Source organism: Phyllobates terribilis, unplaced genomic scaffold, assembly GCF_046119375.1.
Source record: "Phyllobates terribilis strain yellow unplaced genomic scaffold, ASM4611937v1 Scaffold_10__3_contigs__length_209671492, whole genome shotgun sequence".
Taxonomy (NCBI): Eukaryota; Metazoa; Chordata; class Amphibia; order Anura; family Dendrobatidae; genus Phyllobates; species Phyllobates terribilis.
In genome coordinates, this window is record NW_027362770.1 from 192,083,002 (window position 1) to 192,227,180 (window position 144,179).

Consider the following 144,179-nt stretch of genomic DNA (forward strand, 5'->3'; position numbering starts at 1 on the left):
CCTATGTACAAGAATATAACTACTATAATACTGCCCCTATGTACAAGAATATAACTACTATAATACTGCTCCTATGTACAAGAATATAACTACTATAATACTGCCCCCTGTGTACAAGAATATAACTACTATAATACTGCTCCTATGTACAAGAATATAACTACTATAATACTGCCCCCTATGTACAAGAATATAACTACTATAATACTGCTCCTATGTACAAGAATATAACTACTATAATACTGCCTCCTATGTACAAGAATATAACTATTATAATACTGCCCCTATGTACAAGAATATAACTACTATAATACTGCCCCTATGTACAAGAATATAACTACTATAATACTGCCCCCTATGTACAAGAATATAACTACTATAATACTGCTCCTGTGTACAAGAATATATATCTACTATAATACTGCTCCTATGTACAAGAATATAACTACTATAATACTGCCCCCTATGTACAAGAATATAACTACTATAACACTGCCCCTATGTACAAGAATATAACTACTATAATACTGCTCCTATGTACAAGAATATAACTAGTATAATACTGCTCCTATGTACAAGAATATAACTAGTATAATACTGCTCCTATGTACAAGAATATAACTACTATAATACTGCTCCTATGTACAAGAATATAACTACTATAATACTGCCTCCTATGTACAAGAATATAACTACTATAATACTGCCCCCTATGTACAAGAATATAACTACTATAATACTGCCCCCTGTGTACAAGAATATAACTACTATAATACTGCTCCTATGTACAAGAATATAACTACTATAATACTGCCCCCTATGTACAAGAATATAACTACTATAATACTGCTCCTGTGTACAAGAATATATATCTACTATAATACTGCTCCTATGTACAAGAATATAACTACTATAATACTGCCCCCTATGTACAAGAATATAACTACTATAATACTGCTCCTATGTACAAGAATATAACTACTATAATACTGCTCCTATGTACAAGAATATAACTACTATAATACTGCTCCCTATGTACAAGATTATAACTACTATAATACTGCTCCCTATGTACAAGAATATAACTACTATAATACTGCTCCCTATGTACAAGAATATAACTACTATAATACTGCCCCCTATGTACAAGAATATAACTACTATAATACTGCCCCCTATGTACAGGAATATAACTACTATAATACTACCCCCTATGTACAAGAATATAACTACTATAATACTGCCCCCTATGTACAAGAATATAACTACTATAATACTGCCCCCTATGTACAAGAATATAACTACTATAATACTGCCCCCTATGTACAGGAATATAACTACCATAATACTGCCCCCTATGTACAAGAATATAACTACTATAATACTCCCTCCTATGTACAAGAATATAACTACTATAATACTGCCCCCTATGTACAAGAATATAACTACTAAAATACTGCCCCCTATGTACAAGAATATAACTACTATAATACTGCCCCTATGTACAAGAATATAACTACTATAATACTGCCCTCTATGTACAAAAATAGAACTACTATAATACTGCCCCTATGTACAAGAATATAACTACTATAATACTGCCCCCTATGTACAAGAATATAACTACTATAATACTGCCCTCTATGTACAAGAATATAACTACTATAATACTGCCCCTATGTACAAGAATATAACTACTATAATATTGCCCTTATGTACAAGAATATAACTACTATAATACTGCCGTCTATGTACAAGAATATAACTACTATAATCTTGCTCCTATGTACAAGAATATAACTACTATAATCCTGCTCCTATGTACAAGAATATAACTACTATAATACTGCCCCCTATGTACAAGAATATAACTACTATAATACTGCCCCCTATGTACAAGAATATAACTACTATAATACTGCCCCCTATGTACAAGAATATAACTACTATAATACTGCCCCTATGTACAAGAATATAACTACTATAATACTGCCCCTATGTACAAGAATATAACTACTATAATACTGCCCCCTATGTACAAGAATATAACTACTATAATACTGCCTCCTATGTACAAGAATATAACTACTATAATACTGCCCCTATCTACAAGAATATAACTACTATAATACTGCCCCCTATGTACAAGAATATAACTACTATAATACTGCCCCCTATGTACAAGAATATAACTACTATAATACTGCCCCCTATGTACAAGAATATAACTACTATAATACTGCTCCTATGTACAAGAATATAACTACTATAATACTGCCCCCTATGTACAAGAATATAACTACTATAATACTGCCCCCTATGTACAAGAATATAACTACTATAATACTGCCCCCTATGTACAAGAATATAACTACTATAATACTGCCCCTATGTACAAGAATAGAACTACTATAATACTGCCCCCTATGTACAAGAATAGAACTACTATAATACTGCCCCCTATGTACAAGAATAGAACTACTATAATACTGCCCCCTATGTACAAGAATAGAACTACTATAATACTGCCCCCTATGTACAAGAATAGAACTACTATAATACTGCCCCCTATGTACAAGAATAGAACTACTATAATACTGCCCCCTATGTACAAGAATATAACTACTATAATACTGCCCCTATGTACAAGAATAGAACTACTATAATACTGCCCCCTATGTACAAGAATATAACTACTATAATACTGCCCCCTATGTACAAGAATATAACTACTATAATACTGCCCCCTATGTACAAGAATATAACTACTATAATACTGCCCCTATGTACAAGAATATAACTACTATAATACTGCCCCATGTACAAGAATATAACTACTATAATACTGCCCCCTATGTACAAGAATATAACTACTATAATACTGCCTCCTATGTACAAGAATATAACTACTATAATACTGCCCCTATCTACAAGAATATAACTACTATAATACTGCCCCCTATGTACAAGAATATAACTACTATAATACTGCCCCCTATGTACAAGAATATAACTACTATAATACTGCTCCTATGTACAAGAATATAACTACTATAATACTACCCCTATGTACAAGAATATAACTACTATAATACTGCCCCCTATGTACAAGAATATAACTACTATAATACTGCCTCCTATGTACAAGAATATAACTACTATAATACTGCCCCTATGTACAAGAATATAACTACTATAATACTGCCCCCTATGTACAAGAATATAACTACTATAATACTGCCTCCTATGTACAAGAATATAACTACTATAATACTGCCCCTATCTACAAGAATATAACTACTATAATACTGCCCCCTATGTACAAGAATATAACTACTATAATACTGCTCCCTATGTACAAGAATATAACTACTATAATACTGCTCCTATGTACAAGAATATAACTACTATAATACTACCCCTATGTACAAGAATATAACTACTATAATACTGCCTCCTATGTACAAGAATATAACTACTATAATACTGCCTCCTATGTACAAGAATATAACTACTATAATACTGCCCCTATCTACAAGAATATAACTACTATAATACTGCCCCTATGTACAAGAATATAACTACTATAATACTGCCCCCTATGTACAAGAATATAACTACTATAATACTGCCCCCTATGTACAAGAATATAACTACTATAATACTGCCCCCTATGTACAAGAATATAACTACTATAATACTGCCCCCTATGTACAAGAATATAACTACTATAATACTGCCCCCTATGTACAAGAATATAACTACTATAATACTGCCCCTATGTACAAGAATATAACTACTATAATACTGCCCCCTATGTACAAGAATATAACTACTATAATACTGCCCCTATGTACAAGAATATAACTACTATAATACTGCTCCTATGTACAAGAATATAACTACTATAATACTGCTCCTATAACAAGAATATAACTACTATAATACTGCTCCTATAACAAGAATATAACTACTATAATACTGCTCCTATAACAAGAATATAACTACTATAATACTGCTCCTATAACAAGAATATAACTACTATAATACTGCTCCTATGTACAAGAATATAACTACTATAATACTGCCCCCTATGTACAAGAATATAACTACTATAATACTGCCCCTATGTACAGAATATAACTACTATAATACTGCTCCTATAACAAGAATATAACTACTATAATACTGCTCCTATGTACAAGAATATAACTACTATAATACTGCTCCTATGTACAAGAATATAACTACTATAATACTGCTCCCTATGTACAAGAATATAACTACTATAATACTGCTCCCTATGTACAAGAATATAACTACTATAATACTGCTCCCTATGTACAAGAATATAACTACTATAATACTGACCCCTATGTACAAGAATATAACTACTATAATACTGCACCTATGTACAAGAATATAACTACTATAATACTGCTCCTATGTACAAGAATATAACTACTATAATACTGCCCCTATGTACAGAATATAACTACTATAATACTGCCCCCTATGTACAAGAATATAACTACTATAATACTGCTCCTATGTACAAGAATATAACTACTATAATACTACCCCTATGTACAAGAATATAACTACTATAATACTGCCCCCTATGTACAAGAATATAACTACTATAATACTGCCTCCTATGTACAAGAATATAACTACTATAATACTGCCCCTATGTACAAGAATATAACTACTATAATACTGCCCCTATGTACAAGAATATAACTACTATAATACTGCCCCCTATGTACAAGAATATAACTACTATAATACTGCCCCCTATGTACAAGAATATAACTACTATAATACTGCCCCCTATGTACAAGAATATAACTACTATAATACTGCCCCCTATGTACAAGAATATAACTACTATAATACTGCTCCTATGTACAAGAATATAACTACTATAATACTGCCCCCTATGTACAAGAATATAACTACTATAATACTGCCCCCTATGTACAAGAATATAACTACTATAATACTGCCCCCTATGTACAAGAATATAACTACTATAATACTGCCCCTATGTACAAGAATATAACTACTATAATACTGCCTCCTATGTACAAGAATATAACTACTATAATACTGCCCCTATGTACAAGAATATAACTACTATAATACTGCCCCCTATGTACAAGAATATAACTACTATAATACTGCCCCTATGTACAAGAATATAACTACTATAATACTGCCCCCTATGTACAAGAATATAACTACTATAATACTGCCCCTATGTACAAGAATATAACTACTATAATACTGCTCCTATGTACAAGAATATAACTACTATAATACTGCTCCTATAACAAGAATATAACTACTATAATACTGCTCCTATAACAAGAATATAACTACTATAATACTGCTCCTATAACAAGAATATAACTACTATAATACTGCTCCTATAACAAGAATATAACTACTATAATACTGCTCCTATGTACAAGAATATAACTACTATAATACTGCTCCCTATGTACAAGAATATAACTACTATAATACTGCTCCCTATGTACAAGAATATAACTACTATAATACTGCTCCCTATGTACAAGAATATAACTACTATAATACTGACCCCTATGTACAAGAATATAACTACTATAATACTGCTCCCTATGTACAAGAATATAACTACTATAATACTGCTCCCTATGTACAAGAATATAACTACTATAATACTGCTCCCTATGTACAAGAATATAACTACTATAATACTGCCCCTATGTACAGAATATAACTACTATAATACTGCTCCTATAACAAGAATATAACTACTATAATACTGCTCCTATGTACAAGAATATAACTACTATAATACTGCTCCCTATGTACAAGAATATAACTACTATAATACTGCCCCTATGTACAGAATATAACTACTATAATACTGCTCCTATAACAAGAATATAACTACTATAATACTGCTCCTATGTACAAGAATATAACTACTATAATACTGCTCCTATGTACAAGAATATAACTACTATAATACTGCTCCCTATGTACAAGAATATAACTACTATAATACTGCTCCCTATGTACAAGAATATAACTACTATAATACTGCTCCCTATGTACAAGAATATAACTACTATAATACTGCCCCTATGTACAAGAATATAACTACTATAATACTGCCCCCTATGTACAAGAATATAACTACTATAATACTGCCCCTATGTACAGAATATAACTACTATAATACTGCCCCCTATGTACAAGAATATAACTACTATAATACTGCCCCCTATGTACAAGAATATAACTACTATAATACTGCCCTCTATGTACAAGAATATAACTACTATAATACTGCCATGTGAAGGTCACTACAATAAATCTTTACACCTCAGGGGTGAATGGACGACGTATCTAAGCTGAAGTCACTGATTGTAGCTGTGATAGAAGGGAGCAATGGAGGAAAGCGAAGGGCTGAGACCTCAGGTGTTTGTGAACAGTGGACGGCAAGGAAGGGGTTTACTCAGAGAAAGTAGGTGACACCAGGAAAGCCTGAAGAAAGCGACTCCAGGACGGGGCGCAAGGAGAAACCCGTCACCATGGAAACGCAGCGACGGCCTTAATTCATCCGTGCTGTGAAATGAGGGGGGACTCGGGGGAGATCCCACCGTGTAATGCTGAGTAATAGGAAGGAGGCAAAGAATGAGAAGCGGGGACCTCCGAGAGACGGAGGGTAGTCAGCGACCGGGAGCATGAACATCACCTCCGATACGCGACCTCTCCTCCTCCCGATACGCGACCTCTCCTCCTCGCGGGACGCGACCTCTCCTCCTCCCGATACGCGACCTCTCCTCCTCCCGATACGCGACCTCTCCTCCTCCCGATACGCGACCTCTCCTCCTCCCGATACGCGACCTCTCCTCCTCCCGATACGCGACCTCTCCTCCTCCCGATACGCGGGACGCGACCTCTCCTCTTCCCGATACGCGGGACGCGACCTCTCCTCCTCCCGATACGCGACCTCTCCTCCTCCCGATACGCGGGGCGCGACCTCTCCTCCTCCCGATACGCGGGGCGCGACCTCTCCTCCTCCCGATACGCGACCTCTCCTCCTCCCGATACGCGACCTCTCCTCCTCCCGATACGCGGGACGCGACCTCTCCTCTTCCCGATACGCGGGACGCGACCTCTCCTCCTCCCGATACGCGGGACGCGACCTCTCCTCCTCCCGATACGCGACCTCTCCTCCTCCCGATACGCGACCTCTCCTCCTCCCGATACGCGACCTCTCCTCCTCGCGGGACGCGACCTCTCCTCCTCCCGATACGCGGGGCGCGACCTCTCCTCCTCCCGATACGCGGGGCGCGACCTCTCCTCCTCCCGATACGTGGGACGCGACCTCTCCTCCTCCCGATACGCGGGACGCGACCTCTCCTCCTTCCGATATGCGGGACGCGACCTCACCTCCTCCCGAAACGCGGGACGCGACCTCTCCGCCTCCCGAAACGCGGGACGCGACCTCTCCTCCTCCCGATACGCGACCTCTCCTCCTCCCGATACACGGGACGCGACCTCTCCTCCTCCCGATACACGGGACGCGACCTCTCCTCCTCCCGATACATGGGACGCGACCTCTCCTCCTCCCGATACACTGGACGCGACCTCTCCTCCTCCTAATACACGGGACGTGACCTCTCCTCCTCCTAATGCACGGGACGCGACCTCTCCTCCTCCTAATACACGGGACGCGACCTCTCCTCCTCCTAATACACGGGACGCGACCTCTCCTCCTCCTAATACACACGATGTGTTGCAGACAATAAATCGACATACAGATTGTGTGTAGCCGTGAATGTGGAGGCCACGTGACCCCCACATGCAGCCCCCCGCCTGCAGGCAGTGTACAGTGGCAGCGGTTACTCCCCACTGATAACACCTATTGTCACTGAAGCGCTGCGCCCACTCGCCTTAAGAAAGTCATGATCACTCGCGGCTCTTAAGCTTTTCTTAAATGTTTCCTCCGATAATTACTTTTATTGCGGGATGTGTGGGCACCATTTTTCCTAAATGAAAGTCATTACTTTGTTACCCGCTCCTCGCTGTGTGCCAGTAACCCCTTGTCTGCCGGATTAATATCGTGCGGTATAACCCGGGTATCCAGCACATGAGATCGGGGTTGGCACCGGGTCGAGTCTTTCCTCTCCCTCCCATGTCGGCTGCTGACATGACACACGCGGCGCACAAGCCGGGGACACGTCTGATAGGAGATGACAGGCAGAGGTTCGGCGGTGACAGCCTGCAGCCAGCGACATCCGTGTGCCAGGCCGGGGCAGCATCTCACCCGCAGCATCTGGGCACGGAGCGGAGGAAACCCTGCCTGGAAAACCATCCAAGATCGGCACAGACAGGTAGGTATCACAGGCGGAGGGCACCCTGCAGTGCCAGCCCGGGCAGCAACCACTCAGGGCTGCAGGAAAGCTGGGCGACGGACACACGGCGCGAAGGGTTAATGTGCAAGACAAGGTTTAAGTGCAGCTGCCTGCTGGGCATCACAGAACGCACAAGGCCCTGGCTGTATGTGACAGCTGCCAGAGCCCGACAGTGGGGTCACCGGTGACACGAGCCCCTTCCTCTGCCTCCGTCACCGCCGCTAGACACATATCCATCACTGTCAGGAGGCAGCGGGATGGGAGGCACAGGCGATACATGTCATCAGACTCCGCGTATTCACCCATCCTCAAACAGACCCTATCATTACACCCTGAGAGCTCCCCCTAGTGGTGGCTGCAGACAGGATCTTATCATATATCTCTGTATACAGGGAGCTCCCCCTAGTGGTGACTGCAGACAGGATCTTATCATGTATCTCTGTATACAGGGAGCTCCCCCTAGTGGTGGCTGCAGACAGGATCTTATCATGTATCTCTGTATACAGGGAGCTCCCCCTAGTGGTGGCTGCAGACAGAATCTTATCATGTATCTCTGTATACAGGGAGCTCCCCCTAGTGGTGACTGCAGACAGGATCTTACCATGTATCTCTGTATACAGGGAGCTCCCCCTAGTGGTGGCTGCAGACAGAATCTTATCCTGTATCTCTGTATACAGGGAACTCCCCCTAGTGGTGGCTGTAGACAGGATCTTATCATGTATCTCTGTATACAGGGAGCTCCCCCTAGTGGTGACTGCAGACAGGATCTTACCATGTATCTCTGTATACAGGGAGCTCCCCCTAGTGGTGGCTGCAGACAGAATCTTATCCTGTATCTCTGTATACAGGGAGCTCCCCCTAGTGGTGGCTGCATACAGGATCTTATCATGTATCTCTGTATACAGGGAGCTCCCCCTAGTGGTGACTGCAGACAGGATCTTACCATGTATCTCTGTATACAGGGAGCTCCCCCTAGTGGTGGCTGCAGACAGAATCTTATCCTGTATCTCTGTATACAGGGAACTCCCCCTAGTGGTGGCTGCAGACAGAATCTTATCATGTATCTCTGTATACAGGGAACTCCCCCTAGTGGTGACTGCAGACAGGATCTTATCATGTATCTCTGTATACAGGGAGCTCCCCCTAGTGGTGGCTGCAGACATGATCTTATCATGTATCTCTGTATACAGGGAGCTCCCCCTAGTGGTGGCTGCAGACAGGATCTTATCATGTATCTCTGTATACAGGGAGCTCCTCCTAGTGGTGGCTGCAGACAGGATCTTATCATGTATCTCTGTATACAGGGAGCTCCCCCTAGTGGTGGCTGCAGACAGGATCTTATCATGTATCTCTGTATACAGGGAGCTCCCCCTAGTGGTGGCTGCAGACAGGATCTTATGTATCTCTGTATACAGGGAGCTCCCCCTAGTGGTGGCTGCAGGCAGAATCTTATCGTGTATCTCTGTATACAGGGAGCTCCCCCTAGTGTTGGCTGCAGGCAGAATCTTATCATGTATCTCTGTATACAGGGAGCTCCCCCAAGTGGTGGCTGCAGACAGAATCTTATCTTGTATCTCTATATACAGGGAGCTCCCCCTAGTGGTGGCTGCAGACAGGATCTTATCTTGTATCTCTATATACAGGGAGCTCCCCCTAGTGGTGGCTGCAGACAGGATCTTATCTTGTATCTCTATATACAGGGAGCTCCCCCTAGTGGTGGCTGCAGACAGGATCTTATCTTGTATCTCTATATACAGGGAGCTCCCCCTAGTGGTGGCTGCAGACAGGATCTTATCTTGTATCTCTATATACAGGGAGCTCCCCCTAGTGGTGGCTGCAGACAGGATCTTATCTTGTATCTCTATATACAGGGAGCTCCCCCTAGTGGTGGCTGCAGACAGAATCTTATCATGTATCTCAGGACATTTTCACTAAGGGTCAGATATAAATCTGGTGCAGAAGTTATCCGCCTTCATTCCTACCCTTCTCTATCCATTTACAGATATATTATGCATTGTTATTACATTCCGATTATTTTATCTTTTTCTGATCACTTTTCTATCACGATCGGGAGATGATTCATAGATAATTGCATTTTTGACATTTTACAAGCAACAATCTATCCTGAGCGCGATGAATAAGGCAGAAATTACTAAATTACCAGATCAGACTTTTTATATTTTTCACTGTCTCTGAATAATTCACATTTACAATATACTAAATATTGAAGATTGTAGGAACGTTAAACGTAACCCGCCATTGCGTGTAAGAGTCAGAGATCCTGTCCTACCTGCAGCGATGGCGGTTTTCTTGTGCACGGTCACCGATACCGCGGTGCTGACCGTCACCACTTCTGGCCTTCGACCTCCGTCTGCAAAGACAGAAAAGACAAATATTACTGAAGGTGAAGTGTCCGACCTGGTTCTGTGTGGTTGACAACAGAATAAGCGACGCGCTTCAGGCCCATTTTCAGGTTTTATACGATTGATAATATTACGGTATCACTGGAGCAGGCAATTCAATTTGTCGTCTTTAATTTGATCAAGGATCATATAAAAATCTGCATAGATATATAAATATCAATATATAAAGTATAAAATTACTGCCAGGAATAATAGAGAAAGCCTGTGAGTCCTCCTCCCCTCCCCACTTAAAGAGCCTGTGAGTCCAGCTCCCCCACCCCACTTATACACCCTGTGAGTCCTGCTCCCCTCCCACTTATAGAGCCTGTGAGTCCTGCTCCCCCTCCCCACTTATACAGCCTGTGAGTCCTGCTCCCGCACCCCACTTATAGAGTCTGTGAGTCCTGCTTCTATACTCACTCATAGGGAAATACAGTGAGTTCTTATTTCACCACCCACTTAAAGTCCTGCTCCCCCTCGCACACTGATCCTGTGTGTCCGGCCTTCCCACCACTCAGAGTCTGCTGGTTTTGCTTCCTCTGCCCTCTCATTAAGCATGTGTATCCCGCTTTCCATAACAAGAGTGGGTGTGGCGAGGAAAGCAGGACTCACATGCTCTATAAGCGGATGGGGCAAGCAGGACTCACAGGCTGTATAAGTGGGTGGAGGAAGCAGGACTCACAGGCTGTATAAGTGGGTGCGGGAAGCAGGACTCACAGGCTGTATAAGTGGGTGGAGGAAGCAGGACTCACAGGCTGTATAAGTGGGTGGAGGAAGCAGGACTCACAGGCTGTATAAGTGGGTGGAGGAAGCAAGACTCACAGGCTGTATAAGTGGGTGGAGGAAGCAAGACTCACAGGCTGTATAAGTGGGTGGAGGAAGCAAGACTCACAGGCTGTATAAGTGGGTGGAGGAAACAGGACTCACAGGCTGTGTAAGTGGGTGGAGGAAACAGGACTCACAGGCTGTGTAAGTGGGTGGAGGAAGCAGGACTCACAGGCTGTATAAGTGGGTGGAGGAAGCAGGACTCACAGGCTGTATAAGTGGGTGGAGGAAGCAGGACTCACAGGCTGTATAAGTTGGTGGAGGAAGCAGGACTCACAGGCTGTATAAGTGGGTGGAGGAAGCAGGACTCACAGGCTGTATAAGTGGGTGGAGGAAGCAGGACTCACAGGCTGTATAAGTGGGTGGAGGAAGCAGGACTCACAGGCTGTATAAGTTGGTGGAGGAAGGACTCACAGGCTGTGTAAGTGGGTGGAGGAAGCAGGAGTCACAGGCTGTGTAAGTGGGTGGAGGAAGCAGGAGTCACAGGCTGCATAAGTGGGTGGAGGAAGCAGGACTCACAGGCTGTATAAGTGGGTGGAGGAAGCAGGACTCACAGGCTGTATAAGTGGGTGGAGGAAGCAGGACTCACAGGCTGTATAAGTTGGTGGAGGAAGCAGGAGTCACAGGCTGTGTAAGTGGGTGGAGGAAGCAGGAGTCACAGGCTGTGTAAGTGGGTGGAGGAAGCAGGACTCACAGGCTGTGTAAGTCGGTGGGGGAAGCAGGACTCACAGGCTCTATAAGTGGGTGGGGGAAGCAGCACTCACAGGCTGTATAAGTGGGTGGAGGAAGCAGGACTCACAGGCTGTATAAGTGGGTGGAGGAAGCAGGACTCACAGACTGTATAAGTGGGTGGAGGAAGCAGGACTCACAGGCTGTATAAGTGGGTAGAGGAAGCAGGAGTCACAGGCTGCATAAGTGGGTAGAGGAAGCAGGAGTCACAGTCTGTATAAGTGGGTGGAGGAAGCAGGACTCACAGGCTGTATAAGTGGGTGGAGGAAGCAGGAGTCACAGGCTGTGTAAGTGGGTAGAGGAAGCAGGAGTCACAGTCTGTATAAGTGGGTGGAGGAAGCAGGAGTCACAGGCTGTATAAGTGGGTGGAGGAAGCAGGAGTCACAGGCTGTATAAGTGGGTGGAGGAAGCAGGAGTCACAGGCTGTATAAGTGAGTGGAGGGAGCAGGACTCAGAGGCAGTATAAGTGGGTGGGGGAAGCAGGACTCACAGGCTGTATAAGTGGGTGGAGGAAGCAGGACTCACAGGCTGTATAAGTGGGTGGAGGAAGCAGGACTCACAGGCTGTATAAGTGGGTGGAGGAAGCAGGACTCACAGGCTGTATAAGTTGGTGGAGGAAGGACTCACAGGCTGTGTAAGTGGGTGGAGGAAGCAGGACTCACAGGCTGTATAAGTGGGTGGAGGAAGCAGGACTCACAGGCTGTATAAGTGGGTGGAGGAAGCAGGACTCACAGGCTGTATAAGTGGGTGGAGGAAGCAGGACTCACAGGCTGTATAAGTTGGTGGAGGAAGGACTCACAGGCTGTGTAAGTGGGTGGAGGAAGCAGGACTCACAGGCTGTATAAGTGGGTGGAGGAAGCAGGACTCACAGGCTGTATAAGTGGGTGGAGGAAGCAGGACTCACAGGCTGTATAAGTTGGTGGAGGAAGGACTCACAGGCTGTGTAAGTGGGTGGAGGAAGCAGGAGTCACAGGCTGTGTAAGTGGGTGGGGGAAGCAGGACTCACAGGCTCTATAAGTGAGTGGGGGAAGCAGCACTCACAGGCTGTATAAGTGGGTGGGGGAAGCAGCACTCACAGGCTGTATAAGTGGGTGGAGGAAGCAGGACTCACAGGCTGTATAAGTTGGTGGAGGAAGCAGGACTCACAGGCTGTATAAGTGGGTGGAGGAAGCAGGACTCACAGGCTGTATAAGTGGGTGGAGGAAGCAGGACTCACAGGCTGTATAAGTGGGTGGAGGAAGCAGGACTCACAGGCTGTATAAGTGGGTGGAGGAAGCAGGACTCACAGGCTGTATAAGTGGGTGGAGGAAGCAGGACTCACAGGCTGTATAAGTTGGTGGAGGAAGCAGGAGTCACAGGCTGTGTAAGTGGGTGGAGGAAGCAGGAGTCACAGGCTGTGTAAGTGGGTGGAGGAAGCAGGAGTCACAGGCTGTGTAAGTGGGTGGGGGAAGCAGGACTCACAGGCTCTATAAGTGGGTGGGGGAAGCAGCACTCACAGGCTGTATAAGTGGGTGGAGGAAGCAGGACTCACAGGCTGTATAAGTGGGTGGAGGAAGCAGGACTCACAGGCTGTATAAGTGGGTGGAGGAAGCAGGACTCACAGGCTGTATAAGTGGGTAGAGGAAGCAGGAGTCACAGGCTGCATAAGTGGGTAGAGGAAGCAGGAGTCACAGTCTGTATAAGTGGGTGGAGGAAGCAGGACTCACAGGCTGTATAAGTGGGTGGAGGAAGCAGGAGTCACAGGCTGTGTAAGTGGGTAGAGGAAGCAGGAGTCACAGTCTGTATAAGTGGGTGGAGGAAGCAGGAGTCACAGGCTGTATAAGTGGGTGGAGGAAGCAGGAGTCACAGGCTGTATAAGTGAGTGGAGGGAGCAGGACTCAGAGGCAGTATAAGTGGGTGGGGGAAGCAGGACTCACAGGCTGTATAAGTGGGTGGGGGAAGCCGGACTCACAGGCTGTATAAGTGGGTGGGGGAAGCAGGACTCACAGGCTGTATAAGTGGGTGGAGGAAGCAGGACTCACAGGCTGTATAAGTGGGTGGAGGAAGCAGGACTCAGGCTGTATAAGTGGGTGGAGGAAGCAGGACTCAGGCTGTATAAGTGGGTGGAGGAAGCAGGACTCAGGCTATATAAGTGGGTGGAGGAAGCAGGACTCACAGGCTGTATAAGTGGGTGGAGGAAGCAGGACTCAGGCTGTATAAGTGGGTGCAGGAAGCAGGACTCAGGCTGTATAAGTGGGTGCAGGAAGCAGGACTCAGGCTGTATAAGTGGGTGCAGGAAGCAGGACTCAGGCTGTATAAGTGGGTGCAGGAAGCAGGACTCAGGCTGTATAAGTGGGTGCAGGAAGCAGGACTCAGGCTGTATAAGTGGGTGCAGGAAGCAGGACTCAGGCTGTATAAGTGGGTGCAGGAAGCAGGACTCAGGCTGTATAAGTGGGTGCAGGAAGCAGGACTCAGGCTGTATAAGTGGGTGCAGGAAGCAGGACTCAGGCTGTATAAGTGGGTGCAGGAAGCAGGACTCAGGCTGTATAAGTGGGTGGGGAAGCAGGACTCAGGCTGTATAAGTGGGTGGAGGAAGCAGGACTCAGGCTGTATAAGTGAGTGGGGAAAGCAGGACTCACAGGCTGTATAAGTGGGTGGAGGAAGCAGGACTCAGGCAGTATAAGTGGGTGGAGGAAGCAGGACTCAGGCAGTATAAGTGGGTGGAGGAAGCAGGACTCAGGCTGTATAAGTGAGTGGGGGAAGCAGGACTCACAGGCAGTATAAGTGGGTGGAGGAAGCAGGACTCAGGCTGTATAAGTGGGTGGAGGAAGCAGGACTCAGGCTGTATAAGTGGGTGGAGTAAGCAGGACTCACAGGCTGTATAAGTGGGTGGAGGAAGCAGGACTCACAGGCTGTATAAGTGGGTGGAGGAAGCAGGACTCAGGCTGTATAAGTGGGTGGAGTAAGCAGGACTCACAGGCTGTATAAGTGAGTGGGGGAAGCAGGACTCACAGGCTTTGTCTATTTTCCCTGGCAGTAAGTTAAAAGCTATGTATAAGAATTTACTAAATGAAACCATAGAAAACAATACATCTATGAGCTCATCCTCTCCCCCTGTCCTATGGTGTGTGTGTGTGTGTGTGTGTGTGTATGTGTGTGTATGTGTGTGTATATATATTATATACATATATATACACACAGTATAGACCAAAAGTTTGGACACACCTTCTCATTTAAAGATTTTTCTGTATTTTCATGACTATGAATATTGTACATTCACACTGAAGGCATCAAAACTATGAATTACCACATGTGGAATTATATACTAAACAAAAAAGTGTGAAACAACTGAAAATATGTCTTATATTCTAGGGTCTTCACAGTAGCCACCTTTTGCTTTGATGACTGCTTTGCACACTCTTGGCATTCTCTTGATGAGCTTCAAGAGGTAGTCACCGGAAATGGTCTTCCAACAATCTTGAAGGAGTTGCCAGAGATGCTTAGCACTTGTTGGCCCTTTTGCCTTCACTCTGCGGTCCAGCTCACCCCAAACCATCTCGATTGGGTTCAGGTCTGGTGACTGTGGAGGCCAGGTCATCTGGCGTAGCCCCCCCATCACTCTCCTTCTTGGTCAAATAGCCCTTACACAGCCTGGAGGTGTTTGGGGTCATTGTCCTGTTGAAAAATAAATGATGGTCCAACTAAACGCAAACCGGATGGAATAGCATGCCGCTGCGAGATGCTGTGGTAGCCATGCTGGTTCAGTATGCCTTCAATTTTGAATAAATCCCCAACTGTGTCACCAGCAAAGCCCCCCCACACCATCACACCTCCTCCTCCATGCTTCACGGTGGGAACCAGGCATGTAGCGTCCATCCGTTCACCTTTTCTGCGTCGCACAAAGACACGGTGGTTGGAACCAAAGATCTCAAATTTGGACTCATCAGACCAAAGCGCAGATTTCCACTGGTCTAATGTCCATTCCTTGTGTTCTTTAGCCCAAACAAGTCTCTTCTGCTTGTTGCCTGTCCTTAGCAGTGGTTTCCTAGCAGCTATTTTACCATGAAGGCCTGCTGCACAAAGTCTCCTCTTAACAGTTGTTGTAGAGATGTGTCTGCTGCTAGAACTCTGTGTGGCATTGACCTGGTCTCTAATCTGAGCTGCTGTTAACCTGCGATTTCTGAGGCTGGTGACTCGGATAAACTTATCCTCAGAAGCAGAGGTGACTCTTGGTCTTCCTTTCCTGGGGCGGTCCTCATGTGAGACAGTTTCTTTGTAGCGCTTGAAGGTTTTTGCAACTGCACTTGGGGACACTTTCAAAGTTTGCCCAATTTTTCGGACTGACTGATCTTCATTTCTTAAAGTAATGATGGCCACTCGTTTTTCTTTACTTAGCTGCTTTTTCTTGCCATAATACAAATTCTAACAGTCTATTCAGTAGGACTATCAGCTGTGTATCCACCAGACTTCTGCACAACACAACTGATGGTCCCAACCCCATTTATAAGGCAAGAAATCCCACTTATTAAACCTGACAGGGCACACCTGTGAAGTGAAGACCATTTCCGGTGACTACCTCTTGAAGCTCATCAAGAGAATGCCAAGAGTGTGCAAAGCAGTCATCAAAGCAAAAGGTGGCTACTGTGAAGACCCTAGAATATAAGACATATTTTCAGTTGTTTCACACTTTTTTGTTAAGTATATAATTCCACATGTGGTAATTCATAGTTTTGATGCCTTCAGTGTGAATGTACAATTTTCATAGTCATGAAAATACAGAAAAATCTTTAAATGAGGTGTGTCCAAACTTTTGGTCTGTACTGTATATATATATATATATATATATATATATATATATATATACACATATATATATATATATCTCTATCTATCCTATAAATGATACCGCACCCCCACACACCCCATCCCCCCCATGTTCTGCCCCTCTCCCGGCATGGAGGGGTTCAGCAGAGGTCAGGACTGCTGATGGTGTGATGTATGGGCCGACTTATCCCCCGCTGTCAATTATATGAGTGTTACACCATTGAAGCGACAATCCTAAGTAGTGTGTAATACCCGTTATAATCTACAGGTGAGGATACAGCCTCCCTTATAATACACAAGCGTTGATAATGGCGGCATATATCAGCGATGCTGCCCCTGATCCTCTCATCGGCGCGGCTTGTGTATTATACATGGGTGAAGCTGGCAGGTGCTGACGGCTCGGGCCGGACGTGTTCTTATATACAGGACGTCATTATATCCTGACACTTTATCTCAGGTCACATGATCCATAGATTGGAGCGATCTTGGGGGTCATTTTTTGGGGGGGTTATTTTACACTGTTGGTACCTGGAAACTGTCAACAAGCTGGCTGACTGATCTCATTATCTAGCTCCTAAGCAATGTAATAGCTATCCACTATATAAGTAATAAATGTATCATCGCTGGGACCCCCACCGATCACAGGAATGAGGGTCCTAAAGGCCCCTGTGTGAATAGAGCAGTAATGAGCATGTGCGACCACTGCTCCATCCATTGTCTGCCGCATATGCTCACTACGCCCCAATCACACAGGACCCCCGTACTCAGGATTGATTAGGACCCCCGTACTCAGGATGGTTAGGATCTCAGAAGCCAAAACCCTGTGTTACATTGTAATGTGTGTTAAAAATAAAACACACATTATCAGATCAGTCAACAGCAGCTCTTTGGCAGTTTCCGTAAGCCATAATCAAATGGATCAGATCAGTCAACAGCAGCTTTTTGGCAGTTTCCGTAAGCCATAATCAAATGGATCAGATCAGTCAACAGCAGCTTTTTGGCAGTTTCCGTAAACCATAATCAAATGGATCAGATCAGTCAACAGCAGCTTTTTGGCAGTTTCCGTAAGCCATAATCAAATGGATCAGATCCGTCAACAGCAGCTTTTTGGCAGTTTCCGTAAGCCATAATCAAATGGATCAGATCCGTCAACAGCAGCTTTTTGGCAGTTTCCAAGTTGCAAAATAAAACAATTCTAAAATCTAGAAGCCTTCAATAGTAAAGGCAGACGTTCCCCAATCTCATGACTAATTAAAGGCACAAAATATATAAAATAAAATAAAAAAATGCAATTATTTTTTGCAACGCGCTGGGAACATGGCAGGACGTAATAAATAAACGTGTAAGTGGCGGCTGCTCCTGTCGAGTCGCAGCTGAAAGCAGACTTACGTTCTCTTCAAAGGACGCGTTTGAGAAGCGCGACGGCCCCTAATTATCGCCATGTACAGGTTTGTTCCCCGTCAGGAACGGCAAAAAAAGGAGAAATGACTGATAACTGGGGAACGAGGCAGGAATCTCAGCGATCCAATACAGCAAAGACCGCGCAGAACGGAAAACTGCAGAAACGTGTCGGCCGCCCCCGGGGACCAATCAGGGGGCAGAATGACAAGTCGCACTCCACCCCCCCCCCCCAAAAAAAAATATCAGATTTTTTTTTTTTTTAAATAGCTTTGATGCAAGTCCTAAGACTAATGGAGCGTTTTTCAGGATCAGGCTCAAAACGCGTCAGAAATAAAAAAAATAGATTTTTTTTTTTTATTGCTGATGTTGGGAGGTGGGGAGGGTCTTTTCTTTCATTCACTTTATCCAGGGGTTATTTAACGGGGCCCCTAATCCAGTTTTGATAATATCTCGTCACCAAGGGCCTCGGGCGACTGAATTCTAGGACGATGCTTGGAAAAGGGAAAAATCAATATTAATTAAAGTCAGGGGGACAGACCCCCTCGGACGGCAAATTGCATGTGATCTGCCAGGCAGCAGCCATGATGATGAGGGCGGGCAGCAGGGATGACGCCACCGATGAGTGAGAGGTATGGACTAATGGGAGGGAGGGGGCAGTGGTATGAAAATGGCAGCGCTAGGGTCTGAATGGGTAAAGATGGCGCTAAAGGCCTCTGAATGGGCCTCGTAAGTGATATTCAGGTACCCTCTGGGGTCCGCTCTTCCCATCCGCGCGGCTGGATGGCGGGATCTGCGATGTCGTTGTCCCTAGGATTATGATCTGTAAGAAGGTAATTTCAGGGAGGTGACATCAAATAAAAACAGAACTGAAATACACCCCACTATGGAAATAACAGAGACAAAAAATATATATAAAATTACCCAATATGGAAATATTAGAGAAAATGAGGGGTGCAGTACACGTTACTGCCTGCAGATGGCGAAGGCTTTACCATGAGAGTTTCACGTCTCTATGCTGCCACCTGGAGGCAGTCAGGATGAACTACAATCGATGCACCATCCCCCATTTATCCACCACACCGTACCTGGGCTGTCGTCTGTCGGGACGTGATACACAAAGCTGCCTGGGGGGTGCTCGGCAGCTCTTCTGTACCACAGCGGGAAGTGGTCCATAGTGAAAATACTCTCCTTCTCGTCATAACGCAAAAATTTCCTATAGGGCAAAATGAAATCCCATGTATGAGGGAGACAGCAAACAGCAGAGGATCAGAAATTTCTAAAAATCTACTATTTGGATTTATCAAGAGAGGAAAATTTTTGTCCCCCAGCAGTTTCCACTAATCAACACTAGATGGCGATGTTGTGAATGAAATGACAGAAATCCACCAGAGGGCGCTCTCCAATACTTCTTGAAGTTTGGCCCTTGTGGAGTAACTCACTTGTTTGACATCTGCTCGGGGCCCACAAATAGGTTCTTACGGATGAGTCCAGCGCGGGTTCCCAGGAAGGCGATCTCTATCCCGTCATACTCTCTAAAGGAGAAGGAAACATGTGGCCGTCAGAGGAAGATCAGCCCGAGCCCTGGCCCGCAGCAACGAGAGGAGCAAGGTGTGCGAGGTCTCATCAAGGAGTCACAGTGTCTACGACTCATATTCTTCTACCTACTTGGACATATTGAGAGCAAGCTGAGTCCAGTAAGCTTCCATAGGAGCGGTCACCACCGCGTCAAACAGGACCTCCTTCACCAGCTCCTCATCGCCTGAAGATGAAGAAACGTTACAATATTTATACTGCACCGATCCGGAGTTACATCCTGTATTATACTCCAGAGCTGCACTCACTATTCTGCTGGTGCAGTCACTGTGTACATACATTACATTACTGATCCTGAGTTACCTCCTGTATTATACTCCAGAGCTGCACTCACTATTCTGCTGGTGCAGTCACTGTGTACATACATTACATTACTGATCCTGAGTTACATCCTGTATTATACTCCAGAGCTGCACTCACTATTCTGCTGGTGCAGTCACTGTGTACATACATTACTGATCCTGAGTTACATCCTGTATTATACTCCAGAGCTGCACTCACTATTCTGCTGGTGCAGTCACTGGGTACATACATTACATTACTGATCCTGAGTTACATCCTGTATTATACTCCAGAGCTGCACTCACTATTCTGCTGGTGCAGTCACTGTGTACATACATTACATTACTGATACTGAGTTACATCCTGTATTATCCTCCAGAGCTCCACTCACTATTCTAATGGAGCAGTCACTGTGTACATACATTACATTACTGATCCTGAGTTACCTCCTGTATTATACTGCAGAGCTGCACTCACTATTCTGCTGGTGCAGTCACTGTGTACATACATTACATTACTGATCCTGAGTTACATTCTGTATTATACTCCAGAGCTGCACTCACTATTCTGCTGGTACAGTCACTGGGTACATACATTACATTACTGATCCTGAGTTACATCCTGTATTATACTCCAGAGCTGCACTCACTATTCTGCTGGTGCAGTCACTGTGTACATACATTACTGATCCTGAGTTACATCATGTATTATACTCCAGAGCGGCACTCACTATTCTGCTGGTGCAGTCACTGTGTACATACATTACTGATCCTGAGTTACCTCCTGTATTATACTCCAGAGCTGCACTCACTATTCTGCTGGTGTAGTCACTGTGTACATACATTACTGATCCTGAGTTACCTCCTGTATTATACTCCAGAGCTGCACTCACTATTCTGCTGGTGCAGTCACTGTGTACATACATTACTGATCCTGAGTTACCTCCTGCATTATACTCCAGAGCTGCACTCACTATTCTGCTAGTGCAATCACTGTGTACATACATTACATTGCTGATCCTGAGTTACCTCCTGTATTATACTCCAGAGCTGCACTCACTATTCTGCTGGTGCAGTCACTGTGTACATACATTACATTACTGATCCCGAGTTACCTCCTGTATTATACTCCAGAGCTGCACTCACTATTCTGCTGGTGCAGTCTCTGTGTACATACATTACATTACTGATCCTGAGTTACATCCTGTATTATACTCCAGAGCTGCACTCACTATTCTGCTGGTGCAGTCACTGTGTACATACATTACATTACTGATCCTGAGTTACCTCCTGTATTATACTGCAGAGCTGCACTCACTATTCTGCTGGTGCAGTCACTGTGTACATACATTACATAACTGATCCTGAGTTACATTCAGTATTATACTCCAGAGCTGCACTCACTATTCTGCTGGTGCAGTCACTGTGTACATACATTACATTACTGATACTGAGTTACATCCTGTATTATCCTCCAGAGCTGCACTCACTATTCTGCTGGAGCAGTCACTGTGTACATACATTACATTGCTGATCCTGAGTTACCTCCTGTATTATACTCCAGAGCAGCACTCACTATTCTGCTGGTGCAGTCACTGTGTACATACATTACATTACTGATCCTGAGTTACCTCCTGTATTATACTGCAGAGCTGCACTCACTATTCTGCTGGTGCAGTCACTGTGTACATACATTACATTACTGATCCTGAGTTACATCCAGTATTATACTCCAGAGCAGCACTCACTATTCTGCTGGTGCAGTCACTGTGTACATACATTACATTACTGATCCTGAGTTACATTCAGTATTATACTCCAGAGCTGCACTCACTATTCTGCTGGTGCAGTCACTGTGTACATACATTACATTACTGATACTGAGTTACATCCTGTATTATCCTCCAGAGCTGCACTCACTATTCTGCTGGAGCAGTCACTGTGTACATACATTACATTACTGATCCTGAGTTACCTCCTGTATTATACTGCAGAGCTGCACTCACTATTCTGCTGGTGCAGTCACTGTGTACATACATTACATTACTGATCCTGAGTTACATCCTGTATTATACTCCAGAGCAGCGCTCACTATTCTGCTGGTGCAGTCACTGTGTACATACATTACATTACTGATCCTGAGTTACATCCTGTATTATACTCCAGAGCGGCACTCACTATTCTGCTGGTGCAGTCACTGTGTACATACATTACTGATCCTGAGATACCTCCTGTATTATACTCAAGAGCTGCACTCACTATTCTGCTGGTGCAGTCACTGGGTACATACATTACTGATCCTGAGTTACCTCCAGCATTATACTCCAGAGCTGCACTCACTATTCTGCTAGTGCAATCACTGTGTACATACATTACATTGCTGATCCTGAGTTACCTCCTGTATTATACTCCAGAGCTGCACTCACTATTCTGCTGGTGCAGTCACTGTGTACATACATTACATTACTGATCCCGAGTTACCTCCTGTATTACACTCCAGAGCTGCACTCACTATTCTGCTGGTGCAGTCTCTGTGTACATACATTACATTACTGATCCTGAGTTACATCCTGTATTATACTCCAGAGCTGCACTCACTATTCTGCTGGTGCAGTCTCTGTGTACATACATTACATTACTGATCCTGAGTTACATCCAGTATTATACTCCAGAGCAGCACTCACTATTCTGCTGGTGCAGTCACTGTGTACATACATTACATTACTGATCCTGAGTTACCTCCTGTATTATACTGCAGAGCTGCACTCACTATTCTGCTGGTGCAGTCACTGTGTACATACATTACATTACTGATCCTGAGTTACATTCAGTATTATACTCCAGAGCTGCACTCACTATTCTGCTGGTGCAGTCACTGTGTACATACATTACATTACTGATACTGAGTTACATCCTGTATTATCCTCCAGAGCTGCACTCACTATTCTGCTGGTGCAGTCACTGTGTAGATACATTACATTACTGATCCTGAGTTACATCCTGTATTATACTCCAGAGCTGCACTCACTATTCTGCTGGAGCAGTCACTGTGTACATACATTACATTACTGATCCTGAGTTACATCCTGTATTATACTGCAGAGCTGCACTCACTATTCTGCTGGTGCAGTCACTGTGTACATACATTACATTACTGATCCTGAGTTACATCCTGTATTATACTGCAGAGCTGCATTCACTAATCTGCTGGTGCAGTCACTGTGTACATACATAACATTACTGATCCTGAGTTACATCCTGTATTATACTCCAGAGCTGCACTCACTATTCTGCTGGTGCAGTCACTGTGTACATACATTACATTACTGATCCTGAGTTAACTCCTGTATTATACTCCAGAGCAGCACTCACTATTCTGCTGGTGCAGTCACTGTGTACATACATTACATTACTGATCCTGAGTTACCTCCTGTATTATACTCCAGAGCTGCACTCACTATTCTGCTGGTGCAGTCACTATGTACATACATTACATTACTGATCCTGAGTTACATCCTGTATTATACTCCAGAGCTACACTCACTATTCTGCTGGTGCAGTCACTGTGTACATACATTACATTACTGATCCTGAGTTACATCCTGTATTATACTCCAGAGCTGCACTCACTATTCTGCTGGTGCAGTCACTGTGTACATACATTACTGATCCTGAGTTACCTCCTGCATTATACTCCAGAGCTGCACTCACTATTCTGCTAGTGCAATCACTGTGTACATACATTACATTGCTGATCCTGAGTTACCTCCTGTATTATACTCCAGAGCTGCACTCACTATTCTGCTGGTGCAGTCACTGTGTACATACATTACATTAATGATCCCGAGTTACCTCCTGTATTATACTCCAGAGCTGCACTCACTATTCTGCTGGTGCAGTCTCTGTGTACATACATTACATTACTGATCCTGAGTTACATCCTGTATTATACTCCAGAGCTGCACTCACTATTCTGCTGGTGCAGTCACTGTGTACATACATTACATTACTGATCCTGAGTTACATCCTGTATTATACTGCAGAGCTGCACTCACTAATCTGCTGGTGGAGTCACTGTGTACATACATTACATTACTGATCCTGAGTTATATCCTGTATTATACTCCAGAGCTGCACTCACTATTCTGCTGGTGCAGTCACTGTGTACATACATTACTGATCCTGAGTTACCTCCTGCATTATACTCCAGAGCTGCACTCACTATTCTGCTAGTGCAATCACTGTGTACATACATTACATTGCTGATCCTGAGTTACCTCCTGTATTATACTCCAGAGCTGCTCTCACTATTCTGCTGGTGCAGTCACTGTGTACATACATTACATTACTGATCCTGAGTTACATCCTGTATTATACTCCAGAGCTGCACTCACTATTCTGCTGGTGCAGTCACTGTGTACATACATTACATTACTGATCCTGAGTTACATCCTGTATTATACTCCAGAGCTGCACTCACTGTTCTGCTGGTGCAGTCACTGTGTACATACATTACATTACTGATCCTGAGTTACATCCTGTATTATACTCCAGAGCTGCACTCACTATTCTGCTGGTGCAGTCACTGTGTACATACATTACATTACTGATCCTGAGTTACCTCCTGTATTATACTCCAGAGCTGCACTCACTATTCTGCTGGTGCAGTCACTATGTACATACATTACATTACTGATCCGGAGTTACATCCTGTATTATACTCCAGAGCTACACTCACTATTCTGCTGGTGCAGTCACTGTGTACATACATTACATTACTGATCCTGAGTTACATCCTGTATTATACTCCAGAGCTGCACTCACTATTCTGCTGGTGCAGTCACTGTGTACATACATTACTGATCCTGAGTTACCTCCTGCATTATACTCCAGAGCTGCACTCACTATTCTGCTAGTGCAATCACTGTGTACATACATTACATTGCTGATCCTGAGTTACCTCCTGTATTATACTCCAGAGCTGCACTCACTATTCTGCTGGTGCAGTCACTGTGTACATACATTACATTACTGATCCCGAGTTACCTCCTGTATTATACTCCAGAGCTGCACTCACTATTCTGCTGGTGCAGTCTCTGTGTACATACATTACATTACTGATCCTGAGTTACATTCAGTATTATACTCCAGAGCTGCACTCACTATTCTGCTGGTGCAGTCACTGTGTACATACGTTACATTACTGATACTGAGTTACATCCTGTATTATCCTCCAGAGCTGCACTCACTATTCTGCTGGAGCAGTCACTGTATACATACATTACATTACTGATCCTGAGTTACCTCCTGTATTATACTGCAGAGCTGCACTCACTATTCTGCTGGTGCAGTCACTGTGTACATACATTACATTACTGATCCTGAGTTACATCCTGTATTATACTCCAGAGCTGCGCTCACTATTCTGCTGGTGCAGTCACTGTGTACATACATTACATTACTGATCCTGAGTTACATCCTGTATTATACTCCAGAGCTGCACTCACTATTCTGCTGGTGCAGTCACTGTGTACATACATTACTGATCCTGAGTTACATCATGTATTATACTCCAGAGCGGCACTCACTATTCTGCTGGTGCAGTCACTGTGTACATACATTACTGATCCTGAGTTACCTCCTGTATTATACTCAAGAGCTGCACTCACTATTCTGCTGGTGTAGTCACTGTGTACATACATTACATTACTGATCCTGAGTTACATCCTGTATTATACTCCAGAGCTGCACTCACTATTCTGCTGGTGCAGTCACTGTGTACATACATTACATTACTGATACTGAGTTACCTCCTGTATTATACTCCAGAGCTGCACTCACTATTCTGCTGGTGCAGTCTCTGTGTACATACATTACATTACTGATCCTGAGTTACCTCCTGTATTATACTCCAGAGCTGCACTCACTATTCTGCTGGTGCAGTCACTGCGTACATACATTACATTACTGATCCTGAGTTACCTCCTGTATTATACTCCAGAGCTGCACTCACTATTCTGCTGGTGCAGTCACTGTGTACATACATTACATTACTGATCCTGAGTTACATCCTGTATTATCCTCCAGAGCTGCACTCACTATTCTGCTGGTGCAGTCACTGTGTACATACATTACATTACTGATCCTGAGTTACCTCCTGTATTATACTCCAGAGCTGCACTCACTATTCTGCTGGTGCAGTCACTGTGTACATACATTACATTACTGATCCTGAGTTACATTCTGTATTATACTCCAGAGCTGCACTCACTATTCTGCTGGTGCAGTCACTGTGTACATACATTACATTACTGATCCTGAGTTACATTCTGTATTATACTCCAGAGCTGCACTCAGTATTCTGCTGGTGCAGTCACTGTGTACATACATTACATTACTGATCCTGAGTTACCTCCTGTATTATACTCCAGAGCTGCACTCACTATTCTGCTGGTGCAGTCACTGTGTACATACATTACATTACTGATCCTGAGTTACCTCCTGTATTATACTCCAGAGCTGCACTCACTATTCTGCTGGTGCAGTCACTGTGTACATACATTACATTACTGATCCTGAGTTACATCCTGTATTATCCTCCAGAGCTGCACTCACTATTCTGCTGGTGCAGTCACTGTGTACATACATTACATTACTGATCCTGAGTTACCTCCTGTATTATACTCCAGAGCTGCACTCACTATTCTGCTGGTGCAGTCACTGTGTACATACATTACATTACTGATCCGGAGTTACCTCCTGTATTATACTCCAGAGCTGCACTCACTATTCTGCTGGTGCAGTCTCTGTATACATACATTACATTACTGATCCTGAGTTACATTCTGTATTATACTCCAGAGCTGCACTCACTATTCTGCTGGTGCAGTCACTGTGTACATACATTACATTACTGATCCTGAGTTACCTCCTGTATTATACTCCAGAGCTGCACTCACTATTCTGCTGGTGCAGTCACTGTGTACATACATTACATTACTGATCCTGAGTTACCTCCTGTATTATACTCCAGAGCTGCACTCACTATTCTGCTGGTGCAGTCTCTGTTTACATACATTACATTCCTGATCCTGAGTTACAGCTTGTATTATCCTCCAGAGCTGCACTCACTATTCTGCTGGTGCAGTCACTGTGTACATACATTACATTACTGATCCCGAGTTACCTCCTGTATTATACTCCAGAGCTGCACTCACTATTCTGCTGGTGCAGTCTCTGTGTACATACATTACATTACTGATCCTGAGTTACATCCTGTATTATACTCCAGAGCTGCACTCACTATTCTGCTGGTGCAGTCACTGTGTACATACATTACATTACTGATCCTGAGTTACATCCTGTATTATACTCCAGACCTGCGCTCACTATTCTGCTGGTGCAGTCACTGTGTAAATACATTACATTACTGATCCTGAGTTACATCCTGTATTATACTCCAGAGCTGCACTCACTATTCTGCTGGTGCAGTCACTGTGTACATACATTACATTACTGATCCTGAGTTACATCCTGTATTATACTCCAGAGCTGCACTCACTATTCTGCTGGTGCAGTCACTGTGTACATACATTACATTACTGATCCTGAGTTACATCCCGTATTATCCACCAGAGCTGCACTCACTATTCTGCTGGTGCAGTCACTGTGTACATACATTACATTACTGTTCCTGAGTTACATCCTGTATTATACTCCAGAGCTGCACTCACTATTCTGCTGGTGCAGTCACTGTGTACATACATTACTGATCCTGAGTTACATCCTGTATTATACTCCAGAGCTGCACTCACTATTCTGCTGGTGTAGTCACTGTGTACATACTTTACATTACTGATCCCGAGTTACATCCTGTATTATACCCCAGAGCTGCACTCACTATTCTGCTGGTGCAGTCACTGTGTACATACATTACATTACTGATCCTGAGTTACCTCCTGTATTATACTCCAGAGCTGCACTCACTATTCTGCTGGTGCAGTCACTGTGTACATACATTACATTACTGATCCTGAGTTACATTCAGTATTATACTCCAGAGCTGCACTCACTATTCTGCTGGTGCAGTCACTGTGTACATACGTTACATTACTGATACTGAGTTACATCCTGTATTATCCTCCAGAGCTGCACTCACTATTCTGCTGGAGCAGTCACTGTATACATACATTACATTACTGATCCTGAGTTACCTCCTGTATTATACTGCAGAGCTGCACTCACTATTCTGCTGGTGCAGTCACTGTGTACATACGTTACATTACTGATCCTGAGTTACATCCTGTATTATACTCCAGAGCTGCGCTCACTATTCTGCTGGTGCAGTCACTGTGTACATACATTACATTACTGATCCTGAGTTACATCCTGTATTATACTCCAGAGCTGCACTCACTATTCTGCTGGTGCAGTCACTGTGTACATACATTACTGATCCTGAGTTACATCATGTATTATACTCCAGAGCGGCACTCACTATTCTGCTGGTGCAGTCACTGTGTACATACATTACTGATCCTGAGTTACCTCCTGTATTATACTGAAGAGCTGCACTCACTATTCTGCTGGTGCAGTCACTGTGTACATACATTACATTACTGATCCTGAGTTACATTCTGTATTATACTCCAGAGCTGCACTCACTATTCTGCTGGTGCAGTCACTGTGTACATACATTACTGATCCTGAGTTACATTCTGTATTATACTCCAGAGCTGCACTCACTATTCTGCTGGTGCAGTCACTGTGTACATACATTACATTACTGATCCTGAGTTACCTCCTGTATTATACTCCAGAGCTGCACTCACTATTCTGCTGGTGCAGTCTCTGTGTACATACATTACATTACTGATCCTGAGTTACATTCTGTATTATACTCCAGAGCTGCACTCACTATTCTGCTAGTGCAGTCACTGTGTACATACATTACATTACTGATCCTGAGTTACCTCCTGTATTATACTCCAGAGCTGCACTCACTATTCTGCTGGTGCAGTCTCTTTGTACATACATTACATTACTGATCCTGAGTTACATCTTGTATTATCCTCCAGAGCTGCACTCACTATTCTGCTGGTGCAGTCACTGTGTACATACATTACATTACTGATCCCGAGTTACCTCCTGTATTATACTCCAGAGCTGCACTCACTATTCTGCTGGTGCAGTCACTGTGTACATACATTACATTACTGATCCTGAGTTACCTCCTGTATTATACTCCAGAGCTGCACTCACTATTCTGCTGGTGCAGTCACTGTGTACATACATTACATTACTGATCCTGAGTTACATCCTGTATTATCCTCCAGAGCTGCACTCACTATTCTGCTGGTGCAGTCACTGTGTACATACATTACATTACTGATCCGGAGTTACCTCCTGTATTATACTCCAGAGCTGCACTCACTATTCTGCTGGTGCAGTCTCTGTATACATACATTACATTACTGATCCTGAGTTACATTCTGTATTATACTCCAGAGCTGCACTCACTATTCTGCTGGTGCAGTCACTGTGTACATACATTACATTACTGATCCTGAGTTACCTCCTGTATTATACTCCAGAGCTGCACTCACTATTCTGCTGGTGCAGTCACTGTGTACATACATTACATTACTGATCCTGAGTTACCTCCTGTATTATACTCCAGAGCTGCACTCACTATTCTGCTGGTGCAGTCTCTGTTTACATACATTACATTCCTGATCCTGAGTTACATCTTGTATTATCCTCCAGAGCTGCACTTACTATTCTGCTGGTGCAGTCACTGTGTACATACATTACATTACTGATCCCGAGTTACCTCCTGTATTATACTCCAGAGCTGCACTCACTATTCTGCTGGTGCAGTCACTGTGTACATACATTACATTACTGATCCTGAGTTACATCCTGTATTATACTCCAGAGCTGCACTCACTATTCTGCTGGTGCAGTCACTGTGTACATACATTACTGATCCTGAGTTACCTCCTGCATTATACTCCAGAGCTGCACTCACTATTCTGCTAGTGCAATCACTGTGTACATACATTACATTGCTGATCCTGAGTTACCTCCTGTATTATACTCCAGAGCTGCACTCACTATTCTGCTGGTGCAGTCACTGTGTACATACATTACATTACTGATCCCGAGTTACCTCCTGTATTATACTCCAGAGCTGCACTCACTATTCTGCTGGTACAGTCTCTGTGTACATACATTACATTACTGATCCTGAGTTACATTCAGTATTATACTCCAGAGCTGCACTCACTATTCTGCTGGTGCAGTCACTGTGTACATACGTTACATTACTGATACTGAGTTACATCCTGTATTATCCTCCAGAGCTGCACTCACTATTCTGCTGGAGCAGTCACTGTATACATACAGTACATTACTGATCCTGAGTTACCTCCTGTATTATACTGCAGAGCTGCACTCACTATTCTGCTGGTGCAGTCACTGTGTACATACATTACATTACTGATCCTGAGTTACATCCTGTATTATACTCCAGAGCTGCGCTCACTATTCTGCTGGTGCAGTCACTGTGTACATACATTACATTACTGATCCTGAGTTACATCCTGTATTATACTCCAGAGCTGCACTCACTATTCTGCTGGTGCAGTCACTGTGTACATACATTACTGATCCTGAGTTACATCATGTATTATACTCCAGAGCGGCACTCACTATTCTGCTGGTGCAGTCACTGTGTACATACATTACTGATCCTGAGTTACCTCCTGTATTATACTCAAGAGCTGCACTCACTATTCTGCTGGTGCAGTCACTGTGTACATACATTACTGATACTGAGTTACCTCCTGTATTATACTCCAGAGCTGCACTCACTATTCTGCTGGTGCAGTCTCTGTGTACATACATTACATTACTGATCCTGAGTTACCTCCTGTATTATACTCCAGAGCTGCACTCACTATTCTGCTGGTGCAGTCACTGTGTACATACATTACATTACTGATCCTGAGTTACCTCCTGTATTATACTCCAGAGCTGCACTCACTATTCTGCTGGTGCAGTCACTGTGTACATACATTACATTACTGATCCTGAGTTACATCCTGTATTATCCTCCAGAGCTGCACTCACTATTCTGCTGGTGCAGTCACTGTGTACATACATTACATTACTGATCCTGAGTTACCTCCTGTATTATACTCCAGAGCTGCACTCACTATTCTGCTGGTGCAGTCACTGTGTACATACATTACATTACTGATCCTGAGTTACATTCTGTATTATACTCCAGAGCTGCACTCAATATTCTGCTGGTGCAGTCACTGTGTACATACATTACATTACTGATCCTGAGTTACATTCTGTATTATACTCCAGAGCTGCACTCAGTATTCTGCTGGTGCAGTCACTGTGTACATACATTACATTACTGATCCTGAGTTACCTCCTGTATTATACTCCAGAGCTGCACTCACTATTCTGCTGGTGCAGTCACTGTGTACATACATTACATTACTGATCCTGAGTTACCTCCTGTATTATACTCCAGAGCTGCACTCACTATTCTGCTGGTGCAGTCACTGTGTACATACATTACATTACTGATCCTGAGTTACATCCTGTATTATCCTCCAGAGCTGCACTCACTATTCTGCTGGTGCAGTCACTGTGTACATACATTACATTACTGATCCTGAGTTACCTCCTGTATTATACTCCAGAGCTGCACTCACTATTCTGCTGGTGCAGTCACTGTGTACATACATTACATTACTGATCCTGAGTTACCTCCTGTATTATACTCCAGAGCTGCACTCACTATTCTGCTGGTGCAGTCTCTGTTTACATACATTACATTCCTGATCCTGAGTTACATCTTGTATTATCCTCCAGAGCTGCACTCACTATTCTGCTGGTGCAGTCACTGTGTACATACATTACATTACTGATCCCGAGTTACCTCCTGTATTATACTCCAGAGCTGCACTCACTATTCTGCTGGTGCAGTCACTGTGTACATACATTACATTACTGATCCTGAGTTACATCCTGTATTATACTCCAGACCTGCGCTCACTATTCTGCTGGTGCAGTCACTGTGTACATACATTACATTACTGATCCAGAGTTACATCCTGTATTATACTCCAGAGCTGCACTCACTATTCTGCTGGTGCAGTCACTGTGTACATACATTACATTACTGATCCTGAGTTACATCCCGTATTATCCACCAGAGCTGCACTCACTATTCTGCTGGTGCAGTCACTGTGTACATACATTACATTACTGTTCCTGAGTTACATCCTGTATTATACTCCAGAGCTGCACTCACTATTCTGCTGGTGCAGTCACTGTGTACATACATTACTGATCCTGAGTTACATCCTGTATTATACTCCAGAGCTGCACTCACTATTCTGCTGGTGTAGTCACTGTGTACATACTTTACATTACTGATCCCGAGTTACATCCTGTATTATACCCCAGAGCTGCACTCACTATTCTGCTGGTGCAGTCACTGTGTACATACATTACATTACTGATCCTGAGTTACCTCCTGTATTATACTCCAGAGCTGCACTCACTATTCTGCTGGTGCAGTCACTGTGTACATACATTACATTACTGATCCTGAGTTACATTCAGTATTATACTCCAGAGCTGCACTCACTATTCTGCTGGTGCAGTCACTGTGTACATACGTTACATTACTGATACTGAGTTACATCCTGTATTATCCTCCAGAGCTGCACTCACTATTCTGCTGGAGCAGTCACTGTATACATACATTACATTACTGATCCTGAGTTACCTCCTGTATTATACTGCAGAGCTGCACCCACTATTCTGCTGGTGCAGTCACTGTGTACATACGTTACATTACTGATCCTGAGTTACATCCTGTATTATACTCCAGAGCTGCGCTCACTATTCTGCTGGTGCAGTCACTGTGTACATACATTACATTACTGATCCTGAGTTACATCCTGTATTATACTCCAGAGCTGCACTCACTATTCTGCTGGTGCAGTCACTGTGTACATACATTACTGATCCTGAGTTACATCATGTATTATACTCCAGAGCGGCACTCACTATTCTGCTGGTGCAGTCACTGTGTACATACATTACTGATCCTGAGTTACCTCCTGTATTATACTCAAGAGCTGCACTCACTATTCTGCTGGTGCAGTCATTGTGTACATACATTACATTACTGATCCTGAGTTACCTCCTGTATTATACTCCAGAGCTGCACTCACTATTCTGCTGGTGCAGTCACTGTGTACATACATTACTGATCCTGAGTTACATTCTGTATTATACTCCAGAGCTGCACTCACTATTCTGCTGGTGCAGTCACTGTGTACATACATTACATTACTGATCCTGAGTTACCTCCTGTATTATACTCCAGAGCTGCACTCACTATTCTGCTGGTGCAGTCTCTGTGTACATACATTACATTACTGATCCTGAGTTACATTCTGTATTATACTCCAGAGCTGCACTCACTATTCTGCTAGTGCAGTCACTGTGTACATACATTACATTACTGATCCTGAGTTACCTCCTGTATTATACTCCAGAGCTGCACTCACTATTCTGCTGGTGCAGTCTCTTTGTACATACATTACATTACTGATCCTGAGTTACATCTTGTATTATCCTCCAGAGCTGCACTCACTATTCTGCTGGTGCAGTCACTGTGTACATACATTACATTACTGATCCCGAGTTACCTCCTGTATTATACTCCAGAGCTGCACTCACTATTCTGCTGGTGCAGTCACTGTGTACATACATTACATTACTGATCTTGAGTTACCTCCTGTATTATACTCCAGAGCTGCACTCACTATTCTGCTGGTGCAGTCACTGTGTACATACATTACATTACTGATCCTGAGTTACATCCTGTATTATCCTCCAGAGCTGCACTCACTATTCTGCTGGTGCAGTCACTGTGTACATACATTACATTACTGATCCTGAGTTACCTCCTGTATTATACTCCAGAGCTGCACTCACTATTCTGCTGGTGCAGTCACGGTGTACATACATTACATTACTGATCCGGAGTTACCTCCTGTATTATACTCCAGAGCTGCACTCACTATTCTGCTGGTGCAGTCTCTGTATACATACATTACATTACTGATCCTGAGTTACATTCTGTATTATACTCCAGAGCTGCACTCACTATTCTGCTGGTGCAGTCACTGTGTACATACATTACATTACTGATCCTGAGTTACCTCCTGTATTATACTCCAGAGCTGCACTCACTATTCTGCTGGTGCAGTCACTGTGTACATACATTACATTCCTGATCCTGAGTTACCTCCTGTATTATCCTCCAGAGCTGCACTCACTATTCTGCTGGTGCAGTCACTGTGTACATAAATTACATTACTGATCCCGAGTTACCTCCTGTATTATACTCCAGAGCTGCACTCACTATTCTGCTGGTGCAGTCTCTGTGTACACACATTACATTACTGATCCTGAGTTACATTCTGTATTATACTCCAGAGCTGCACTCACTATTCTGCTGGTGCAGTCTCTGTGTACATACATTACGTTACTGATCCTGAGTTACATTCTGTATTATACTCCAGCGCAGCACTCACTATTCTGCTGGTGCAGTCACTGTGTACATACATTACATTACTGATCCTGAGTTACATCCTGTATTATACTCCAGAGCTGCACTCACTATTCTGCTGGTGCAGTCACTGTGTACATACATTACATTACTGATCCTGAGTTACATCCCGTATTATCCACCAGAGCTGCACTCACTATTCTGCTGGTGCAGTCACTGTGTACATACATTACATTACTGTTCCTGAGTTACATCCTGTATTATACTCCAGAGCTGCACTCACTATTCTGCTGGTGCAGTCACTGTGTACATACATTACTGATCCTGAGTTACATCCTGTATTATACTCCAGAGCTGCACTCACTATTCTGCTGGTGTAGTCACTGTGTACATACTTTACATTACTGATCCCGAGTTACATCCTGTATTATACCCCAGAGCTGCACTCACTATTCTGCTGGTGCAGTCACTGTGTACATACATTACATTACTGATCCTGAGTTACCTCCTGTATTATACTCCAGAGCTGCACTCACTATTCTGCTGGTGCAGTCACTGTGTACATACATCACATTACTGATCCTGAGTTACCTCCTGTATTATACCCCAGAGCTGCACTCACTATTCTGCTGGTGCAGTCACCGTGTACATACATTACATTACTGATCCTGAGTTACATCCTGTATTATACTCCAGAGCTGCACTCACTATTATGCTGGTGCAGTCACTGTGTACATACATTACATTACTGATCCTGAGTTACATCCTGTATTATACTCCAGAGCTGCACTCACTATTCTGCTGGTGCAGTCACTGTGTACATGCATTACTGATCCTGAGTTACCTCCTGTATTATACCCCAGAGCTGCACTCACTATTCTGCTGGTGCAGTCACTGTGTACATATATTACATTACTGATCCTGAATTACATCCTGTATTATACTCCAGAGCTGCACTCACTATTCTGCTGGTGTAGTCACTGTGTACATACATTACATTACTGATCCCGAGTTATATCCTGTATTATACTCCAGAGCTGCACTCACTATTCTGCTGGTGCAGTCACTGTGTACATACATTACATTACTGATCCTGAGTTACCTCCTGTATTATACTCCAGAGCTGTACTAACTATTCTCCTGGTGCAGTCACTGTGTACATACATTACATTACTGATCCTGAGTTACATCCTGTATTATACTCCAGAGCTGCACTCACTATTCTGCTGGTGTAGTCACTGTGTACATACATTACATTACTGATCCCGAGTTATATCCTGTATTATACTCCAGAGCTGCACTCACTATTCTGCTGGTGCAGTCACTGTGTACATACATTACATTACTGATCCGGAGTTACCTCCTGTATTATACTCCAGAGCTGCACTCACTATTCTGCTGGTGCAGTCACTGTGTACATACATTACATTACTGATCCTGAGTTACCTCCTGTATTATACTCCAGGGCTGCACTCACTATTCTGCTGGTGCAGTCACTGTGTACATACATTACATTACTGATCCTGAGTTACATCCTGTATTATACTCCAGAGCTGCACTCACTATTCTGCTGGTGCAGTCACTGTGTAAATACATTACATTACTGATCCTGAGTTACATCCTGTATTATACTCCAGAGCTGCACTCACTATTCTGCTGGTGCAGTCACTGTGTACATACTTTACATTACTGATCCTGAGTTACATTCTGTATTATACTCCAGAGCTGCACTCACTATTCTGCTGGTGCAGTCACTGTGTACATACATTACATTACTGATCCTGAGTTACATCCTGTATTATACTCCAGAGCTGCACTCACTATTCTGCTGGTGCAGTCACTGGGTACATACATTACATTACTGATCCTGAGTTACATCCTGTATTATACTCCAGAGCTGCACTCACTATTCTGCTGGTGCAGTCACTGTGTACATACATTACTGATCCTGAGTTACATCATGTATTATACTCCAGAGCGGCACTCACTATTCTGCTGGTGCAGTCACTGTGTACATACATTACTGATCCTGAGTTACATCCTGTATTATACTCCAGAGCTGCACTCACTATTCTGCTGGTGTAGTCACTGTGTACATACATTACTGATCCTGAGTTACCTCCTGTATTATACTCCAGAGCTGCACTCACTATTCTGCTGGTGTAGTCACTGTGTACATACATTACTGATCCTGAGTTACATCCTGTATTATACCCCAGAGCTGCACTCACTTTTCTGCTGGTGCAGTCACTGTGTACATACATTACTGATCCTGAGTTACTTCCTGCATTATACTCCAGAGCTGCACTCACTATTCTGCTAGTGCAATCACTGTGTACATACATTACATTGCTGATCCTGAGTTACTTCCTGTATTATACTCCAGAGCTGCACTCACTATTCTGCTGGTGCAGTCACTGTGTACATACATTACATTACTGATCCCGAGTTACCTCCTGTATTATACTCCAGAGCTGCACTCACCATTCTGCTGGTGCAGTCTCTGTGTACATACATTACATTACTGATCCTGAGTTACATCCTGTATTATACTCCAGAGCTGCACTCACTATTCTGCTGGTGCAGTCACTGTGCACATACATTACATTACTGATCCTGAGTTACCTCCTGTAGTATACTCCAGAGCAGCACTCACTATTCTGCTGGTGCAGTCACTGTGTACATACATTACATTACTGATCCTGAGTTACCTCCTGTATTATACTGCAGAGCTGCACTCACTATTCTGCTGGTGCAGTCACTGTGTACATACATTACATTACTGATCCTGAGTTACATTCAGTATTATACTCCAGAGCTGCACTCACTATTCTGCTGGTGCAGTCACTGTGTACATACATTACATTACTGATCCTGAGTTACCTCCTGTATTATACTCCAGAGCTGCACTCACTATTCTGCTGGTGCAGTCACTGTGTACATACATTACTGATCCTGAGTTACATCATGTATTATACTCCAGAGCGGCACTCACTATTCTGCTGGTGCAGTCACTGTGTACATACATTACTGATCCTGAGTTACCTCCTGTATTATACTCAAGAGCTGCACTCACTATTCTGCTGGTGCAGTCACTGGGTACATACATTACATTACTGATCCTGAGTTACATCCTGTATTATACTCCAGAGCTGCACTCACTATTCTGCTGGTGCAGTCACTGTGTACATACATTACTGATCCTGAGTTACATCATGTATTATACTCCAGAGCGGCACTCACTATTCTGCTGGTGCAGTCACTGTGTACATACATTACTGATCCTGAGTTACCTCCTGTATTATACTCCAGAGCTGCACTCACTATTCTGCTGGTGCAGTCACTGTGTACATACATTACTGATCCTGAGTTACCTCCTGCATTATACTCCAGAGCTGCATTCACTATTCTGCTAGTGCAATCACTGTGTACATACATTACATTGCTGATCCTGAGTTACCTCCTGTATTATACTCCAGAGCTGCACTCACTATTCTGCTGGTGCAGTCACTGTGTACATACATTACATTACTGATCCCGAATTACCTCCTGTATTATACTCCAGAGCTGCACTCACTATTCTGCTGGTGCAGTCTCTGTGTACATACATTACATTACTGATCCTGAGTTACATCCTGTATTATACTCCAGAGCTGCACTCACTATTCTGCTGGTGCAGTCACTGTGTACATACATTACATTACTGATCCGGAGTTACCTCCTGTAGTATACTCCAGAGCAGCACTCACTATTCTGATGGTGCAGTCACTGTGTACATACATTACATTACTGATCCTGAGTTACCTCCTGTATTATACTGCAGAGCTGCACTCACTATTCTGCTGGTGCAGTCACTGTGTACATACATTACATTACTGATACTGAGTTACATCCTGTATTATCCTCCAGAGCTGCACTCACTATTCTGCTGGAGCAGTCACTGTGTACATACATTACATTACTGATCCTGAGTTACCTCCTGTATTATACTGCAGAGCTGCACTCACTATTCTGCTGGTGCAGTCACTGTGTACATACATTACATTACTGATCCTGAGTTACATCCTGTATTATACTCCAGAGCTGCACTCACTACTCTGCTGGTGCAGTCACTGTGTACATACATTACATTACTGATCCTGAGTTACCTCCTGTATTATACTGCAGAGCTGCACTCACTATTCTGCTGGTGCAGTCACTGTGTACATACATTACATTACTGATCCTGAGTTACCTCCTGTAGTATACTCCAGAGCAGCACTCACTATTCTGCTGGTGCAGTCACTGTGTACATACATTACATTACTGATCCTGTGTTACATTCTGTATTATACTCCAGAGCTGCACTCACTATTCTGCTGGTGCAGTCACTGTGTACATACATTACATTACTGATCCTGAGTTACATCCTGTATTATACTCCAGAGCTGCACTCACTATTCTGCTGGTGCAGTCACTGTGTACATACATTACATTACTGATCCTGAGTTACATCTTGTATTATCCTACAGAGCTGCGCTCACTATTCTGCTGGTGCAGTCACTGTGTACATACATTACATTACTGATCCTGAGTTACATTCTGTATTATACTCCAGAGCTGCACTCACTATTCTGCTGGTGCAGTCACTGTGTACATACATTACATTACTGATCCTGAGTTACCTCCTGTATTATACTCCAGAGCTGCACTCACTATTCTGCTGGTGCAGTCACTGTGTACATACATTACATTACTGATCCCGAGTTACCTCCTGTATTATACTCCAGAGCTGCACTCACTATTCTGCTGGTGCAGTCTCTGTGTACATACATTACATTACTGATCCTGAGTTACATTCTGTATTATACTCCAGAGCTGCACTCACTATTCTGCTGGTGCAGTCTCTGTGTACATACATTACATTACTGATCCTGAGTTACATTCTGTATTATACTCCAGAGCTGCACTCACTATTCTGCTGGTGCAGTCTCTGTGTACATACATTACATTACTGATCCTGAGTTACATCCTGTATTATACTCCAGAGCTGCACTCACTATTTTGCTGGTGCAGTCACTGTGTACATACATTACATTACTGATCCTGAGTTACATCCTGTATTATACTCCAGAGCTGCACTCACTATTCTGCTGGTGCAGTCACTGTGTACATACATTACTGATCCTGAGTTACATCCTGTATTATACTCCAGAGCTGCACTCACTATTCTGCTGGTGCAGTCACTGTGTACATACATCACATTACTGATACTGAGTTACATCCTGCATTATACTCCAGAGCTGCACTCACTATTCTGCTGGTGCAGTCACTGTGTACATACATTACTGATCCTGAGTTACCTCCTGTATTATACCCCAGAGCTGCACTCACTATTCTGCTGGTGCAGTCACTGTGTACATACATTACATTACTGATCCTGAGTTACATCTCGTATTATACTCCAGAGCTGCACTCACTATTCTGCTGGTGCAGTCACTGTGTACATACATTACATTACTGATCCTGAGTTACCTCCTGTATTATACTCCAGAGCTGCGCTCACTATTCTGCTGGTGCAGTCACTGTGTACATACATTACATTACTGATCCTGAGTTACCTCCTGTAGTATACTCCAGAGCAGCACTCACTATTCTGCTGGTGCAGTCACTCTGCACATACATTACATTACTGATCCTGAGTTACATCCTGTATTATACCCCAGAGCTGCACTCACTATTCTGCTGGTGCAGTCACTGTGTACATACATTACATTACTGATCCTGATTTACATCCTGTATTATACTCCAGAGCTGCACTCACTATTCTGCTGGTGCAGTCACTGTGTACATACATTACATTACTGATACTGAGTTACATCCTGTATTATACTCCAGAGCTGCACTCACTATTCTGCTGGTGCAGTCACTGTGTACATACATTACATTACTGATCCGGAGTTACCTCCTGTATTATACTCCAGAGCTGCACTCACTATTCTGCTGGTGCAGTCTCTGTGTACATACATTACATTACTGATCCTGAGTTACATCTTGTATTATCCTACAGAGCTGCACTCACTATTCTGCTGGTGCAGTCACTGTGTACATACATTACATTACTGATCCCGAGTTACCTCCTGTATTATACTCCAGAGCTGCACTCACTATTCTGCTGGTGCAGTCTCTGTGTACATACATTACATTACTGATCCTGAGTTACATTCTGTATTATACTCCAGAGCTGCACTCAGTATTCTGCTGGTGCAGTCTCTGTGTACATACATTACATTACTGATCCTGAGTTACATCCTGTAGTATACTCCAGAGCAGCACTCACTATTCTGCTGGTGTAGTCACTGTGTACATACATTACTGATCCTGAGTTACCTCCTGTATTATACCCCAGAGCTGCACTCACTATTCTGCTGGTGCAGTCACTGTGTACATACATTACATTACTGATCCTGAGTTATATCCTGTATTATACTCCAGAGCTGCACTCACTATTCTGCTGGTGTAGTCACTGTGTACATACATTACATTACTGATCCCGAGTTATATCCTGTATTATACTCCAGAGCTGCACTCACTATTCTGCTGGTGCAGTCAATGTGTACATACATTACATTACTGATCCTGAGTTACCTCCTGTATTATACTCCAGAGCTGTACTCACTATTCTCCTGGTGCAGTCACTGTGTACATACATTACATTACTGATCCTGAGTTACATCCTGTATTATACTCCAGAGCTGCACTCACTATTCTGCTGGTGTAGTCACTGTGAAAATACATTACATTACTGATCCCGAGTTATATCCTGTATTATACTCCAGAGCTGCACTCACTATTCTGCTCGTGTAGTCACTGTGTACATACATTACATTACTGATCCCGAGTTATATCCTGTATTATACTCCAGAGCTGCACTCACTATTCTGCTGGTGCAGTCACTGTGTACATACATTACATTACTGATCCTGAGTTACATCCTGTATTATACTCCAGGGCTGCACTCACTATTCTGCTGGTGCAGTCACTGTGTACATACATTACATTACTGATCCTGAGTTACATCCTGTATTATACTCCAGAGCTGCACTCACTATTCTGCTGGTGCAGTCACTGTGTACATACTTTACATTACTGATCCTGAGTTACATTCTGTATTATACTCCAGAGCTGCACTCACTATTCTGCTGGTGCAGTCACTGTGTACATACATTACATTACTGATCCTGAGTTACATCCTGTATTATACTCCAGAGCTGCACTCACTATTCTGCTGGTGCAGTCACTGTGTACATACATTACATTACTGATCCTGAGTTACATCCTGTATTATACTCCAGAGCTGCACTCACTATTCTGCTGGTGGAGTCACTGTGTACATACATTACATTACTGATCCGGAGTTACCTCCTGTATTATACTCCAGAGCTGCACTCACTATTCTGCTGGTGCAGTCACTGTGTACGTACATTACATTACTGATCCTGAGTTACCTCCTGTATTATACTCCAGAGCTGCACTCACTATTCTGCTGGTGCAGTCTCTGTATACATACATTACATTACTGATCCTGAGTTACATTCTGTATTATACTCCAGAGCTGCACTCACTATTCTGCTGGTGCAGTCACTGTGTACATACATTACATTACTGATCCTGAGTTACCTCCTGTATTATACTCCAGAGCTGCACTCACTATTCTGCTGGTGCAGTCACTGTGTACATACATTACATTACTGATCCTGAGTTACCTCCTGTATTATACTCCAGAGCTGCACTCACTATTCTGCTGGTGCAGTCTCTGTTTACATACATTACATTCCTGATCCTGAGTTACATCTTGTATTATCCTCCAGAGCTGCACTCACTATTCTGCTGGTGCAGTCACTGTGTACATACATTACATTACTGATCCCGAGTTACCTCCTGTATTATACTCCAGAGCTGCACTCACTATTCTGCTGGTGCAGTCTCTGTGTACATACATTACATTACTGATCCTGAGTTACATCCTGTATTATACTCCAGAGCTGCACTCACTATTCTGCTGGTGCAGTCACTGTGTACATACATTACATTAGTGATCCTGAGTTACATCCTGTATTATACTCCAGACCTGCGCTCACTATTCTGCTGGTGCAGTCACTGTGTACATACATTACATTACTGATCCTGAGTTACATCCTGTATTATACTCCAGAGCTGCACTCACTATTCTGCTGGTGCAGTCACTGTGTACATACATTACATTACTGATCCTGAGTTACATCCCGTATTATCCACCAGAGCTGCACTCACTATTCTGCTGGTGCAGTCACTGTGTACATACATTACATTACTGTTCCTGAGTTACATCCTGTATTATACTCCAGAGCTGCACTCACTATTCTGCTGGTGCAGTCACTGTGTACATACATTACTGATCCTGAGTTACATCCTGTATTATACTCCAGAGCTGCACTCACTATTCTGCTGGTGTAGTCACTGTGTACATACTTTACATTACTGATCCCGAGTTACATCCTGTATTATACCCCAGAGCTGCACTCACTATTCTGCTGGTGCAGTCACTGTGTACATACATTACATTACTGATCCTGAGTTACCTCCTGTATTATACTCCAGAGCTGCACTCACTATTCTGCTGGTGCAGTCACTGTGTACATACATTACATTACTGATCCTGAGTTACATTCAGTATTATACTCCAGAGCTGCACTCACTATTCTGCTGGTGCAGTCACTGTGTACATACGTTACATTACTGATACTGAGTTACATCCTGTATTATCCTCCAGAGCTGCACTCACTATTCTGCTGGAGCAGTCACTGTATACATACATTACATTACTGATCCTGAGTTACCTCCTGTATTATACTGCAGAGCTGCACTCACTATTCTGCTGGTGCAGTCACTGTGTACATACGTTACATTACTGATCCTGAGTTACATCCTGTATTATACTCCAGAGCTGCGCTCACTATTCTGCTGGTGCAGTCACTGTGTACATACATTACATTACTGATCCTGAGTTACATCCTGTATTATACTCCAGAGCTGCACTCACTATTCTGCTGGTGCAGTCACTGTGTACATACATTACTGATCCTGAGTTACATCATGTATTATACTCCAGAGCGGCACTCACTATTCTGCTGGTGCAGTCACTGTGTACATACATTACTGATCCTGAGTTACCTCCTGTATTATACTCAAGAGCTGCACTCACTATTCTGCTGGTGCAGTCACTGTGTACATACATTACATTACTGATCCTGAGTTACATTCTGTATTATACTCCAGAGCTGCACTCACTATTCTGCTGGTGCAGTCACTGTGTACATACATTACTGATCCTGAGTTACATTCTGTATTATACTCCAGAGCTGCACTCACTATTCTGCTGGTGCAGTCACTGTGTACATACATTACATTACTGATCCTGAGTTACCTCCTGTATTATACTCCAGAGCTGCACTCACTATTCTGCTGGTGCAGTCTCTGTGTACATACATTACATTACTGATCCTGAGTTACATTCTGTATTATACTACAGAGCTGCACTCACTATTCTGCTAGTGCAGTCACTGTGTACATACATTACATTACTGATCCTGAGTTACCTCCTGTATTATACTCCAGAGCTGCACTCACTATTCTGCTGGTGCAGTCTCTTTGTACATACATTACATTACTGATCCTGAGTTACATCTTGTATTATCCTCCAGAGCTGCACTCACTATTCTGCTGGTGCAGTCACTGTGTACATACATTACATTACTGATCCCGAGTTACCTCCTGTATTATACTCCAGAGCTGCACTCACTATTCTGCTGGTGCAGTCACTGTGTACATACATTACATTACTGATCCTGAGTTACCTCCTGTATTATACTCCAGAGCTGCACTCACTATTCTGCTGGTGCAGTCACTGTGTACATACATTACATTACTGATCCTGAGTTACATCCTGTATTATCCTCCAGAGCTGCACTCACTATTCTGCTGGTGCAGTCACTGTGTACATACATTACATTACTGATCCTGAGTTACCTCCTGTATTATACTCCAGAGCTGCACTCACTATTCTGCTGGTGCAGTCACGGTGTACATACATTACATTACTGATCCGGAGTTACCTCCTGTATTATACTCCAGAGCTGCACTCACTATTCTGCTGGTGCAGTCTCTGTATACATACATTACATTACTGATCCTGAGTTACATTCTGTATTATACTCCAGAGCTGCACTCACTATTCTGCTGGTGCAGTCACTGTGTACATACATTACATTACTGATCCTGAGTTACCTCCTGTATTATACTCCAGAGCTGCACTCACTATTCTGCTGGTGCAGTCACTGTGTACATACATTACATTACTGATCCTGAGTTACCTCCTGTATTATACTCCAGAGCTGCACTCACTATTCTGCTGGTGCAGTCTCTGTTTACATACATTACATTCCTGATCCTGAGTTACATCTTGTATTATCCTCCAGAGCTGCACTCACTATTCTGCTGGTGCAGTCACTGTGTACATAAATTACATTACTGATCCCGAGTTACCTCCTGTATTATACTCCAGAGCTGCACTCACTATTCTGCTGGTGCAGTCTCTGTGTACACACATTACATTACTGATCCTGAGTTACATTCTGTATTATACTCCAGAGCTGCACTCACTATTCTGCTGGTGCAGTCTCTGTGTACATACATTACATTACTGATCCTGAGTTACATTCTGTATTATACTCCAGCGCAGCACTCACTATTCTGCTGGTGCAGTCACTGTGTACATACATTACATTACTGATCCTGAGTTACATCCTGTATTATACTCCAGAGCTGCACTCACTATTCTGCTGGTGCAGTCACTGTGTACATACATTACATTACTGATCCTGAGTTACATCCCGTATTATCCACCAGAGCTGCACTCACTATTCTGCTGGTGCAGTCACTGTGTACATACATTACATTACTGTTCCTGAGTTACATCCTGTATTATACTCCAGAGCTGCACTCACTATTCTGCTGGTGCAGTCACTGTGTACATACATTACTGATCCTGAGTTACATCCTGTATTATACTCCAGAGCTGCACTCACTATTCTGCTGGTGTAGTCACTGTGTACATACTTTACATTACTGATCCCGAGTTACATCCTGTATTATACCCCAGAGCTGCACTCACTATTCTGCTGGTGCAGTCACTGTGTACATACATTACATTACTGATCCTGAGTTACCTCCTGTATTATACTCCAGAGCTGCACTCACTATTCTGCTGGTGCAGTCACTGTGTACATACATCACATTACTGATCCTGAGTTACCTCCTGTATTATACCCCAGAGCTGCACTCACTATTCTGCTGGAGCAGTCACTGTGTACATACATTACATTACTGATCCTGAGTTACATCTCGTATTATACTCCAGAGCTGCACTCACTATTATGCTGGTGCAGTCACTGTGTACATACATTACATTACTGATCCTGAGTTACATCCTGTATTATACTCCAGAGCTGCACTCACTATTCTGCTGGTGCAGTCACTGTGTACATGCATTACTGATCCTGAGTTACCTCCTGTATTATACCCCAGAGCTGCACTCACTATTCTGCTGGTGCAGTCACTGTGTACATACATTACATTACTGATCCTGAATTACATCCTGTATTATACTCCAGAGCTGCACTCACTATTCTGCTGGTGTAGTCACTGTGTACATACATTACATTACTGATCCCGAGTTATATCCTGTATTATACTCCAGAGCTGCACTCACTATTCTGCTGGTGCAGTCACTGTCTACATACATTACATTACTGATCCTGAGTTACCTCCTGTATTATACTCCAGAGCTGTACTAACTATTCTCCTGGTGCAGTCACTGTGTACATACATTACATTACTGATCCTGAGTTACATCCTGTATTATACTCCAGAGCTGCACTCACTATTCTGCTGGTGTAGTCACTGTGTACATACATTACATTACTGATCCCGAGTTATATCCTGTATTATACTCCAGAGCTGCACTCACTATTCTGCTGGTGCAGTCACTGTGTACATACATTACATTACTGATCCTGAGTTACCTCCTGTATTATACTCCAGAGCTGCACTCACTATTCTGCTGGTGCAGTCACTGTGTACATACATTACATTACTGATCCTGAGTTACCTCCTGTATTATACTCCAGGGCTGCACTCACTATTCTGCTGGTGCAGTCACTGTGTACATACATTACATTACTGATCCTGAGTTACATCCTGTATTATACTCCAGAGCTGCACTCACTATTCTGCTGGTGCAGTCACTGTGTAAATACATTACATTACTGATCCTGAGTTACATCCTGTATTATACTCCAGAGCTGCACTCACTATTCTGCTGGTGCAGTCACTGTGTACATACATTACATTACTGATCCTGAGTTACATTCTGTATTATACTCCAGAGCTGCACTCACTATTCTGCTGGTGCAGTCACTGTGTACATACATTACATTACTGATCCTGAGTTACATTCTGTATTATACTCCAGAGCTGCACTCACTATTCTGCTGGTGCAGTTACTGTGTACATACTTTACATTACTGATCCTGAGTTACATTCTGTATTATACTCCAGAGCTGCACTCACTATTCTGCTGGTGCAGTCACTGTGTACATACATTACATTACTGATCCTGAGTTACATCCTGTATTATACTCCAGAGCTGCACTCACTATTCTGCTGGTGCAGTCACTGGGTACATACATTACATTACTGATCCTGAGTTACATCCTGTATTATACTCCAGAGCTGCACTCACTATTCTGCTGGTGCAGTCACTGTGTACATACATTACTGATCCTGAGTTACATCCTGTATTATACTCCAGAGCTGCACTCACTATTCTGCTGGTGTAGTCACTGTGTACATACATTACTGATCCTGAGTTACATCCTGTATTATACTCCAGAGCTGCACTCACTATTCTGCTGGTGTAGTCACTGTGTACATACATTACTGATCCTGAGTTACCTCCTGTATTATACTCCAGAGCTGCACTCACTATTCTGCTGGTGTAGTCACTGTGTACATACATTACTGATCCTGAGTTACATCCTGTATTATACCCCAGAGCTGCACTCACTTTTCTGCTGGTGCAGTCACTGTGTACATACATTACTGATCCTGAGTTACTTCCTGCATTATACTCCAGAGCTGCACTCACTATTCTGCTAGTGCAATCACTGTGTACATACATTACATTGCTGATCCTGAGTTACTTCCTGTATTATACTCCAGAGCTGCACTCACTATTCTGCTGGTGCAGTCACTGTGTACATACATTACATTACTGATCCCGAGTTACCTCCTGTATTATACTCCAGAGCTGCACTCACCATTCTGCTGGTGCAGTCTCTGTGTACATACATTACATTACTGATCCTGAGTTACATCCTGTATTATACTCCAGAGCTGCACTCACTATTCTGCTGGTGCAGTCACTGTGCACATACATTACATTACTGATCCTGAGTTACCTCCTGTAGTATACTCCAGAGCAGCACTCACTATTCTGCTGGTGCAGTCACTGTGTACATACATTACATTACTGATCCTGAGTTACCTCCTGTATTATACTGCAGAGCTGCACTCACTATTCTGCTGGTGCAGTCACTGTGTACATACATTACATTACTGATCCTGAGTTACATTCAGTATTATACTCCAGAGCTGCACTCACTATTCTGCTGGTGCAGTCACTGTGTACATACATTACATTACTGATCCTGAGTTACCTCCTGTATTATACTCCAGAGCTGCACTCAATATTCTGCTGGTGCAGTCACTGTGTACATACATTACTGATCCTGAGTTACATCATGTATTATACTCCAGAGCGGCACTCACTATTCTGCTGGTGCAGTCACTGTGTACATACATTACTGATCCTGAGTTACCTCCTGTATTATACTCAAGAGCTGCACTCACTATTCTGCTGGTGCAGTCACTGGGTACATACATTACATTACTGATCCTGAGTTACATCCTGTATTATACTCCAGAGCTGCACTCACTATTCTGCTGGTGCAGTCACTGTGTACATACATTACTGATCCTGAGTTACATCATGTATTATACTCCAGAGCGGCACTCACTATTCTGCTGGTGCAGTCACTGTGTACATACATTACTGATCCTGAGTTACCTCCTGTATTATACTCCAGAGCTGCACTCACTATTCTGCTGGTGCAGTCACTGTGTACATACATTACTGATCCTGAGTTACCTCCTGCATTATACTCCAGAGCTGCATTCACTATTCTGCTAGTGCAATCACTGTGTACATACATTACATTGCTGATCCTGAGTTACCTCCTGTATTATACTCCAGAGCTGCACTCACTATTCTGCTGGTGCAGTCTCTGTGTACATACATTACATTACTGATCCTGAGTTACATCCTGTATTATACTCCAGAGCTGCACTCACTATTCTGCTGGTGCAGTCACTGTGTACATACATTACATTACTGATCCTGAGTTACCTCCTGTAGTATACTCCAGAGCAGCACTCACTATTCTGATGGTGCAGTCACTGTGTACATACATTACATTACTGATCCTGAGTTACCTCCTGTATTATACTGCAGAGCTGCACTCACTATTCTGCTGGTGCAGTCACTGTGTACATACATTACATTACTGATACTGAGTTACATCCTGTATTATCCTCCAGAGCTGCACTCACTATTCTGCTGGAGCAGTCACTGTGTACATACATTACATTACTGATCCTGAGTTACCTCCTGTATTATACTGCAGAGCTGCACTCACTATTCTGCTGGTGCAGTCACTGTGTACATACATTACATTACTGATCCTGAGTTACATCCTGTATTATACTCCAGAGCTGCGCTCACTATTCTGCTGGTGCAGTCACTGTGTACATACATTACATTACTGATCCTGAGTTACCTACTGTAGTATACTCCAGAGCAGCACTCACTATTCTGCTGGTGCAGTCACTGTGTACATACATTACATTACTGATCCTGTGTTACATTCTGTATTATACTCCAGAGCTGCACTCACTATTCTGCTGGTGCAGTCACTGTGTACATACATTACATTACTGATCCTGAGTTACATCCTGTATTATACTCCAGAGCTGCACTCACTATTCTGCTGGTGCAGTCACTGTGTACATACATTACATTACTGATCCTGAGTTACATCTTGTATTATCCTACAGAGCTGCGCTCACTATTCTGCTGGTGCAGTCACTGTGTACATACATTACATTACTGATCCTGAGTTACATTCTGTATTATACTCCAGAGCTGCACTCACTATTCTGCTGGTGCAGTCACTGTGTACATACATTACATTACTGATCCTGAGTTACCTCCTGTATTATACTCCAGAGCTGCACTCACTATTCTGCTGGTGCAGTCACTGTGTACATACATTACATTACTGATCCCGAGTTACCTCCTGTATTATACTCCAGAGCTGCACTCACTATTCTGCTGGTGCAGTCTCTGTGTACATACATTACATTACTGATCTTGAGTTACATTCTGTATTATACTCCAGAGCTGCACTCACTATTCTGCTGGTGCAGTCTCTGTGTACATACATTACATTACTGATCCTGAGTTACATTCTGTATTATACTCCAGAGCTGCACTCACTATTCTGCTGGTGCAGTCTCTGTGTACATACATTACATTACTGATCCTGAGTTACATCCTGTATTATACTCCAGAGCTGCAATCACTATTTTGCTGGTGCAGTCACTGTGTACATACATTACATTACAGATCCTGAGTTACATCCTGTATTATACTCCAGAGCTGCACTCACTATTCTGCTGGTGCAGTCACTGTGTACATACATTACTGATCCTGAGTTACATCCTGTATTATACTCCAGAGCTGCACTCACTATTCTGCTGGTGCAGTCACTGTGTACATACATCACATTACTGATACTGAGTTACATCCTGTATTATACTCCAGAGCTGCACTCACTATTCTGCTGGTGCAGTCACTGTGTACATACATTACTGATCCTGAGTTACCTCCTGTATTATACCCCAGAGCTGCACTCACTATTCTGCTGGTGCAGTCACTGTGTACATACATTACATTACTGATCCTGAGTTACATCTCGTATTATACTCCAGAGCTGCACTCACTATTCTGCTGGTGCAGTCACTGTGTACATACATTACATTACTGATCCTGAGTTACCTCCTGTATTATACTCCAGAGCTGCGCTCACTATTCTGCTGGTGCAGTCACTGTGTACATACATTACATTACTGATCCTGAGTTACCTCCTGTAGTATACTCCAGAGCAGCACTCACTATTCTGCTGGTGCAGTCACTCTGCACATACATTACATTACTGATCCTGAGTTACATCCTGTATTATACCCCAGAGCTGCACTCACTATTCTGCTGGTGCAGTCACTGTGTACATACATTACATTACTGATACTGAGTTACATCCTGTATTATACTCCAGAGCTGCACTCACTATTCTGCTGGTGCAGTCACTGTGTACATACATTACATTACTGATCCGGAGTTACCTCCTGTATTATACTCCAGAGCTGCACTCACTATTCTGCTGGTGCAGTCTCTGTGTACATACATTACATTACTGATCCTGAGTTACATCTTGTATTATCCTACAGAGCTGCACTCACTATTCTGCTGGTGCAGTCACTGTGTACATACATTACATTACTGATCCCGAGTTACCTCCTGTATTATACTCCAGAGCTGCACTCACTATTCTGCTGGTGCAGTCTCTGTGTACATACATTACATTACTGATCCTGAGTTACATTCTGTATTATACTCCAGAGCTGCACTCAGTATTCTGCTGGTGCAGTCTCTGTGTACATACATTACATTACTGATCCTGAGTTACATCCTGTAGTATACTCCAGAGCAGCACTCACTATTCTGCTGGTGTAGTCACTGTGTACATACATTACATTACTGATCCCGAGTTATATCCTGTATTATACTCCAGAGCTGCACTCACTATTCTGCTGGTGCAGTCAATGTGTACATACATTACATTACTGATCCTGAGTTACCTCCTGTATTATACTCCAGAGCTGTACTCACTATTCTCCTGGTGCAGTCACTGTGTACATACATTACATTACTGATCCTGAGTTACATCCTGTATTATACTCCAGAGCTGCACTCACTATTCTGCTGGTGTAGTCACTGTGAAAATACATTACATTACTGATCCCGAGTTATATCCTGTATTATACTCCAGAGCTGCACTCACTATTCTGCTCGTGTAGTCACTGTGTACATACATTACATTACTGATCCCGAGTAATATCCTGTATTATACTCCAGAGCTGCACTCACTATTCTGCTGGTGCAGTCACTGTGTACATACATTACATTACTGATCCTGAGTTACATCCTGTATTATACTCCAGGGCTGCACTCACTATTCTGCTGGTGCAGTCACTGTGTACATACATTACATTACTGATCCTGAGTTACATCCTGTATTATACTCCAGAGCTGCACTCACTATTCTGCTGGTGCAGTCACTGTGTACATACTTTACATTACTGATCCTGAGTTACATTCTGTATTATACTCCAGAGCTGCACTCACTATTCTGCTGGTGCAGTCACTGTGTACATACATTACATTACTGATCCTGAGTTACATCCTGTATTATACTCCAGAGCTGCACTCACTATTCTGCTGGTGCAGTCACTGTGTACATACATTACATTACTGATCCTGAGTTACATCCTGTATTATACTCCAGAGCTGCACTCACTATTCTGCTGGTGGAGTCACTGTGTACATACATTACATTACTGATCCGGAGTTACCTCCTGTATTATACTCCAGAGCTGCACTCACTATTCTGCTGGTGCAGTCACTGTGTACATACATTACATTACTGATCCGGAGTTACATCCTGTATTATCCTCCAGAGCTGCACTCACTATTCTGCTGGTGCAGTCACTGTGTACATACATTACATTACTGATCCTGAGTTACATCCTGTATTATACTCCAGAGCTGCACTCACTATTCTGCTGGTGGAGTCACTGTGTACATACATTACATTACCGATCCGGAGTTACCTCCTGTATTATACTCCAGAGCTGCACTCACTATTCTGCTGGTGCAGTCACTGTGTACGTACATTACATTACTGATCCGGAGTTACCTCCTGTATTATACTCCAGAGCTGCACTCACTATTCTGCTGGTGCAGTCACTGTGTACGTACATTACATTACTGATCCGGAGTTACCTCCTGTATTATACTCCAGAGCTGCACTCACTATTCTGCTGGTGCAGTCACTGTGTACGTACATTACATTACTGATCCGGATTTACCTCCTGTATTATACTCCAGAGCTGCACTCACTATTCTGCTGGTGCAGTCACTGTGTACGTACATTACATTACTGATCCGGAGTTACCTCCTGTATTATACACCAGAGCTGCACTCACGATTCTGCTGGTGCAGTCACTGTGTACATACATTACATTACTGATCCTGAGTTACATCCCGTATTATCCTCCAGAGCTGCACTCACTATTTTGCTGGTGCAGTCACTGTGTACATACATTACATTACTGATCCTGAGTTACATCCTGTATTATACTCTAGAGCTGCACTCACTATTCTGCTGGTGCAGTCACTGTGTACATACATTACATTACTGATCCTGAGTTACATCCTGTATTATACTCCAGAGCTGCACTCACTATTCTGCTGGTGCAGTCACTGTGTACATACATCACATTACTGATCCTGAGTTACATCCTCTATTATACTCCAGAGCTGCACTCACTATTCTGCTGGTGCAGTCACTGTGTACATACATTACTGATCCTGAGTTACCTCCTGTATTATACCCCAGAGCTGCACTCACTATTCTGCTGGTGCAGTCACTGTGTACATACATTACATTACTGATCCTGAGTTACATCTCGTATTATACTCCAGAGCTGCACTCACTATTATGCTGGTGCAGTCACTGTGTACATACATTACATTACTGATCCTGAGTTACATCCTGTATTATACTCCAGAGCTGCACTCACTATTCTGCTGGTGCAGTCACTGTGTACATACATTACTGATCCTGAGTTACCTCCTGTATTATACCCCAGAGCTGCACTCACTATTCTGCTGGTGCAGTCACTGTGTACATACATTACATTACTGATCCTGAGTTACATCCTGTATTATATTCCAGAGCTGCACTCACTATTCTGCTGGTGCAGTCACTGTGTACATACATTACATTACTGATCCTGAGTTACATCCTGTATTATACTCCAGAGCTGCACTCACTATTCTGCTGGTGGAGTCACTGTGTACATACATTACATTACTGATCCGGAGTTACCTCCTGTATTATACTCCAGAGCTGCACTCACTATTCTGCTGGTGCAGTCACTGTGTACATACATTACATTACTGATCCGGAGTTACATCCTGTATTATACTCCAGAGCTGCACTCACTATTCTGCTGGTGCAGTCACTGTGTACATACATTACATTACTGATCCTGAGTTACATCCTGTATTATACTCCAGAGCTGCACTCACTATTCTGCTGGTGCAGTCACTGTGTACATACATTACATTACTGATCCTGAGTTACATCCTGTATTATACTCCAGAGCTGCACTCACTATTCTGCTGGTGGAGTCACTGTGTACATACATTACATTACTGATCCGGAGTTACCTCCTGTATTATACTCCAGAGCTGCACTCACTATTCTGCTGGTGCAGTCACTGTGTACATACATTACATTACTGATCCCGAGTTACCTCCTGTATTATACTCCAGAGCTGCACTCACTATTCTGCTGGTGCAGTCTCTGTGTACATACATTACATTACTGATCCTGAGTTACATTCTATATTATACTCCAGAGCTGCACTCACTATTCTGCTGGTGCAGTCTCTGTGTACATACATTACATTACTGATCCTGAGTTACATTCTATATTATACTCCAGAGCTGCACTCACTATTCTGCTGGTGCAGTCACTGTGTACGTACATTACATTACTGATCCTGAGTTACATCCTGTATTATACTCCAGAGCTGCACTCACGATTCTGCTGGTGCAGTCACTGTGTACATACATTACATTACTGATCCTGAGTTACATCCCGTATTATCCTCCAGAGCTGCACTCACTATTTTGCTGGTGCAGTCACTGTGTACATACATTACATTACTGATCTTGAGTTACATCCTGTATTATACTCTAGAGCTGCACTCACTATTCTGCTGGTGCAGTCACAGTGTACATACATTACATTACTGATCCTGAGTTACATCCTGTATTATACTCCAGAGCTGCACTCACTATTCTGCTGGTGCAGTCACTGTGTACATACATCACATTACTGATCCTGAGTTACATCCTCTATTATACTCCAGAGCTGCACTCACTATTCTGCTGGTGCAGTCACTGTGTACATACATTACTGATCCTGAGTTACCTCCTGTATTATACCCCAGAGCTGCACTCACTATTCTGCTGGTGCAGTCACTGTGTACATACATTACATTACTGATCCTGAGTTACATCTCGTATTATACTCCAGAGCTGCACTCACTATTATGCTGGTGCAGTCACTGTGTACATACATTACATTACTGATCCTGAGTTACATCCTGTATTATACTCTAGAGCTGCACTCACTATTCTGCTGGTGCAGTCACTGTGTACATACATTACTGATCCTGAGTTACCTCCTGTATTATACCCCAGAGCTGCACTCACTATTCTGCTGGTGCAGTCACTGTGTACATACATTACATTACTGATCCTGAGTTATATCCTGTATTATACTCCAGAGCTGCACTCACTATTCTGCTGGTGCAGTCACTGTGTACATACATTACATTACTGATCCTGAGTTACATCCTGTATTATACTCCAGAGCTGCACTCACTATTCTGCTGGTGCAGTCACTGTGTACATACATTACTGATCCTGAGTTACCTCCTGTATTATACCCCAGAGCTGCACTCACTATTCTGCTGGTGCAGTCACTGTGTACATACATTACATTACTGATCCTGAGTTATATCCTGTATTATACTCCAGAGCTGCACTCACTATTCTGCTGGTGCAGTCACTGTGTACATACATTACTGATCCTGAGTTACATCCTGTATTATACTCCAGAGCTGCACTCACTATTCTCCTGGTGCAGTCACTGTGTACATACATTACATTACTGATCCTGAGTTACATCCTGTATTATACTCCAGAGCTGCACTCACTATTCTGCTGGTGCAGTCACTGTGTACATACATCACTTTACTGATCCTGAGTTACATCCTGTATTATACTCCAGAGCTGCACTCACTATTCTGCTGGTGCAGTCACTGTGTACATATATTACTGATCCTGAGTTACCTCCTGTATTATACCCCAGAGCTGCACTCACTATTCTGCTGGTGCACTCACTGTGTACATACATTACATTACTGATCCTGAGTTATATCCTATATTATACTCCAGAGCTGCACTCACTATTCTGCTGGTGTAGTCACTGTGTACATACATTACATTACTGATCCCGAGTTATATCCTGTATTATACTCCAGAGCTGCACTCACTATTCTGCTGGTGCAGTCACTGTGTACATACATTACATTACTGATCCTGAGTTACCTCCTGTATTATACTCCAGAGCTGTACTCACTATTCTCCTCGTGCAGTCACTGTGTACATACATTACATTACTGATCCTGAGTTACATCCTGTATTATACTCCAGAGCTGCACTCACTATTCTGCTGGTGTAGTCACTGTGTACATACATTACATTACTGATCCTGAGTTACATCTTGTATTATACTCCAGAGCTGCACTCACTATTCTGCTGGTGCAGTCACTGTGTACATACTTTACATTACTGATCCTGAGTTACATTCTGTATTATACTCCAGAGCTGCACTCACTATTCTGTTGGTGCAGTCACTGTGTACGTACATTACATTACTGATCCTGAGTTACATCCTGTATTATACTCCAGAGCTGCACTCACTATTCTGCTGGTGCAGTCACTGTGTACATACATTACATTACTGATCCTGAGTTACATCCTGTATTATACTCCAGAGCTGCACTCACTATTCTGCTGGTCGAGTCACTGTGTACATACATTACATTACTGATCCGGAGTTACATCCTGTATTATACTCCAGAGCTGCACTCACTATTCTGCTGGTGCAGTCACTGTGTACATACATTACATTACTGATCTTGAGTTACATTCTGTATTATACTCCAGAGCTGCACTCACTATTCTGCTGGTGGAGTCACTGTGTACATACATTACATTACCGATCCGGAGTTACCTCCTGTATTATACTCCAGAGCTGCACTCACTATTCTGCTGGTGCAGTCACGGTGTACATACATTACATTACTGATCCTGAGTTACCGCCTGTATTATACTCCAGAGCTGCACTCACTATTTTGCTGGTGCAGTCACGGTGTACATACATTACATTACTGATCCTGAGTTATAGCCTGTATTATACTCCAGAGCTGCACTCACTATTCTCCTGGTGCAGTCACTGTGTACATACATTACATTACTGATCCTGAGTTACATCCTGTATTATACTCCAGAGCTGCACTCACTATTCTGCTGGTGCAGTCACGGTGTACATACATTACATTACTGATCCTGAGTTACCTCCTGTATTATACTCCAGAGCTGCACTCACTATTCTGCTGGTGCAGTCACTGTGTACATACATTACATTACTGATCCTGAGTTACCTCCTGTATTATACTCCAGAGCTGTACTCACTATTCTCCTGGTGGAGTCACTGTGTACATACATTACATTACTGATCCTGAGTTACCTCCTGTATTATACTCCAGAGCTGCACTCACTATTCTGCAGCAGAGTATAATAAGATGCCGGGACCCTGAGTGTGTGGTAATCGTGTATCCTATCTTTTGTGTGCCGCGTGCAGGTGATGAGGACGCAGTGATGATGGCGGCACTCACACTCCAGGTCGGGCTCCTCTCCCGTCAGGAAGCGGGTGACTGCCTGCAGCTGATTGAGCTTGCGGTGGTCGGGGTCTATGTCTGTGATGCAGTATATCCTGTGGGCGAGAGCACAGTCATGTGTTACCCAAGCGCTCGGCGCGGCGCAGCTATGCTCGGCACAGCTATACTCGGCGTGGCACTGCTATGCTCGGCACTGCTATGCTCGGCACGGCACTGCTATGCTCGGCACTGCTATGCTCGGCGCGGCACTGCTATGCTCGGCACCGCTATGCTCGGCACCGCTATGCTCGGCACTGCTATGCTCGGCACCGCTATGCACGGTGCTGCTATGCTCGGCACTGCTATGCTCGGCGCGGCACTGCTATGCTCGGCACCGCTATGCTCGGCCCGGTGCTGCTATGCTCGGCACGGTGCTGCTATGCTCGGCACTGCTATGCTCGGCGCGGCACTGCTATGCTCGGCACTGCTATGCTCGGTACCGCTATGCTCGGCACAGCTATGCTCGGCGCGGTGCTGCTATGCTCGGCGCGGTGCTGCTATGCTCGGCACAGTGCTGCTATGCTCGGCACGGTGCTGCTATGCTCGGCACGGTGCTGCTATGCTCGGCACGGTGCTGCTATGCTCGGCACGGTGCTGCTATGCTCGGCACAGCTATGCTCGGCACGGTGCTGCTATGCTCGGCGCGGCACTGCTATGCTCGGCACTGCTATGCTCGGCGCGGCACTGCTATGCTCGGCACCGCTATGCTCGGCGCGGCACCGCTATGCTCGGCACCGCTATGCTCGGCGCGGCACTGCTATGCTCGGCACGGTGCTGCTATGCTCGGCACTGCTATGCTCGGCACCGCTATGCTCGGCACGGTGCTGCTATGCTCGGTGCGGCACTGCTATGCTCGGCACTGCTATGCTCGGCACGGTGCTGCTATGCTCGGCACTGCTATGCTCGGCGCGGCACTGCTATGCTCGGCACGGTGCTGCTATGCTCGGCACGGTGCTGCTATGCTCGGCACAGCTATGCTCGGCACGGTGCTGCTATGCTCGGCGCGGCACTGCTATGCTCGGCACTGCTATGCTCGGCGCGGCACTGCTATGCTCGGCACCGCTATGCTCGGCGCGGCACTGCTATGCTCGGCACCGCTATGCTCGGCGCGGCACTGCTATGCTCGGCACTGCTATGCTCGGCACGGTGCTGCTATGCTCGGCACTGCTATGCTCGGCACGGTGCTGCTATGCTCGGCACTGCTATGCTCGGCACCGCTATGCTCGGCACGGTGCTGCTATGCTCGGTGCGGCACTGCTATGCTCGGCACTGCTATGCTCGGCACGGTGCTGCTATGCTCGGCACTGCTATGCTCGGCGCGGCACTGCTATGCTCGGTACCGCTATGCTCGGCACAGCTATGCTCGGCGTGGTGCTGCTATGCTCGGCACGGTGCTGCTATGCTCGGCGCGGCACTGCTATGCTCGGCACTGCTATGCTCGGCGCGGTGCTGCTATGCTCGGCGCGGTGCTGCTATGCTCAGCGCGGTGCTGCTATGCTCAGCACGGTGCTGCTATGCTCGGTGCGGCACTGCTATGCTCGGCACAGCTATGCTTGGCGCGGTGCTGCTATGCTCGGCACAGTGCTGCTATGCTCGGCGCGGCACTGCTATGCTCGGCGCGGCGCAGCTATGCTTGGCACAGTGCTGCTATGCTCGGCACGGTGCTGCTATGCTCGGCGTGGTGCTGCTATGCTCGGCGCGGCGCAGCTATGCTCGGCGCGGTGCTGCTATGCTCGGCGCGGTGCTGCTATGCTCGGCGCGGTGCTGCTATGCTCGGCGCGGCGCAGCTATGCTTGGCACAGTGCTGTTATGCTCGGCACGGTGCTGCTATGCTCGGCGTGGTGCTGCTATGCTCGGCACTGCTATGCTCGGCACAGTGCTGCTATGCTCGGCGCGGCACTGCTATGCTCGGCACTGCTATGCTCGGCGCGGCGCAGCTATGCTTGGCACAGTGCTGTTATGCTCGGCACGGTGCTGCTATGCTCGGCGTGGTGCTGCTATGCTTGGCGTGGTGCTGCTATGCTCGGCGCGGCGCAGCTATGCTCGGCACTGCTATGCTCGGCACAGTGCTGCTACGCTCAGCACAGTGCTGCTACATGCGGCGCCGGCTCTAGTTTTTCACCATTCATTGGCCACAGTGAGGTCCGGATGCAGCAGGTCGTGAAGCCCTGAAAAATACCAAAATGAGCAAAAATACAGTCCAATTTTTTACTGATCTCCAAGGACGGTCCATCAATCTCTCCTACAGCATAACAGTATATTCAGTCCCCCGGTATCACAACGGCGCCCCCTGCTGGTGCGGGTATCTTTACGGCAGCAAGACAGTCAGACCATTTCCGCCCCACCTGCCCCTGTAATTTTCTATTTATTTTTTTTTGCATATTCCACTTATTATTTTTTATTAAAAGTGATTTTTGTGTCTTTTTTATGACAAAATAGGAAAATAAAGTAAAACCACAAAAATAAAGGTAGAATATATTTTTCCACCATTGCGTGACGGTTATTTTGACATATGACATGGCCTAGTTAGGGTCAATGCGTCGGAGGCCTGGTCAGACCCAGCGCTATGGTCATGTGATCGCTCGATCACATGATCACAGGGACCAATGGATGACTGTGAAGGCAGAAATGGGAAAATAACGTTTCTGCCATCTTTTCTTCATAAAAACATGCCGGCGGTCTATAAGAAGTTGTGTATATGGATAACCTGACCCTATAAATACCATATAATATAGGATCATTTATGGGTCCTCACCTTCTTCCATAGAAGTATTTCCTATGAGAATGAACTCTCCATGTCCGCGGGTCAGGACCACCCCCAGGCTGAAAGGGAGATAAAAAAAAAAAAAAACAATCTGGAATATACATCTTGACCCATTCAAGAGCCATAAAAGTTGATCGAAGACATTTTTATTTCTTTATTTTTTTACTGAAAATTTGAGTTCTCCTCCCCCCACCTCCCCACCTGAACGGGGTTTCACTGATGTCTGTGAAGAAATAGTCACTGGTCAGGAACAGGACCCGCTTCTGTAAAAGAACAAGGTCGGGGCAGTGAGAAGGCGTCTGTATGGCTGTGCTCACATTGCTAGGATTAGGCTGAGCGCTGATCAGGCTGATCGCGAGAGTGTCATGCATGAAGAAGAAGGCGGAAGACTCTAGGACCCATAATCAGATATGGAGAGTAGAGACGGACCAACCACGTCTCCATGCAAAACTCACTTCTTTAACTATTTTTCTCCTGATTGGTGTCTACGCACTTACCCCTTTGTCAACGGTGACTTTCACCTCCATACTGAGCGTTCCGGTCTCTCCGTTAATCATCGCAGTCCGGAGCTGTGTGCAGAAAGAAGATGTGCGGTCATAACACAGATGAGTGTGCACTCCCCCGGCGCACCAGAGCCGAGCGTGCACTCCCCCGGCGCACCAGAGCCGAGCGTGCACTCCCCCGGCGCACCAGAGCCGAGCGTGCACTCTCCCGGCGCAGCAGAGCCGAGCGTGCACTCTCCCGGCGCAGCAGAGCCGAGCGTGCACTCCCCCGGCGCAGCAGAGCCGAGCGTGCACTCCCCCGGCGCAGCAGAGCCGAGCGTGCACTTCCCCGGCGCAGCAGAGCCGAGCGTGCACTCCCCCAGCGCAGCAGAGCCGAGCGTGCACTCCCCCAGCGCAGCAGAGCCGAGCGTGCACTCCCCCGGCGCAGCAGAGCCGAGCGTGCACTCTCCCGGCGCAGCAGAGCCGAGCGTGCACTCTCCCGGCGCAGCAGAGCCGAGCGTGCACTCCCCCGGCGCAGCAGAGCCGAGCGTGCACTTCCCCGGCGCAGCAGAGCCGAGCGTGCACTCCCCCGGCGCAGCAGAGCCGAGCGTGCACTCTCCCGGCGCAGCAGAGCCGAGCGTGCACTCTCCCGGCGCAGCAGAGCCGAGCGTGCACTCTCCCGGCGCAGCAGAGCCGAGCGTGCACTCCCCCAGCGCAGTTTCACCAGGGCAGACCTCGTGTGATAACTACATCTCATAAATTGAACACAAAAACCTATAGCGTAACGACGCTGTGGATTTCGGACTCACGATCTCGTCCCGATCCTCCCACTCCACTTCTGAGAGGTCCACGCTGTTGTAATTCGGCTTCGGCTTCAGTTTCTTTCCTTCTTTGTACTAAAAAAATATATATATATAATGAAAAACTTGTGACTGCAGCTCCGGATGTGACTAGAGTACAAGATGTGAGGCGATTCCAAGACTCACCAGGGGACGCAGGTCGGGGTGTGACAGTATGTAGCCATTATTGGTGTTCAGGAAGGCGTAGCCGTGCACCCCGAGCTGCGGAGACAAGACGGCGGACGTCAGGGACATTTCTCATGTGTCCTGCACTTGTGTGGGGTAGTTACACAGTATCACCACCGGGGGCGCTGCGGGCACACTGCCAGTTATTACATAAGTAATGCCTCACCTTGTACCTTGGGGCCAACTTCAACAGTTCCCGCAGGGGGACGTCAGATCCTACAACTCCCAACAGAATCCCCTCCGCTCTCTGCAGAGAAGAGACGACCGGGAGATAATTACTACATACACGGACATCCGCAGCAGCCACAGGGCTCTAGTCACAACCAGAGCAGCCTCAAATATCCAAAGGCCTCTGTGTAATTAGAAAAAATAAATCCTGTACTTATCCGTTCTATCGACCACATAAGTATTAATACATATGTATGAGATCTCCCCTGAGACGTCTTTTTTCTAAGCCCAACTTTTCCAACCTCTCATCATAGGAAAGGCCTCATCCCATGTAATAGTTCAGTTGCCATCTTTGAACTGACGAACTTTTCAATATTCTTTTTATAATGTGGAGCTCAAAACTGGATCCCATGTTCTAGGTGTGGCCTTACGAGCGAATTCTAAAGGGGTAATAAAACACTGGGATCACAAGATTTTCTCTCTCTTTTATACTTCCTTTTGACTTGACTTTGGAATGTTTTTCATCAGGAGACTCTCTCAAAGAAGTGATATGCACTTTCTTTTCTACCACCAAACTTCGGACTGAAGAAAATCCCTCAAAAGACTGAACATTTGAACAGCAAGTCGTTTTACAGTGGAAATGAAACAAATGAGTTTTTCAAGCATTTATGAATGATTTTCCAGCCAAAAGACTCCTGAAAAACTCCACTAATTGTGAACGAGACCTTAACTACTACTTGGTAAATGTAAATCTACACTGCTCAAAATAATAAAGGGAACACTTACACAACAGACTATAACTCCAAGTAAATGAAACTTCTGTGAACTGTCCACTTAGGAAGCAACACTGATTGACAATCAATCTCACATGCTGTTGTGCAAATGGAATAGACAATAGATGGAAATTATTGGCAATTATCAAGACCCCCTCAATAAAGGAGTGGTTCTGCAGGTGAGGACCACAGGCCACATCTCAGTACCAATGCTGATGTTTTGGTCACTTTTAAATGCTGGTTGTGCTTTCACACTCGTGGTAGCATGAGATGGACTCTACAACCCACAGAAGTTGCTCAGGTAGTGCAGCTCATCCAGGATGGCACATCAATGCGAGCTGTGGCAAGAAGGTTTGCTGTGTCTGTCAGCGTAGTGTCCAGAGGCTGGAGGCGCTACCAGGAGACAGGCCAGTACACCAGGAGACGTGGAGGGGGCCGTAGGAGGGCAACAACCCAGCAGCAGGACCGCTACCTCCACCTTTGTGCAAGGAGGAACAGGAGGAGCACTGCCAGAACCCTGCAAAATGACCTCCAGCAGGCCACAAATGTGCATGTGTCTGCACAAACGGTTAGAAATCGACTCCATGAGGGTGGTATGCCATAGGTACGCCTCACTGGGGCATGTGGAGGATCTAGATGGCTCAGAGGTGACGGCCTGAGGCTGGGGGTCGCCCTGGGTAAGCAAGTGGGCGGCTGTACTCTAAAGGCGACCCGCTGAAATCCAACATCATAACCCGAGGGCGACCGGCTCAACTCAGAGGGCGACCCACTGTAACCAGACGACGACACGCTCTACTACGAGGGAAACCCACTGTAACCAGACGGCGACCCTCTCTACTCCGAGGGTGATACGCTCTACTCAGGGGGCGACCCGCTCTACTACGAGGGCGACCCACTCTACTACGAGGGCGATCCGCTGTAACCAGACGGCGACCCAATCTACTACGAGGGCGACCTGCTGTAACCAGACGGCGACCCACTCTACTACGAGGGCAACCCATTGTAACACGACAGCGACCTGCTCTACTATGAGGGCGACCCACTGTAACTAGACGGCGACCCACTCTACTACGAGGGAAACCCACTGTAACCAGATGGCGACCCGCTCTACTCCAAGGACGACCCGCTCTACTACGAGGGCGACCTGCTCTACTACGAGGGCAACCCACTGTAACCAGACGGCGACCCGCTCTACTACGAGGGCAACCCACTGTAACCAGACGGCGACCCGCTCTACTCCGAGGGTGATCCGCTCTACTCAGGGGGCGACTCGCTTTACTCAGGGGGCGACCCGCTCTACTCAGGCTGTCTCATCCCCTCATTCCCTGGTCATCTAATATTTTATCCCAGCTGTCTAAATCCCTCTTTCCTTGGCTGTCTCATCCCCTCATTCCCTGGTCATCTAATCCCCTTTTACCCCGGCTGTCTCATCCCCTCGCACTCTCTTACCGTCTCATTCTTCTTGCTGAACACCGGCATGGCCACCGTGGTCATTAGCAGGAGACTCTGGGCCTGGGAAGCAAAGAGCTGCGGACAGAAAGAACAGACGAGTGCTCGTTAGATGGTTGCACTCTGTGGGTGATGTCGGGTGCCATGCGCTCCTCTGCTCTCCGGGCACCGGGTCGCGGCGTTATTCCCCTTTGTGCCGCCTGAGTAACGAGCAGCTCAGGTGGTCAATATTCGCAGTAAAAAATTAACTTAAAAAAAAAAAAGTTGCTAAAAGTCTCGCGACTCTCTAATATAATTTATGCTTCATCTCTTCACCATTTCCAGGACCTTCGCTTGGTGCCAGTGACCGGAAACCTTCTCATTTACACCATAAAGCTGCCTGTTCCCTTCGATGTGAGAGCTCTGATACAATGTATCCACCTGGATATCAACTTGTGCACAATGCCAGGCAGCAGCTGGAGAGAGGTAAAGCCGTCGTGACTATAGGGGGCGCCGCAGGCAGAACGTTCAGCTGCAGATTTGCTCCTTTTGATTGATATCAGTAATGATTTGCTTTGTGTCCAGTGATCGGGAGCAAAGTACCAAAGTCAACGCTGCCAATAAAAGCATCTGCCGCCCGGTTGCCCGGCAGAGCAGCGGAGCTGCTTGCACATTTCCCAGCAACTATCAGATCTTCTGCCACGTGGCTGCTGTGTGATCAAACATCTCCATCGATTAAGGCCTGACGGTGTCCTTCACCGCCCTCATTGGCGTGACACCAGCCCGATACAGCAGGCAGCACCATCTGCCACCATCGAGAAGATGAGTGACCAAACCGAGGGTCCTAAATTGCAAATCTGCCGCCCTACATATAACGATGGAGCTCGGCGCATTAACCATTCAGGAGCCTGGAAAAGCGGAGTGACAAGCCAATGGGGGGGTGGGGCGTCATGGCGGCTCAGTGTCTTCCTACGACACCATGGATGAGACAAAATAGGTAACACATTCACAAAACACGGACCACACGAGCACCACGGGGGCACCCACAACACCGAAAACAGCGCCCGTTACCTCTTCTGACTGCGGAAGCTGTCGCACAGGATGGATGATGGGAGTTGTGAATGGAGTGGAACCGGATGGGGGGAAAAAACGGGATGAGAATGAAGTGAGAAATGAGATATGGAATAAGAAGTCAGATGAATTCTTCTAATCCGGCATCAGATAATCCGGAACCCATATATATGACAAATATAGTTTATAGTGTATATTTGCCAAAAGCAAGATCTGGTCTGGGGAGGCCCAGTTGTCCCCCCCATTCATCTCGTGCCCCAATTATATGCATGAAATGTGACAGATGGGGGAAATGATGAGTTACTGGTATAAGACGGGAGAGTCGCTTCCATGTGACTGGTCTGGAAGTGACTGACAGCTCATTCAGTAGCCGGGGCGGTGGTAATGGGACTGACCCCCATAATACAAGACAGGTCTATTTTAATTCGATATTTCAGAGATACGAGATTTCTCCCTGTAGGGGAAACTCAATCACCGAGTGATCAACCTACCGCACTGTCCATGTACGCCTCTGTCCAGATGATATCGTGGTCGTGGTTGATGACCATCGGCCGGCTCAGTACATGAAGGTATTCCATCACATTCTCCTGGACGTCGGCGAGCGTGCTGATCTGCGTGTAGTATCCTACAACAAAAGCATCACCGTACGTGGAGAGATACAAATAAAGCTTGTTGAAACTACAGACACGCCATCACTCCGCATACATAATATGCCATTGATTTGTCCTCAAACCTATATATATCACATATATTAACAATTTCCATGTCTGATACCTTTGTTGCTACATGCGATCCATTTCACATTCTCTGCAAACGTCACCTCTCGCCCTATAAGATACGTAAACAATCGAACCTAGAAAAAAAAAATTTATGTATGATGTTAAAGTGATGGAGCAGCACAAAGAATCATGAAATAAGACATATTGGGTCAAATGAAGTCTAAACATGGCACATACAGCAGGAATAAACTGAAATAAGAAAACAAGGGTACCGCAATGGGCACCTAAATTGCCCCTTATGAACTTTATTTTTGTAAATTCTTTAATTTGATCTGAATGTCATTTACTGCTATAAGAAGCTTAGTCTATGAAGTTATAGATTCATGAGAATTCTCTCAGGAAAGATTCACAGTCTCTATTATATATATATATATAAGTTTAATAATATATAAATTGTACCTTTTTATCAGGCCAATTGTATTTTTCAAACACTTGCTCATAATCTTCTACGGCTCCATCAGTGATTAGCATGATCGCCTGGTTACAAAGACCGCCCTGACCAGCCTCTCGGAACTACAGTAAAACAGGGACATATTTTTTGTGCTGCTTGGGATGGAAAGAGCATTGCAATTGGACCCCAAATAATTCAGAGAAAAAAAGTGACTGATGAACCTTTGGCATTGAAACTGCACACTGGCGCTCTTGATCACTTTCTCTGCAGAGAAATACACTAAGGTGGAATCCCCTTGGCAAAAATGGCAGGGGTCCTATCCCAGCTGTTTGGTGGGGAACCCACCTGACCACCTATCACAACCTCATATAGGATAGGTGGCCATGCATCTAGTCTCCTCTCCGTCGGCATTACGTAGACAGCCCAAGCTGGGTAACATTAGGGCTTGATTTATTAAGACTGGCATTTTGCACGGCGGTTTTGAAAAGAGTGCCAAATTCATTATGTGTGCCTATTGTGGTGGAATTGATGATAAATTTGTCCGTTGCGCCCCATATGGCAGAGATGCGCCAACTTTTCAAAAAGTTCTCTCCAATCACTTTTATGGAAGTTGAGAAAATATCCGAGCAATAGTCAGCAGTCATAAAAGTTTAACCAACATCTATCAGATATTTATGGCATTTAAAGTGATAGATTGGAATATCCCTTTAAACAAAAGGGACCCTTAACACCCAGATAGGAGAGGGTACTGTACCTCCTTCAGGATTTTAAATGCCTCGATAAGTGCTTTGTTGACGGTGCCCACGCCTTTGGCCTGTAATTCATCCACCAGCTGCTTGAAATGCTGCAAATAAAGGGAGAGAATGGAATGAAAGCAACAATATACTGGGATATGCTGGAATATACTGGGACCAAGAAGAATCACTTGCACAGAGGCATTTCTGGACCTTGTATACAGCTCCTATGCAGACCCATGTGTTTCCCTGGTAACAATCTCCAAGCCTTGTGCAGTCTGTGTGTTACTCCCTTCCATCACTCCCCCATTTACTTATACTGGGGAGAAGCGGGACGGACAGAGAAAGAGAAACTGCAGGATCAGACTACGCAGAGTTTGTTGTAGTCTGTAACCGTGGAGACACACACATAAGCCTGCATAAGGAGCTGTGTACACAAAATAATCAAGAAAATTGCTCCGTTTTAGGTGCTATGGAAGATGAAAATAGCCTAAAATTACAGAAGAATGAAAGAAGTACAAACTTACCTCCCGGTTATCTCTGTCCGCCTGCACCAAAATCCCTTTAAAGCAGGGCTCGATGTAATGGACATAGTCGTTGTACTGGAGAAAAAGGGTACAAAATGAGCAGTAAGGTGGCAGATAAGAGATGAGACTGTCACCAATCACAGCAATGGCATATCCCTTATTAAAGGCCTTATATTAATCCCCCATATGGACTTACTGCAATGATGTTGACAAAGTCGTTCTCGCCAAGGGTGTCCAGCAAAGTATTAATCGTGTGCTTGGCGATGGTCATCCGCAGACCCTTCATGCTGCCGCTGATGTCCACCACGATCACGATGTCCTTTGGAGAAGTGGCCGCCTGGATGTACCTTTAGGATGCACAGACCATGTTATTGAGTTGGTTGCAGGGGAACCACAGCTCCCACCATACACAGGAAGTGTAGTCTGATATGACAGTCTTTGGTGTCATTACATGGGTACCGCAATGGGCACCTAAACAGCCCCTTATAAACTTTATTTTTGCACATTTTTTACTTTGATCTGAAGGTCATTTACTTTTATAAGAAGCTTAGTCTATTAAGTTATAGGTTTATAAGAATCTATAACTTCATATACAACAGCGCATAGTCTGAGACGAGACAAGAAAAAATAAAAGCTGTTATACTCGCCATCCGCGATTTCTGCAGTCGAATGAGATCACCCCGTTTTCATCCGGGGTCCATTTGATGCCTAAAAACACAAAGATGAATTTTACAACTTTCTAATAGACTATGTGTTCTGCTTGCTGTCAGTGAATGGAAGAACTGTCGGGTATTTCCTCCTCTCACGATGAGAGGAAGGAATGGAGATTGGGGGAATAGAGGTTGGGGACCTCTACTCATCTAATATGTACAAACAACAGAACAACAACAGAATATAACTCCGAGTAAATCAAACTTCTGTGAAATCAAACTGTCCACTTAGGAAGCAACACTGATTGACAATCAATTTCACATGCTGTTGTGCAAATGGAATAGACAATAGATGGAAATTATTGGCAATTATCAAGACACCCTCAATAAAGCAGTGGTTCTGCAGGTGGGGACCACATCTCAGTACCAATGCTTTCTGGCTGATGTTTTGGTCACTTTTGAATGCTGGTTGTGCTTTCACACTCGTGGCAGCATGAGACGGACTCTACAACCCACAGAAGTTGCTCAGGTAGTGCAGCTCATCCAGGATGGCATATCAATGCGAGCTGTGGCAAGAAGGTTTGCTGTGTCTGTCAGCGTAGTGTCCAGAGGCTGGAGGCGGTACCAGGAGACAGGCCAGTACACCAGGAGACGTGGAGGGAGCTGTAGGAGGGCAACAACCCAGCAGCAGGACCGCTACCTCCGCCTTTGTGCAAGAAGGAATAGGAGGAGCACTGCCAGAGCCCTGCAAAATGACCTCCAGCAGGCCACAAATGTGCATGCGTCTGCACAAACGGTTAGAAACCGACCCCATGAGGGAGGTATGAGGGTCCGACATCCACAGATGCGGGTTGTGCTCACAGCCCAACACCGTGCAGGACGCTTGGCATTTGCCACAGAACACCAGGATTGGCAAAGTCGCCACTGGCGCCCTGTGCTCTTCACAGATGAAAGCAGGTTCACACTGAGCACATGTGACAGACGTGACAGAGTCTGGAGACGCCGCGGAGAGCGATCTGCTGCCTGCAACATCCTTCAGCATGACCGGTTTGGCAATGGGTCAGTAATGGCGTGGGGTGGCATTTCTTTGGAGGGCCACACAGCCCTCCATGTGCTCGCCAGAGGTAGCCGGACTGCCATTAGGTACCGAGATGAGATCCTCAGACCCCTTGTGAGACCATATGCTGGTGCGGTTGGCCCTGGGTTCCTCCTAATGCAGGACAATGCCAGACCTCATGTGGCTGGAGTGTGTCAGCAGTTCCTGCAAGATGAAGGCATTGAAGCTATGGACTGGCCGCCCGTTCCCCAGACCTGAATCCGATTGAGCACATCTGGGGCATCATGTCTCGCTCCATCCACCAACGTCACGTTGCACCACAGACTGTCCAGGAGTTGGCGGATGCTTTAGTCCAGGTCTGGGAGGAGATCCCACAGGAGACCATCCGCAACCTCATCAGGAGCAAGCCCAGGCGTTGTAGGGAGGTCATACAGGCACGTGGAGGCCACACACAATACTCAGCCTCATCAGGAGCATGCCCAGGCGTTGTAGGGAGGTCATACAGGCACGTGGAGGCCACACACAATACTCAGCCTCATCAGGAGCATGCCCATGCGTTGTAGGGAGGTCATACAGGCACGTGGAGGCCACACACAATACTCAGCCTCATCAGGAGCATGCCCAGGCGTTATAGGCGGGTCGTACAGGCACGTGGAGGCCACACACAATACTCAGCCTCATCAGGAGCATGCCCAGGCGTTGTAGGGAGGTCATACAGGCACGTGGAGACCACGCACAATACTCAGCCTCATCAGGAGCATGCCCAGGCGTTGTAGGGAGGTCATACAGGCACGTGGAGGCCACACACAATACTGATCCTCATCAGGAGCATGCCCAGGCGTTGTAGGGAGGTCATACAGGCACGTGGAGGCCACATACAATACTGATCCTCATCAGGAGCATGCCCAGGCGTTGTAGGGAGGTCATACAGGCACGTGGAGGCCACACACAATACTCAGCCTCATCAGGAGCATGCCCAGGCGTGCTAGGGGGGTCATACAGGCACGTGGAGGCCACACACAATACTCAGCCTCATCAGGAGCATGCCCAGGCGTTGTAGGGAGGTCACACAGGCACGTGGAGGCCACACACAATACTCAGCCTCATCAGGAGCATGCCCAGGCGTTGTAGGGAGGTTATACAGGCACGTGGAGGCCACACACCATACTCAGCCTCATCAGGAGCATGCCCAGGAGTTGTAGGGAGGTCATACAGGCACGTGGAGGCCACACACAATACTCAGCCTCATCAGGAGCATGCCCAGGCGTTGTAGGGAGGTCATACAGGCACGTGGAGGCCACACACAATACTCAGCCTCATCAGGAGCATGCCCAGGCGTTGTAGGGAGGTCATACAGCCACGTGGAGGCCACACACAATACTCAGCCTCATCAGGAGCATGCCCAGGCGTTGTAGGGAGGTCATACAGCCACGTGGAGGCCACACACAATACTCAGCCTCATCAGGAGCATGCCCAGGCGTTGTAGGGAGGTCATACAGCCACGTGGAGGCCACACACAATACTCAGCCTCATCAGGAGCATGCCCAGGTGTTGTAGGGAGGTCATACAGGCACGTGGGGGCCACACACAATACTCAGCCTCATCAGGAGCGAGCATGCCCAGGCATTGTAGGGAGGTCATACAGGCACGTGGAGGCCACACACAATACTGATCCTCATCAGGAGCATGCCCAGGCGTTATAGGGAGGTCATACAGGCACGTGGAGGCCACACACAATACTGATCCTCATCAGGAGCATGTCCAGGCATTGTAGGGAGGTCATACAGGCACGTGGAGGCCACACACAATACTCAGCCTCATCAGGAGCATGTTCAGGCGTTGTAGGGAGGTAATACAGGCACGTGGAGGCCACACACAATACTCAGCCTCATCAGGAGCATGTTCAGGCGTTGTAGGGAGGTCATACAGGCACGTGGAGGCCACACACAATTCTCAGCCTCATCAGGAGCATGCCCAGGCGTTGTAGGGAGGTCATACAGGCACGTGGAGGCCACACACAATACTCAGCCTCATCAGGAGCATGCCCAGGCGTTGTAGGGAGGTCATACAGGCACGTGGAGGCCACACACAATACTCAGCCTCATCAGGAGCATGCCCAGGCGTTGTAGGGAGGTCATACAGGCACGTGGAGGCCACACACAATACTCAGCCTCATCAGGAGCATGCCCTGGCGTTGTAGGGAGGTCATACAGGCACGTGGAGGCCACACACAATACTCAGCCTCATCAGGAGCATGCCCAGGCGTTGTTGGGAGGCCATACAGGCACGTGGAGGCCACACACAATACTCAGCCTCATCAGGAGCATGCCCAGGCGTTGTAGGGAGGTCATACAGGCACGTGGAGGCCACACACAATACTCAGCCTCATCAGGAGCATGCCCAGGCGTTGTAGGGAGGTCATACAGGCACGTGGAGGCCACACACAATACTCAGCCTTATCAGGAGCATGCCCAGGAGTTGTAGGGAGGTCATACAGGCACGTGGAGGCCACACACAATACTCAGCCTCATCAGGAGCATGCCCAGCCGTTGTAGGGAGGTCATACAGGCACGTGGAGGCCACACACAATACTCAGCCTCATCAGGAGCATGCCCAGGTATTGTAGGGAGGTCATACAGGCACAAGGAGGCCACACACAATACTCAGCCTCATCAGGAGCATGCCCAGGCGTTGTAGGGAGGTCATACAGGCATGTGGAGGCCACACACAATACTCAGCCTCATCAGCAGCATGCCCAGGCGTTGTAGGGAGGTCATACAGGCACGTGGAGGTCACACACAATACTGAGCCTCATCAGGAGCATGCCCAGGCGTTGTAGGGAGGTCATACAGGCACGTGGAGGCCACACACAATACTCAGCCTCATCAGGAGCATGCCCAGGCGTTGTAGGGAGGTCATACAGGCACATGGAGGCCACACACAATACTCAGCCTCATCAGGAGCATGTCCAGGCGTTGTAGGGAGATCATACAGGCACGTGGAGGCCACACACAATACTCAGCCTCATCAGGAGCATGCCCAGGCGTTGTAGGGAGGTCATACAGGCACATGGAGGCCACACACAATACTCAGCCTCATCAGGAGCATGCCCAGGCGTTGTAGGGAGATCATACAGGCACGTGGAGGCCACACACAATACTCAGCCTCATCAGGAGCATGCCCAGGCGTTGTAGGGAGCTCATACAGGCACGTGGAGGCCACACACAATACTCAGCCTCATCAGGAGCATGCCCAGGCATTGTAGGGAGGTCATACAGGCACGTGGAGGCCACACACAATACTCAACCTCATCAGGAGCATGCCCAGGCATTGTAGGGAGGTCATACAGGCACGTGGAGGCCACACATAATACTCAGCCTCATCAGGAGCATGCCCAGGCGTTGTAGGGAGGTCATACAGGCACGTGGAGGCCACACACAATACTCAGCCTCATCAGGAGCATGCCCAGGTGTTGTAGGGAGGTCATACAGGCACGTGGAGGCCACACACAATTCTCAGCCTCATCAGGAGCATGCCCAGGCGTTGTAGGGAGGTCATACAGGCACGTGGAGGCCACACACAATACTCAGCCTCATCAGGAGCATGTCCAGGCGTTGTAGGGAGGTCATACAGGCACGTGGAGGCCACACACAATACTCAGCCTCATCAGGAGCATGCCCAGGCGTTGTAGGGAGGTCATACAGGCACGTGGAGGCCACACACAATTCTCAGCCTCATCAGGAGCATGCCCAGGCGTTGTAGGGAGGTCATACAGGCACGTGGAGGCCACACACAATACTCAGCCTCATCAGGAGCATGCCCAGGCGTTGTAGGGAGGTCATACAGGCACGTGGAGGCCACACACAATACTCAGCCTCATCAGGAGCATGCCCAGGCGTTGTAGGGAGGTCATACAGGCACGTGGAGGCCACACACAATTCTCAGCCTCATCAGGAGCATGTCCAGGCGTTGTAGGGAGCTCATATAGGCACGTAGAAGCCACACACAATACTCAGCCTCATCAGGAGCATGCCCAGGCGGTGTAGGGAGGTCATACAGGCACGTGGAGGCCACACACAATACTCAGCCTCATCAGGAGCATGCCCAGGTATTGTAGGGAGGTCATACAGGCACGTGGAGGCCACACACAATACTCAGCCTCATCAGGAGCATGCCCAGGCGTTGTAGGGAGGTCATACAGGCACGTGGAGGCCACACACAATACTCAGCCTCATCAGGAGCATACCCAGGCGTTGTAGGGAGGTCATACAGGCACGTGGAGGCCACACACAATTCTCAGCCTCATCAGGAGCATGCCCAGGCGTTGTAGGGAGGTCATACAGGCACGTGGAGGCCACACACAATACTCAGCCTTATCAGGAGCATGCCCAGGAGTTGTAGGGAGGTCATACAGGCACGTGGAGGCCACACACAATACTCAGCCTCATCAGGAGCATGCCCAGCCGTTGTAGGGAGGTCATACAGGCACGTGGAGGCCACACACAATACTCAGCCTCATCAGGAGCATGCCCAGGTATTGTAGGGAGGTCATACAGGCACAAGGAGGCCACACACAATACTCAGCCTCATCAGGAGCATGCCCAGGCGTTGTAGGGAGGTCATACAGGCATGTGGAGGCCACACACAATACTCAGCCTCATCAGCAGCATGCCCAGGCGTTGTAGGGAGGTCATACAGGCACGTGGAGGTCACACACAATACTGAGCCTCATCAGGAGCATGCCCAGGCGTTGTAGGGAGGTCATACAGGCACGTGGAGGCCACACACAATACTCAGCCTCATCAGGAGCATGCCCAGGCGTTGTAGGGAGGTCATACAGGCACATGGAGGCCACACACAATACTCAGCCTCATCAGGAGCATGTCCAGGCGTTGTAGGGAGATCATACAGGCACGTGGAGGCCACACACAATACTCAGCCTCATCAGGAGCATGTCCAGGCGTTGTAGGGAGATCATACAGGCACGTGGAGGCCACACACAATACTCAGCCTCATCAGGAGCATGCCCAGGCGTTGTAGGGAGGTCATACAGGCACATGGAGGCCACACACAATACTCAGCCTCATCAGGAGCATGCCCAGGCGTTGTAGGGAGATCATACAGGCACGTGGAGGCCACACACAATACTCAGCCTCATCAGGAGCATGCCCAGGCGTTGTAGGGAGCTCATACAGGCACGTGGAGGCCACACACAATACTCAGCCTCATCAGGAGCATGCCCAGGCATTGTAGGGAGGTCATACAGGCACGTGGAGGCCACACACAATACTCAACCTCATCAGGAGCATGCCCAGGCATTGTAGGGAGGTCATACAGGCACGTGGAGGCCACACATAATACTCAGCCTCATCAGGAGCATGCCCAGGCGTTGTAGGGAGGTCATACAGGCACGTGGAGGCCACACACAATACTCAGCCTCATCAGGAGCATGCCCAGGTGTTGTAGGGAGGTCATACAGGCACGTGGAGGCCACACACAATTCTCAGCCTCATCAGGAGCATGCCCAGGCGTTGTAGGGAGGTCATACAGGCACGTGGAGGCCACACACAATACTCAGCCTCATCAGGAGCATGTCCAGGCGTTGTAGGGAGGTCATACAGGCACGTGGAGGCCACACACAATACTCAGCCTCATCAGGAGCATGCCCAGGCGTTGTAGGGAGGTCATACAGGCACGTGGAGGCCACACACAATTCTCAGCCTCATCAGGAGCATGCCCAGGCGTTGTAGGGAGGTCATACAGGCACGTGGAGGCCACACACAATACTCAGCCTCATCAGGAGCATGCCCAGGCGTTGTAGGGAGGTCATACAGGCACGTGGAGGCCACACACAATACTCAGCCTCATCAGGAGCATGCCCAGGCGTTGTAGGGAGGTCATACAGGCACGTGGAGGCCACACACAATTCTCAGCCTCATCAGGAGCATGTCCAGGCGTTGTAGGGAGCTCATATAGGCACGTAGAAGCCACACACAATACTCAGCCTCATCAGGAGCATGCCCAGGCGGTGTAGGGAGGTCATACAGGCACGTGGAGGCCACACACAATACTCAGCCTCATCAGGAGCATGCCCAGGTATTGTAGGGAGGTCATACAGGCACGTGGAGGCCACACACAATACTCAGCCTCATCAGGAGCATGCCCAGGCGTTGTAGGGAGGTCATACAGGCACGTGGAGGCCACACACAATACTCAGCCTCATCAGGAGCATACCCAGGCGTTGTAGGGAGGTCATACAGGCACGTGGAGGCCACACACAATTCTCAGCCTCATCAGGAGCATGTCCAGGCGTTGTAGGGAGCTCATATAGGCACGTAGAGGCCACACACAATACTCAGCCTCATCAGGAGCATGCCCAGGCGTTGTAGGAAGCTCATATAGGCACGTAGAGGCCACACACAATACTCAGCCTCATCAGGAGCATGCCCAGGCAGTGTAGGGAGGTCATACAGGCACGTGGAGGCCACACACAATACTCAGCCTCATCAGGAGCATGCCCAGGTATTGTAGGGAGGTCATACAGGCACAAGGAGGCCACACACAATACTCAGCCTCATCAGGAGCATGCCCAGGCGTTGTAGGTAGGTCATACAGGCATGTGGAGGCCACACACAATACTCAGCCTCATCAGGAGAATGCCCAGGCATTGTAGGGAGCTCATACAGGCACGTGGAGGCCACACACAATACTCAGCCTCATCAGGAGCATGTCCAGGCGTTGTAGGGAGGTCATACAGGCACGTGGAGGCCACACACAATACTCAGCCTCATCAGGAGCATGCCCAGGCGTTGTAGGGAGCTCATACAGGCACGTGGAGGCCACACACAATACTCAGCCTCATCAGGAGCATGCCCAGGCGTTGTAGGGAGGTCATACAGGCACGTGGAGGCCACACACAATACTCAGCCTCATCAGGAGCATGCCCAGGCGTTGCAGGGAGGTCATACAGGCACGTGGAGGCCACACACAATACTCAGCCTCATCAGGAACATGCCCAGGCATTGTAGGGAGGTCATACAGGCACATGGAGGCCACACACAATACTCAGCCTCATCAGGAGCATGCCCAGGCGTTGTAGGGAGGTCATACAGGCACGTGGAGGCCACACACAATACTCAGCCTCATCAGGAGCATGCCCAGGCGTTGTAGGGAGGTCATACAGGCACGTGGAGGCCACACACAATACTCAGCCTCATCAGGAGCATGTCCAGGCGTTGTAGGGAGGTCATACAGGCACATGGAGGCCACACACAATACTCAGCCTCATCAGGAACATGCCCAGGCATTGTAGGGAGGTCATACAGGCACATGGAGGCCACACACAATACTCAGCCTCATCAGGAACATGCCCAGGCATTGTAGGGAGGTCATACAGGCACATGGAGGCCACACACAATACTCAGCCTCATCAGGAGCATGCCCAGGCGTTGTAGGGAGGTCATACAGGCACGTGGAGGCGACACACAATACTCAGCTTTATCAGGAGCATGCCCAGGCGTTGTAGGGAGGTCATACAGGCACGTGGAGGCCACACACAATACTCAGCCTCATCAGGAGCATGCCCAGGCGTTGTAGGGAGGTCATACAGGCACGTGGAGGCCACACACAATACTCAGCCTCATCAGGAGCATGCCCAGGCGTTGTAGGGAGGTCATACAGGCACGTGGAGGCCCCACACAATACTCAGCCTCATCAGGAGCATGCCCAGGCGTTGTAGGGAGGTCATACAGGCACGTGGAGGCCACACACAATACTCAGCCTCATTGTGACTTGTTTTAAGGACATTACATCACAGTTGGATCGGCCTGTAGTGTGTTTTTCCACTTTAATTTTGGGGGTGACTCCAAATCCAGGCCTCCATTGGTTAATAAATGTGATTTCCATTGATGATTTTTGTGTGATTTTGTTGTCAGCACATTCAGCTTTCTACAGAACAAAGTATTCAATGAGAATATTTCATTCATTCAGATCTAGGAGGGGGGATTTCACTGTTCCCTTTATTTTTTTGAGCAGTTTATATAATCCCCCCCAAGCCCCAAATTCGACCCTTTTACCTGGATATAGGCGGAAAAACCCAGTGGAGCTGCCAAAATACTGCCAGGTGAGCGTGGGGTCCCTCTGGAAGTTGTCCACAAAAATGGGGTTCAATGCCTCAGACATGTACACCCCGTTCAGGATATCTGGATCTAAAAACATGAGATTGGGAGAATATTTGAAGAAATCTGTAATCTTGCACTGCTAGGTCAAGGCCTATACGATGCATGTCCTGCTGCGTTGCATTGTGGGAGATTTAGTGTTCACAATGCACTAGAATAAAAAATACATACATACATACACATATATATATATCTTCCACTGAAAATTATGTTATAAAAAGAAACAAAAATCACCTTTTAGCCTTGCATATACTAATAAATAAAAAAAGTTACCCCCCCCCGTTATGCTTCACTTGCCCAGCAGAGGGTGGTATGGAGTGCAGGTAGTTGTGCGCAGCTCTGCTCCCCTCCAGCAGGGGGCACTCACCTTTGTTATACACGTTGGTGGGCAGCTGGATGTTACTGAGGGTCGTGTTCACCCTCAGATTATTAAAATGCTCGTTATTTTCCAGGATGAATTCGTTCCCCAGATCCACGTAATTATCGTTGTCGTCCTTCTCGTTAATCCGAACGGAATTATAGTATTCGAACTGCAAAGAGATGAAAGGGCTGATTATACGCAGGTAACCCAATGCTAGAATTACCGAAAATTCATTAATGAGACAGATCAGGCAGGAGGAAGTAACATGCACATTCCATGCAGGAAGTAGCTAACTTCTCCTCCTACTCGCCTTTAGTCTATCTCGCTGAAAACGCCTAACTTTCCTCCTGGCACAGAAGTGGTTGCCAACTATAGATTATTGCCAAGTCTTATTAGCGGGGGTGGTGATGACAAGTACGGGGGATTCCCAAGCTACTGAGGAATTGAGCGCTGCTGGGAGAGGGGAAGAGAGAGCTGCGGCAGTCACCGTCTGGACACAGAGTGGTTCACGTGGCTGCTGTAGACACTCTGGACTGATTACACGAGTGGGTCAGAAACAACCAGTACATCTCTACAGGGGGGTAAGGGGCCAAGGACGGGATTTAGGGACTCCGAGACACCTTCACCTAAGGCCGAATTAAGACTTCCATGAACGGACCGGCCCGCGGGTCTCTGTCTCCGAACTTGACCCCCTGGTAGGCATAAATAAGACTGTTACGTTTGGGTCAGAACACCCGTGTGCCCACCAGAATCACAATAAATGGGTGATGGGCACTGAGGGGGTATTTATACGGCACGATTATCAGGAAATCTTAGGAACATTCATTCCCAGACAGCGTTAATGGACCCCAAGACTCGGGTAAAGGTGGGTGACCAGATGACAAAAGACTCTGCCTCCGTATATGTTAATATGGCCGACAGGAAGTGACGTCAGACAGGATCACTCACCTCTAGGGATGAATTAAACTCATGGCGTAAATCCGCTTCTTCTGCCGCCTCCACCAGTCTCTAGAGAGAAAGAAAACGAAAATAAAAAAAGATTGGGCACATTGAAATCCAACACGCCCGATCATTCACGACCCCAAATACATGATAGCCAATCCCCACAACAAGGGCAGGTACAGCCAACTATCTTCTCAGGTTGGCAGAATTGTGAATGAAGACATTGAGCCGGAAGATGTCAGCTCAAGATTGTGAATGCAGCTCTGAAGTGTTTGATAATCAATGACCAGCATGTCCCTGGAGAAGAAAGAAAAATGTCCGCAACATGGAGGCAAACAAAGAGGAACAAGCGGATATCATATGTAACGCTTCTACCTCCACCGCCTCCACCTTCCTCCGCAGCATGCTCTCCATCTCTTCTGAGAACTTCCTGACCAGCTCCAGTCCATCCACCTCCTCGATGCTCAGCGTGGGCTCCACATCCTTGTACTTCTGTCAGGTGCAATAAAAATAATTCAACTAAAATACTGTGGTTGCATAAGTGTGAACACCCCCTTATAACTGCAGCTGTGGCTGTGTTCAGTATTAGCCAATCACATCTTGTTACATAATAGTCAGTGACTGGCCGCCATCATTTACAGCGTTTTTGATTAACCCCAGAGAAAGTGTCGCCGTTCTAGGTGTTTTTTCCTGACATTTTCTGCTCCATAAACAGCTGACAACACAGCAAAGGATCTCATTGTGGAAAGTTATCAGTCAGGAGAAGGTACAAAAACATTTCCCAAGCATTAGATCTACCCTGGAGAACTGTGAAGACATGATCAATAGGGGACTGAAATGTGGCCCAACAGTGACATTACCTAGAACTGGACGCCCCAAAAATATTGATGAAAAGACGAGAAGAAAATTATTTCGGGAGGTGCCGAGAAGCCGACAGCAACATTAAATGAGCTGCAGGAATTTCTGGCCAGTCCTGGTTGTGTCCTGCATGTGACCACACTCTCCCATATTCTTCATATGTCCAATCTGTGGGGGTCGGGTGGCAAGACGGTAGCCTTTTATTACACAGAAAAACATACAAGCCTGGCGGTGTTATGCCAAAACATCCATCACGTCGACCAGAAGCAGGACACGTGTTCTGTCTAATGAGAACAAGGGGATCATTTTTGGCTATAATTTCAAAAGGTGCAAAGCCGACACCCCGTATCACCAGAAGGTCACCATTCCCACAGTGAGGCATAGTGGAGGCAGCATTGTGCTTTGGGGCGGTTTTATTTTCGGCAGCTGTAACTGGAGCTTTAGTCAAGGTAGAGGGAATTATGAACACTACAAATATCAGGCAATTTTGCATCAAACCCTTCAGGCCTCTGCTAAAGAGGGGGCAGTATTATAGTAGTTATATTCTTGTACATAGGAGCAGCATTATAGTAGTTATATTCTTGTACATAGGAGGCAGTATTATAGTAGTTATATTCCTGTACATAGGGGCAGTATTATAGTAGCTATATTCTTGTACATAGGGGGTAGTATTATAGTAGTTATATTCTTGTACATAGGGGGCAGTATTATAGTAGTTATATTCTTGTACATAGGGAGCAGTATTATAGTAGTTATATTCTTGTACATAGGGGGCAGTATTATAGTAGTTATATTCTTGTACATAGGGAGCAGTATTATAGTAGTTATATTCTTGTACATAGGGGCAGTATTATAGTAGTTATATTCTTGTACATAGGAGCAGTATTATAGTAGTTATATTCTTGTACATAGGGGCAGTATTATAGTAGTTATATTCTTGTACATAGGGAGCAGTATTATAGTAGTTATATTCTTGTACATAGGGGCAGTATTATAGTAGTTATATTCTTGTACATAGGAGCAGTATTATAGTAGTTATATTCTTGTACATAGGGGGCAGTATTATAGTAGTTATATTCTTGTACATAGGGGGCAGTATTATAGTAGTTATATTCTTGTACATAGGGGCAGTATTATAGTAGTTATATTCTTGTACACAGGGGGCAGTATTATAGTAGTTATATTCTTGTACATAGGGGCAGTATTATAGTAGTTATATTCTTGTACATAGGGGGCAGTATTATAGTAGTTATATTCTTGTACATAGGGGGCAGTATTATAGTAGTTATATTCTTGTACATAGGGGCAGTATTATAGTAGTTATATTCTTGTACACAGGGGGCAGTATTATAGTAGTTATATTCTTGTACATAGGGGCAGTATTATAGTAGTTATATTCTTGTACATAGGGGGCAGTATTATAGTAGTTATATTCTTGTATATAGGAGCAGTATTATAGTAGTTATATTCTTGTACATAGAAGTATTATAGTAGTTATATTCTTGTATATAGGAGCAGTATTATAGTAGTTATATTCTTGTATATAGAAGTATTATAGTAGTTATATTCTTGTACATAGAAGTATTATAGTAGTTATATTCTTGTACATAGAGGCAGTATTATAGCACTTATATTCTTGTACATAGGGGGCAGTATTATAGTAGTTATATTCTTGTACATAGGGAGCAGTATTATAGTAGTTATATTCTTGTACATAGGGAGCAGTATTATAGTAGTTATATTCATTTACATAGGTGGCAGTATTATAATATAGTGAGCAGAGATGGAAGTTTTACGTTTAATATTAACAAAGACTGGAAGAACATGTCTACATATGGATGACTAGATGGTGGCCCGATTCTAACGCATCGGGTATTCTAGAATATGTATGCGGCCGACGGGGCGCAATTAGCAGAGCGGTGTTTAAATTTGGCGCCAATATCGTTGATTGGTCACGGCCGGCGGTCGCGACTAATCAGCAGAGCGAGGTTTAAATTTGGCGCCAAAATCGCGACCAATCAGCAGAGTGGTGTTTAAATTTGGCGCCAATATCGCTGATTGGCCGCGGCAGGACCAATCAGCGACGCAGGATTTCCTGGACAGGACAAGACAGACGGGATAAGACAATTATATATAATAGATGAGGGTGCAGTATGAATACAGCAGCGTCGTCCATCATTAGTGAGGGCAGATTTCTTGCTCGTAGGATGGGTCAGCACAGGCTTACTGGATAGCACTTGGCAGGAGATCCACGTGGAGATCACGTTCTGTCAGATTATGTGATTCTGTAGTGACCTGTTAATCCCCCAGTATATAGCTCTGTATAGTAAGCGAGATGATAAACCCCTTCATTCCCTGACAATCGCGATTTTCCCTATTATAGACATATTAATCGCAGTCATCATCTGTCAGGTTCTTACAAATTCTATTCAAAGGCTTCTCCTTCATGATGCGTTTATGGAAAATCTGGGTGAGAACTATTAGAGCGGCCAAAGAACCCTTGTGGGAGCCCAATGATGGCCATAAAATGTGTCATCCAACTTTCCTAGGAACAGAGCGACTGAAGAGCGATGTCCGAAAAGAGCAAACACTAATCCTCCAGATCCACGGGCTCAGCCCCTCAGCTGCAAATCTGCGCGAGGGACCTGAGCGCCGGCCATGGGTCTCCCTTCCCATGTAATCGTCTTCGTGGGATACATTTGTATTGTATGTTCTCCTGCCCGGGCACATTGCATTGCGGGCACACTGCATTGCGGGCACAAGCTGACAGCAGTGTGGCTCATGGCACGTGTGTGTCACACTAATCCCATCCCTGGTTATTCTTAATCCGGCCGGCCTAGCTGTCCTCGTAGAGGTCATATGACCCACTTAATCCCGTGGCACATCATCAGCGCAGTCTGGCGAATGTGGGGCACATGTCTGCGTCTTGCCCGCCTGGGCCTATATAGTTTTTATTGTAATAAATAGCATAAAGACTACACTGTACAGCCATACTATGTACACAATGTCTTGTACTGAAGCATTAAGATTTCCCATCACTGGAACTAGGGGGCCGAGGTCACCCCCTGACAACAGCCCATAGCACTATCCTCCTCCACCATCTGCACAGTGGGCACACTGCAGTCAGGGGGCAACGTCCTCCTGGAATCACCAAACCCAGACTCCTCCATCAGAGGCAGACAGAGAAGTGTGATCCGTCACTGCACAGAACACGTCTCCTCCAGAGTCCAGTGGTGACGGCTTTACACCATTCCATACGACACTCGGCTTTGTGCTTGGTGATGTACGGCTGCTCGGCCAGGATGCTCCTGGCGGGAGCGCAGTGTTTGCGCTGATACCAGAGGGGGTCTGGACTCTGCAGTTATGGGGGCAGCAGGGCAGTGGTGACTTTTCTGCCCTCTGCTCCTCAGCACTCAACCCCCCCCCCACCCCCCGCTCTGTGACGTTACGGGGTCTCCACTTTGAGTTGCTGCGGCTCCTTCTAATATCTCCTAATATCACTCACAGGTGATGGGGGAAGAAATGTCATGGACGGACTTGTTACCCCAGTGGCTCCTATTACAGGACCACGCTGGTATCAGTGAGTGTTAGTAAAGGCAGACAACATGGTGAGGGGCAGACGTTAGATCCCAGGACATTGGGGCTGGATGTTATATACTGGAGGGCGAGGGGCTGACTGTTAAACATACTGGGGGAGGGGGCGATGGGCCAGATATTATGCATCAGTGAGGCGAGGGGCCGGATTGTATGCACCAGTGAGGCGAGGGGCCGGATGGTATGCACCGGGTGGGGGAGGGGGGGCTGGGGGCCAGATAGTATACACCGGGGAGGCGAGGGGCCGGATGGTATGCAGCGGGGGGGCGAGGGGCCGGATGGTATGCAGCGGGGGGGCGAGGGGCCGGATGGTATGCAGCGGGGGGGGGGGGGCTGGATGTTGTACACCAGGGGGGTGGGGGGCCGGATGGTATGCACCGAGGGGACGAGGGGCCGGATGGTATGCACCTGGGAGGTGAGGGGCCGGATGGTATGCACCGAGGGGACGAGGGGCCGGATGGTATGCACCGAGGGGACGAGGGGCCGGATGGTATGCACCGAGGGGACGAGGGGCCGGATGGTATGCACCGAGGGGACGAGGGGCCGGATGGTATGCACCGAGGGGACGAGGGGCCGGATGGTATGCACCGAGGGGACGAGGGGCCGGATGGTATGCACCGAGGGGACGAGGGGCCGGATGGTATGCACCGAGGGGACGGATGGTATGCACCGAGGGGACGGATGGTATGCACCGAGGGGACGGATGGTATGCACCGAGGGGACGAGGGGCCGTATGGTATGCACCGAGGGGACGAGGGGCCGGATGGTATGCACCGAGGGGACGAGGGGACGGATGGTATGCACCGAGGGGACGAGGGGCCGGATGGTATGCACCGAGGGGACGGATGGTATGCACCGAGGGGACGGATGGTATGCACCGAGGGGACGAGGGGCCGGATGGTATGCACCGAGGGGACGAGGGGCCGGATGGTATGCACCGAGGGGCCGGATGGTATGCACCGAGGGGCTGGATGGTATGCACCAAGGTGACAAGGGGCCGGATGGTATACACTGGGGGGCGAGGGGCCGGATGGTATACACCGAGGGGATGAGGGGCCGGATGGTATACACCGAGGGGACGAGGGGCCGGATGGTATACACCGAGGGGACGAGGGGCCGGATGGTATGTACCGAGACCACCAAGAATTGCTAATTTCCGGAGGGCTATTGTGAGACTGGATGATTTGCTGCCTCTTCTGGGACAGATGAATTTGGAAGGAGTTTGATTTTGTCGCCCCCCGCAGCGACGCTGCACATTATCTACCGCCCATATCACCTTCATAGGAACTGTAATAATAAGAGATGGCAGCCTACGGCTTCACCAACCTTCTGTAAGAGGAGGGAGCCCGAGTATTTCGTGACCAACGCGTACATCTCACTGCCAAACATGTCTGCCCAAATCTTCACCCTAAGAAGAAAGAAGACGTTGTTAATGACGCGTCTCAACATCCCAATATAAACCCGTAAATGAGAAACTATTTATAATGTGTCTTTGAAGAACACTTTCCCCACTAAAGTTTATTGAAGAGAGCAAAAGATGTGTTGACATACTAGGCCTCAGTTACCAGGTGGCATGGTTGCCTACAGTAACCAATCAGCATTCAGCTTTCATTTTTCTAAAGTAATTTACAAAATTAAAGTGCGGTTCTGATTGGTTGCTCTGGGCAACATGATCACATTTATATGGTAGCATGAACACCGTGAGTGTGTGCACCTATAGCATCAACAAACTTTATTTACACAATGCAGAACAGAAGATATAATTAGCTGAGATCCTGAAAACATAAAAGCCCAATATTGACCACTCCGCCATAATCACTGCCTTAATGATGTATAGTGCTGAGATTCTGTATCACAGGATTAGATACACGGTTCACTCTTGGTAATGGTTATACTGCGGTGAACAGTGGTACCGTTATAGATTACTGTGCGGTAATCAAATCAGAATATAGTCAATTAAAAAAATGCAAAGGGAATTAGAAAAAGAGAAATATAAATCCCGCCAGTGTCTGGTGACAGGCCGCCGCCTCCACCGCCAGTGTCTGGTGACAGGCCGCCGCCTCCGCCGCCAGTGTCTGGTGACAGGCCGCCGCCTCCGCCGCCAGTGTCTGGTGACAGGCCGCCGCCTCCGCCGCCAGTGTCTGGTGACAGGCCGTCGCCTCCGCCGCCAGTGTCTGGTGACAGGCCGTCGCCGCCAGTGTCTGGTGACAGGCCGCCGCCGTCACTGTCTGGTGACAGGCCGCCGCCGTCACTGTCTGGTGACAGGCCGCCGCCGTCACTGTCTGGTGACAGGCCGCCGCCTCCGCCGTCACTGTCTGGTGACAGGCCGCCAGCACTGGCTGGATGTTGGGAGTCGCTGTCCATCTGCAGAATAAATTTAGGAGCAGATCAGATGACTCCCTGATGGTATTACATGGTGGGTAAGTATCGGCCTGGATTTCTCAGAATTGAGAACACCAAGAAATGGGCAATGTTGAGGACCATAGACGCAGTGATCGGCCAAGGAAACTTAGTGCAGCAGATGAAAGATACACTGTGTTACTTTCCTTTGATATCGGAAGGTGTCCAGCAGTGCCATCAGGTCAGAACTGGCAGCAACCAGTGGACCCAGCTACACATCATCTACTCTTCGTAGAAGTCTGGCCAGAAGTCGTCTTCATGAAGAATTGTCATTAAGAACGAGGAGTCCTGGGGTGATAATCCGGTCACACAGAGCCCCGATCTCACATCATCCCGTCTGTCTGGGATCACATGAAGAGACCGAAGGATCGGCACAAGCCTCATACACAGAAGATCTGGGCTCAGTTCTCCAAGGTGTTTGGAACAATCTCCTGCCGAGATCCTTGATAAACTGTGTGCAAGATTTTTCTTTTGTTCATTCACTTCTCCTTTTGAAAGATTTTAACTTTGCAGTATTTTTTCCTCACCTGTCTAAAACTTTTGTATAGTCCTGTATATCTGAATGCCAGCAGATTGTATACCGTCCTGCACAGCACAGATCTGTAATACAGGGCATGGGCTTTGCTACAGTGGCTTGTAAAAGTATTCACCCCCCTTGGCTTAATACCCATTTTGTTGTTACATTACAACCTGTGTTTAAATATTCTTGTAATCCGATTCATGCCTGATGCATCAGCACTAAATAGTCTAAATTGGTAAAATGAAGTGAAAAAAATATAGGCATAAATTAACTTTATGGGATCAAATAACTAAAAATGGGCATGTGCATATGTATTAACCCCTTTTGCTATGAAGCCCCTAAAAATGTCATAAGTCCCATGCTTGGTGACAGACGTCCACCTGTGTGCAATCTAAGTGTCACATGTTTGTCATTATATACACTTTACCTTTTCTGAAAGGCCACACCATTAACAAGAAGCACCACTAACCAAACACCATGAAGACCAAGGAGATCTCCAAACAACACCATGAAGACCAAGGAGATCTCCAAACAAGTCAGGGACAAAGTTGTTGAGAAGCACAAGTCAGTGTTGGGTTATAAAAAAATATCCCAATCTCTGATGATCCCCCGGAGCACCATCAAATCCATTATCATCAAATGGAAAGAACATGGCACCACAACAAACCTGCCCAGAGTGTACCGCCCACCAAAACTCTCAGCCCAGGCAAGGACGGCATTAATCAGAGAGGCAGCACAGAGACCAAAAGGTAACCCTGAAGGAGCTGCTGAGTTCCCAAGCAGAGACTGGAGTATCTGTCCATACAACCACAATAAGCCCTACACTCCATAGAGGTGGCCTTTATGGAAGAGTGGGCAGAAAAAAAGCCTTTACTTACACACAAAAACTGTAAGGCTTGATTTACGTTTGCCAAAAGACATGTGGGAGACTCCCCAAATATATGGAGGAAAGTGCTGTGGTCAGATGAGACCAAAACTGAACTTTTTGTCCACCAGGTTAAACGCTATGTCTGGCTCCAAACCACCACAGCTCATCATCCTAAGAACAACATCCTCACAGTGAAACATGGTGGTGGCAGCATCAGCCTGTGGGGATGATTTTTGGCAGCAGGGACAGTGAAAATGGTCCAAGTTGAGGGGATGATTGATGGTGCAAAATAAAGAGATATTCTTGAGCAAAACCTTGTTTCAGTCTGTCAGTGATGTGAGACTGGACGGAGGTTTACCTTCCAACAAGACAATGACCCAAAGCAACACTCGTGGGCTACAAGGGAAAACATGTAAATGTTCTGGAGCGGCCGAGTCACAGTCCAGACCTTAATCCAATGGAGAATCTGTGGTCAGATGTGAAGATCGCTGTTCAACAGAGGAAACATCTAACCTGAAGGAGCTGGAGCAGTTTTATCTTGAGGTATGGGCAAAAATCCCAGTGGCAAAATGTGGAAATCTCATAGAGACTTATCCAAAGCAACTTGCAGCTGGAATTGCCGCAAAAGGAGGCTCTACAAAGTACTGACTTTACGGAGGTGAGTAGTTATGCATAGTGAACTTAAAAATCTAATCAAATCACAAAAAATGCCGGGGGTGGAGCAACAGTATGTGGTGCAGAGGATGAATCACACCCAGGCCCTGGTGCCCTGGTGGCTGATGTGGCCCACGGGCCTCTCTACTACATTGGAGGGGAGGGTGGTGATCTCGGGGGACCCAGATACAGATGTAACACTGGGGTTTCTGGTTACATCTCCGTTGTTTTTCCTCATATGCTGCATTTCCATTAGTTTGTTTCAAAATGGTGATCGGTCTAATAAAGTTAAAGATGGCCGACTGTTTCCACAGGCTGAGTGATCACAATAGAACAACTTCCTCCTGAGATGGACATTATAACGTGGAGTAATGGTGTCTGGCCGAGATAACGACGTTACACTGGGGAAACCCTCAACCCAGCTATAGAAAGGAAGCAAAGAAATGGATGCCGTCGATCAATGAGAGACGCCATTAATGACATTACCAGCTGAGGAAACAATGGAAGATGGGAGATGAAAACACCGACCCGAGATCTGATGACTAAAGGGACCTGTATGTCTGTAATGGTAGCTACAGATCGTCACCTGAGGCCGACACTCAGCAAATGGGGGGGGTCACCTGAGGCAGACGTGCCACCATGGGGGGGGGTCACCTGAGGCAGACGTGCCACCATGGGGGGGGGGGGGCACCTGAGGCAGAGACGCTGCTATGGGGGTCACCTGAGGCAGAGACGCTGCTATGGGGGTCACCTGAGGCAGCCACCACTGACGAGGGTCACCTATGGCTGACACGCTGCTATTTTACCGAAAACTTGCTTCCACCCAATACTTCTGAGGGTTTGTTACAATTGTATCCACTCTAGACTTTGTGTGAGCTGCAGACGCTGATACATTGTAACAAGCATGGAAGAGTCCAGGAGCCATTTGGTGAGCTGCATATCCTGCTACATGTTCACAGACTTGCCAGTGGAAAAGCCAAACTTCACATGCCAGAAATGCAAGCTTGTGTCCCTGTTGGAGGAAAAGTTGCGAAATCTAGAAGAGAGGTTAACTACCTTGAAAATCATTAAGGAAGGTGAAGAGTTCTTAGACAGAGCAGAATTATCTCTTCATGATTCAGAAAGAGAAGAAATTCGAACTGCACCTGACGAAACAGAGGAATGGAAGCCTGTGACCCACAGAAGCAGGAGGATCGAGAGGCAGTCAGCACCCATACTGCTCAGGAACCAGTACCAGGCTCTCACGCAGGAGAACCATGAAGAAATACAGCAAAATAAGACTTTGCCAGCAATGAATAACCTTGTAAGCCCTCAGAATCCTCCTGGATGGAGAAAGAAGAATGTTGTGAAGAAAAAACGGAGAGTGGTGGTCATGGGGGATTCCCTGTTAAGAGGAACAGAGGCCGCTATCTGCAGACCAGACATAACCTCAAGAGAAATGTGCTGTCTTCCAGGAGCAAAAATTAAAGATGTGTCTGACAGGATATCAAGACTCTTCAGACCTACAGATCACTACCCATTCCTGCTAATACATGTGGGGACAAATGACACCGCAAGAAAGGACCTGGAAACCATCTGCAGTGACTTTGAAGACTTAGGCAAGAAAGTGAAAGAATTGGGAGCGCAGGTGGTCTTCTCATCCATCCTCCCAGTGGATGGCCATGGAACAATGAGGTGGAATAAGATTCTACAGGTGAACAACTGGCTACGTCGATGGTGCCGTCAACAAGGATTTGGATTTCTGGATCACGGAATGAATTACCTATACGATGGACTACTTGCTAGAGATGGGGTGCACCTTACGAAGACTGGAAAACATGTATTTGGAAGTCGCCTTGCTACACTCATCAGGAGAGCTTTAAACTAGAACAATGTGGGAAGGGAAGCAAAAGGCCAGAAAAAGCCATACAACTGACAAATACTATTGAGATCTCTGCTACTGGAAGTGGAAAGGAAGAACAAAGACAAAAAAATCTAAATAATAAAAATATGGGAGGAAGAGAAACCAATCACAAACTAAAATGTTTTTATACAAATGCACAAAGCATGGGCAACAAACAAGGAGAATTGGAACTACTAATGCAGGAAAAGGAATATGATGTCATTGGAATCACTGAAACTTGGTGGGACGATACACATGATTGGAATAAAAGGCTAAAAGGATACAACTTATCTGCAAGAAACAGACTTGATAAACGAGGAGGAGGTGTCGCATTGTATGTTAGAAAAGCGAATATCTGCACAGAGATTGAAGCTTCAGAGACTGGGAGTTCTGTGGAAACTGTTTGGGTTAGGCTGCGTGCCCACGATGCGTTTTTCATGCGTTTCCGCTGCAGAATTTCCGCAGCGGAAACGCATCACAAACGCTTGGTAATCCGCACGTGCTGTGGATTTTTCCGCAGCGTTTCTGCAGCGCTCATAAATCCGCAGCATGTTCATTAATTTTGCGGAAGCGCCGCCATTGACTTGCATTGAGACGCATAGAATCTGTGTCTGTACATTTGTACAAGCGGCTTCTATGCGTCTCTATGTGCGGATGGTACCCAGTTCTGGAGGAGAGAAGACTCTCATCCAGACCTGGGTACCATTGTACCTGTAAAAAAAGAATAAAATAACAAATAAAGATTATATTCACCTTTCCGACGGCTTCTCTCTACTTGCTGGCAGCCGGGAACCAGCCAGGAAGCAGCGCTGCAGCCACGCCGGGGCCTCGGGGGTGAGTATAGCTTTATTTTATTTTATTTTTACGGTCACACTATATATGCAGTTTGCATGGATTTATACAGTGTGACCTAGTTGTCAAGCACTTTCCAAGTGATGCTATCGCCTGGAAAGCGCTTGTCAATCTGCATGCGGAAACGCATGTGAACCCGCATGTGGATCCGCATGTATTCTGCAGGAAAAACGCATGCACAATCTGCCAGGGAGATGCAGAAATGCTGCAGAAATGTTCTGCTTCATTTCTGCATCGTGGGCACATAGCCTAAGAATACAAGGAGAGAACAACGGAAAGGACACCATTGTAGGCATTTACTACAGGCCACCTGGGCAAGCTGAAGATATGGATGAACTCTTTATGTATCAAATGACCAAGTTCTCCAAAAAATATGACGTAGTGGTCATGGGAGATTTCAACTATCCAGACATTTGCTGGGAATCTCTCTCAAGTAAAACTAAGGCTGTGTGCCCACGATGCGTTTTTCAAGCGTTTACGCTGCAGAATTTCCGCAGCGTAAACGCTTGGGAAACGCTTGGTAAACCTTCCCCCATGGTCTCCAATGCAATTCCGCACTTTCAATGCCCATGCTGAGGATTTTTCCACAGCGTTTATGCTGCGCTCAAAAATCCGCAGCATGTCCATTAATTTTGTGGACACGCAGCGTAATCGCCGCCATTGACTTGCATTAGAACGCGCCAATTCCGCAAGACTGCATGTGACCCATCACATGACTCAATGACGTCAGCGCAGGTCCTTCACACTACCGCGAGCATTGCAAGAGACCGGACGCAGCAGAGATGACACCGGGAAGACACCGGAAGGTGAATATAATCTTTATTTTTTACCATTCTTATTCTTTTTTTTAATTATTACTTGGTCACACTATATATGTCGGTTGAATGGATTTATATAGTGTGAACAAGTTGTCAAGCACTTTTCCAAGTGATGCTAAAATCGCTTGGAAAAGCGCTTGATAACCCGCATGCAGAAATCCATGCAAAAACGCTTGACAAACGCTTCTACCTGGCGGGAAAAACGCACGTAAAAAACCGCATGCGTTTTTCCTGCCAGGGAGAAGCGTAAAAATATGCAGCATTTCTGCATCGTGGGCACATAGCCTAACAGGTCAAGCAAATTCTTATCCTCTCTTGCTGACAACTTTATCTTCCAAAAGGTAGGGGAGAAAACAAGGGGATCTGCTACTTTGGATCTAATCCTTATAAACAGGGAGGAAATGGTTGAGGAGGTAAAGGTGGCTGGGACCCTAGGAGGCAGCGATCATGCTATTATAGAATTTTGGATAACTAGAGGAGGAAGACATGTGAAGACTCAAACTTCAAGGTTAGATTTCAGAAAGGCAGATTTTAAGCGACTGAATATGAGAATGAGAATAGGAGGGATCCAATGACTGGATGTCCTTAAGGACAAAAATGTCCAGGAAAGATGGGAAATTTTTAAAAATGAGGTTCTCAAAGTACAATCGTTAACAATCCCGAATAGTAGGAAGAATGGGAAGCATTTAAGGAAACCAGGATGGATGAACACAGAACTTAAACACATGCTAAAAAGAAAGAAATGTTTATCAAATGGAAAGAGGGAGGCATATCTAAAGAAGATTATAATGCAGTCTGCAGAACCTGTAGGGCATGTATCAGGTTAGCTAAAGCTGACAATGAATTAAGGCTTGCAAGAGATGTCAAAAGCAATAAAAAAAAGATTTTAGGGGTATGTCAAAAGTAAAAGAAAAGTCAAAGATGCTGTAGGATTTTTACAGGATAAAAATGGTGAAATGGTAAGAAAGGATGTTGAGAAGGCCGAACTTTTTAATTCCTATTTTGCATCTGTTTTCTCTCAGAAAGAAAATGTAACATCAACTGATCTTCACTGTCCTATTAAAGGAATAGAAGAATCCAAGTTATCTGTAAACAGAGAGATTGTGAGGGAATATTTAGCTAACATAAATGAGTTCAAGTCTCCAGGTCCAGATGAATTACACCCCAGAGTACTGAAGGAGATCGTAGAAGAAATTTTAGAACCACTCTCCATAATCTTTGAAAATTCTTGGAGAACAGGAGAAGTTTCAGAAGACTGGAGAAGAGCAAATGTTGTTGCTATCTTCAAAAAGGGGGAAGAAGGTGGACCCAGGGAACTATAGGCCGGTGAGTATGACTTCTATACCAGGAAAGATCTTTGAACAAATTATTAAACAACATGTATGTAAGTACCTGGATAAGAATGAAGTGATTAACCAGAGTCAGCATGGGTTTGTAACTAACAAGTCATGTCAGACTAACTTAATTTCCTTCTATGACAGAATCACTGACTGGGTGGATCAGGGAAATGCTGTAGATATAGTATATCTTGACTTCAGCAAAGCATTTGACAAAGTATCTCACACCATCCTTATTGAAAAAATGACCAAGTATGGAATGGACAAGGCAACTGTTAGGTGTATTCATAACTGGCTTAGTGATCGGACTCAGAGTGGTCGTAAATGGCTTCACATCCAGCTGGATGAATGTCTCAAGTGGGGTACCACAGGGCTCTGTCCTGGGACCTGTATTGTTCAAAATCTTTATCAGTGATTTAGATGAAGGAATTGAGGGTAAACTGATTAAATTTGCTGATGACACAAAGCTAGGAGGGATAGCTAACACTAGAGAAGAGAGAGAGGCTTCAAAAAGACCTAAATAAACTGGAGCAGTGGGCAGCAACCAACAGAATGGTTTTTAACAGGGAAAAATGCAAAGTACTACATCTGGGCAATAAAAATGAAAAAAGCATATACAGAATGGGAGGAATAGAGCTAAGCAACAGCACGTGTGAAAAAGACTTAGGTATACTAATAGATCATAGACTGAACATGAGTCAACAGTGTGATGCAGCAGCAAAAAAGGCAAATACAATTCTGGGATGTATTAACAGAAGCATACAGTCTAGATCACGTGAAGTCATTATCGGTCTTTACTCCTCTTTGGTCAGACCTCATCTGGATACTGCGTCCAGTTTTGGGCACCACATTTTAAAAAAGACATCGACAAACTGGAGCAAGTTCAGAGAAGAGCGACCAGAATGGTGACTGGTCTGCAAACCCTGTCCTATGAGGAACGGGTACAGGATCTGGGAATGTTTAGCTGCAAAAAAGAAGACTGAGAGGAGACTTAATAGCTGTCTACAAATATGTCAAGGGCTGTCACATTGTAGAGGGATCAGCCTTATTCTCATTTGCACAAGGAAAGACTAGAAGCAATGGGATGAAACTGAATGGGAGGAGACACAGATTATCATAGAATCATAGAATCATAGAATGGTAGAGTTGGAAGGGACCTCCTGGGTCATCTGGTCCAACCCCCTGCTCAAAGCAGGATTCACTAGATCATCTCAGACAGATGTCTGTCCAGCCTCTGATTGAAGACGTCCATTGAAGGGGAACTTCAATTAGATTAGATATTAGAAGAGACTGTATGACAGTGAGGAGATCAATGAGAGGAACAGGCGGCCACGAGAGGTGGTGAGTTCCCCTTCAATGGACGTCTTCAAACAGAGGCATTTCCCCCTGCTTTTTGGTGTGAATACTTCTCAATCAGCGATTTTTTGATTTTTTAAGTCGTCTTTTATGGTTCCGTTTTCTGATTTTGCAGCTTTTATGGTTGTTTTAGATTCATAAATGCGACTTTTTAAAAAATAAAAAAAAAGTTGCAAAATTTGGCGCAACTCTACACCAGTTCCCTACGGAATAAGTTTTTTCGGTGCATGTTTTGTGACATTTCTTCTTCTGCTAAAAAGTCACAAGCAGAAAAAAAAAGACAAATTTAAGGCTTTGGAAAAAAAAATAAAAAAATGATGAATCCTGTGCATTATTTTGATGAATTTCCTGCAAAAAAAAGTTGTTGAAAAACCTCAAATCAAGAAAGAAAAACGACTTAAAAAAAAAAAATCTGTAAATTATGAAATCGGCACAAAGTCTATTACAAGCTGCAGAGCATTTCACTGACCATCAGACGGCGCTGCAGACCCTTTATTTTGGGATTAGTTTGGGGTAGTCCGGACAAGTTAATAAATAAAAGGGGGTAAAAACTTTTTTTTTTTTTGGCCAGCGCAGAAATAAATAATTGATCTATCGGAAACAATCAGAATTGCGCGATTGCTCCTGACTGCAGAGGAATGAGAGAAGGCGGCGGTCCGGGCGCGATGCTCTGCAGCCATAGGCTCTCGGCAGCGCTGCACGCGTTGCTATGAGCGCCCGCGTCTCCCCGTATGTCCCCGATGTGTGAGTGCGCGCCAAATGTCCCAGTTGGGTTTGTGGCTCTGCTCGCACACCTCCCCGGCTCCGCGCAGAGCTGAGAACTCGCAGGATGTAGGCAGTAAACAGCCGGTTCTCCCTCCAGAGCTGCCAAATTGTGTTTTTATGCTCAGATACATAAAAAAAAAATAATTAAAAAAAAAAATCCCATCTCGCTGAAAAACAACTCGAGGAAACATCACATATGGGAGGGAAGCACTGACGGGGTGGCGCAGGAGGGGTTAACCCCGCGCCAGGTAAACCGCGTTAACCCCAGAATTGATGGAATTGAAATAGAAAGAGGTGATTGGAGCCGGGGGAATAGTCACCTGCGACCCCCAGCTAACACGATGGGGGTTGTAGTCCCACAACAGGTGTCAGATGACATGGCATCCCTCTATCACTCAAATCTGCAATTAAGGGGTTAAACCCGAGCGGTAAGTGGGAGTTGTTCCACCCCCCACCATTAGCAGATTGGCACCTAGACATGGCACATATTAACTCTTTACTGACATTTATATAACGAGGATATGGGGAAAAACGTAGATTGGGGGGGGCACTGGCAAGGCTTGTGGGCACACAGGTGGGTAACAGCAGATGGTGGTAGGTGTTGAAACAGGTGGTGGGAAGGCAGGTAGAAAGGCAAAATAAGGGGCACAGTGATGTAAATGATTGTGGATTAACTGCAATACCAGACACAACCACGATAAAGGGTGGCGCTATCCGGAGGAAATAGGGAAAACATGCTTCCTTCTAATCTCATGCAGGCCTAGGAAGCCCTGGCTGTTGGCAGATATCAGGAGCCATCCTGTGCCATGGCAGCCCACCTAGTATGTACCACCGCTCCGGCACTATGCCACTGACAAGTTGCACGTCATAGGCAGCAATATGAATGATCTGGGCCTCTGGGGAAATGAAGTCATATCTTGGATGACACCAGGCTCCTGCTGGGCACCACATGGCACACGTCAATGTCTGGCACTGACTGTGGATCTAGAGACGTCTGCAGGGCAGAGGCTCATGCAGGACACAGCGGAGTGGGCTGTGCAGCGATCAGGGGGCCACAACAGCCTGAGTGCTGCCCCCCTGTCTGGCTGTGCTGCCCCCCCCCCCCCTCGCCTGGCTGTGCTGCCCCCCCCCCCTCGCCTGGCTGTGCTGCCCCCCTCTGTGAAAGTGCTGCCCCCCTGCCCATGAATCTACTTGGTAAAGGTCCTCCCAGCACAGCAGTAGGTGCCCTGTGCCACCACTCAGCATCCTCGCCATGGTTCTGCCACAAGGAGGCGCTATTCTGCATAACCCAATGACACCTTATATGTGTGTGGATGAACTACAAATCCCAGAATAAACTTCTACCGGGCACAAAATATTGGCACCTGAAGTTCTACAATATCTGGAGCCACATGGGTACTAATGGGGGCAATGAGTCAGATATGGGTGGCAAAAGGGTAGAAAATGGGCAAATAAGTGAATGGACAAATAGGACAGGACAGAATGTGCAGGGGGCAAACCGGGCAACATGTGAAGAATATGGGCACAGGGTTATAGGATGCAGGGACTTAGGTAAAATGGGTAACTGGCAGGGCAGGGGGCAATAAGAACAAGACAAGAAGTTGGCAGCCAGCAGAGACATAGAGGAGGGCAGAGGAAGGTAAAGAAGAGGGGTTGGCAAAAAGTCATAGGGTAGAGGGGGCAGGTGGCAGAGGGCACGCGGGCATTTGCTTGTATGAATACAGCAGTGGGCAGGTGGGTACTTATATAAAGTTACTGTGCGCAAATAAGATTGCCAATTATTCCAGCGGCAGGCAGGAGGCGGGCAGAGGGCACATGGGCTGGCAGAGACAGGTGAGGGGCAGGGGACAAATACCAGGGCAAGGGATGAGGCTGGCAGATAGTGGAGGGCAGGAGAATGTAGGAGGGCAGCAAGTCATGTAGGTATATAGGGCAGAGGGCTACAGTAAGGAGAGAAAGTGGGCAAGTCTGCTGGATCAGGCTGGTGACTGGCACTAGGGGCATTCATAGGAATGAGGCAGGGGGCACACAGGGCAGTATGAAGAGAACATGGGCACCCGACTGTAGGATGCAGGTAATGAGGAACGTGGGCGACTGGAAAGAACAGGGGCAATAAGAATGAAGCAAGAAGTTGGCAGCCAGAAGAGATAAAGCAGAGACAGAGGTGGGCAGAGGAAGGTAGAGAAGAGGGGTGAGGGTAGAAAGTCCTAGGGTACATGGGAGGACTATGGGCAGGGGCAAGGGGGCAATTCTAGAGCTTCAGGGCAGAGGGGCAGAGTGCTGAGTAGAGGAGTAGAGTGCTGGGCAGAGGGGCAGAGTGCCGAGTAGAGTGCTGGGCAGAGGGGCAGAGTGCTGGGCAGAGAAGCAGACTGCTGGGCAGAGTGGCAGACTGCTGGGCACAATGGGGGGCACAGGGGCACAATGGGGAGCACAGGGGCAGAGTGCTGAGCACACGGGTAGAGTGTTGGGTACAGGGGCACACTTGGGGGGCACAGGGGCAGAGTGTTGGGTACAGGGGCACACTTGGGGGCACAGGGGCAGAGTCCTGGGCAGAGGGGCAGACTGCTTGGCACAGAAACACACTGGGGGGCACAGGGGCAGAGTGTTGAGTACAGGGGCACACTGGGGGGCACAGGTGCAGAGTGCTGAGCACAGGGGAAGAGTGTTGGGTACAGGGACACACGGGCACATTGGGGGACACAGGGGCACACTTCTGGGCACAGGGGCACACTGGGGGGCACAGGGGCACACTGGGGGGGGCACAGGGGCACACTGGGGGGGGCACAGGGGCACACTGGGGGGCACAGCGGTATACTGGGGGGCATCCTCAGCGCAGGTAGCCCGCAGTGACGCTCACGTGTCCGGGGGGATCTCCGTCCTCCTCTTCTCCTTGTGTCGGGGTCCCGCACATCCCTGGAGCAGGAGCCCGAGCAGCAGCGCCCGACACCGACAGCCCCACATCGTCCCCCGAGGGTTCAGGCCATGAGTGGGCGACACTGGGCAGCAGAGACCCGCAGAAAACTTCTCTTCCTGCCGCTCCGACTCCGGCTTCGTCTGATCTCAGATAATCTGCACGATCCGATCCACGGATTACAGCCGACCAATCACCGCCGATCACCGCCCCCCGAGCGGCTGCTACCGGCCCCTCATCTGCCTAATGGGATCTGCACCGACAGCCCCGGCACACAAAGGGTGCAAGTTATCACAGGACTGCAAGCAAAGCCGAGCGACTACAACTCCCATCATCAACACTTTACAGGGAAGATCCAATAGTTCACCTCTCTCATCCCTGAAAGTATAAAATATCAATATAATTTCACCAACCTATACCACTGACACCACTGTGCACAACTATATAACTGCCATAATACTGCCCCTATGTACAAGAATATAACTACTATAATACTGCCCCTATGTACAAGAATATAACTACTATAATACTGCCCCTATGTACAAGAATATAACTACTATAATACTGCCCCTATGTACAAGAATATAACTACTATAATACTGCCCCCTATGTACAAGAATATAACTACTATAATACTGCCCCCTATATACAAGAATATAACTACTATAATACTGCCCCTATGTACAAGAATATAACTACTATAATACTGCCCCCTATGTACAAGAATATAACTACTATAATACTGCCCCCTATATACAAGAATATAACTACTATAATACTGCTCCTATGTACAAGAATATAACTACTATAATACTGCTCCTATATACAAGAATATAACTACTATAATACTGCCCCTATGTACAAGAATATAACTACTATAATACTGCTCCTATATACAAGAATATAACTACTATAATACTGCTCCTATGTACAAGAATATAACTACTATAATACTGCCCCCTATGTACTAGAATATAACTACTATAATACTGCCCCCTATGTACAAGAATATAACTACTATAATACTGCTCCTATATACAAGAATATAACTACTATAATACTGCCCCTATGTACAAGAATATAACTACTATAATACTGCTCCTATATACAAGAATATAACTACTATAATACTGCCCCTATGTACAAGAATATAACTACTATAATACTGCTCCTATGTACAAGAATATAACTACTATAATACTGCTCCTATATACAAGAATATAACTACTATAATACTGCCCCTATGTACAAGAATATAACTACTATAATACTGCTCCTATATACAAGAATATAACTACTATAATACTGCTCCTATGTACAAGAATATAACTACTATAATACTGCCCCCTATGTACTAGAATATAACTACTATAATACTGCCCCTATGTACAAGAATATAACTACTATAATACTGCTCCTATATACAAGAATATAACTACTATAATACTGCTCCTATATACAAGAATATAACTACTATAATACTGCTCCTATGTACAAGAATATAACTACTATAATACTGCCCCCTATGTACTAGAATATAACTACTATAATACTGCCCCCTATGTACAAGAATATAACTACTATAATACTGCCCCTATGCACAAGAATATAACTACTATAATACTGCCCCTATGTACAAGAATATAACTACTATAATACTGCCCCTATGTACAAGAATATAACTACTATAATACTGCTACTATGTACAAGAATATAACTACTATAATACTGCCCCTATGTACAAGAATATAACTACTATAATACTGCTCCTATGTACAAGAATATAACTACTATAATACTGCAACCTATGTACAAGAATATAACTACTATAATACTGCCCACTATGTACAAGAATATAACTTCTATAATACTGCTCCTATGTACAAGAATATAACTACTATAATACTGCCCCCTATGTACAAGAATATAACTACTATAATACTGCTCCTATGTACAAGAATATAACTACTATAATACTGCCCCTATATACAAGAATATAACTACTATAATACTGCCCCTATATACAAGAATATAACTACTATAATACTGCCCCCTATGTACAAGAATATAACTACTATAATACTGCTCCCTATGTACAAGAATATAACTACTATAATACTGCCCCTATGTACAAGAATATAACTACTAAAATACTGCTCCTATATACAAGAATATAACTACTATAATACTGCTCCTATGTACAAGAATATAACTACTATAATACTGCCCCCTATGTACAAGAATATAACTACTATAATACTGCAACCTATGTACAAGAATATAACTACTATAATACTGCCCCTATGTGCAAGAATATAACTACTATAATACTGCCCTCTATGTACAAGAATATAAATACTATAATACTGCTCCTATGTACAAGAATATAACTACTATAATACTGCTCCTATGTACAAGAATATAACTACTATAATACTGCCCCCTATGAACAAGAATATAACTACTATAATACTGCCCCTATGTACAAGAATATAACTACTATAATACTGCAACCTATGTACAAGAATATAACTACTATAATACTGCCCCTATGTACAAGAATATAACTACTATAATACTGCCCTCTATGTACAAGAATATAACTACTATAATACTGCCCCCTATGTACAAGAATATAACTGCTATAATACTGCTCCTATGTACAAGAATATAACTACTATAATACTGCCCCCTATGTACAAGAATATAACTACTATAATACTGCTCCTATGTACAAGAATATAACTACTATAATACTGCTCCTATGTACAAGAATATAACTACTATAATACTGCTCCTATGTACAAGAATATAACTACTATAACACTGCTCCCTATGTACAAGAATATAACTACTATAATACTGCCTCTATGAACAAGAATATAACTACTATAATACTGCTCCTATGTACAAGAATATAACTACTATAATACTGCCCCCTATGTTCAAGAATATAACTACTATAATACTGCTCCTATGTACAAGAATATAACTACTATAATACTGCCCCCTATGTACAAGAATATAACTACTATAATACTGCTCCTATGTACAAGAATATAGCGACTATAATACTGCCCCTATGTACAAGAATATAACTACTATAATACTGCTCCTATGTACAAGAATATAACTACTATAATACTGCTCCCTATGTACAAGAATATAACTACTATAATACTACCTCTATGTACAAGAATATAACTACTATAATACTGCTCCTATGTAAAAGAATATAACTACTATAATACTGCTCCCTATGTACAAAAATATAACTACTATAAAACTGCTCCTATGTACAAGAATATAACTACTATAATACTGCCCCCTATGTACAAGAATATAACTACTATAATACTGCTCCCTATGTACAAGAATATAACTACTATAAAACTGCTCCTATGTACAAGAATATAACTACTATAATACTGCCCCCTATGTACAAGAATATAACTACTATAATACTGCTCCCTATGTACAAGAATATAACTACTATAAAACTGCTCCTATGTACAAGAATATAACTACTATAATACTGCCCCCTATGTACAAGAATATAACTACTATAATACTGCTCCTATGTACAAGAATATAACTACTATAATACTGCCCCTATGTACAAGAATATAACTACTATAATACTGCTCCTATGTACAAGAATATAGCTACTATAATACTGCCCCCTATGTACAAGAATATAACTACTATAATACTGCTCCTATGTACAAGAATATAACTACTATAATACTGCTCCTATGTACAAGAATATAACTACTATAATACTGCTCCCTATGTACAAGAATATAACTACTATAATACTGCCTCTATGTACAAGAATATAACTACTATAATACTGCTCCTATGTACAAGAATATAACTACTATAATACTGCCCCCTATGTACAAGAATATAACTACTATAATACTGCTCCTATGTACAAGAATATAACTACTATAATACTGCTCCCTATGTACAAGAATATAACTACTATAATACTGCCTCTATGTACAAGAATATAACTAATATAATACTGCTCCTATGTACAAGAATATAACTACTATAATACTGCCCCCTATGTACAAGAATATAACTACTATAATACTGCCCCTATGTACAAGAATATATCTACTATAATACTGCTCCCTATGTACAAGAATATAACTACTATAATACTGCCCCCTATGTACAAGAATATAACTACTATAATACTGCCTCTATGTACAAGAATATAACTACTATAATACTGCTCCTATGTACAAGAATATAACTACTATAATACTGCCCCTATGTACAAGAATATAACTACTATAATACTGCCCCTATGTACAAGAATATAACTACTATAATACTGCCCCCTATGTACAAGAATATAACTACTATAATACTGCTCCTATGTACAAGACTATAACTACTATAATACTGCACCTATGTACAAGAATATAACTACTATAATACTGCCCCATGTTCAAGAATATAACTACTATAATACTGCTCCTATGTACAAGAATATAACTACTATAATCCTGCCTCCTATGTACAAGAATATAACTACTATAATACTGCCCCTATGTACAAGAATATAACTACTATAATACTGCTCCTATGTACAAGAATATAACTACTATAATACTGCCCCTATGTACAAGAATATAACTACTATAATACTGCCCCTATGTGCAAGAATATAACTACTATAATACTGCCCCCTATGTACAAGAATATAACTACTATAATACTGCCCCCTATGTACAAGAATATAACTACTATAATACTGCCCCCTATGTACAAGAATATAACTACTATAATACTGCCCCCTATGTACAAGAATATAACTACTATAATACTGCTCCTATGTACAAGACTATAACTACTATAATACTGCACCTATGTACAAGAATATAACTACTATAATACTGCCCCATGTTCAAGAATATAACTACTATAATACTGCTCCTATGTACAAGAATATAACTACTATAATCCTGCCTCCTATGTACAAGAATATAACTACTATAATACTGCCCCCTATGTACAAGAATATAACTACTATAATACTGCTCCTATGTACAAGAATATAACTACTATAATACTGCCCCTATGTACAAGAATATAACTACTATAATACTGCCCCTATGTGCAAGAATATAACTACTATAATACTGCCCCCTATATACAAGAATATAACTACTATAATACTGCCCCCTATGTACAGGAATATACCTACTATAATACTGCCCCCTATGTACAAGAATATAACTACTATAATACTGCCCCCTATGTACAAGAATATAACTACTATAATACTGCCCCTAGGTACAAGAATATAACTACTATAATACTGCTCCCTATGTACAAGAATATAACTACTAAAATACTGCCCCTTTGTACAAGAATATAACTACTATAATACTGCCCCCTATGTACAAGAATATAACTACTATAATACTGCTCCCTATATACAAGAATAAAACCACTATAATACTGCCCCCTATGTACAAGAATATAACTACTATTATACTGCTCCTATATACAAGAATATAACTACTATAATACTGACCCCTATGTACAAGAATATAACTACTATAATACTGCCCCCTATATACAAGAATATAACTACTATAATACTGCTCCTATGTACAAGAATATAATTACTATAATACTGCCCCCTATATACAAGAATATAACTACTATAATACTGCCCCCTATGTACAAGAATATAACTACTATAATACTGCTCCTATGTGCAAGAATATAACTACTATAATACTGCTCCTATGTACAAGAATATAACTACTATAATACTGCCCCTATGTACAAGAATATAACTACTATAATACTGCCCCCTATGTACAAAAATATAACTACAATAATACTGCCCCCTATGTACAAGAATATAACTACTATAATACTGCTCCCTATGTACAAGAATATAACTACTATAATACTGCCCCCTATGTACAAGAATATAACTACTATAATACTGCCCCTATGTACAAGAATATAACTACTATAATACTGCCACTGTGTACAAGAATATAACTACAATAATACTGCCCCCTATGTACAAAAATATAACTACTATAATACTGCCCCCTATGTACAAGAATATAACTACTATAATACTGCTCCCTATGTACAAGAATATAACTACTATAATACTGCGCCCTATGTACAAGAATATAACTACTATAATACTGCCTCTATGTACAAGAATATAACTACTATAATACTGCTCCTATGTACAAGAATATAACTACTAAAATACTGCCCCCTATGTACTAGAATATAGCTACTATAATACTGTCCTCTATGTACAAGAATATAACTACTATAATACTGCCTCTATGTACAAGAATATAACTACTATAATACTGCCTCTATGTACAAGAATATAACTACTATAATACTGCTCCTATGTACAAGAATATAACTACTATAATACTGCCCCTATGTACAAGAATATAACTACTATAATACTGCTCCTATGTGCAAGAATATAACTACTATAATACTGCCTCTATGTACAAGAATATAACTACTATAATACTGCCCCTATGTACAAGAATATAACTACTATAATACTGCCACTATGTACAAGAATATAACTACAATAATACTGCCCCCTATGTACAAGAATATAACTACTATAATACTGCCCCCTATGTACAAGAATATAACTACTATAATACTGCCCCCTATGTACAAGAATATAACTACTATAATACTGCCTCTATGTACAAGAATATAACTACTATAATACTGCTCCTATGTACAAGAATATAACTACTATAATACTGCCCCTATGTACAGACATATACCTATTATAATACTGCCCCTATGTACAAGAATATAACTACTATAATACTGCTCCTATGTACAAGAATATAACTACTATAATACTGCCTCTATGTACAAGAATATAACTACTATAATACTGCCCCTATGTTCAAGAATATAACTACTATAATACTGCCACTATGTACAAGAATATAACTACAATAATACTGCCCCCTATGTACAAGAATATAACTACTATAATACTGCCCCCTATGTACAAGAATATAACTACTATAATACTGCCCCCTATGTACAAGAATATAACTACTATAATACTGCCCCCTATGTACAAGAATATAACTACTATAATACTGCCCCTATGTACAAGAATATAACTACTATAATACTGCCACTGTGTACAAGAATATAACTACAATAATACTGCCCCCTATGTACAAGAATATAACTACTATAATACTGCCCCCTATGTACAAGAATATAACTACTATAATACTGCCCCTATGTACAAGAATATAACTACTATAATACTACTCTCTATGTACAAGAATATAACTACTATAATACTGCGCCCTATGTACAAGAATATAACTACTATAATACTGCCCCTATGTACAAGAATATAACTACTATAATACAGCTCCTATGTACAAGAATATAACTACTATAATACTGCCCCCTATGTACTAGAATATAACTACTATAATACTGTCCTCTATGTGCAAGAATATAACTACTATAATACTGCCTCTATGTACAAGAATATAACTACTATAATACTGCCTCTATGTACAAGAATATAACTACTATAATACTGCTCCTATGTACAAGAATATAACTACTATAATACTGCCACTATGTACAAGAATATAACTACAATAATACTGCCCCCTATGTACAAGAATATAACTACAATAATACTGCCCCCTATGTACAAGAATATAACTACTATAATACTGCCTCTATGTACAAGAATATAACTACTATAATACTGCCTCTATGTACAAGAATATAACTACTATAATACTGCCTCTATGTACAAGAATATAACTACTATAATACTGCTCCTATGTACAAGAATATAACTACTATAATACTGCCCCTATGTACAGAATATAACTACTATAATACTGCCCCCTATGTACAAGAATATAACTACTATAATACTGCTCCTATGTACAAGAATATAACTACTATAATACAGCCCCTATGTACAAGAATATAACTACTATAATACTGCTCCTATGTACAAGAATATAACTACTATAATACGGCCTCTATGTACAAGAATATAACTACTATAATACTGCCTCCTATGTACAAGAATATAACTACTATAATACTGCCCCCTATGTACAAGATTATAACTACTATAATACTGCTCCCTATGTACAAGAATATAACTACTATAATACTGCTCCTATGTACAAGAATATAACTACTATAATACTGCCACTATGTACAAGAATATAACTACTATAATACTGCCTCTATGTACAAGAATATAACTACTATAATACTGCCTCTATGTACAAGAATATAACTACTATAATACTGCCTCTATGTACAAGAATATAACTACTATAATACTGCTCCTATGTACAAGAATATAACTACTATAATACTGCCCCTATGTACAGAATATAACTACTATAATACTGCCCCCTATGTACAAGAATATAACTACTATAATACTGCCCCTATGTACAAGAATATAACTACTATAATACTGCATTGATGTACAAGAATATAACTACTATAATACTGCCTCTATGTACAGGAATATAACTACTATAATACTGCACCCTATGTACAAGAATATAACTACTATAATACTGCTCCTCTGTACAAGAACATAACTACTATAATACTGCCCCCTATGTGCAAGAATATAACTACTATAATACTGCCCCTATGTACAAGAATATAACTACTATAATACTGCTCCTATGTACAGGAATATAACTACTATAATACTGCTCCTATGTACAAGAATATAACTACTATAATACTGTTCCTATGTACAAGAATATAACTACTATAATACTGCTCCCTATGTACAAGAATGTAACTACTATAACTCTGCCCCTAAGTACAAGAATATAATTACTATAATACTGCCCCTATGTACAAGAATATAACCACTATAATACTGCTCCTATGTACAAGAATATAACTACTATAATACTCCTCCTATGTACAAGAATATAACTACTATAATACTGCTCCTATGTACAAGAATATAACTACTATAATACTGCTCCTGTGTACAAGAATATAACTACTATAATGCTGCTCCAATGTACAAGAATATAACTACTATAATACTGCTCCTATGTACAAGAATATAACTACTATAATGCTGCTCCAATGTACAAGAATATAACTACTATAATGCTGCTACTATGTACAAGAATAGAACTAATATAATACTGTTCCCTATGTACAAAATATAACTACTATAATATTGCCCCTAAGTACAAGAATATAACTACTATAATATTGCTCCTCTATACAAGAATATAACTACTATAATACTGCTCCTATGTACAAGAATATAACTAATATAATACTGCCCCCTATGTACAGGAGTATAACTATTATAATACTGCCCCTATGCACAAGAATATAGCTAGTATAATACTGACCCCTATGTATAGGAATATAACTACTATCAAACTGCCCCCTATGTACAAGAATATAATTACTACAATACTGCCACTATGTACAAGAATATAACTACTATAATACTGCTCCTATGTTCAAGAATATAACTACTATAATACTGCCCCTATGTACAGGAATATAACTACTATAATACTGCTCCTATGTACAAGAATATAACTACTATAATACTGCCCCTATGTACAGGAATATAACTACTATAATACTGCTCCTATGTACAAGAATATAACTACTATAATACTGCCCCTATGTACAGGAATATAACTACTATAATACTGCCCCCTATGTACAAGAATATAACTACTATAATACTGCCCCCTATGTACAAGAATATAACTACTATAATACTGCTCCCTATGTACAAGAATATAACTACTATAATACTGCGCCCTATGTACAAGAATATAACTACTATAATACTGCCTCTATGTACAAGAATATAACTACTATAATACTGCTCCTATGTACAAGAATATAACTACTAAAATACTGCCCCCTATGTACTAGAATATAACTACTATAATACTGTCCTCTATGTACAAGAATATAACTACTATAATACTGCCTCTATGTTCAAGAATATAACTACTATAATACTGCCTCTATGTACAAGAATATAACTACTATAATACTGCTCCTATGTACAAGAATATAACTACTATAATACTGCCCCTATGTACAAGAATATAACTACTATAATACTGCTCCTATGTGCAAGAATATAACTACTATAATACTGCCTCTATGTACAAGAATATAACTACTATAATACTGCCCCTATGTACAAGAATATAACTACTATAATACTGCCACTATGTACAAGAATATAACTACAATGATACTGCCCCCTATGTACAAGAATATAACTACTATAATACTGCCCCCTATGTACAAGAATATAACTACTATAATACTGCCCCCTATGTACAAGAATATAACTACTATAATACTGCCTCTATGTACAAGAATATAACTACTATAATACTGCTCCTATGTACAAGAATATAACTACTATAATACTGCCCCTATGTACAGACATATACCTATTATAATACTGCCCCTATGTACAAGAATATAACTACTATAATACTGCTCCTATGTACAAGAATATAACTACTATAATACTGCCTCTATGTACAAGAATATAACTACTATAATACTGCCCCTATGTTCAAGAATATAACTACTATAATACTGCCACTATGTACAAGAATATAACTACAATAATACTGCCCCCTATGTACAAGAATATAACTACTATAATACTGCCCCCTATGTACAAGAATATAACTACTATAATACTGCCCCCTATGTACAAGAATATAACTACTATAATACTGCCCCCTATGTACAAGAATATAACTACTATAATACTGCCCCTATGTACAAGAATATAACTACTATAATACTGCCACTGTGTACAAGAATATAACTACAATAATACTGCCCCCTATGTACAAGAATATAACTACTATAATACTGCCCCCTATGTACAAGAATATAACTACTATAATACTGCCCCTATGTACAAGAATATAACTACTATAATACTGCTCCCTATGTACAAGAATATAACTACTATAATACTGCGCCCTATGTACAAGAATATAACTACTATAATACTGCCTCTATGTACAAGAATATAACTACTATAATACAGCTCCTATGTACAAGAATATAACTACTATAATACTGCCCCCTATGTACTAGAATATAACTACTATAATACTGTCCTCTATGTGCAAGAATATAACTACTATAATACTGCCTCTATGTACAAGAATATAACTACTTTAATACTGCCTCTATGTACAAGAATATAACTACTATAATACTGCTCCTATGTACAAGAATATAACTACTATAATACTGCCACTATGTACAAGAATATAACTACAATAATACTGCCCCCTATGTACAAGAATATAACTACAATAATACTGCCCCCTATGTACAAGAATATAACTACTATAATACTGCCTCTATGTACAAGAATATAACTACTATAATACTGCTCCTATGTACAAGAATATAACTACTATAATACTGCCCCTATGTACAGAATATAACTACTATAATACTGCCCCCTATGTACAAGAATATAACTACTATAATACTGCTCCTATGTACAAGAATATAACTACTATAATACTGCCCCTATGTACAAGAATATAACTACTATAATACTGCTTCTATGTACAAGAATATAACTACTATAATACGGCCTCTATGTACAAGAATATAACTACTATAATACTGCCCCCTATGTACAAGATTATAACTACTATAATACTGCTCCCTATGTACAAGAATATAACTACTATAATACTGCTCCTATGCACAAGAATATAACTACTATAATACTGCCACTATGTACAAGAATATAACTACAATAATACTGCCCCCTATGTACAAGAATATAACTACAATAATACTGCCCCCTATGTACAAGAATATAACTACTATAATACTGCCTCTATGTACAAGAATATAACTACTATAATACTGCCTCTATGTACAAGAATATAACTACTATAATACTGCCTCTATGTACAAGAATATAACTACTATAATACTGCTCCTATGTACAAGAATATAACTACTATAATACTGCCCCTATGTACAGAATATAACTACTATAATACTGCCCCCTATGTACAAGAATATAACTACTATAATACTGCCCCTATGTACAAGAATATAACTACTATAATACTGCATTGATGTACAAGAATATAACTACTATAATACTGCCTCTATGTACAAGAATATAACTACTATAATACTGCACCCTATGTACAAGAATATAACTACTATAATACTGCTCCTCTGTACAAGAACATAACTACTATAATACTGCCCCCTATGTGCAAGAATATAACTACTATAATACTGCCCCTATGTACAAGAATATAACTACTATAATACTGCTCCTATGTACAGGAATATAACTACTATAATATTGCTCCTATGTACAAGAATATAACTACTATAATACTGCCCCTATGTACAAGAAAATAACTACTATAATACTGCTCCTATGTGCAAGAATATAACTACTATAATACTGCTCCTATGTACAAGAATATAACTACTATAATACTGTTCCTATGTACAAGAATATAACTACTATAATACTGCTCCCTATGTACAAGAATGTAACTACTATAACTCTGCCCCTAAATACAAGAATATAATTACTATAATACTGCCCCCTATGTACAAGAATATAACCACTATAATACTGCTCCTATGTACAAGAATATAACTACTATAATACTGCTCCTATGTACAAGAATATAACTACTATAATACTGCTCCTATGTACAAGAATATAACTACTATAATACTGCTCCTATGTACAAGAATATAACTACTATAATGCTGCTCCAATGTACAAGAATATAACTACTATAATACTGCTCCTATGTACAAGAATATAACTACTATAATGCTGCTCCAATGTACAAGAATATAACTACTATAATGCTGCTACTATGTACAAGAATAGAACTAATATAATACTGTTCCCTATGTACAAAATATAACTACTATAATACTGCCCCTAAGTACAAGAATATAACTACTATAATATTGCTCCTCTTTACAAGAATATAACTACTATAATACTGCTCCTATGTACAAGAATATAACTAATATAATACTGCCCCCTATGTACAGGAGTATAACTATTATAATACTGCCCCTATGCACAAGAATATAGCTAGTATAATACTGACCCCTATGTATAGGAATATAACTACTATCAAACTGCCCCCTATGTACAAGAATATAACTACTATAATACTGCCACTATGTACAAGAATATAACTACTATAATACTGCTCCTATGTTCAAGAATATAACTACTATAATACTGCCCCTATGTACAGGAATATAACTACTATAATACTGCTCCTATGTACAAGAATATAACTACTATAATACTGCCCCTATGTACAGGAATATAACTACTATAATACTGCTCCTATGTACAGGAATATAACTACTATAATACTGCCTCCTATGTACAAGAATATAACTACTATAATACTGCTCCTTATGTACAGGATTATAACTACTATAATTCTGCCCCTATGTACAAGAATATAACTAGTATAATACTGCTCTCTATGTACAAGAATATAACTACTATAATACTGCCCCTATGTACAAGAATATAACTAGTATAATACTGCTCCCCTTGTACAAGAATATAACTACTATAATACTGCCACTATGTACAAGAATATAACTGCTATAATACTGCCCCCCTTGTACAAGAATATAACTACTATAATACTGCCACTATGTACAAGAATATAAGTACTATAATACTGCTCCTATGTACAAGAATATAACTACTACAAACCAGGGGAGGAGTCCTGAGGAGATAATGTGCATATTCCCACTGCATTTTGGGGTAAGAGGTGGTGAGTTCCCCTTCAATGGACGTCTTCAAACAGAGGCTGGACAGACATCTGTCTGAGATGATCTAGTGAATCCTGCTTTGAGCAGGGGGTTGGACCAGATGACCCAGGAGGTCCCTTCCAACTCTACCATTCTATGATTCTATGATTCTACTATAATACTGCCCCTATGTACAAGAAAATAAGTACCATAATACTGCTCCCTATGTACAAGAATATAACTTCTATAATACTGCTCCTATGTACAAGAATATAACTACTATAATACTGCTCCTATGTACAAGAATGTAACTAATATAATACTGCTCCCTATGTACAAGAATATAATTACTAAAATACTGCCCCCTATGTACAGGAATATAACTACTATAATACTGACCCCTATGTACAAGAATATAACTACTATAATACTGCTCCTATGTACAAGAATATAACTACTATAATACTGCTCCTATGTACAAGAATGTAACTAATATAATACTGCTCCCTATGTACAAGAATATAATTACTAAAATACTGCCCCCTATGTACAGGAATATAACTACTATAATACTGACCCCTATGTACAAGAATATAACTACTATAATTCTGCCCCTAAGTACAAGAATATAACTATTATAATACTGCTCCTATGTACAAGAATATAACTACTATAATACTGCTCCTATGTACAAGAATATAACTAGTATAATACTGCCCCCCATGTACAAGAATATAACTACTATAATACTGCCCCCTATGTACAAGAATATAACTACTATAATACTGTCCCTATGTACAAGAATATACCTACTATAATACTGCCCCCTATGTACAAGAATATAACTACTATAATACTGCCCCCTATGTACAAGAATATAACTACTATAATACTGCTCCTATGTACAAGAATATAACTACTACTAGATGGTGGCCCGATTCTAACGCATAGGGTATTCTAGAATATGTATGCGGCCAACTGCGATCGCGACCAATCAGCAGAGCAGTGTTTAAATGTGGCGCCAACAATGCTTATTATTCGTGACCGGTAACCGCGACCAATCAGCAGAGCGGTGTTTAAATTTGGCGGCAATATCGCTGATTGGTCTCGGCCGGCCACCGTGACCAATCAGCGAACCGGTGTTTAAATTTGGCGCCAATATCGCTGATTGGTCATGGCCGGTGGTTGCGACTAATCAGCAGAGCGAGGTTTCAATTTGGCGCTAATACTGCTGATTGGTCGCGGCCGGCTGGAGTCCGCGACCAATCAGCAGAGCGTTGTTTAAATTTGGCGCCAAGCTCGCTAGTTGGTCGCTGCTGGCGGTTGCGACAAATCAGCAGAGCTTTGTTTAAATTTGGCGCCAATCTCGCTGATTGGTCGCGTCTGGCATCCGCGACCAATCAGCACAGCGGTGTTTAAATTTTGCACCAAGATCACTGATTGGTCGGGTGCGGAGACCACGACCATTCAGCGAATCGTATTGGTGAGGACCGGGGAGCGGAATCGTATTGGTGAGGACCGGAGAGCGCCGCTGCCTGTGCGGCTACTTCTGCTGCGAGAAGCCGGGAGATGAGCGACTGCTTGCAGCAGAAGTATCCCGACCCGCAGCGCCGCTCCCCGGTCCTCCCTTGACACCCTAGCCGCTGATCTCCCGACAGTAGCCGCATGATGTTACTAAGGACCGGACATTTGTGTTCAAAATCGCTGATTGGTCGCGGGCGCTATTTAAATGTGGCGCCCAAATCGGTGATTGGTCGCGGGCAGCGTCCGCGACCAATCAGCACAGCGGTGTTTAAATGTATCTGCAAGATCAGTGATTGGTTGCGGCTACTATTTAAATGTGGCGCCCAAATCGGTGGTTGGTCGCGGTCTTCGGCCGCGACCAATCACTGATCTTGACGCAAAGGTTAAACACCGCTGTGCTGATTGGTCGCGGATGCTGCCCGCGACCAATCACCGATTTGGGCGCCACATTTAAACACTGCTGTGCTGATTGGTCGCGGACGCTGCCCGCGACCAATCACCGATTTGGATGCCACATTTAAATAGCGGCCGCGACCAATCACCGATCTTGCAGACACATTTAAACACCGCTGTGCTGATTGGTCGCGGACGCTATTTATATGTGGAGCCAAGATCGGTGATTGGTCGCGGCCGCTATTTAAATGTGGCACCCAAATCGCCGCCCGCGACCAATCAGCGATTTTGAACACAAATGTCCGGACCTTAGTAACACCATGCGGCTACTGTCGGGAGATCAGCGGCTAGGGTGTCAAGGGAGGACCGGGGAGCGGCGCTGCGGGTCGGGATACTTCTGCTGCGAGCAGTCGCTCATGTCCCTACTTCTCGCAGCGGAAGTAGCCGCACAGGCAGCGGCGCTCCCCTGTCTCCACCAATATGATTCCGCTCCCCGCTCCTCACCAATACGATTCACTGATTGGTCGCGGTCTCCGCACCCGACCAATCAGTGATTATGGCGCAAAATTTAAACACCGCTGTGCTGATTGGTCGTGGACGCCAGCTGCGACCAATCAGCGAGCTTGGCGCCAAATTTAAACAACGCTCTGGTGATTGGTCGCGGCTGCCAGCCGCGACCAATCAGCATTATTGGTGCCAAATTTAAACATCGCTCTGCTGATTGGTCGCGGTTGCCAGCCGCGACCAATCAGCGAGATTGGCGCCAAATTTAAACAACGCTCTGCTGATTCGTCGTGGACGCCAGACGCGACCAATCAGCGAGATTGGCGCCAAATTTAAACAACGCTCTGCTGATTGGTCGCGGTGGCCGGCCGCGACCAATCAGCAATTTTGGTGCCAAATTTAAACACCGCTCTGCTGATTGGTCGCGGTCGCGACTAATCAGCAATATTGGCGCCAGATTTAAACACCGCTCGGCTGATTGTTCTCGGTCGCCGGCCACGACCAATCAGCAGTATTGGCGCCAAATTGAAACCTCGCTCTGCTGATTAGTTGCAACCACCGGCCGTGACCAATCAGCGATATTGCCGCCAAATTTAAACACCGCTCTGCTGATTGGTCGCGGTTACCGGTGACGAATAATCAGCATTATTGGCGCCACATTTAAACACCGCTCTGCTGATTGGTCACGGCCGTGACCAATCACCATTATTGGCGCCAAATTTAAATACCGCTCTGCTGATTGGTCGCGACCTTCGGCCACAACCAATCAGTATTATTGGCTCCAAATTTGAACACCGCTCTGCTGATTGCGCCCGGTCGGCCGCATACATATTCTAGAATACCCGATGCATTAGAATCAGGCCAGCATCTAGTATATAGATCATACTGCTTCTATATACAAGAATATAACTACTACTAGTTGGTGGCCCGATTCTAATGCATCGGGTATTCTAGAATATGTATGCGGCAGACCGGGCGCAATCAGCAGAGCGGTGTTTAAATTTGGCGCCAAAATCGCTGATTGGTCGAGGCCGGCAACCGTGACCAATCATCAAAGCGGTGTTAAAATTTGGCGGCTATATCGCAGATTGGTCATGGCCGGCGGTCGCGACTAATCAGCAGAGCGGGGTTTAAATTTGGCGCCAATAATGCTGATTGGTCGCGGCCGGCGGTCGCGACCAATCAGCAGAGCGGTATTTAAATTTGGCGCCAATAATGGTGATTGGTCACGGCCGCGACCAATCAGCAGAGCGGTGTTTAAATTTGGAGCCAATAATGCTGATTATTTGCGACCGGTAACCGCGACCAATCAGCATAGCGGTGTTTAAATTGGGCGCCAATATCGCTGATTGGTCGCGGCCGGCCACCGCGACAAATCAGTAAAGCGGTGTTTAAATTTGGCGCCAATAATGCTGATTAGTCGCGTCCGGCAACCGCGACCAATCAGCAGAGCGGTGTTAAAATTTGGCGTCAATATCGCTGCTTGGTCGCGGCCGGCCACCGCCACCAATCAGCGAAGCGGTGTTTAAATTTGGCGCCAATATCGCTGATTGGTCACGGCCGGTCGTTGCGACTAATCAGCAGAGCGGGGTTTAAATTTGGCGCCAATACTGCTGATTGGTCGCGGCCGGCGACTGCGACCAATCAGCAGAGCGGTGTTAAAATTTGGCGCCAATATTGCTGAGTGGTCGCGGCCGGCGACAGCGACTAATCAGCAGAGCGGTGTTTAAATTTTGCCCCAAAATCGCTGATTGGTCGCGCACGGCGGTCACGACCAATCAGCAGAGCGGGGTTTAAATTTGGCGCCAATACTGCTGATTGGTCGCGGCCGGCAACCGCGACCAATCAGCAGAGCGTTGTTTAAATTTGGCGCCAAAATAGCTGATTGGTCGCGCACGGCGGTCGCGACCAATCAGCAGAGCGGGGTTTAAATTTGGCGCCAATAATGCTGATTGGTCGCGGCCGGCGACCGCGACCAATCAGCAGAGCGGGGTTTAAATTTGCCGCCCATATCGCTTATTGTTCGCCGGGGAGCGGCGCTGCCTGTGCGGGTACTTCCGCTGCGAGCAGCTGGGAGATGAGCGGCTGCTCGCAGCAGAAGCATCCCGACCGGCGGCGCCACTCCTCGGTCCTCCGTTCACACTTGCCGTCGGGAGATCAGAGCGTTGTTTAAATTTGGCGCCAATCTCGCTGATTGGTCGTGGTCGGTTTGCGGCCGCAACCAATCAGCAGAGCGTTGTTTAAATTTGGCGCCCATGTCGCTGATTGGTCGCGGCTGGCGTCCGCGATCAGTCAGCAGAGCGTTGTTTAAATTTGGCGCCAATCTCGCTGATTGGTCGCGGCTGGTGTCCGCGATCAATCAGCAGAGCGTTGTTTAAATTTGGCTTCAATCTCGCTGATTGGTCGCGGCTGGTCGTTGCGACTAATCAGCAGAGCGGGGTTTAAATTTGGCGCCAATAATGCTGATTGGTCGCGGCCGGCGACTGCGACCAATCAGCAGAGCGGTGTTAAAATTTGGCGCCAATATTGCTGAGTGGTCGCGGCCGGCGACCGCGACTAATCAGCAGAGCGGTGTTTAAATTTTGTCCCAAAATCGCTGATTGGTCGCGCACGGCGGTCGCGACCAATCAGCAGAGCGGGGTTTAAATTTGGCGCCAATACTGCTGATTGGTCGCGGCCGGCAACCGTGACCAATCAGCAGAGCGTTGTTTAAATTTGGCGCCAAAATAGCTGATTGGTCGCGCACGGCGGTCGCGACCAATCAGCAGAGCGGGGTTTAAATTTGGCGCCAATAATGCTGATTGGTCGTGGCCGGCGACTGCGACCAATCAGCAGAGCGGTGTTAAAATTTGGCGCCAATATTGCTGATTGGTCGCGGCCGGCAACCGCGACCAATCAGCAGAGCATTGTTTAAATTTGGCGCCAAAATAGCTGATTGGTCGCGCTCCGCGGTCGCGACCAATCAGCAGAGCGGGGTTTAAATTTGGCGCCAATAATGCTGATTGGTCACGGCCGGTGACCGCGACCAATCAGCAGAGCGGGGTTAAAATTTGCCGCCCATAATGCTTATTGTTTGCTGGGGAGCGGCGCTGCCTGTGCGGGTACTACCGCTGCGAGCAGCTGGGAGATGAGCGGCTGCTCGCAGCAGAAGCATCCCGACCGGCGGCGCCACTCCTCGTTCCTCCGTTCACACTTGCCGTCCAGAGATCAGATCGTTGTTTAAATTTGGCGCCAATCTCGCTGATTGGTCGTGGTCGGCTGGCGGCCGCAACCAATCAGCAGAGCGTTGTTTAAATTTGGCGCCAATGTCGCTGATTGGTCGCGGCTGGCGTCCGCGATCAGTCAGCAGAGCGTTGTTTAAATTTGGCGCCAATCTCGCTGATTGGTCGCGGCTGGCGTCCGCGATCAATCAGCAGAGCGTTGTTTAAATTTGGCTTCAATCTCGCTGATTGGTCGCGGCTGGCGTCTGCGACCAATCAGCAGAGCGTTGTTTAAATTTGGCGCCAATCTCGCTGATTGGTCGCGGCTGGCGTCCGCGCCCAATCAGCACAGCAGTGTTTAAATGTGTCGGCAAGATCGATGATTGGTCGCGGGCAGCGTCCGCAACCAATCAGCACAGCAGTGTTTAAATGTGGCGCCAAAATCGCTGATTGGTCGTGGCAGCTATTTAAATGTGGCGCCAAAATCAGTGATTGGTCGCGGGCGGAGAGTGCGACCAATCAGCGAATCGTATTGGTGAGGAGCGGGGAGCGGAATCGTATTAGTGAGGACCGGAGAGCGCCGCTGCCTGTGCGGCTACTTCCGCTGCGAGAACCTGGGACATGAGCGACTGCTCGCAGCAGAAGTATCCCGACCCGCAGCGCCGCTCCCTGGTCCTCCCTTCACACCCTAGCCGCTGATGTCCCCACAGTATCCGCATGGTGTTACTAAGGTCCGGACATTTGTGTTAAAAATTGCTGATTGGTCGCTGGCGCTAACCGCGACCAATCACCAATTTGGGCGCCAAATTTAAATATCGGACGCAACCAATCACCGATCTTGGCTCCAGATTTAAACACCACTGTGCTGAATGGTCGCGGCCGATATTTAAATTTGGCGCCCAAAGCGGTGATTGGTCGCGGGCAGCGCCAGCGACCAATCAGCAATTTTTAACACAAATGTCCGGACCTTTGTAACACCATGCGGATACTGTGGGGACATCAGCGGCTAGGGTGTGAAGGGAAGACCGGGGAGCGGCGCTGCGGGTCGGGATACTTCTGCTGCGAGCAGTCGCTCATGTCCCGGGATCTCGCAGCGGAAGTACCCGCACAGGCAGCGCCGCTGACATCCATGCGGCAAGGGTGTGAAGGGAGGACCGGGGAGCGGCGCTGCGGGTCGGGATACTTCTGCTGCGAGCGCCCGCTCATGTCCCGGGTTCTCGCAGTGGAAGTAGCCGCACAGGCAGCGCCGCTGACATCCATGTGGCTAGGGTGTGAAGGGAGGACCGGGGAGCGGCGCTGACATCCAATTGGTCGCGGCCGCTATTTAAATGTGCCGCACAAATCGGTGATTGGTCGCGGTCTTGGCCCGCGACCAATCACTGATCTTGCGGCTAAAGTTAACCACTACTGTGCTGATTGGTCGCGGACGCTGCCCGCGACCAGTCACCGATTTGGGCGCCAAATTTAAATATCGGCCGCGACTAATCACCGATCTTGGCTCCAGATTTAAACACCGCTGTGCTGATTGGTCGCGGCCGATATTTAAATGTGGCGCCCAAATCGGTGATTGGTCGCGGGCAGCGTCAGCGACCAATCAGCACAGCGGTGTTTAACTTTTGCGCTAAGATCAGTGATTGGTCGGGTCCGAAGACCGCGACCAATCATCGAATCGTCTTGGTGAGGACCGGGGAGCGCCGCTGCCTGTGTGGCTACTTCCGCTGCGAGAACCCGGGACATGAGCGGGCGCTCACAGGAGAAGAATCCCGACCCGCAGCGCCGCTCCCCGTTCCTCTCTTCCGCATGGATGTCAGCGACGCCGGCGGTCCATCCACTGCTATCGGCCGGGAGATGAGCGCCTCGCGCCGCTCATCTCCCAGCTGCATCTCCGTCCCGCAGATGGGTCCGGCGGTCGGGGTCCTTCTGCTGGTATCGGCTGGGAGATGAGCGCCTTGCGCCGGTCATCTCCCGGCTGCATCGCCGCTCAGCTCCGTCCCGCAGATGAGCCGCTAACGGCCGCCATCTTTTTTCAGAAATCCCGCGGCGCTGATTGGCTGCTGCCGGACCAATGAGCGACGCGGGATTTCCTGGACAGACAGACACACAGACAGACACACAGACAGACAGACAGACGGGATAAGACGATTATATCTATAGATAATACTGTCCCCTATGTACAAGAATATAACTGCTACAGTGGCATGTAAAAGTTTGGGCACCCCTGGTCAAAGTTAGTGTTATTGTGAACAGTGAAGCAAGTTGAAGATGAAATGATCTCTAAAAGGCCTGAAGTTAAAGATAACTGATTTCCTTTGTATTTTAGGCAAAAAATATATATTTTTTAATCTTTTACATTTTAAAAATTACGAAAAAGGAAAATGGACCAATGCAAAAGTTTGTGGCCCCTGCATGGTTAGTACCTAGTAGCGCCCCCTTTTGAAAGTATCACAGCTTGTAAAAGCTTTTTGTAGCAAGACAAGAGTCTTTCAATTCTTGTTTGAGGGATTTTCCTCTGTTCTTCCTTGGAAAATCCTTCCAGTTCTGTGAGATTCATTGGTCATCTTGCATCCTCTGCTATTTTGAGGTCTTGCCACAGATTGTCAATGATGTTCAGATCAGGGGACTGTGAGGGCCATTGTAAAACCTTCAGCTTGCACCTTTTGAGGTAGCCTATTGTGTATTTTGATGTGTGTTCAGGATCATTAACCATTTGTAGAATCCTCTTTTCAACTTCATCTTTTTTACAGATGGTGTTATGTTTGCATCAAGAATTTGTTGAAATTTCATTGAATCCATTGTTCCCTCTACCCGTGAAATGTCCCCTGTACCATCGGCTGCAACACAACCCCAAAGCATGATTGATCCTCCCCCATGCTTAATGGTTGGCGAGATGTTATTTTCCTGAAATTTGGTGGCCTTTTTTCTCCACACATACCTTTGATCATTGTGGCCAAAGACTTCTATTTTAACCTTTTCGGTCGACAGAACTTGTTTCCAAAATGTATCAGGCTTGTTTAGATGTTCTTTTGCACACTTCAGATGCTGAATTTTATGGTGAGGCTGCAGGAGAGGTTTTCTTCTGATAACTCTTCCATGAAGGTCATATTTGTGCAGGTGTCTCTGAACAGTAGAACAATGTACCACAACTCCAGAGTCTGCTAAATCTTTCTGTAGGTCTTTTGAGGTCAAGCGGGGGTTCTGATTTGCCTCTCTAGCAATCGTACGAACAGCTCTCACTGAAATTTTGCTTGGTCTTCTAGACCTTATCTTGACCTCCACTGTTCCTGTTAACTGCCATTTCTTAATTACATTTCAAACTGAGGAAAGGGCAACTTGAAAACACTTTGCTATCTTCTTTTAGCCTTCTCCTGTTTTATGGGCCTCCACCATTTTCATTTTCAGAGTGCTGGACAGCTGCTTAGAAGAACCCATGGCTGCTGTTTTTTTGGCATAAGGTTAGAGAAGGTTTTTATAAAGCTGGGAAATTTTCATCACCTGGCCTTTCCTAACGATGGTAGTGAACAAGCCATAACCCTAACAGGCTAATTAAGGTCAGAAACCTTGGTCAAAATTATCAAAGCGCACAAATCTCCAAGGGTGCCCAACCTTTTGCATAGGCCCATTTCCCTTATTGTAATTTTTTTAAATGAAAAAAAAGACTATCTATATACTTATTTGCCTAAAATACAACTGAAATATGTGATCTTTAACAATATGCCTTTTAGAGATCATTTCATCTTCAACTTGCTTAACTGTTCACAATAACAGAACAGGGGTGCCCAAACTTTTACATGCCACTGTATAATACTGCTCCTATGTACAAGAATATAACTGCTATAATACTGCCCCCTATGTACAGGAATATAACTACTATAATACTGCCTCCTATGTACAAGAATATAACTACTATAATACTGCCCCCTATGTACAAGAATATAACTACTATAATACTGCTCCTATGTACAAGAATATAACTACTATAATACTGCTCCTATGTACAAGAATATAACTACTATAATACTGCCCCCTATGTACAGGAATATAACTACTATAATACTGCCTCCTATGTACAAGAATATAACTACTATAATACTGCCCCTATGTACAAGAATATAACTGCTATAATACTGCCCCTATGTACAAGAATATAACTACTATAATACTGCCCCTATGTACAAGAATATAACTGCTATAATACTGCCCCTATGTACAGGAATATAACTACTATAATACTGCCCCTATGTACAAGAATATAACTACTATAATACTGCCCCTATGTACAAGAATATAACTACTATAATACTGCCCCTATGTACAAGAATATAACTACTATAATACTGCCTCCTATGTACAAGAATATAACTACTATAATACTGCCCCTATGTACAAGAATATAACTGCTATAATACTGCCCCTATGTACAGGAATATAACTACTATAATACTGCCCCCTATGTACAAGAATATAACTACTATAATACTGCCCCTATGTACAAGAATATAACTACTATAATACTGCCCCTATGTACAAGAATATAACTACTATAATACTGCCCCCTATGTACAAGACTATATCTACTATAATACTGCCCCCTATGTACAAGAATATAACTACTATAATACTGCCCCCTATGTACTAGAATATTACTACTATAATACTGCCCCTATATACAAGAATATAACTGCTATAATATTGCTCCTATGTACAGGAATATAACTACTATAATACTGCTCCTATCATAGAATCATAGAATGGTAGAGTTGGAAGGGACCTCCTGGGTCATCTGGTCCAACCCCCTGCTCAAAGCAGGATTCACTAGATCATCTCAGACAGATGTCTGTCCAGCCTCTGTTTGAAGACGTCCATTGAAGGGGAACTCACCACCTCTCGTGGCCGCCTGTTCCACTCATTAATCACCCTAACTGTCAAAAAGTTTTTTCTAATATCTAATCTGTGTCTCCTCCCATTTAGTTTCATCCCATTGCTTCTAGTCTTTCCTTGTGCAAATGAGAATAAGGCTGATCCCTCAACAATGTGACAGCCCTTGACATATTTGTAGACAGCTATTAAGTCTCCTCTCAGTCTTCTTTTTTGCAAGCTAAACATTCCCAAATCCTGCAACCGTTCCTCATAGGACAGGGTTTGCAGACCAGTCACCATTCTGGTCGCTCTTCTCTGAACTTGCTCCAGTTTGTCTATGTCTTTTTTAAAATGTGGTGCCCAAAACTGTACACAGTATTCCAGATGAGGTCTGACCAAAGAGGAGTAAAGACCGATAATGACTTCACGTGATCTAGACTGTATGCTTCTGTTAATACATCCCAGAATTGTATTTGCCTTTTTTGCTGCTGCATCACACTGTTGACTCATGTTCAGTCTATGATCTATTAGTATACCTAAGTCTTTTTCACATGTACTGTTGCTTAGCTCTATTCCTCCCGTTCTGTATATGCTTTTTTCATTTTTATTGCCCAGATGTAGGACTTTGCATTTTTCCCTGTTAAAAACCATTCTGTTGGTTGCTGCCCACTGCTCCAGTTTATTTAGGTCTTTTTGAATCCTCTCTCTCTCTTCTCTAGTATTAGCTATCCCTCCTAGCTTTGTGTCATCAGCAAATTTAATCAGTTTACCCTCAATTCCTTCATCTAAATCATTGATAAAGATGTTGAACAATACAGGTCCCAGGACGGAGCCCTGTGGTACCCCACTTGAGACATTCATCCAGCTGGATGTGAAGCCATTTACAACCACCCTTTGAGTCCGATCACTAAGCCAGTTATGAATCCACCTAACAGTTGCCTGGTCCATTGCATACTTGGTCATTTTTTCAATAAGGATGGTGTGAGATACTTTGTCAAATGCTTTGCTGAAGTCAAGATATACTATATCTACAGCATTTCCCTGATCCACCCAGTCAGTGATTCTGTCATAGAAGGAAATTAAGTTAGTCTGACATGACTTGTTAGTTACAAACCCATGCTGACTCTGGTTAATCACTTCATTCTTATCCAGGTACTTACATACATGTTGTTTAATAATTTGTTCAAAGATCTTTCCTGGTATAGAAGTCAGACTCACCGGCCTATAGTTCCCTGGGTCCACCCTCTTCCCCTTTTTGAAGATAGGAACAACATTTGCTCTTCTCCAGTCTTCTGGGACTTCTCCTGTTCTCCAAGAATTTTCAAAGATTATGGAGAGTGGTTCTAAAATTTCTTCTACGATCTCCTTCAGTACTCTGGGGTGTAATTCATCTGGACCTGGAGACTTGAACTCATTTATGTTAGCTAAATATTCCCTCACAATCTTTCTGTTTACAGATAACTTGGATTCCTCTATTCCTTTAAAAGGACAGTGAAGATCAGTTGATGTTACATTTTCTTTCTGAGAGAAAACAGATGCAAAATAGGAATTAAAAAGTTCGGCCTTCTCAACATCCTCTCTTACCATTTCTCCATTTTCATCCTGAAAAAATCCTATAGCATCTTTGACTTTTCTTTTACTTTTGACATACCCCTAAAATCTTTTTTTTATTGCTTTTGACATCTCTTGCAAGCCTTAATTCATTGTCAGCTTTAGCTAACCTGATACATGCCCTGCAGGATCTGCAGACTGCATTATAATCTTCTTTAGATATGCCTCCCTCTTTCCATTTGATAAACATTTCTTTCTTTTTAGCATGTGTTTAAGTTCTGTGTTCATCCATCCTGGTTTCCTTAAATGCTTCCCATTCTTCCTACTTTTCGGGATTGTTAACGATTGTGCTTTGAGAATCTCATTTTTAAAAATTTCCCATCCTTCCTGGACATTTTTGTCCTTAAGGACATCCAGCCATTGGATCCCTCCTATTCTCTTTCTGAGTCTCTTAACATCTGCCTTTCTAAAATCTAACCTTGAAGTCTGAGTCTTCACATGTCTTCCTCCTCTAGTTATCCAAAATTCTATAATAGCATGATCGCTGCCTCCTAGGGTCCCAGCCACCTTTACCTCCTCAACCATTTCCTCCCTGTTTATAAGGATTAGATCCAAAGTAGCAGATCCCCTTGTTTTCTCCCCTACCTTTTGGAAGATAAAGTTGTCAGCAAGAGAGGATAAGAATTTGCTTGACCTGTTAGTTTTACTTGAGAGAGATTCCCAACAAATGTCTGGATAGTTGAAATCTCCCATGACCATTACGTCATATTTTTTGGAGAACTTGGTCATTTGATACATAAAGAGTTCATCCATATCTTCAGCTTGCCCAGGTGGCCTGTAGTAAATGCCTACAATGGTGTCCTTTCCGTTGTTCTCTCCTTGTATTCTTACCCAAACAGTTCCCACAGAACTCCCAGTCTCTGAAGCTTCAATTTCTGTGCAGATATTCGCTTTTCTAACATACAATGCGACACCTCCTCCTCGTTTATCAAGTCTGTTTCTTGCAAATAAGTTGTATCCTTTTAGCCTTGTATGCCAATCATGTGTATCGTCCCACCAAGTTTCAGTGATTCCAATGACATCATATTCCTTTTCCTGCATTAGTAGTTCCAATTCTCCTTGTTTGTTGCCCATGCTTTGTGCATTTGTATAAAAACATTTTAGTTTGTGATTGGTTTCTCTTCCTCCCATATTTTTATTATTTAGATTTTTTTGTCTTTGTTCTTCCTTTCCACTTCCAGTAGCAGAGATCTCAATAGTATTTGTCAGCTGTATGGCTTTTTCTGGCCTTTTGCTTCCCTTCCCACATTGTTCTAGTATAAAGCTCTCCTGATGAGTGTAGCAAGGCGACTTCCAAATACATGTTTTCCAGTCTTCGTAAGGTGCACCCCATCTCTAGCAAGTAGTCCATCGTATAGGTAATTCATTCCGTGATCCAGAAATCCAAATCCTTGTTGACGGCACCATCGACGTAGCCAGTTGTTCACCTGTAGAATCTTATTCCACCTCATTGTTCCATGGCCATCCACTGGGAGGATGGATGAGAAGACCACCTGCGCTCCCAATTCTTTCACTTTCTGGCCTAAGTCTTCAAAGTCACTGCAGATGGTTTCCAGGTCCTTTCTTGCGGTGTCATTTGTCCCCACATGTATTAGCAGGAATGGGTAGTGATCTGTAGGTTTGAAGAGTCTTGATATCCTGTCAGACACATATTTAATTTTTGCTCCTGGAAGACAGCACATTTCTCTTGAGGTTATGTCTGGTCTGCAGATAGCGGCCTCTGTTCCTCTTAACAGGGAATCCCCCATGACCACCACTCTCCGTTTTTTCTTCACAACATTCTTCTTTCTCCATCCAGGAGGATTCTGAGGGCTTACAAGGTTATTCATTGCTGGCAAAGTCTTATCTTGCTGTATTTCTTCATGGTTCTCCTGCGTGAGAGCCTGGTACTGGTTCCTGAGCAGTATGGGTGCTGACTGCCTCTCGATCCTCCGGCTTCGGTGGGTCACAGGCTTCCATTCCTCTGTTTCGTCAGGTGCAGTTCGAATTTCTTCTCTTTCTGAATCATGAAGAGATAATTCTGCTCTGTCTAAGAACTCTTCACCTTCCTTAATGATTTTCAACGTAGTTAACCTCTCTCCTAGATTTCGCAACTTTTCCTCCAACAGGGACACAAGCTGCATTTCTGGCATGTTAAGTTTGGCTTTTCCACTGGCAAGTCTGTGAACATGTAGCAGGATATGCAGCTCACCAAATGGCTCCTGGACTCTTCCATGTTCTTATTGTTGATATGTTATGAAAACAGTGAAAAAAGCTTAAAAAAAAAGCTTCAAAATGCGCGCGCCGGTAGGTGCACGGTTTACCGATGTCCTCTTTTCAGCTCCAACAGCCAAAATCCAGTGTTCTTTGAGCTCGCGGAGACTCTTCACTTACCCCAAAATGCAGTGGGAATATGCTAATTATCTCCTCAGGACTCCTCCCCTGGTTTTTTGTACATGAATATAACTACTATAATACTGCCCCCTATGTACAGGAATATAACTACTATAATACTGCCCCCTATGTACAAGAATATAACTGCTATAATACTGCCCCCTATGTACAAGAATATAACTAATATAATACTACTCCTATGTACAAGAATATAACTACTATAATACTGCCCCTATGTACAAGAATATAACTACTATAATACTGCCCCTATGTACAAGAATATAACTGCTATAATACTGCTCCTATATACAAGAATATAACTACTATAATACTGCCCCCTATGTACAAGAATATAACTACTATAATACTGCCCCTATGTACAAGAATATAACTGCTATAATACTGTCCCTATGTACAATAATATAACTACTATAATACTGCTCCTATGTACAGGAATATAACTACTATAATACTGCTCCTATGTACAAGAATATAACTACTATAATACTGCCCCCTATGTACAGGAATATAACTACAATAATACTGCTCCCTATGTACAAGAATATAACTACTATAATACTGCCCCCTATGTACTAGAATATTACTACTATAATACTGCCCCCTATATACAAGAATATAACTGCTATAATACTGTCCCTATGTACAATAATATAACTACTATAATACTGCCCCCTATGTACAGGAATATAACTACTATAATACTGCTCCTATGTACAAGAATATAACTACTGTAATACTGCCCCCTATGTACAGGAATATAACTACTATAATACTGCTCCCTATGTACAAGAATATAACTACTGTAATACTGCTCCCTATGTACAAGAATATAACTACTATAATACTGCCTCTATGTACAGGAATATAACTACTATAATACTGCTCCTATGTACAAGAATATAACTACTGTAATACTGCTCCCTATGTACAAGAATATAACTACTATAATACTGCCTCTATGTACAGGAATATAACTACTATAATACTGCTCCTATGTACAAGAATATAACTACTATAATACTGCCCCTATGTACAGGAATATAACTACTATAATACTGCCCCTATGTACAAGAAAATAACTACTATAATACTGCTCCTATGTACAAGAATATAACTACTATAATACTGCCCCTATGTACAAGAATATAACTACTATAATACTGCCCCTATGTGCAAGAATATAACTACTATAATACTGACCCTATCTACAAGAATATAACTACTATAATACTGCCCCCTATGTACAAGAATATAACTACTATAATACTGCCCCTATGTACAAGAATATAACTACTATAATACTGCCCCTATGTACAAGAATATAACTACTATAATACTGCCCCCTATGTACAGGAATATAACTACTATAATACTGCCCCCTATGTACAAGAATATAACTACTATAATACTGCTCCTATGTACAAGAATATAGCTACTATAATACTGCTCCTATGTACAAGAATATAACTACTATAATACTGCTCCTATATACAAGAATATAACTACTATAATACTGCTCCCTATGTACAAGAATATAACTACTATAATACTGCTATGTACAAGAATATAGCTACTATAATACTGCTCCTATATACAAGAATATAACTACTATAATACTGCTCCCTATGTACAAGAATATAACTACTATAATACTGCTATGTACAAGAATATAACTACTATAATACTGCCCCTATGTGCAAGAATATAACTACTATAATACTGACCCTATCTACAAGAATATAACTACTATAATACTGACCCCTATGTACAAGAATATAACTACTATAATACTGCCCCTATGTACAAGAATATAACTACTATAATACTGCCCCTATGTACAAGAATATAACTACTATAATACTGCCCCCTATGTACAGGAATATAACTACTATAATACTGCCCCCTATGTACAAGAATATAACTACTATAATACTGCTCCTATGTACAAGAATATAACTACTATAATACTGCTCCCTATGTACAAGAATATAACTACTATAATACTGCTATGTACAAGAATATAGCTACTATAATACTGCTCCTATGTACAAGAATATAACTACTATAATACTGCCCCCTATGTACAAGAATATAACTACTATAATACTGCTCCTATGTACAAGAATATAGCTACTATAATACTGCTCCTATGTACAAGAATATAACTACTATAATACTGCCCCCTATGTACAAGAATATAACTACTATAATACTGCCCTCTATGTACAAGAATATAACTACTATAATACTGCCCCTATGTACAAGAATATAACTACTATAATACTGCACCCTATATACAAGAACATAACTAATATAATACTGCCCCTATGTACAAGAATATAACTACTATAATACTGCTCCTATGTACAAGAATATAACTACTATAATACTGCCCCTATATACAAGAATATAACTACTATAATACTGCCCCCTATGTACAAGAATATAACTACTATAATACTGCTCCTATGTACAAGAATATAACTACTATAATACTACCCCCTATGTACTAGAATATAACTACTATAATACTGCCCCCTATGTACAAGAATATAACTACTATAATACTGCCCCTATGTACAAGAATATAACTACTATAATACTGCCCCCTATGTACAGGAATATAACTACTATAATACTGCCCCCTATGTACAAGAATATAACTACTATAATACTGCTCCTATGTACAAGAATATAGCTACTATAATACTGCTCCTATGTACAAGAATATAACTACTATAATACTGCTCCTATATACAAGAATATAACTACTATAATACTGCTCCCTATGTACAAGAATATAACTACTATAATACTGCTCCTATGTACAAGAATATAACTACTATAATACTGCTCCCTATGTACAAGAATATAACTACTATAATACTGCTATGTACAAGAATATAGCTACTATAATACTGCTCCTATGTACAAGAATATAACTACTATAATACTGCCCCCTATGTACAAGAATATAACTACTATAATACTGCTCCTATGTACAAGAATATAGCTACTATAATACTGCTCCTATGTACAAGAATATAACTACTATAATACTGCCCCCTATGTACAAGAATATAACTACTATAATACTGCTCCTATGTACAAGAATATAGCTACTATAATACTGCTCCTATGTACAAGAATATAACTACTATAATACTGCTCCTATATACAAGAATATAACTACTATAATACTGCTCCCTATGTACAAGAATATAACTACTATAATACTGCTCCTATGTACAAGAATATAACTACTATAATACTGCTCCCTATGTACAAGAATATAACTACTATAATACTGCTATGTACAAGAATATAGCTACTATAATACTGCTCCTATGTACAAGAATATAACTACTATAATACTGCCCCCTATGTACAAGAATATAAGTACTATAATACTGCTCCTATGTACAAGAATATAGCTACTATAATACTGCTCCTATGTACAAGAATATAACTACTATAATACTGCCCCCTATGTACAAGAATATAACTACTATAATACTGCCCTCTATGTACAAGAATATAACTACTATAATACTGCCCCTATGTACAAGAATATAACTACTATAATACTGCACCCTATATACAAGAATATAACTAATATAATACTGCCCCTATGTACAAGAATATAACTACTATAATACTGCCCTCTATGTACAAGAATATAACTACTATAATACTGCCCCTATGTACAAGAATATAACTACTATAATACTGCACCCTATATACAAGAATATAACTAATATAATACTGCCCCTATGTACAAGAATATAACTACTATAATACTGCTCCTATGTACAAGAATATAACTACTATAATACTGCCCCTATATACAAGAATATAACTACTATAATACTGCCCCCTATGTACAAGAATATAACTACTATAATACTGCTCCTATGTACAAGAATATAACTACTATAATACTGCCCCCTATGTACTAGAATATAACTACTATAATACTGCCCCCTATGTACAAGAATATAACTACTATAATACTGCCCCTATGTACAAGAATATAACTACTATAATACTGCCCCTATGTACAAGAATATAACTACTATAATACTGCCCCCTATGTACAGGAATATAACTACTATAATACTGCCCCCTATGTACAAGAATATAACTACTATAATACTGCTCCTATGTACAAGAATATAGCTACTATAATACTGCTCCTATGTACAAGAATATAACTACTATAATACTGCTCCTATATGCAAGAATATAACTACTATAATACTGCTCCCTATGTACAAGAATATAGCTACTATAATACTGCTCCTATATACAAGAATATAACTACTATAATACTGCTCCCTATGTACAAGAATATAACTACTATAATACTGCTATGTACAAGAATATAACTACTATAATACTGCCCCTATGTGCAAGAATATAACTACTATAATACTGACCCTATCTACAAGAATATAACTACTATAATACTGCCCCCTATGTACAAGAATATAACTACTATAATACTGCCCCTATGTACAAGAATATAACTACTATAATACTGCCCCTATGTACAAGAATATAACTACTATAATACTGCCCCCTATGTACAGGAATATAACTACTATAATACTGCCCCCTATGTACAAGAATATAACTACTATAATACTGCTCCTATGTACAAGAATATAACTACTATAATACTGCTCCCTATGTACAAGAATATAACTACTATAATACTGCTATGTACAAGAATATAGCTGCTATAATACTGCTCCTATGTACAAGAATATAACTACTATAATACTGCCCCCTATGTACAAGAATATAAGTACTATAATACTGCTCCTATGTACAAGAATATAGCTACTATAATACTGCTCCTATGTACAAGAATATAACTACTATAATACTGCCCCCTATGTACAAGAATATAACTACTATAATACTGCCCTCTATGTACAAGAATATAACTACTATAATACTGCCCCTATGTACAAGAATATAACTACTATAATACTGCACCCTATATACAAGAATATAACTAATATAATACTGCCCCTATGTACAAGAATATAACTACTATAATACTGCTCCTATGTACAAGAATATAACTACTATAATACTGCCCCCTATGTACAGGAATATAACTACTATAATACTGCCCCCTATGTACAAGAATATAACTACTATAATACTGCCCCTATGTACAAGAATATAACTACTATAATACTGCACCCTATATACAAGAATATAACTACTATAATACTGCCCCCTATGTACAAGAATATAACTACTATAATACTGCTCCTATGTACAAGAATATAACTACTATAATACTGCTCCCTATGTGCAAGAATATAACTACTATAATACTGCTCCTATGTACAAGAATATAACTACTATAATACTGCCCCCTATGTACAAGAATATAACTACTATAATACTGCCCCTATGTACAAGAATATAACTACTATAATACTGCCCCCTATGTACAAGAATATAACTACTATAATACTGCCCCCTATGTACAAGAATATAACTACTATAATACTGCCCCCTATGTACAGGAATATAACTGCTATAATACTGCCCCCTATGTACAAGAATATAACTACTATAATACTGCTCCTATGTACAAGAATATAACTACTATAATACTGCTCCCTATGTACAAGAATATAACTACTCTAATACTATTATGTGCCTTTTATTTTCTGTCGTTTTTATTGTTTTCTGGGATTTACATGTAGGAGTCTTCGGACTTGCAGTCATGAGAGTAATCCTTGAAAGGAAGACTCCAATCCTTTGAGGATATGAACTCCCATCATTGTTCCTTGCACAGTGATACTTGTCATTTTGATGATAATGAAGGATGAGCTTTTTCTGGATCTGGAACAATCATTAGATCAGACAGAACAGGTTTGTACAGAAGAGCTGACAATCCTTTGTATCATCCTAGTGTTCTGCTCATCTGAAAAGCACCAGAGCACAGCGCCCCTAGTGGACAAATGGCCATCCAGCATTTCTGGGAGAGATGACTTTCCATCACTTGGAGGTGAGAATCTTCAGGCGTCTACAGGTCCCATTTGTGTGATCAGTGCCTGTAAAGGGTTAATGCGGAGGCCATTATAACTCGTCACCCGGCGATCGATGATCTGACAGTGATGGACAAACAGCCGCGTCCCATTCAGCAGGACTGTGGGTGGTGATAGGAGCGGAGCGCCCACTCAGCACAACGTCCACAGGGACATAAAACTAGTGACATCTTCACTGTGATGGGCCGTCACGTGCGCTGCAGTATGGCAGCACTCGGACCCCCGCTGACGTACCGCCACCACCATGGAACCGCCGCAATCGTTCACATGTGAGATGGAACGTACATGGACGACCTCTGCTGATAAAAATCAGGGCGTCTGGAAGCCTATCCTTCTCTGTATGTGCACAATATGGCGGCACTACGTATGTGTACGATATAGCGGAACTACATTACATGCTTGTATTGTATAATAGAACTATGTATGTGTGCTGTATGGCGGCACTATGTCTGTGTGCATTATAGCGGCACCATGTCTGTGTGTGGTATAGCGGCACTATGTCTGTGTGCGGTATAGCAGCACTATGTCTATGTGTGGTATAGCAGCACTATGCCTGTGTGCGGTATAGCGGCACCATGTCTGTTTGTAGTATAGCTGCACTATGTCTGTGTGCGGTAGAGCGGCACTATGTCTGTGTGCGTTATAGCGGCACTATGTCTGTGTGCATTATAGCGGCACCATGTCTGTGTGTGGTATAGCGGCACTATGTCTATGTGTGGTATAGCAGCACTATGCCTGTGTGCGGTATAGCGGCACCATGTCTGTTTGTAGTATAGCGGCACTATGTCTGTGTGCGGTAGACCGGCACTATGTCTCTGTGCGGTATAGCGGCACTATGTCTGTGTGCGTTATAGCGGCACCATGTCTGTGTGTGGTATAGCGGCACTATGTCTGTGTGTGGTATAGCAGCACTATGCCTGTGTGTGGTATAGCGGCACCATGTCTGTTTGTAGTATAGCGGCACTACGTCTGTGTGTGGTATAGCGGCACTATGTCTGTGTGTGTTATAGCCGCATCATGTCTGTGTGTGGTATATCGGCACTATGTCTGTGTGCGGTATAGCAGCACTATGTATGTGTGCGGTATAGCGGTATTATGTCGGTATGCGGTAGAGCGGCACTATGTCTGTATGCGGTAGAGCGGCACTATGTCTGTGTGCGATATAGCAGCACTATGTCTATGTGCGATATAACGGCACTATGTCTGTGTGCGGTATAGCGGCACTATGTCTGTGTGCAGTAGAGCGGCACTATATATGTGTGCGTTATAGCCGCACCATGTCTGTGTGTGGTATAGCGGCACTATGTCTGTGTGCGGTATAGCAGCACTATGTCTGTGTGCGGTATAGCAGCACTATGTTTGTCTGCAGTAGAGCGGCACTATGTTTGTGTGTGGTATAGCGGCACTATGTATGTGTGCGGTATATCGGCATTATGTATGCGTGCAATATAGTGGCACTATGTGTGCGTTATAGCGACAATATGTATGTGTGCGGTATAGAGGTAGTATGTATGTGTGTGGTGTAATAGTGCTATGTCTGTGTGCGGTATAGCAGCACTATGTCTGTGTGCGGTATAGCGTCACTATGTTTGTGTGCGGTAGAGGGGCACTATGTTTGTGTGCGGTATAGCGACATTATGTATGTGTGCAATATAGTGGCACTATGTCTGTGTGCGTTATAGCGACACTATGTATGTGTGCAATATAGCGGCACTATGTCTGTGTGCGGTATAGCGGCACTATGTCTGTGTGCGGTATAGCAGCACTATGTCTGTGTGCGGTATAGCGGCACTATGTCTGTGTGCGGTATAGCGGCACTATGTCTGTGTGCGGTAGAGCTGCACTATGTCTGTGTGCATTATAGCCGCACCATGTCTGTGTGTGGTATAGCAGCATTATGTCTGTGTGCGGTATAGCGGCACTATGTCTGTGTGCGGTATAGCTGCACTATGTCTGTGTGCGGTATACCAGCACTATGTCTGTGTGCGGTATAGCGGCTCTATGTCTGTATGTGGTATAGCAGCACTATGTCTGTGTGTGATATAGCAGCACTATGTCTGTGTGCGGTATAGCGGCACTATGTCTGTGTGCGGTATAGCGGCACTATGTCTGTGTGCGGTATAGCGGCACTATGTCTGTTTGCGGTATACCAGCACTATGTCTGTGTGCGGTATAGCGGCTCTATGTCTGTATGTGGTATAGCAGCACTATGTCTGTGTGTGGTATAGCGGCACTATGTCTGTGTGCAGTACACTGTGTTCCAAATTATTATGCAAATAATATTTTCTCAGATTTTCCCAAATTACCTATATGAATTGCAGTCATTGTAATTTTCCAGTCAAATAACTATTAGAGTACAACTGAAAGGTTTTTGTACAAACTGCCTATGATAACAGGATATTTTTAAAAAAATAAAAAACTCAAACTGCACTCAAAATGCATGTTCCAAATTATTATGCACAGCAGAGTTTTCAACCTTTTCATTTTAATAAAGAACAAAAAAATGGTCATTTGTGAAATTCTAAGCATTAGCAGGTTGTTAGAAACTGAAATCAAACAGTTTTCAACTCAAAACTTTATTCTAGGTGATGTTACATTTGCACATAGGACCCCTTGTTCGAAAGGAGCTTCTGAACTCTCTCGTCCATTGAATTTGTCAGGTTTTGGATGGTTTCTGCTTCCAATTGTTTTGCATGAGGACAGAATACCCTCCCAGAGCTGTTGCTTAGATGTGAACTGCCTCCCGCCATCATAGACACTCCTTTTGATGATGCTCCAAAGGTTCTGAATGGGGTAGAGGTCAGGGGAGCATGGGGGTCACACCATAAGTTTGTCCCCTTTTATGCCCATAGCAGCCAGAGATGCAGATGTGTTATGTGCAGCATGAGACGGGGCATTATCATGCATGAAATGATCTCGATGGTCCAGATGGATGGAGTGGAGGATGGCTGGTTGATGGACACCCCATGCAAACACGGCTACAGCGCCAACAAGAAGGAGGTGGAGTAATGTTTTGGGCTGGAATCATGGGGAGAGAGATTGTTGGCCCTTTTAGGATCCCTGAAGGGGTAAAGATGAACTCCATAATGTATGTTGAGTTTCTCAAACAGCACTTCCTTCCATGGTTCAAGAAGAAGAACCGTGTATTCCGCAGCAAGATCATTTTCATGCATGATAATGCCCCGTCTCATGCTGCACATAACACATCTGCATCTCTGGCTGCTATGGGCATAAAAGGGGACAAACTTATGGTGTGACCCCCATGCTCCCCTGACCTCTACCCCATTCAGAACCTCTGGAGCATCATCAAAAGGAGTGTCTATGATGGCGGGAGGCAGTTCACATCTAAGCAACAGCTCTGGGAGGGTATTCTGTCCTCATGCAAAACAATTGAAGCAGAAACCATCCAAAACCTGACAAATTCAATGGACGAGAGAGTTCAGAAGCTCCTTTCCAACAAGGGGTCCTATGTGCAAATGTAACATCACCTAGAATAAAGTTTTGAGGTGAAAACTGTTTGATTTCAGTGTGTAATAACCTGCTAATGCTTAGAATTTCACAAATGACCATTTTTTTGTTCTTTATTAAAATGAAAAGGTTGAAAACTCTGCTGTGCATAATAATTTGGAACATGCATTTTGAGTGCAGTTTCAGTTTTTTATTTTTTAAAAAAAATATCCTGTTATCATAGGCAGTTTGTACAAAAAACTTTCAATTGTACTCTAATAGTTATTTGACTGGAAAATTACAATGACTGCAATTCATATAGGTAATTTGGGAAAATCTGAGAAAATATTATTTGCATAATAATTTAGAACACAGTGGATAATGGCACTATGTCTGTGTGTGGTATAGCAGCACTATGTCTGTGTGCGGTAGAGCGGCACTATGTCTGTGTACGTTATATCCGCACCATGTCTGTGTGCGGTATAGCTGCACTATGTCTGTGTGCGGTATAGCGGCACTATGTCTGTGTGCGGTATAGCGGCACTATGTCTGTGTGCGGTATAGCGGCACTATGGATGTGTGTGGTATAGCGGCAATATGGATGTGTGCGGTAAAGCGGCACTATGGATGTGTGCGGTATATCCGCACCATGTCTGTGTGTGGTATAGCAGCACTATGTCTGTGTGCGGTAGAGCTGCACTATGTCTGTGTGCATTATAGCCGCACCATGTCTGTGTGTGGTATAGCAGCACTATGTCTGTGTGCGGTATAGCTGCACTATGTCTGTGTGTGGTATAGCAGCACTATGTCTGTGTGCGGTAGAGCGGCACTATGTCTGTGTGCGTTATATCCGCACCATGTCTGTGTGCGGTATAGCTGCACTATGTCTGTGTGCGGTATAGCGGCACTATGTCTGTGTGCGGTATAGCGGCACTATGTCTGTGTGCGGTATAGCGGCACTATGGATGTGTGTGGTATAGCGGCAATATGGATGTGTGCGGTAAAGCGGCACTATGGATGTGTGTGGTATAGCAGCACTATGTCTGTGTGCGGTATAGTGGCACTATGGATGTGTGCGGTATAGCGGCACTATGGATGTGTGCGGTATAGCGGCACCATCTCTGTGTGCGGTATAGTGGCACTATGTATGTGTGCGGTATAGTGGCACTATGTCTGTGTGCGGTATAGCGGCACTATGTCTGTGTGCGGTATAGCGGCACTATGGATGTGTGTGGTATAGCGGCAATATGGATGTGTGCGGTAAAGCGGCACTATGGATGTGTGTGGTATAGCAGCACTATGTCTGTGTGCGGTATAGTGGCACTATGGATGTGTGCGGTATAGCGGCACTATGGATGTGTGCGGTATAGCGGCACCATCTCTGTGTGCGGTATAGTGGCACTATGTATGTGTGCGGTATAGTGGCACTATGTCTGGTGTGCGGTATAGAGGCACTATGTATTTGTGCGATATAGCGGTAGTATGTATGTGTGCGGTATAGTTGCACCATGTTCTGTATGTGTTTCCTATACCGACATCACATACAGGTGCATCTCACTAAATTAGAATAACATCAAATAGTTAATTTATTTCAGTTCTTCAATAGAAAAGGTGAAACTCCTATATTATATAGAGTCATTACACGCAGAGGGATCTATTATATAGAGTCATTACACCCAGAGGGATCTATTCTATAGAGTCATTACACCCAGAGGGATCTATTCTATAGAGTCATTACACACAGAGGGATCTATTATATAGAGTCATTACACACAGAGGGATCTATTATATAGAGTCATTACACACAGAGGGATCTATTATATAGAGTCATTACACGCAGAGGGGTCTATTATATACGGTCATTACACACAGAGGGATCTATTATATAGAGTCATTACACACAGAGGGATCTATTATATAGAGTCATTACACACAGAGGGATCTATTATATAGAGTCATTACACACAGAGGGATCTATTATATAGAGTCATTACACACAGAGGGATCTATTATATAGAGTCATTACACACAGAGGGATCTATTATATAGAGTCATTACACACAGAGGGATCTATTATATTATATAGAGTCATTACACACAGAGGGATCTATTATATAGAGTCATTACACACAGAGGGATCTATTATAGAGTCATTACACACAGAGGGATCTATTATATAGAGTCATTACACACAGAGGGATCTATTATATAGAGTCATTACACACAGAGGGATCTATTATATAGAGTCATTACACACAGAGGGATCTATTATATAGAGTCATTACAAACAGAGCGATCTATTATATAGAGTCATTACACGCAGAGCGATCTATTATATAGAGTCATTACACACAGAGGGATCTATTATATAGAGTCATTACACACAGAGGGATCTATTATATAGAGTCATTACACACAGAGGGATCTATTATATAGAGTCATTACACACAGAGCGATCTATTATATAGAGTCATTACACACAGAGGGATCTATTATATAGAGTCATTACACACAGAGGGATCTATTATATAGAGTCATTACACACAGAGGGATCTATTATATAGAGTCATTACAGACAGAGGGATCTATTATATAGAGTCATTACACAGAGGGATCTATTATATAGAGTCATTACACACAGAGGGATCTATTATATAGAGTCATTACACACAGAGCGATCTATTATATAGAGTCATTACACACAGAGGGATCTATTATATAGAGTCATTACACACAGAGGGATCTATTATATAGAGTCATTACACACAGAGGGATCTATTATATAGAGTCATTACACACAGAGGGATCTATTATATAGAGTCATTACAGACAGAGGGATCTATTATATAGAGTCATTACACAGAGGGATCTATTATATAGAGTCATTACACACAGAGGGATCTATTATATAGAGTCATTACACACAGAGGGATCTATTATATAGAGTCATTACACACAGAGGGATCTATTATATAGAGTCATTACACACAGAGGGATCTATTATATAGAGTCATTACACACAGAGGGATCTATTATATAGAGTCATTACAGACAGAGGGATCTATTATATAGAGTCATTACACAGAGGGATCTATTATATAGAGACATTACACACAGAGGGATTTATTATATAGAGTCATTACACACAGAGGGATCTATTATATAGAGTCATTACACACAAAGGGATCTATTATATAGAGTCATTACACGCAGAGGGATCTATTGTATAGAGTCATTACACACAGAGGGATCTATTATATAGAGTCATTACACACAGAGGGATCTATTATATAGAGTCATTACACGCAGAGGGATCTATTGTATAGAGTCATTACACACAGAGGGATCTATTATATAGAGTCATTACACACAGAGGGATCTATTATATAGAGTCATTACACGCAGAGGGATCTATTGTATAGAGTCATTACACACAGAGGGATCTATTATATAGAGTCATTACACACAGAGGGATTTATTATATGGAGTCATTACACGCAGAGGGATGTATTATATAGTCATTACACACAGAGGGATCTATTATATAGAGTCATTACACACAGAGCGATCTATTATATAGAGTCATTACACACAGAGGCATCTATTATATAGAGTCATTACACGCAGAGGGATCTATTATATAGTCATTACACACAGAGGGATCTATTATATAAAGTCATTACACACAGAGAGATCTATTATATATAGTCATTACACACAGAGGGATCTATTATATAGTGTCATTACACACAGAAGGATCTATTATATAGAGTCATTACACACAGAGGGATCTATTATATAGAGTCATTACACGCAGAGGGATCTATTATATAGAGTCATTACACACAGAGGGATCAATTATATAGAGTCATTACACGCAGAGGGATCTATTATATAGAGTCATTACACACAGAGGTATCTATTATATAGAGTCATTACACACAGAAGGATCTATTATATAGAGTCATTACACGCAGAGGGATCTATGATATAGAGTCATTACACAGAAGGATCTATTATATAGAGTCACTACACGCAGAGTGATCTATGATATAGAGTCATTACACGCAGAGGGATCTATTATATAGAGTCATTACACGCAGAGTGATCTATGATATAGAGTCATTACACGCAGAGGGATCTATTATATAGAGTCATTACACGCAGAGGGATCTATGATATAGAGTCATTACACGCAGAGGGATCTATTATATAGAGTCATTACACGCAGAGGGATCTATGATATAGAGTCATTACACGCAGAGGGATCTATTATATAGAGTCATTACACGCAGAGTGGTCTATTATATAGAGTCATTACACGCAGAGGGATCTATTATATAGAGTCATTACACGCAGAGGGGTCTATTATATAGAGTCATTACACACAGAGGGATCTATTATATAGAGTCATTACACGCAGAGGGATCTATTATATAGAGTCATTACACGCAGAGGGATCTATTATATAGAGTCATTACACACAGAGGGATCTATTATATAGAGTCATTACACGCAGAGGGATCCATTATATAGAGTCATTACACACAGAGGGATCTATTATATAGAGTCATTACACACAGAGGGATCTATTATATAGAGTCATTACACGCAGAGGGATCTATTATATAGAGTCATTACACACAGAGGGATCTATTATATAGAGTCATTACACGCAGAGGGATCTATTATATAGAGTCATTACACGCAGAGGGATCTATTATATAGAGTCATTACACGCAGAGGGATCTATTATATAGAGTCATTACGCGCAGAGGGATCTATTATATAGAGTCATTACACGCAGAGGGATCTATTATATAGAGTCATTACGCGCAGAGGGATCTATTATATAGAGTCATTACACGCAGAGGGATCTATTATATAGAGTCATTATGCGCAGAGGGATCTATTATATAGAGTCAGTACACGCAGAGGGATCTATTATATAGAGTCATTACGCGCAGAGGGATCTATTATATAGAGTCATTACACGCAGAGGGATCTATTATATAGAGTCATTACGCGCAGAGGGATCTATTATATAGAGTCATTACACGCAGAGGGATCTATTATATAGAGTCATTACACGCAGAGGGATCTATTATATAGAGTCATTACACGCAGAGGGATCTATTACATAGAGTCATTACATGCAGAGGGATCTATTATATAGAGTCATTACACACAGAGTGATCTATTATATAGAGTCATTACACACAGAGGGATCTATTATATAGAGTCATTACACGCAGAGTGATCTATTATATAGAGTCATTACACACAGAGAGATCTATTATATAGAGTCATTACGCACAGAGTGATCTATTATATAGAGTCATTACACACAGAGGGATCTATTATATAGAGTCATTACACACAGAGCGATCTATTATATAGAGTCATTACACGCAGAGGGATCTATTATATAGAGTCATTACACGCAGAGGGATCTATTATATAGAGTCATTACACGCAAAGCGATCTATTATATAGAGTCATTACACGCAGAGGGATCTATTATATAGAGTCATTACACGCAGAGCGATCTATTATATAGAGTCATTACACGCAGAGCGATCTATTATATAGAGTCATTACACGCAGAGGGATCTATTATATAGAGTCATTACACGCAGAGCGATCTATTATATAGAGTCATTACACGCAGAGGGATCTATTGTATAGAGTCATTACACGCAGAGTGATCTATTATATAGAGTCATTACACGCAGAGTGATCTATTATATAGAGTCATTACACGCAGAGGGATCTATTATATAGAGTCATTACACGCAGAGTGATCTATTATATAGAGTCATTACACGCAGAGGGATCTATTGTATAGAGTCATTACACGCAGAGGGATCTATTGTATAGAGTCATTACACGCAGAGGGATCTATTATATAGAGTCATTACACGCAGAGGGATCTATTATATAGAGTCATTACACGCAGAGGGATCTATTTCACGTGTTTATTTCTGTTAATGTTGATGATTATGGCTTACAGCCAATGAAAACACAAAAGTCATTATCTCAGTAAATTAGAATACTTGATAACAACAGATTGAAAAATCTATATATATAATCGTATTATCCTGTCTGTCTTTCTGTCCTGGAAATCCCGCGTCGCTCATTGGTCCGGCAGCGGCCAATCAGCGCCGCGGGATTTCTGAAAAAAGATGGTGGCCGTTAGCGGCTCATCTGCGGGACGGAGATGCAGCCGGGAGATGACCGGCGCGAGGCGATCATCTCCCGGCCGGTAGCAGCAGAAGGACCCCGACCGCCGGCGCCGCAGACCTCCATGCGGAAGGGAGGACCGGGGAGCGGCGCTGCGGGTCGGGATACTTCTGCTGCGAGCAGTCGCTCATCTCCTGGCTTCTCGCAGCGGAAGTAGCCGCACAGGCAGCGCCGCTCCCCGGTCCTCACCAATGCGATTCGCTGAATGGTCGCGACCAATCAGTGATCTTGGCGCTAAAGTTAAACACCGCTCTGCTGATTGGTCGCGGCCGCTGCCCGAGACCAATCATCGATCTTGCCGACACATTTAAACACTGCTGTGCTGATTGGGCGCGGACGCCAGCCGCAACCAATCAGCGATTTTGGCGCAAAATTTAAACAACGCTCTGCGGATTGGTCGCGGCTGGCAGCCGCGACCAATCAGCTAGATTGGCGCCAAATTTAAACAACGCTCTGCTAATTGGTCGCAGACGCCAGCCGCGACCAATCAGCGAGATTGGCGCCAAATTTAAGCAACGCTCTGCTGATTGGTCGCAGACGCCAGCCGCGACCAATCAGCGAGATTGGCGCCAAATTTAAACAACGCTCTGCTGATTGGGCGCGACTGCCAGCCGCGACCAATCAGCGAGATTGGCGCCAAATTTAAACAACACTCTGCTGATTGATCGCGGATGCCAGCCGCAACCAATCAGCGACATTGGCGCCAAATTTAAACAATGCTCTGCTGATTGGTCGCCGACGCCAGCCACGACCAATCAGCGAGATTGGCGCCAAATTTAAACAACGCTCTGCTGATTGGTCGCAGACGCCAGCCGCGACCAATCAGCGAGATTGGCGCCAAATTTAAACAACGCTCTGCTGATTGATCGCGGACGCCAGCTGCGACCAATCAGCGAGATTGGCGCCAAATTTAAACAACACTCTGCTGATTGATCGCGGACGCCAGCCGCAACCAATCAGCGACATTGGCGCCAAATTTAAACAATGCTCTGCTGATTGGTCGCCGACGCCAGCTGCGACCAATCAGCGAGATTGGCGCCAAATTTAAACAACGCTCTGCTGATTGGTCGCGGATGCCAGCCGACCGCGACCAATCTGCGAGATTGGCGCCAAATTTAAACAACGCTCTGTTAATTCGTTGCGGCCGCCAGCCGCGACCAACCAGCGAGATTGGCGCCAAATTTAAACAACGCTCTGCTGTTTGGTTGCAGCCGCCAGCCGACCGCGACCAATCAGCGAGATTGGCGTCAAATTTAAACAACGCTCTGATCTCCCGACGGCAAGTGTGAACGGAGGACCGAGGAGTGGCGCCGCCGGTCGGGATGCTTCTGCTGCGAGCAGCCGCTCATCTCCCAGCTGCTCGCAGAGGAAGTACCCGCCCAGGCAGCGCCGCTCCCCGGCGAACAATCAGCGATATGGGCGGCAAATTTAAACCCCGCTCTGCTGATTGGTCGCGGTCGCCGGCCTCGACCAATCAGCATTATTGGCGCCAAATTTAAACCCTGCTCTGCTGATTGGTCGCGACCGCCGTGCGCGATCAATCAGCGATTTTGGCGCCAAATATAAACCCCGCTCTGCTGATTTGTCGCGACCGCCGGCCGTGACCAATCTGTGATATAGCCGCCCAATTTTAACACCGCTTTGGTGATTGGTCGCGGTTGCCGGCCTCGGCCTATCAGCGATTTTGGAGCCAAATTTAAACAACGCTC

The 144,179-nt window shown here is 44.0% G+C and overlaps 1 protein-coding gene across 2 annotated transcripts; it reads right to left on the reverse strand.

Annotated features, from left to right (window-relative positions):
• Window positions 1–10,618: 10,618 nt before the first annotated feature.
• On the reverse strand, window positions 10,619–98,599 carry LOC141164332 (voltage-dependent calcium channel subunit alpha-2/delta-4-like). Of its 2 annotated transcripts, XM_073649464.1 has the most exons (27): window positions 98,277–98,599; window positions 85,294–85,375; window positions 79,891–80,007; window positions 79,522–79,581; window positions 78,580–78,742; window positions 78,111–78,242; window positions 68,976–69,036; window positions 68,525–68,675; window positions 68,329–68,403; window positions 67,822–67,911; window positions 67,076–67,189; window positions 66,672–66,750; window positions 66,389–66,522; window positions 65,898–65,915; window positions 64,848–64,925; window positions 62,624–62,704; window positions 62,419–62,493; window positions 62,242–62,328; window positions 61,448–61,519; window positions 61,152–61,213; window positions 60,942–61,009; window positions 60,309–60,354; window positions 58,145–58,242; window positions 20,246–20,339; window positions 20,020–20,112; window positions 19,666–19,793; window positions 10,619–10,791 (listed from the first exon to the last, which is right to left on the reverse strand). In XM_073649464.1, the coding sequence occupies exons 1-27, from the start codon at window positions 98,378–98,380 to the stop codon at window positions 10,628–10,630; spliced, it is 2,526 nt and encodes an 841-aa protein (XP_073505565.1). In that variant the 5' UTR covers window positions 98,381–98,599; the 3' UTR covers window positions 10,619–10,627. The 2 variants fall into 2 exon arrangements, with proteins under 2 accessions (XP_073505565.1, XP_073505566.1); XM_073649465.1 differs by lacking the exon at window positions 65,898–65,915 and having other exon boundaries at window positions 98,277–98,597.
• Between the last annotated feature and the right edge of the window lie 45,580 nt (window positions 98,600–144,179).

Excerpts from the sequence above, each read along its gene's own strand:
- LOC141164332 (XM_073649464.1), bottom strand. The coding sequence starts at position 98,380 with ATGTGGGGCTGTCGGTGTCGGGCGCTGCTGCTCGGGCTCCTGCTCCAG. Across the intron at positions 68,676-68,975 it reads GACTGCAGAAATCGCGGATG|GTACATCCAGGCGGCCACTT; the intron begins GCGAGTATAACA and ends TGCATCCTAAAG. Across the intron at positions 68,404-68,524 it reads ACTTTGTCAACATCATTGCA|TACAACGACTATGTCCATTA; the intron begins GTAAGTCCATAT and ends CTTTTTCTCCAG.